Source organism: Camelus ferus, chromosome 1 (genome assembly GCF_009834535.1).
Source record: "Camelus ferus isolate YT-003-E chromosome 1, BCGSAC_Cfer_1.0, whole genome shotgun sequence".
NCBI lineage: Eukaryota > Metazoa > Chordata > Mammalia > Artiodactyla > Camelidae > Camelus > Camelus ferus.
In genome coordinates, this window is record NC_045696.1 from 96,653,198 (window position 1) to 96,797,376 (window position 144,179).

At 37.2% G+C, this 144,179-nt stretch overlaps 4 protein-coding genes, 1 non-coding gene and 1 pseudogene across 8 annotated transcripts; 3 read left to right on the forward strand and 3 right to left on the reverse strand.

Annotated features, from left to right (window-relative positions):
* The first annotated feature begins 7,366 nt into the window (after positions 1-7,366).
* Positions 7,367-38,952, forward strand: ERICH6 (glutamate rich 6). The gene is made up of 14 exons (XM_032483731.1): positions 7,367-7,751; positions 8,497-8,554; positions 12,818-12,909; positions 15,797-15,859; positions 16,243-16,298; positions 16,389-16,505; positions 19,262-19,375; positions 20,368-20,525; positions 20,989-21,056; positions 21,914-22,059; positions 28,258-28,343; positions 30,016-30,171; positions 34,947-35,175; positions 38,585-38,952. Exons 1-14 carry the CDS (start codon positions 7,367-7,369, stop codon positions 38,846-38,848), a joined length of 1,992 nt encoding a protein of 663 aa, XP_032339622.1. The 3' UTR covers positions 38,849-38,952.
* Positions 38,953-45,479: 6,527 nt separating this feature from the next.
* On the reverse strand, positions 45,480-78,497 carry SELENOT (selenoprotein T). Of its 2 annotated transcripts, none has more exons than XM_032486431.1 (6): positions 78,265-78,497; positions 64,221-64,331; positions 63,528-63,654; positions 61,622-61,709; positions 59,956-60,109; positions 45,480-47,197 (listed from the first exon to the last, which is right to left on the reverse strand). In XM_032486431.1, the coding sequence occupies exons 1-5, from the start codon at positions 78,399-78,401 to the stop codon at positions 59,985-59,987; spliced, it is 588 nt and encodes a 195-aa protein (XP_032342322.1). In that variant the 5' UTR covers positions 78,402-78,497; the 3' UTR covers positions 45,480-47,197; positions 59,956-59,984. The 2 variants fall into 2 exon arrangements, with proteins under 2 accessions (XP_032342322.1, XP_006189163.3); XM_006189101.3 differs by lacking the exon at positions 45,480-47,197 and adding an exon at positions 56,579-59,106 and having other exon boundaries at positions 78,265-78,496.
* Positions 78,498-80,410: 1,913 nt separating this feature from the next.
* LOC102524283 lies at positions 80,411-82,066 on the forward strand (annotated as a pseudogene).
* Positions 82,067-89,496: 7,430 nt separating this feature from the next.
* Positions 89,497-130,438, reverse strand: EIF2A (eukaryotic translation initiation factor 2A). Of its 3 annotated transcripts, XM_032486367.1 has the most exons (15): positions 130,318-130,360; positions 127,357-127,365; positions 116,561-116,630; positions 110,211-110,285; positions 107,461-107,579; positions 106,212-106,311; positions 105,777-105,859; positions 102,687-102,760; positions 102,403-102,547; positions 102,090-102,206; positions 99,114-99,685; positions 95,673-95,786; positions 92,720-92,848; positions 91,847-91,912; positions 89,497-91,232 (listed from the first exon to the last, which is right to left on the reverse strand). In XM_032486367.1, the coding sequence occupies exons 1-15, from the start codon at positions 130,343-130,345 to the stop codon at positions 91,167-91,169; spliced, it is 1,767 nt and encodes a 588-aa protein (XP_032342258.1). In that variant the 5' UTR covers positions 130,346-130,360; the 3' UTR covers positions 89,497-91,166. The 3 variants fall into 3 exon arrangements, with proteins under 3 accessions (XP_032342258.1, XP_006189164.1, XP_032342272.1); XM_006189102.3 differs by lacking the exon at positions 127,357-127,365 and having other exon boundaries at positions 130,318-130,438; XM_032486381.1 differs by lacking the exon at positions 127,357-127,365 and having other exon boundaries at positions 110,207-110,285; positions 130,318-130,432.
* LOC116666686 lies at positions 126,537-126,643 on the reverse strand. The gene has a single exon (XR_004323594.1). It is a non-coding gene; the product is annotated as a U6 spliceosomal RNA (small nuclear RNA).
* Positions 130,439-130,680: 242 nt separating the features above from the next.
* SERP1 (stress associated endoplasmic reticulum protein 1) lies at positions 130,681-135,207 on the forward strand. Its single transcript, XM_032486451.1, has 3 exons — positions 130,681-131,132; positions 131,391-131,466; positions 132,668-135,207. Exons 1-3 carry the CDS (start codon positions 131,049-131,051, stop codon positions 132,706-132,708), a joined length of 201 nt encoding a protein of 66 aa, XP_032342342.1. The 5' UTR covers positions 130,681-131,048; the 3' UTR covers positions 132,709-135,207.
* Positions 135,208-144,179: the final 8,972 nt, after the last annotated feature.

Here is a 144,179-nt window from a genome sequence, read left to right on the forward strand (position 1 = left end):
GGCCCAGCGGCTCTATCTCACTTTTTGTCTCTGAAATGGCTTGCTTCTAGGAAAGTGGAAATTACCCCTAAAATTCTATTCGTTCCCTAAGCTAACTCCCGGTTGGTCCATTTGTAGTACTTCATTTGCATGGAGATCACTCCTGATTGGTTACTTCTCTCTCTCCTGATTGGTCCATCTCCCTCACTCCTGATTGGTTATTTCTCTCCCTCCTGATTGGTCCATTTCTACAAAGCTTGTTCCTAATTAGTCAACTTTTGTTATACCTTATTTGCATATGATGTTGCAAAGTGTAAACTGGCAGTCTATAAAAACTTGTGTAAACCTAAGCTGGGGTCCAGAGCTTGGAGTATTAACTCTTCTGGGCCTGCTGACTAATAAACCTGAGTTCTCCAACTCTCCATATGCTGCTTGCTCTCTCGCCGGGATCCAGGTTGCTGTCGCAACTAAGCTGTAACACCGAGCTGTAACACATTTTTCTGTAACATTGAGAAGCAGCTGGAGAAGGAGGGCCACAGCTTATCAAAGCAGCTGACGCCCCAACCCTGGCTGCCCTAGTCACTGATACAAGTCGTTGATGGGACAGGGTGAACACGACCCAGACTCCTAAAACACCCTCTCTTGTCCTAACAGGCTTTCTTTACTCACCTCTGTTGCCAACGCATTTCTTCTGCCCTTGCGGCTGCACCTCAAACACACTGTCAAAAATATTGCTCATTACAGTTGCCTTCGATCAGGTCTCCTTAAGCCTTTGTGCTCCCATAATCTAGAGTCTAGTTGAGTAGACTAATCTAGTTGAGTCAAGTCGAGCCTAGTTTAAAACGTAAAGCAGTCCTTGCTCAGAGCCCTCCAATGGCTCCCCGCCTTACTCAGAGGAAAAGCCAAGGCCCCACACAATTGATCACTTGCTTCCTCTGTTCCAGACTGGCTGGGCCTTGTGTGCCTGGAACACTCTTCCCAGGATCCCCATGGGTGCTCCCGTGCTTTCTTCAGGCCTTTGCTCAGGTATTACCCTCCTAGAGAGGTGTTCTGTGCCCACCTCTCCAAAAGGCAACTATTCTTGCCCACAACTCTGCATCCCTCCCACGTATACTCACTTTAAGTTTCTCCATAGCACTTATGACCTTCAGACTTACTGTTTATTGTGTGGTCCTCCCCCAGCGTAAGCACCATGAGTGAGAACAGAAGCCTTGTGTACTACTGCTTTCCCAGGGCCTGGAACAATGCCTGCACACTTGGTAAATATATTTTTAAAATATTTTTTAAACCTATTTTTGTGTTTGTTGGGGAGGGGAGGCAGGTAATTAAGTTTATTTAATTATTTAATGGAGGTACCGGGGATTAAACCCAGGACATTGTGCATGCTAAGCATGTACTCTACCACTGAGCTATACCCTGCCCGCTTAGTAAATTTTTTTTTAATGAATGACTATTAAGTGTACTAAATGAATGGATGGATGGATGGATGGATGGTCCTGTAGGAGGCAGAAAGAGGACGGATGGCCCTGGAGTGGTTCGTTTCAGCAAGGACAAAGGGCAATTACTTCTTTGTAACTGCAGGGACCGTCCAGAGACAAGGAACAAGATATACAGTTAAGCTTATGGACTGAAAGCAATGGAATCAAAAGGGTAGTGAAGCTGGACTTAACCGTAAAAAAAAAAAAAAAAACTAGTAAGAGGATAAGAGGATATAAAGTCAGGGAAGGGAAAGCAGGAGGACTTAGGGACTTGAGGTGATGAGTGTTTGCTATATCTCCCCTTCCTCAAGGCAGCCTCTGCTGATTGCATAGCAGTGGCATTTAACATGCTTTGAGAAACCTTCTTCTGAAAGGAGCTTGTGGGAAAGGAGGGGGTTCTGACAGGTAGAAAGATGCCCTCATAGCTAACTGCTATTGTCTAAATGTTTGTGTCACCCCAAAAGTCATGTGTTGAAATCCTAATGCCCAGTGTGATGGTATTAGGAGGTGGGGCCTTTGGGAGATGCTTAGGTCACGAGGGTGAAGCCTCATGAATGGGATCAGTGTTCTTATAAAAGAGACCCCTCAGTGCTCCCCAGCCCCTTCCACCATGTGAGGACAGAGTAGAAACACAGAGGTCCATGAACCAGGAAGCAGGCTCTCATCAGACACCAAATCTGCTACCACCTTGATCTTGGACTTCCCAGCCTCCAGAACTGTAAGAAATAAATTCCTGTTGTTTATAAGCTGCCCTGTCTATGGAATTTTTGTTATAGCAGCCGGAACGGACTAAGACACTAATGTAGTCAGGCAGTCTTCATCAGCCCTCAGCAAGACTGCAGTTTTTTGCTATTGTTCTTCTACTCTGAATGAGAACAATGCTCAACAAAAGCACTCTGAAAACCCTACACTTTCTTCCCAAACAGAGCAGTATCTTATAGCATGGTTCAAATATTCTGCATACAAATAAGAAGACTGCACCAGGCAAAAATTTACTCTTGCCTTTCTCAAAGTAGCCATATTCATGGCAGTCTTCAGAGAGAAAATGGCAAATAGAAAGGGAGACAAAATACCAAATGATTACAACAGAGAGTAATGATATAATATGATATACTTTTGATAGGAAAAAAATGTTTTAAATCTACTTACACTGGAAGCACCTAAAACATTATTTTATAGATCATAGAAATAATATTATTTCCTAAACAAAACTATGTGCTCTTATATGGAAACAACCTACGTGTCCATCAACATAGGAGTGGATAAAGATGTGGTATATATATAAATGGAATATTACTCAGCCATAAAAAAGAAGGAAGTAATGCCATCTGCAGCAACATGGATGGACCTAGAGATTATCACACTAAGTGAAGTAAGTCAGACAGAGAAAGACAAATATTATATGATAGCACTTATATGTGTAATCTAAAGAAATAGTACAAATGAACTTATTTACAAGACTGAAACAGTCACACAGACATAGAAAACAAACTTACGGTTACCAGAGGGGAAGGAGGTAAGGGATAAACTAGAAGAATAGGATTAATAGATACATACTACCACATATAAAACAGATAGCAAGGATGTGTTGCATAGCATAGAGAACTATATTCAATATCTTTTAATAATCTAGAATAGAAAAGAACTGAAAAAAGGAATATATATAAATATATACAAAAAACTGAATCAATTTGAAAGTAACAATATTGTAAATCAACTATACTTCAATTTAAAAAAAAAACTATGTGGTCTTAAAAAATAAAATACAAGATCAGTTCTCAATAAGAAACTTAAAATATATATATTTATAATGTAATAAATATAATAACTGAACTTTATCTCAAAATAGCCCATGAAGTAGGCAGATCAGGGGTCTCAGATGCAGGACTGAGGCTCAGCAAGGTCAAAGTTCCACAGTTAGTGAGGGTGGTGCCTGGCTTTCAGATCCCAAGCCCCCAACTCCAGTGAGGCACTGGGAATAAGGGAAGGGGAAACATTAAAAGGCCCAGCATTATTTTGCCTCTGAATGACCAAAAAAGGAGAGTGATTCCATCATGGGGAAATAAAAAATTGTTCTTTGTAGAGTAAGTGGACCCAAGGGAAAGAGATTCCTAAGACTTTCAAGAAGGCCTTAACAAAGTACCTCTAAATAAGGGACACTGTAAAATTAATTCACCACACAGTTGAGAAAATGCCAGAGTCACAGAACCGCGCTGGGGGCAGGCAGCTCAGAATAAGCACTTTTTCCCTTGCTCTCTCCCAGCCCCCATCTCAGCCCACATCCTGACTCCCATTCTGCTCTCTGAGGACCCTGGAAACAAACAAACTTGCCTTTTCTCAAACAAGTCACTTCCCATATGCAGAAGTGGCCGGCTGAATGTCATGACCTCTAGGATCCTTCCCAGCATCAAAATGCTTTGATTGCCCAGAAAATGGTTGGGCTATTTTTTTAACCCATTGATCTTATTTGTACCTGGACATCACACACACTGGCCGGTGCCGGCCCCTTTCCTACCCTGGGCACGCTGGAATGCTTCTGAATGCTTTTCACTCTCCTCTCCAAACACCCACATTTTACCCTTCCTTCCAAAGCAGCTCAAATGTCCTCTCATCTGTGCTCCTGACTGCTCTGATAACCTGCAAGAGCGCTTCTTCCAACAACATTCCATGGATTTTTTTCTCAGATTCCCTGGAGTGCAGGGCAATTTCGTGCCTCTTGCCTGCCTTGTTCTGCCCCAGTGCCTGAGAGCTTGCCGGACTCTGGCCCCTGCACAAGTACTGTTGGTGGGTTGTGAGGGCAGGGACCACGCCTCTCCTACTCACTGCCAGAGCCCAGCACCCAGCAGAGGGCTGGCTCACAGTCCTCAATGAACATTGGTTTGATTTGAGAATCATAAAATAGTGCTTAGTGATCCTAGACACTTCACTTCTCACTTTCTGCTCCCTTGGGAGCCCTGTAAAAGTCCCTGGGCTGGAAAACTCAAGGCTGTAAGTCTCTGAGGCCAGGAAACGACCTGATCCTCACAGGTGGACCTCAGTATTATTTCAAGCCGGTCTGATGCTTACAGCCAGGCCATTTAGTTCTCCTGTTGAATAGAAATATTCTCTAAAAATAGCAACCTCACATAAGGGGCTACAGCCTAGAATGTTTGTGCCCCCTTAAAATTCATACATTGAAACGTAATCTCCAATATGATGGTTCTAGGAGGTGGGGCCTTTGGGCAATGATTAGGTCATAAGGACAGAGCCCTCATGAATGGGATTAGTGCCCTTATAAAAGAGGCTCAAGAGAGTTCCCTCATTCCTTCTGCCATGTGAGGACATGTCTAAAAGACAGAGGTCTATGACCCAGGAAATGGGCTCTCACCAGATACCAGACTTGCCATTGCCTCGATCTTGGATTCCCCAGCCTCCAGAACTGTGAGAAATAAACTCCTGTTGTTTATAAGCACCAGGTCTATGGTATTTTGTTACAGCAGCCCAAACCAAGTAAGGCACAGGGTTACTGTGATGCCATGATAAAATGAAACAAAACAAAGCCACTTCATAATTTTGTTTAAGCACAAACAAAACTAAGGTCACTGTTCCACCACAAAATACCCCATCACAGAATAACCCACTTTCTGACAGCATCCAATTCAGAGCAAAACCCTGCTTCTTAGACCCTCTCCCAATTCATCCAACCAAAGAGTAAATCCTGTGTTAGTTTCTTTCTAACATCCTCTTACTAAGACACCTTGCTGTAACAGTTGTAAACCCAACTTATTTAACTACACATGTATTCTTGGTGGCCTTTGGCAAAATGCTCTGATAGTTTAGGCAGTCATTTCACAGTTATTGATATCCACAAACATCCTAGGAGTAAGTAGTAAGTATTATTATTTCCAGCTTATACCCAGGGAAACTGAGGCTGAAAGATGTAAGGTGATTTAGCAGAGATCATATAAGGGGACTTCTAAGTCTCACCCTGGTCATTTAATATTACGGTCAATCCAGATCCTTTTCACAACACCCAGATGTCCTACTCAACCACACAGAATCTCAGTTGGCTTCCTTTACCTTAGAGGTGAAGTAAACAGTAGGACACAACCCCTTCCACCAGGAACACTTCTCAGATTTGAGGGGCTTTTAAAAGGAAGCTGAACTATAGAATGAAGTTGCATCTCCCAGTCTGAGTAGTAGATAAACAGATGTCCAATATATTATTCTGTATACTTTTCTGTGTGTATACAAATATTTTACACAAATTTTAGTAAGTATTAAACCATGCAGGACCCTGCGGGGCCCTCCCAGGTACAAAAGCTCTTCTGTGCCCTCTGTGTCTTGTTTGTAGAAAAAGGCTTCAATCTCCTAGGGGCCTTCCTTGAGTCACAAATGCCTGGCTCAAGAACTCTATGGAAAGCATGGAGACATGTGGTGACAAAAACAGCAGTTAGGTCTAGACAGTTGGTAACACTTTAAACAGGAAATCAGCCATACAGCAGTCAGAGAATCTTTCATTTCTCCTTGAAAGACATAGGTAACAGTATCTGAGACATATTCTTGAGTTGTTTTGCAGATCCTACAACTGCCACCAGAAGGAAAAAGCTAATTGTGTGTTGACCAGACTGTAGCTATGACATAAACTGCTCCCTCTTGAGCAGCACTGAGTCTACGGCTAGCACAATTCCACGTACTGGCCTCAAGGACTGGGACTAAACCAACGCTAGAGCTGAGATTAACTGCACTTAAAACAATCAAGATGGCACTAACCAGAACAAAGTATGACCAGTTTGAAGATGACTATTGGAGCTGACTGTGCTGTTCTGCACGTAGCCCCTGCCTGCACATCCTTGAAAGCCTTCCTTTAAAAGCTCTTGCCCGCTGACTGGCAACTGGGAGATAGTTTGGGGGATGCTAGTTTGCCATCTCCCCAGGTTGTTAGCTTCCTGAACAAAATATCCTTCTTTTTCCACCAACCCTTGTCTCTCAAAACACTGGCTTCTGAGCCAGCAGCCCAACCTGAGTTCATTTCCAGTTTTCGAGGGTAACAAGTACAAGGAGCTGAAAACAAAGGCCCAGAAAGATGCAGGTGATGCCTAGGTGGCCAGATGCCTCAGACTTCCTCCACCTTTAGGACAGATGGATGAAACAAGCATCAAGCAGGCCCTGGACCAGACTAAGGCACTTCTCTCAGGTGCAAAATGCAAGGGGGCGCCAAAAATCTCATAATCAAGATAAATAATATTTAAGGCAGTAGTTTTTTTTTTTTTATCAAATTTACAAACTACGACCAAGGACTGGTGCCAGTTTTTGTAAATAAAGTTTTATCATAAGTTTCAACAGGCATCTGTCCACTCCAAAACCAAACTCCAGCTCAGCAACACCAAGTGGCCTTATGGGTGTCCACCTCTAGTAGCCACTCCCCTACCCAACTCCAAAAAAAAAAAAAAAAAAAAAAAAGACTGACTTTACAATAGTTTATAATAAACTTAAATGGAGTATGACCTATAAAAATTTTCAATGTTGTACACCTGAAACTAATATAATATTGTGAATCAACCACATCTCAATTTAGAAAAGATTTTTTTTTTTTAATTGAAAAGACTGGCTCCAAAGGAATCGAGAGAAATTGAAAGGGGAGATAGATAGTCCCCGCAGACTGCTAGGATTCTCTGAGACTCAAGAGAGCAGTGCGAATGAAGCTTGCAGGAGTCCTAGCTTCGCCTGGCAGCTCTCTTCCCCTCCTCCCCTACGCCCCTCTCCCCGCCCAGGGGTTCTGCGGCTTTAATCTCGAGTCTGGGGGCCGAGCGGCAGGCGGTCGCCCAGGGAGACGGACGCACAAAAGGGTGCCGGCTCGCCCCTAAGCTGGGACCCGCCGGTGTCCGCCGCGCTAGCCGTGATCCCGCTTCCCGCCCGCCTTGGCCAACATGTACTCGCATGGCAGCTTCAGAAAGCCTGAGAAGGACGAGGACCAGGAGGAGAACGAGGACGAGGATGTTACGGACGAGAAGGAGGAGGAGGTGATGGAGGAGGAAGAGGAGGAGGAGGAAGAGGAGAAGGAGGACAAGGAGGCTGCGGACGTGGAGGGGGAGCTGGAGGTCCATGGGAAGCTCAGCGATGAGTTCTGGAAGTTTTTGGAACTCGGTGAAGGCAATGAGGAGGACCAGAGAGCCTTTCGCCCCCGCTTAACCAGCGTCATCAGCCCCAGCCTGAGCCCGACGCCGCCGACGCTCAGCCCGACGCAGAGCCTGACGTGGAGCCAGACCCCGCCAGACAGCGAGAGCACGCCCTCCACCATCTTCTCCCAGAAAAGTAGCGCCCCCCCCCCCCCCCCCCGTCCTGGAAGGCGTCCCTGTCCCTGGGGGAGAGCTGGTCCAATTAGGTCCAATTACTCCCGTACACCTGGGTGTCTATTTCCACTACACCACTTCACACACACTCCTATCTCAGTCCCTTCTGTCAAAGACACTGAAATCTTTTGCTGAGTGGTTATGATGGTTCACAATTTAGGATAAAGGTGAAACGCCTCATAAAACTGGAAACAGGCAGTGCTGTACAGAGGGCTCATTTTATAACACTTACGTCTACATTAATACAGTGATCGAGTCCTCTCATTCTCTGCCCCTCCTCCCACGTGCCACTCCTGCAGTAGAAGTATTGCCTTAAAGGTATTGTGCTACTAAAACAGTCCTGTAAAAAACAATTCACTTTTGTGCTTAATTTCCTGTGCTGAAACCACTCCAACCACTTTCTTAAAAAAGTGAGGCAGAGCAGTTACTTTGATAGGTTTGTCAATCTTCCAGTACTGATATTTGGGTCAGGATCACTCTTTGTAGGAGCGCATGTGTTGAGGGTGGGGGGAGGAACTGTCCGCAGGGTAGGATGTTTAGCAACATCCCTGGCGTCTACTTTTGACTATGCCATTAGCCATGCCTGGCTTTGTGACACTCAAAAATGCCTTTAGACATTGCCAAATGTCTACCGGTGGCAAAACTGTCCTTTAGAGAACCACTGATTTAAAGGGAATGGGTAAATTGTTTAATGTTTCATTCAACAGGTTTTCCTAAAATATTTCAGACATTTAGGAAAGACATATCTGAAGTGAATTTTGATAGGTAAGAAAATGTTTTCAATTTTTATATTATTATGTTTTGAATGATGATGCTTACTTTTTGGATAAACATGTCAGGAAGTAGAGCAAAATCATCCAGAGTATTTATAACCAATTTATTCAAAAAGTTTTGTTTTGTTTTGTTTTTAAATCTACACTGGTAGACATTTTGGAGGAGACAGAGTCCCTACCCATCTCTGGCTTAATTCCTACCTGGAGAGATGACATGTCTATTGATTAGTATAACATATCATAACGGTATGCTATGTAAGTGCTATGAAACTTTAGGATGTTAAGTCTCTATTGGCTAAATTCAAGAGTGATCAGGGACACCTGTGGAGAATGGACAGTACGATCCTTTCTTTTTCTTGTTGTTCTTGCTATTAGCCTTCAAACACTTTTAACCATAATAGGAAGACACGAGAGAAACACCTTTTGGAACATCTTTATAAATCTTCCCTGAAATCTCACGCCAAATATGAGTCCACAATCTCATGTTATTATTCACCTAAGTTTTGCTTTTATAAGCAATTTTTAGGCAGAAGGAGAATTGTTCTGTCCCACTCATGTGTTTTTATTTATCCTTTAAATTCAACATTTTAATAAAAGATTATATAGATGGTTAAAACATTAAAGTATACAAAGGTATAAAATTTAAACTCTCCATTCCCTTCTCCACTCCCTACTCCCACTCACTCCAGTTAACACACCGTTAACTTTGTTTCTAGTATAATTTAAATAGCATATTGTCATTCCTTGATTTATTTTGACATAACTGTTGACTTCCCATCATGAAAGCTAATCAATGTAACTCATTCTACTTCCCTCCTCTTCAGTTTTGGTAGGTAGATTATTTTTAGTTTTTCTAACCTTAGGACTTTAAAGTATTTAAACCTCTACTTCTTGATTCATGAATTTTTGTGACTGTTAACTCTATTTTGAAAAATTAACACCTTAATGCCTTTCTATTAACTTCCTTCTATCTCTCCTCTCCCCTTTTCTCTCCCAATTAACAATAAATTGTATAACAAACTTCATTAAAATGTATAATATATATTCATGTAAAGACATGTTACTTTGCCCGGTTTTATTATGTTTGTATGTTTTGTAATTATAATTAGCTTAGTGCTTTGTGTACAGATTGAATCTAAAAATTGAAAGCCAATAACCAATACTCATAATTTTATGCTAAGAACCAAAGTGACTACATTCAAGCACAAGAAAATGCAATTCTATGTCTGTAAAATTTGGTTCCTAAAAGAACTTTTCAACTCTCAGTTTGGCCATACATTCTTGATTTCCATATTTCTTTCTTTTAGCTGGAGAAACTCCTCAGGTTATTATTTCGTATCAATCTCATGGGTAGTCAATTTCTGAGTTCTTACCTGTCTTGACATTTCTTCCTTTTGCCGTCATATTTTATTAATAATATAACCTGGCATAAAGGAATAGGTTTAAAACCATTTTCCCGCAGAATTCTGAAGACTGCTTCGTTGCCTTCTAGTATCCAGTACGACTGATCAGTCTGCTTCTCACACCCTTCTGATATTTCACTATTTCCTCCCTTTCGTTGTCTCTATTCTTTCCTTCGGAACGCCTGCTGGATAGCTGTTGGACCGCTTGGATATCTTCAAGATTTTTGGTGTTTACATGCTACTCTGCTGCCTTTGTACAGAATTTTTAATTTGGGGGTTCATACTTGTAATTTCCAAGAACCAGTTCTTATTCTCTGATTATTGCTGTTCAAAATAGTTGTGTGTGTACGTGTTTTAATATCTCTTCTGGGGTACTCTTTTATTGTTTAAATTTTTTAGAGGGTACTCTTATACTTAAATTCTCCTTTGTTCTTTGAATTTCTTCTTTTTTCTTTCAGGACCAGTCGTTCTGTTTATCTTGCCCTTTCTTCGTGCTACTGATTGTCTTTAAGTCACTGGTAATCCTTGGTCATCCATTTGTATTTATCGATAAATGACTGGTAGGTAGCTAACACGGGGACCCTCTGCAGCTAAGCAGTTCCGTTTCCTTAAAGGGCTGGCAGGGGAGGGTGGTCCGTGAGTCCTGCGTGGGGGGGGTGGGGGTGCGGGGCGCGTCACGGCGGCTTCCGGGGCGGGGGCGTTGGCAGAGGCACCGCAAGCAGAAAACCCCCCGTACTACTAGAGTTAGCCTGCGGACGCTTTACTGTGTGGTTGGAGTTCCTTACGCATTTCTTTCCTGGTGGACTGCCCCTTCCTCCTTTCTCACCCAAGCCTGTTGGGCCGTTTCTGAGCCCCTCATCCTGTGCTCTGCAGCTCTTTCAGACCTAAAACCTCCCCAGAAAGACTGCCCACTCTTTTTAGAAAACAGTTCTGTGGGCTTCATCTGGAAATAAAAACAACTGCTGCCAACGCCAGCTGTTCCATGTTCACTCCTTGAACTACTCTGATGACAGTCCGCAGCCTCCTTCTCTCTGCATTTGGTCTTGTCTAGGCTAGGAGCTCCTCTGAAGTTCCCTTGGGAAGAACTTCACTTATTATCTCTCTTATCTTGAGCTCTGGTGGTCTCTGCTCTCGTTTTCCATCAGCCTGAGGCCACTTATTTTCTTCCTTTTAAGGTCTTCTTCAGTATTACTTGTCTACTGATGACCCCTTTCTTGTTTTCCAGGGCTACTCTTTGTGTGTGTTTAAGTGTTTGTTAGTAAGATCTTGGAAAGGAACAGGAGAATTATGTGCTCAGGTGCCATCTTGACCTGGACTTCCTATTACATGGGAACCTCTCTTTCCTAGATCAAATTCTTAATTTCTCCTCATAAATATTCCTAAGAAGATACTTCTTTTATATTTCAAAGCATTCTCTGGGTGAGTTTGGTGAGATTCTATTTTTAAGAAAATCCCTCCTAAAAAGTCATAAAAATGCAACCAATGTTGGCTCAACCTCTACCTTTAACTGCCCCATTACTATTTTGATTAAAAATGGGGCAAACTTTAGGAGGCAGATGAATGCAAAGAAAACACAGGTTTTGGAATCAACCAGGCCTGGGCCCTTCTGCATCAGCCATGCCTGATTTTGAAAGAGGTCCCTAGAGCCCCAGTTTCCTTGTCTGTGCGAAGGAAATACTAATTCCCACCTCAATTCATCTTTGTAAAGATAAATGAAATAATGTGAGTAAAGCACATGTATCTACTGTTGTATCTACTACTACACAGTAAGTTCTCCGTAAATGTTAATTTTGTTCTTATCCTCAGTTATCTGCTGTTTTTACATAGAATTTCAGAAACAATCTATGGTGTTGGTTTAAGGAAGGCAAAGAGACCTAGATGAGTAATGTATTGATTTTGTTACCCATTGAATTGGGAAAAGACTCAAACATAAAATGTTGTCTAGGGACTGATCTTCAGTGTTCCTTTACTCTTGGTCCCATAACTTGTTGCCCTGGGAGGTCAGAGAAATAGGACTCCCCCCAACACTTGCTCAAGTGGCTTATGCAGAGGAGTTCTCCACCCATTACAGGACACAGCCATTTCAGAATTAAAACACCCTACAAAACACACAATGTGCCAAGGAACAAAGCATCAAAAACGTAAGGTGGAGACTAAGAGAACTAAGAAAGGTGAAAAAGTAACAATCCTCAAGTTGACTCTATTATTTGGAAAATTTGTGTTTGATCATTTTAGAAGAGCCAGCAAACTGTGGCAAAAAAATTAAAATTCAAAGAGGCAAAGGCACTTGAAAAGCATTAGTTATTGTTCACTTGTTACCAGTAATAGTCATTTTAGCTAGTAAAAGTCAAAACATTCCTGCTTCTTGTCATGCCACAGTAACTCAAATAACTGATTAAACTACTTGCAGAAAAAATACAGTTGCTTAATTACAATGCATTTAACTTCAGCCCTTTAAAAAAAAGCCTGGATTATTATAAAGCTATTTTTAAATGAACAATATGTTCTAATTTAAATTCAAGTAACTGTTTAAACATACATACCATCATCACCACCACCACCACCAACAGACATACACAGAGGGGTAGTAATTTACTCCCTGAGGGAAATAATATGGTATTTGGAGTCTCCAAGATTTAAAAAAGGAGTATTATGCAAAGAACAGATGTGACACAAATACATTGTGCCTGATTTTACTGAAGACGTAAGAATGGAAGAAAATATTTTAAAGAAAAAAGAAATCAGGATCTTCTATGAACATCTGTCATTTGATTGTCAAATGTACTATAATTAGAAGAACCGCTAACAACTGTATAGGTATACCAAAAACTAACATCTTCTCTAAATTTCAGGACTACCCGTCACAGTTTGTATCTAAGAAACCCAATGTCAGTACAAACAGAAGAAAGTTGGCTTCAAGAATTGTATAGCACAGAGCAGCTGCGTGAGTAGTTTGGTTTGGGAGATGGGATTGCACGTTGGAAAGAGCCCTGGTGTAGGCAGCCATCAGAGCTAGGTTTGAGTCCCAGTCCTGACACAAACTAACACTGTGACCATTGGACAAGTCACTTAACCTCATTGCCTCTGTTTCTTCATCTGTTGCCATAATAATCCTTCTGTCACAGGGCTGTTATGAAGATCAAAATAAGAGTTAATATTTAAATTCCTTGGCACTGAGATTTTAATAAATGGTAGCATTTGTGTTCACATCAAGAAGTAATCTGCCATCGGGGGGTGGGTATAGCTCAGTGGTAGAGTTCATGCTTAGCATGCATGAGGTTCTGGGTTCAATCCCCAGGACATCCATTAAAAAAAAGTAAATGAATAAATAAAACTAATTACCTGCCCCCTCCAAAAGAGAAAAAACATTCCTTTAAAAAATAAAATAAAAATTATTTAAAAAGAAAAATATAATGTAAACATTAAAATCTTAACTGATCCCAATATATTCCTCAGAGGTAATCATTATGAATAGCCTTTCCTTTCACCTTTAATATTTGTTTTATGTTATGTCACTTATTCATCAGATGTTTCCTGAGCACACACCACATGCCAAGCACCTGTCATAGGTCAGTTTCCTGTTCTAGGGAAACAGCAATGAACAAAGCAGACAAACCCCCGTCTCAGTGATCTTCCATAAAAAGTGTGGGAGGTGGAGGTGACAGTGAGATAAATAATACACAAAAGAAGTAAATATATAAAACATTAGATGATGTAGTGCTAAGGGGGAAAATAAACCAGGGAGAGGGATGGAAAATGCTGGGCAGATGGGTGCAAGCTTACATGGGACACTCAGGGAAATCCTCACCGAGAAGGTGAAATACTTAAGTAAAGACCTCAAGGAGGCGAGAGAGCCATGATGATCTCTGGTGGAAGAGTGTTCCGGGCACAGGGAAGAGCAAGTGCTTCCTTCTAGAACAAGGCGGCAGCCAGTGTGGCTGCAGTGGAGTAAATAAGGAGGTGACTCCTAGGGGTAAGGTCAGAGAGACAATGAGGGCCAAATCCTGTTCAATGGAAATGAAACGGGAAGTCACTGGAGCATTCCCACAGAGGAGTGAAGCGATCTAACATAAAAACTAAACATAAGATGTACAATTAATATTAAATATTACCATAATATTAAACCTAATATTAAGATTTTAATTATTCCCAAATGAACCTATATAGTCAGTATAATTGTGACACAGTTTTTCAGTGGGATTTGACAAGTTGAGGCTTTGGTCTTGCTTTGTAGCATTAAAAGGTGAAATGAGACATTTTCAAATGTTTAAGAGTTCATATGAGCAGACATGGATTGGAGCTGGGCAGCAACAAACCAGAAGTGGTTAGGAGCACTCCACAGACAAGAGCTAAGGAGAGGTTTCCATAGAGAAGACAAGGGGGCAAAGCAGGGAAAGCATTTGATTGGCTATTGCTCAAGGATGTATTACTTGGGGAAAGCCCGGTTGGCTGTTTGTGATTGGCTGTCCTCAACCTTGAGGAACTGACTCTGGCTTTGGTTCTGCCTTGCTTCCAATTTGGCTGCCGAGGCATTAGGGCCACCTCATCTAATGGCCTCCCCGTTTGATTACTTTGACAGCAGGAACCTGGTGTACCTTTTCACATTTTTCAGATTATCTTTTATGTGCTTTTTTCATATAGGACTCATATGCAACTCTCATTAGTTTATTCTTAGGTATTTTATAGTTTTTTATTGATGTAACAACTAGAATCTTTTTTCCTATATTTCCTAGTTGGTTATTGTTAGTTTATAGGAATACTATTAATTTCAATGTATTAATCTTGTCTCTGATCCCCATTACTGAACCTTCCTATTCTAATAGTTTATCAGTTGAAAGTCTACTAGATAACTACATTTCCTGTGAATAACAGCAGTTTTATCTCTTCTTTGAATTTTTTACTTAGCAGAGTATCCACGTCAGCAAAGATTGATCTAATTCTTTGAAATGACTGCACAGTATCCCCTTATATACATACAGTTACAGTGACGTATGTAATACATCTGATTGTTAGATGTTTCAGGGCTGTTTGGTTTGGTTTGGTGTCTTGACCTCTTCCCTATAACGAACGATGCCTTCATGAAAATCATTGTTCATTCTTTATTTTTCATACCTGTGCTGGCATCTCTGTCTGACAAGATGCCTAAAATGATTTTAAATTTCTTCAGATGCTGCTTCACATAGGAAGTGTGTCATCTTCTGAAGCCCATTTCTTTCTCCAGCGCCAGCCCTGGCTGTGCAGGTCCACCCCTTCCCTTTACCCCTGGCCTACTGTAGGTGGTTCTGATTGGATTTGCATCATTCCAGTCCTGTGCGTCTAACCTTCTAGATAGACATTACTCAAAGTGGCTTGTGTGTTGATGATTGTCTTCCCCATTTCCAGTATTGCCCTGGAATCTGCAGAGGGAATTACCCAGATGGTTTAGTTCACTGTCTTAAACTGGACCCCGCCAACCCCTGCTCCAGCATTCTTCTCCCTGAAAAATATTTTACAGAATAATAGTCATAAACTAGATAGAATAGTACTTTTAAAAGGCAGAAAACTAGAAGGTCTGCAAACTATGATTATAATCAAGTAAAATATGCATTCGTGTAGTATCCTAAGGCTAGAAAGCAGCAAGGAAACATCTCTTAATGTGCTACATTAGTGGTGAGTCTCCTCTGTTTGTTACTTACTGTTGATAAAATGCTATTTGGGGCAACAAAAAAAAAATTAAAATATAAAACAAACACAACAAGGTCACTTATTTTTCCTAGAGGCATATATTCTTTTATATTAAGCTCCTTTCCTCCTTTGTCAGGAGAGATGACAAATGTACACTCTTTTTGCAGAGAAGGAAATGCCCTCTGTGAAGAAGGAAGATGAACCTGAAAATCTAGCTTCTAAGTTAAGAGGTAACTGGATGTCTGGCATCATCCCCTCTGCTAACAACAGCAACCTGCCCTGAGGGAGCCAGCCTTAACTTGAATGGTGCCCAGCCCCTTTAGAAAAGAGCTTCCCTCAGAATACGTACAAGAAGGTGGTTAACGTAGGGTTTCAGGGCATTTAGACTGTGCGTGCTGTGTTTGTGAGAGAGAGAGAGAGAGGGAGAGGGAGAGGGAGAGAGGGAGAGAGGGAGAGAGAGAGAGAGAGAGAGAGAGAGAGAGAGAGAGAGAGAGAGAGAGAGAGAGAGAGAGAGAGAGAGAGAGATGGGCTAGGATCTTCAAACTAGAGAAAATGGAACACACTGCACAACAGTTTTAAACTTTCCTTCTAAATCTATCCTTTTTTTCTTCAGCAAAATGGGTAATTAATCCAGAAGAGCCAAAACTAAGTATTTTATGTGAGCTGGAGGTAAGAAATATTTATCAGTCCATCTAGTACACTGTACTCATAGTAAAAATCACTTACTCAATTTTTTTTTTCTCTCTCTCTTAAATTTAGTTTAAGGAAGACTTCATAAAACTCTTTGAGCCTTCTCTGAGAACATTACCCAGCGTCGGGCCACCACCCATTTTGACATTCAAGCAAGAGAGTTCCAATTTAGGCATTAAGTTCAAGGTGATTTTCATTCATATTATTATTTTTTTAATTTTTACTGTAATTAATGGTAAAAAGTTACATTATGAATTGCACAAAAGACAGTGAACGTATCTTTAAAAAAAAGGCAAAGGGGGTGGGTATAGCTCAGTGGTAGAGCACATGCTTAGCATGCATGAGGTCATGGGTTAAATCCCCAGTACTTCCACTGAAAAATGATGATAAGTAAATAAACCTAATTATCTCCCCCCACCCCCCAAAAAGCCAAAGAGCTCATGTACATGGAATGGCCCTTACACAGGGTGGCTGTATCCATTTCCTAGGGCTGCTGTGACAAAGTACGACAAACTATGTGGCTTACAGTGATAGGAAAGTATTGTCTCACAGTTCTGAAGGCTGGAAGTCCAAAATCAAGGTGTTAGCAAGTCCAGCCTAGAGGGAAGAGATCCTCCTTGCCTCTCCCAGGTGTCCGGTAGCAGCCGGCAATCCCTGGCTTCCTTGGCTTGCAGCTGAGTCATTCGGGCCTCTGCCTCGGTTGTCCCAGCAGGCTCAGTGTGTCTGTGTCCAAATGTCCCTCTTCCCCAGCGATACCACATTAGTGGTGATTAGTGCCTGCCCTCATGACCTCATCTTACATCTGCAGAGACCCCTTTCTAATAAGGCCACAAGTTCCAGGGGTTAGGAATTCAACCCATAAGAGTGGCCATAAAGCCTGGACATGTACATGAACATTAGCTGTATTTGATCACACTAAGTGACCAACTGACATCTGCATTCCATGGGCGAGGGAGGGGTCACCTTAGTCATTCCAACAGGATGCACATCGCCCTGCTTCTCCAGCAGGGCGAAGGACTGACTGATGGTATGATTACGTCCAAACTTGGACAGCATGGCCATGTGCAGAGAGCTGCACACCCCCCAGGTGGGAACCTCCTTGATTACTCTCTGGGGTCCCCTACAGGTGCAGGCTTCTTCACTGAAAATAACAGACACCAATCATTCGAGGCAGGGCGTCACAGACGTGTGTGCAGGAGTTGACGGGAATGCTGTGGGGGTGCCCCGAGGTGGTTGCTGTTCATTGCCATTTTGTGCAGCACACTGAACTATGCAATTATAACATGTGGTGACACATTAAATACATCTCATTGCGTGATGAGTCAGCATTTACTGTTCATATTTGCCCAGGGTTCTAAATTTTATGGTCACCTTCCAGACTGCAGGCTGAAATTCTTTCTTCAAACACAACACCTTCCTTTTTCTGAAGCACAAAGGCTTATATCCAGAAAGTTTCTTGAGCTTTCTTCCCCTGATGCCCAGAGATGGGCCTGAATACGAGGAAGGCCTTGTGGCCTTTCTTGCCCTGAGTCGTCCCTGCACTGGCCCCTGGGCAGGGTTGACGCCGCCCGCATCCCGGACAGACCTTTCAGGTCTTCTGAGATGGGCCTTGACACTGGTCAAGTTCAGGGGTGGCAGCAGCCACGCCCTCTTGAGGTGCAGATTCCAGCCCCACTAGTGATTTTTTGAAGTATCTCCACTTGCTTTGCCCCATGTGATGGGGTAAAGGGACCATGGACGGAGTTCACCACCAAGATGCTGGTGTGGGACAGGCTATAGCTGGCCAGGCACTGCCAAGTTCTGTGTGCCCGCTCCATCATTTGGTAGATCCTAGATTCATCCCCACCATCCCTGTATTACAAGGCTTTCCTCCCTAAGGGTTCTGTTTGCAGAGATGTGCAGTACTTACTACTGGGTGGTTTCAGTGACCTAAAGATATTGGACATTACTCTGGGGTTCCTGGCCATCTCAGTCACCCTTTGGCCCCAGGTGGCCATTTTGCCAGTCCCAGAGAATGGCTTCCATGGCAATATAGATGCCCTGGTAATTTCATGACCTGCAAGTCACGTCCTGGGTCTTCTCCTGGAGGCCTGTGCCGAGGCTTGGCTGCTCACCTGCCCAGGAGCCTCCGCAGTCACAGCCATGACCTCAGATCACTAACAGGGCCGTGGTGCATCCACCCCGCACCGAGTCACCTGTGCCCCTCACGCCCCGTCTCCTCTTGCTTCCCTCGGCTTCCCTTCCCCCTCCTGGATTACCTTCACAGCACAGCCAGGAGAATTCAGTGACTCAGCTGGGCCTCCCTTGAGAAAGGATTCTAGTTTATTTTAGAAAGTGGACCATTGTAAATAGTGCCAACATAGTCATGTCACAACTGTTTCTTATCTGACACTTCTTGAAAGAGTATATGGTATTCAAACACCTGAGACCATTTACACAAAGTCAAGTATGTGTTGTCCTCTGTCTCCCACATCTGGTCACACACTGTACATCCCCCTCAACAAGGGACCCTGATGTCAACAGTGAAGTCATTTCTGCAACATTCTTCTTACACCAAGGAGGCAGCCCAAGGACTCACGCAGCTCCTAGGGGCTCAGCGGGGCCCTGGTGAGCTGCACCGGAGAGGGGCCCCCAAACCACCTCGGCCTCCTCAGTCCTTACCAGCCCTTGACTAGAAGTGATGTCTCATCACTGGAATATACAGATCTTGCTGGTCTGGTGCCTTCTAGCAGAGGACCTCAGCCCCTGAAAGCTCCCTCCCGACTGCTTCTGGGAGCCCTCATGGGCTGACAAGAGTTCTCAGGTAGGTCTGTACCGCCCTCACCCCACTGTCGTTGGACCGGACACTCGCTGGCCCTGCCCAGGGCCCTGGCTGCTACTGCTCTGAGAGGTTCTGGGCCTCCTTGTGGGCATGTCTTCATTTTTTTTTCTCCTCTCTGAAGGAAGAAGAGGAGGAGGTATCACCCAAGTGTGAATTCTGCGGGAGCGACCTAAGAACATTTCTTTCCAGTGTGGATGTTTCCTCTGACTACAATAACTCTGAACTAGCAGAACATGTAAGTTCTAAAGCGGGTTTACTGAGGAAACAGTGTCATTTTTAAACTCTGCTTTTAAATAGATGTGGTATTTTCTTCTGCATCTTTCCCCGTGTTGCCATCCTGAAAAGGGTTATGTGTTAGTGGTCGGGGGACTGCAACTCATACGCACAACGGGATCCCATTTCACACACACTCGGATGGCTAGAACCAAAAAGACAGATAATAACAAGTGTTAGCAAGGACACAGAGAAACTGGAACCCTCATACACCGCTGAAGGGGAACAGAAAATGGTGCAGCCGCTTTGGAAAACAGTCTGGCAGTTCCTTGAAAAGTTTAACACACAGTTACCATATAACCCAACAAACAATCCATTCCTAGGTATTATAAATACCCAAGAAAATTGACAGCATATGTCCACACAGAAACTGGTACACAAATGTTCACAGCAGCATGATTCATAACAGGCAAAAGGTGAAAACACCCAGATGTTCATCCACAGATAAATGGGTAGATAAACGGGGAGGGTCCACACAATGAACTATTACTCAGCCATAAAAAGGAATGAAGTGCTTATACATGCTACAGTATAAATAAAAACATTATGCTTGAAAACATTATGCTAAGTGAAAGAAGAACCACATGTCATATAATTCCATTTACATGAACTGTACAGAATAGGTGAATTTATAGAGACAGAAAGTAGGTGAGTGGTTGCCAGGGGCGGAGAGGAGAGGAAGACAGGGAGGGACTGTTAATGGATACAGGTTTCATGTTCTAAAATTGATTCTTGTGATGGTTGCACAATTCAGTAAATATACTAGAAACCATTGAATTGTACACTTTAAATGAATTGTATGGTATGTGAATTATATCTCAATAAAGCTGTTACCAAAAAATGTTACAATAGATTGTTATCTAAAACCCTATTAGCCAATTTTTGGTTTTTTTCCCTCCTGTAATTATCTTCATCCAGTACTGGTAAGATGAAAATGACCTCTTTGTTTTTCAGACCTCTTGTTGTAGTTATTTCCAAAATCTGATTGACTACATCTCAGAGGAAAAACAAAAAATCCAAACCTCTAAAGCTGAATTAATCTGTATTGACCCGCATGCCGCTCACGGCAGTGAAGTCGACAGACTCAAAGCAAAGGAAAAAGCTTTGTGGAGGTAATGCTGAGCCTTTGATATTGAACTCAGAGAGGCCCATTTAATTAAAGAGCTTTTTGTCCTACTTAATTAGAGAGCTTTTTGTAAAATGAACCTCGCTTTCTCAAAATAGATAAATTTTGAAGATGTGGTCCCAGTGAAGAAGTAAGAATTGGTCAAAGCAAACCTGTTACAGTTCCTGGTGGATGTGATGAAAGTCAGAAGCTTTCAGAAACTCAGTGAACACACTGACTTACAGCAGAAATTTACCAATCCCAAATTCCCAGGGCAATTCAGAATTCCCACATTAGAGAAATCTGTCCACTAAACAGAGTAGAAAAATACGCACACTGATTAAATGACTGTATTTATAAGTAATAACATAAAAATAGTAAGAAATGGTATTTGAATAGTAAAAATTTATAGTATACTGTTTTAAGCTTCAAACACATTTCCGATTTATGCATATTTTTTGATTTTGTAGAAAACAGGAGCGACAAATGGCCAAACACTATGCAGTATTAAAACAACAGACTAGTTTCTCCGAAGAAGGTAAGTTCATTGACGCGCATGTTATATACAGTTATACCTCAGAAAGCTCATATGCTTGATCAAGAGCTAAAACTGGCATATTTAAAAAACAATATTTAAAACTTTCACTTCAGTCAATGCATTGGTTGAAATGGCTCAGAAAATCTGGCTGAAATTTTTAAGCGTTCAACTCACCGTCGTTACTGATTGAAATAAATCAGCAACATCCATAGAGCCCTTCACAGACAGCTGTAAAGAGCTTCTGAGTTCACCGTCTCTCGTTTTATCCAGCACACACTCCATTTTTGTCTTCAAGCTGGGATATGGAAAATCTGCCAAAAACAAATCAGATTCCTGTCTTACAGATGGCCCGGCCCTGTCAGTCGGCTGGCCAGTAAAGCTGTCGTGCTGGTGGTATTGAAGGAGCCCTGACTTTAGCATCAGAAGTTCTGGATTTATACCCCTGCTTTTCTCCTTAGAGGCTGCCCAATTATTTAATCTTTCTAAGCAACGGGCTCCTCCTCTACCACTCAGAGCTATTGAAAAGATACTTAGAGAAGATAGATATATTGTGTGTGTGTATTTTTAAACTAAATCCCTAGTGCAAAGTTCCTTTGTGTTCAACTGTTTCCTATGAGAACTAAGGCCAGAATGGAATGGAAATCATCATTTTTGTTCTTTCAGCAAAGGAATGTTCTCTTTTTTTAACAAAAGAGAGCCCTCAATTTAATTTAATGAAGGTTCTCATTTTTCTCCCATTAAAAAAAATGTCAGATGAATCAATGCATTTGTAAGAGAGTTTGAAATTTCATTTTAGGAGAGTGGTTTTGGAAAATGTAAAACATGTATGTACTTTCATGTGATTCTTTTCCCATTAGATACAAAGCACTTTAAAACAATTTCTTACCAACTTTCCATGGATATTCCAGAAAAAGAGTCAGATGAGGAAGAGCCATCTCATTTTCAACTAGACAAAAAAAATATATCCATTTTTTGTTGTGATTCTAGGATAGCATGTGGAAAGGTAATTAGCTTGTAATTTTTAATACCCTACTCTTTAAAAATCAGTTTGACCTAAAAGTATAAAAGCTATCATGATGAATAAGGCAGCTTGGCTACATGACACATTTAGCTATTTGTCAAAAAGAACTGGTACAGACTTGGCCTTTTAACTTCTACTATACTTTATAATAATGCTTTACATACATTTTATGAAGGTTTATTTTAGTTAAAGCCTTTTACTTAAAAATGTGATAGCTGTATAGTAAGGAAATTTGGAAGCCTTTAAAAACTAAAAAGAATGGGAGAAAATCACTAGAAGTCTCACCCACATCCCAAAAATCATTATTAATATTTATTAATATTTCAATATTACCTAGATCTGCACTGCCAAGTATGGTAGCAAATACTCCACATGGCTATCTAAATTTAAAATAATTAAAATTAAAATGTAATTCTTCAGTCACACTAGTCACATTTCAAATGCTAAACAGCTTGACTAATGGCAACCATATTGCAGGGCAGATACAGAAAAATGTTATGGTAATAAAAGTTCCATTAGACAGCATTGTTCTAGAGTTTTTAAGCACAGGTTTTTGTTAACACACTTGGAATTATATTATAATTGTAATTTTTATCTCTTTTTAACTTAATTATCAAGAATTTTTCCATGATATAATATAGCTTACATTAACATCATTTTAGTATCTATGTACTTTTTCATCTAGTTTATTTAACCATTCCACTGGTATTGGACATAAAGGTTATTAAATCTTTTGCTATGCTAACATTGCTTTGAATATCTTTGTGAATAAATTTATTTTTATATAAGTATAGCTCCTCCGAATAGATCCCTAGAAATTAAGTTTCTGAGACCAGTTTTGTTTCTTTTGGGCGACAAAGAATTTAAGGGGTGACAGTGAACTGAGGTGACTAACAGAATCAAATCCAAATCCTGCCTGAAGGAAGGTCACTTATCCAAACCTCAAATTACTCCTACGAATTACCTTTCAAATTTAATTACCAGCACACAGTGAAAAATAATTAAAAACACAAGTAATCTCAACACCACAACTGAAAACCCAGAGGAAATGTATCTGATAAGAAAAGACCTACAAAGCCTTTAAAAACTGAAGTAATCTAACTCTATTTATGAAAGCAGAAGATTAGCTTAAAGATATATATGGAGGGAACAGAAACCCATAAAGTGACAGACAGGTTTGAAAAGAAAATGAACCTTATAGAAATGAAAAAGGCAACAACTGAAATTAAAAACTTAAAAGATGAGAGTTATATGCAGTTTAGACCCAACTAAAGAGAAAACTGATGACCTGGAAGAAAAGTTAAACAAACAAAACAGAACTATCAAAATTTACCATGGGGACAAAAAAAAGGTAAGGAATACATAAAAGTGTATATAATATGAAAACAGAATGAAGGGTCTAAAATGTATTTGTTCAAAATCCTAGAAGGAGAGGAAAAGATAATCAGGCAGAGGCAGTGTTTGAAGAGATAATGAATGATAATTTTCCAGAATTGATAAAAGAGACCAATTTACAGATTTAAGAATCCCCATGAATCCCAAGCAGGATGAATTAAAAAAAAAAATCTTAGACACATCATAGTAAAACTGCAAAACACCAAAGACAAAAAGAAAACCTAAAAATCAGCAGAGGGAAGAAAAAGGTTCTGTTTAGATTTAAAAGAAAGCAGTTAGAAATCAGCCTCCCCAAAGCAACAATGGAAGTCAGAGTAGAATGTCTTCCGTGTGCTGAAAGAAAATAACAATCTAGAAGGCTGTGCCTAGTTAAAATATCTTTCAAGAAAATGTGCTCCAAATAGAAATGGTCTAGCAAAACAGTTTGTCACTAGTAGCTTCTCACTAAAGGAAATTCTAAAGAATGTTCTTTGTGTAGTTGGATGGTCTGAGATTCAAGAAAGATGAAGAGTAAAGAAAGTGTTTATGGAATATATGGATAAAACTAATAGCTGGCTGATAATAATAATAATAATAATAATAATAATAATAATAATAATAATAATAATAATAATAATAATAACAGCTCATGGAGTTTCAAGAAACAGTATAGAATAAAAATGCATGAAAAAATAGTACGTGATTTGGGAAGACAGCTAAATGCAGTTACCGTGTTCTAAAGCCTTTGGTTTAGGAGAAGGGCAAATACATAGCTTAACTTTCAGACTTTGATAAGTTAAGATTGCTTGATAAAATTTTTAGGGTAGCCAGAAAAATAAGAGAAGCAAAGAGTATAACTTCCAAGCTATCGGAGGTAGAGCAAAAAATAGAGTAACTTATTTTAAATACCCGTCAAGAAACAAGAAAGGAGATGGAAAAGGAAAAACACATAACAGGGGACAAACAGAATGTCAGTAGTTATATGTAAGTACTTCAGTTAAAAAACAAAGACTGTCAGACAATTTATAAAAGGAAAAATTCCAACCATATACTGTTTACGAGAGACATAGCTAAAATAAATACAAGATACAAAAAGATTAAATATAAATAAACAAAAATGATGTAGCATAAAAATACCAAAGAGCAACACCAGAGGTAGAACACCACTTCATAGTAACAGAAGTTTTAATCCACCAGGAAAGTATAATGTTACAAAATATTTTCCCATATTAACCTAGCCTCAAAATACGAAACAAAATTTCACAGAAGTAAAAGGAAAAAAATTTAATCCATAATCATAATGGGATACTTGATAATTATCAAATAATTGATAATTGAGAGGACTATTAGACTGAGGCGGAAAAAGCAGTAATACAATAGAATATTTCAACAACCCATTTCACAAATTTGACCTAATGTTCATGGATTGGAAGATTAAATATTTGAAGGATGGCATTCTTCCCAAATTGATCTATAGATCCGATGCAACCGCAATTCAAATTCTAACAAGATTTGTGTTTTCGGGGAAGGGAGGTCTTGACAAGTTGACGCTGGGATTTACATGGAAATATAAAGAACCTAGAATAGCCAAGACTTTCTTGAAGAAGGCGGCTGGGAGGGAAGGGAACATGCTCTATCAGATACTAAGATCTATTACAAAATACAGCAATTAAGACAGTGTAGTGTGGGGCAGAATAAATACAGAAACCCATGATCCAGAATAGAGTTCAGAATCAGACTCATGCACACACAGACACCTGATTTATGACAGTGATGGCTGTACAGTGATGGTGAAAGGAAAACCTTTTCAGTGTAGAGTGCTGGGACAATTGAATATCCATATTTTTAATGAAATTGGAAGCATACCTTACGTCATGTAAAAATCAGTTCTAATGGATTAAAGACCTAAATGGGAAATGCAAAACTAAAAAGATTATTTTTATATAGGAGAATAGCTTTATTACTTCAGGTTAGGGAAAGGTTTACTAACCAGTTCAATAAAGCAGCATCCATAAAGGATTTGATAAATTGCAATTAAAATCTGAAAGACAAGCCAAGACACTTCGCAGCACATATGATATACGAAGGATAAACTAAATGTATAAAGAATTTTTATAAATCAACACAAAAAAAGTCTACTTAATAGAAAAATCGGCTAAAAAAAAACCCAAAAAACTTGACCAATTCTCAAAGGAGAAAATTCAAATGGTCAGTGAACACAGGAAAAGGTGCTCAACCCCATTAGTAACCTGGGAGAGAAAGGAAAGTTGAAACTACAATTACAGATCACTATGTATCTACACTATTGGCAAAAAAAAAAAAAAAAAAAAAAAGGTAAACTCTGATAGTATCAAGTGTTGGAAAGGATACAGAACCACCCTCACTATTATTTGCTTCTAGTGGGAATACAAGTTGGTACAACAACTTGGAGATCATATCTAGTCAAGTGGAACACAGGCACATCTTGGGATTCGGCAGTTCTACCTCTGGGTCCAGCACACATGCATAAGAATGTTCAGAGTCTCATTGCTTGTAAGCCAAAACCAGGGAACAACTCAAATATCCACTCACAATAGAATGGGTCATTAGATAGTGATGAAGTAATGTAACAGAATGCTATACACAAGTAGAAGTTACTGGACTACAGCTACACCGGGACATGTATGAATCTTACAAACATAATGTTGACAAAAAGAAAATTTTTAAAATTCACAATGTATGATTCTATTTATGTAAAATTCAAAATGGGAAAAATTAAACTATTGTTTAGAGATTACAAAAGTGAAAACAACTACTATGGAATCAGACTAGTGCTTACGTCCAGGAAGGAAGAACGCTGACTTTGGGATAGACACCGGGGGCACTTCTGGAGCATCAGCACTGCTCTGTTTCTTGACCCAGATAGTGATAACTTGAGTGTTCACTTCATAATTACTCATTAACAAAATAGCATATTTTAGCACTGATCTGAATGTATGTCATATTTCATAAAAGTGAAAAATGTATTATCTTTCAAAATAAATGGCAACATTTGCATGAAAATTTAAATTGTTTAATGCATTGTTTAGCCCTAGGAATTCTTGTATCTGTTTTATTACAATTTAAAATTAGGAATAAATAGAACTAAACTGAATCTTTAGTTTATTATAAAACATTGTTGAGTACAAATCCATTTCCATATTGAGTATTTTACACAGAAAACAGTTAAACTTGGAGATATAATAAGGAACATCTCTTTGTACTCCTTTCGTAATCTTCCCAGACTCCACTAGTGTTTTGCTCAAGTGAATTTCAAGAGGAGCCTTGAATACACCAGATGCTGCAGCTTATTCTGGAGTATACAGTTTATTGAAGTATAATTTACAGTAACGCTCACATTTTTAGATGTACTGCTCTATGAATTTTGACAGTTATGTAATCACCACTACAATCAGGATATAGAATATCTACATTATGCCACAGCTGGATTTTTTTCAATCTTCTTTTGTTTTTATAGTAATATGTGGATAAGGTAAAAGTAAATAAATAAAAAATAAACAGAATTTTAAAATGAGCAGAAGACTTGAATAGACATTTTTTCAAAGACATACAGATGGCCAATAGGCACATGAAAAGATGCTCAACATTGCTAATCATCAGGAAAATGCAAATTAAAACCACAATGAGATATCACCTCACACCTGTCAAAATGGCTATCATCAAAAAGAACACAAATAACAAATGTTGGTGAGGATGTGGAGAAAAGGGAACCCTTGTACACTGCTGGTGGGAATGTAAAATGGTGCAGCCACTGTGGAAAATAGTATGGAGGTTTCTCAAAAAACTAAAAATGGAACTACCATGTGACCTAGCAATTCCACTCCTGGGTATATATCTGAAAAAAATGAAAACACTAATTTAAAAAGATAGATGCACCCCAATGTTCACAGCAGCATTATTTACACTTGCCAAGGTGTGGAAGCAACCTAACTGTCCATCAACAGATGAATGGATAAAGAAGATGTAATACACACACACACACACACACACACACACACACACACACACACCCCAGAATACTACTGAGCCATAAAAAAGAATGAAATGTTGCCATCTGCAATAAGATGGATGGTCCTTGAGGGCATTATACTAAGCAAAATTAGTCAGACAAAGACAAATACTGTATGATATCACTTACATGTAAAATCTAAAAGATAAAACAAACTAGTAAATATAACAAAGAAAGAAACAGATTGATAGATATAGAAAACAAACTAGTGGTTTCCAGTGGGGGGAGGGAGGGGAGAGGGGCAAGGTAAGAGGAGGGGATTAAGAAGTACAGACTACTATGTGTGATTAAAGATTGTAAAATCACTGTTGTTCACCTAAAACTTATATAATATTGTAATAACAACTATACCTTAATTTTAAAAAGAAAATACCTCGCATATGATCAGCTCTTCTTAAGTGTTTGCTATGATGATGACTTAAAATATAATCCTGACTGAAGCCTAATTACTGTCATCTATCTTGCCTATTGAGTTAAAAAAAATTTTGTTTCAATAAAAGCAAACAACAAAAAACCCTTCCAACAGATATGTAACATCAGACACCTGCCAGAAGGGTTTTATCAAGTTTTCTGCAGGGGTTAGGGACAATCTTCAATGACTCCTAAAGACTGTTCCCTGTTGCTGATACAGAACCAAACATTTAAACTAAGAAATGGTTTGCATTGCTGTCAAGCAAGTGGAGGATGTCTGTTATTGTCACACTCTATGTGTTGTACCTGAAACAGTTAAGTGTCCCTTTATTTTCCGTGGTGTACAGATCGTGAGGAATGAGCTCTTCGAGAAGCACTATAAACACGGAAGCAAGTTTCTGACTTCATTTCCAGATGGCACAACGCAAATATTGTATCCTTTCTTTCAACAAGTTATTTGCACTAGCTTTATTTCTTCATAAAAAGAAAAAGACAAAAAATAGATAGAAAAATATAAAGAAAAAAATAGATATTACCCCCAAATCCTACCACCCAGAGGAAAGCTGTTAACATTTTATACATCTTTCTTTACTTTTTCCTATAAGCAATTATATAGTTCTTTAAAATTAATTTTTCAACAAGTTTTTCATATTTTGTAACTTGCCCTTTTACATAATATGATATATTATACAGTAAATACAATAAATAATAAAGTTGTGAGTATTAATATGCAATAAATATAGAGATACAACACCATTTTTATAACCACATGGTATTCCATCATAGGGAGGTACTATAATTGATTTAACCTACCCCCTAATACAGGTCAAAGGTGGTTTCACAATTTGGGGCTGTTATATATAACAGGTAAATAAATGAACAGCTTTGTGCATAATTTGCGCATATTTCCTTGAATTGGATACATAGGAATAGAAATTCTATGTCAGAAATTATGGACCTTTTAAAGTTTTAATAGATTTTGCCCCTCAGAAAATGTGTACCAGTTTACACATCCATGAGCAGCATGTTATTTTTTAATGCAAAAATTCAATATCCATTTTGTGGAACACTAAGCTATTGATCAGTTGAACTTCTGCCTGATGGCCGGGCCATTTGCTATTTCAACATAAAGGACACAGGAAAGTAAAACAAAACAAAATAATGAAATGAGGAGGACTTTTTTGGTGAACTAAGGGCCTCACTTTTTAAGAGAAAGTCACTTTTAGTCATAGCTGCCTGGATGTTTAGTCAAGCCCCAGGAATAAGCTGTAAAAATAACTTTATTAGTTGTCATTTTCTGCCCTGGCTTTAAATCTTTTTCATTCCCTTGAAGAATATGACTGATTTTCAAAATGATTCAGAATCAATGTTGTTTACTTCACCTCTGGATTTCTGATCAGCTTAGACAGAACTAAATATTAACAGTTAGTGAATTATTCTCAGCATATTTTATTCTTTTTGATGCTATTGTAAATCAAATTATTTTCTTAATTTCATTTTCAAAATGTTCACTGCCAGTGTAAAGAGATATAATTTATTTTTACATATTGATCTTTTAGCCTGTTAGAATTGTTTGTTAATTCTAATACATTGTTTTGTGGATTCCTCAGGATTTTCTAAATACAAGAGCATGTCATCTGCAAGTAGAGATAGTTTTACTTCTTCCATTTCCAATCTGGATGCCTTCATTTCTTTTTCTTTTATAAAAATTTCCTGACTGGAACATCCAGTACAATGTTGAATGGAAGAAGGGAGAGGGGACATTTTTGTTTAGTTCCTGATCTTAGGGAGAAAACATCTAGTCTTTCATCATTAAGTATGATGTTGGCTGTGGATTTTTGTTAGACATTCTTTTCAGGTTGAAGAGGTTCCCTTCTATTCCTAGTTCATTGAGTCTTTATCATAAAAAGGTTTTGTCAAATGCTTTTTCTGTGTTTATTGAGATGATCATCTATTTTTTGCTTCTTATTCTATTAACATAGTACATTTCATTCATTTATTTTTAGACTGCTTTATCATCTCAAAGGGCTCTCTCATAAATTGAATTTATTCCCAGAATAGTCAAAGACCATTAGAATAACCCAAATGACCTTATCTAATCTCAGCTACCCATCTGGGAACCTAGCCATCATCCGAGTGCCCAACAAGACAAATGGCTTCACTTGTATAGTCCAAGATGACATACCCACTAACCCTGCAATCCTGGCAGTGCTAGATTCTTCTGGCAGAAGTTCCTGCTATCATTCCAATGGAAATGTCTGGTAGGCTTCTAAGTTCCTCCTGCTGCCATTTTGTTTCTTGGATTTTGTGAAATGTTATTTTTCCCTTTTATTTTTTTCAACTTTATTGAGATATAATTGGCATATAACATGTAAGTTCAAAGTGTGCAACATGTTGATTTGATACACTTATATAGTGCAAAATGATTACCACCAAAGCATAAATAGCTAACACATGTATCATGTCACATAATTACCATTTATTTTTTGTGTCAAGAACATTTAAGATACATGCATCCCAATATTCATAGCAGCACTATTAATAACAGGCAAGATATGGAAGCAATCTAAATGTCCATCAACAGATGACTGGATAAAGAAGTTGTGGCATATATGTGTGTGTGTGTGTGTGTGTGTGTGTGTGTGTGTGTGTGTATGTATATATATACACACACAGATATATACGATGAAATACTACAGAGCCATAATATGGAATGAAATCATGCCATTTGCAGCAACATGGTTGGACCAAGAGATTATCATACTTGGTGAAGTAAGTCAGGAAAAGACAAATATCATATGATACCACTTACATGTTAAATCTTAAAAATGACACAATTGAACTTATTTACAACACAGAAATAGACTCACAGATATAGAAAACCAACTTATAGTTACCAAAGGTGGAAGCAGGGGAAGGGATAAATTAGGAGTCTGGGATTAGCAGATACAAACTACTATATATAAAATAGATAAACAACAAGGTCCTAATATATAGCACAGGGAACCATATTCAATAGCTTGTAATAAGCTATAATAAAAAGAATATGAAAAAGAATATATATGTATTTATGTATAACTGAATCACTTTGTTGTGCACCAGAAATTAACACAACATTGCAAATTATACTTTAATTTAAAAAGATACACTCAACAACTTTCAAGTATATAATACAGTATTAACTATAATCATTATGCTATATATTAGATCCCCAGAACTTATTCATTTTATAAGTAAAAATTTTATTTTTCCCTTTTAAATGACAAAAATATATTTAAGAAGATTTATTTACATTAATGGTCTTTAGATCGTAATATTCAACTCAGAGAAATTTCTGATTTATATCATTCCATATCCTTCTCAGGGGAAAAATCCTAGGCAACTATGTAAAAGAAAACTCATCATATTTTTTTTATACCAACAGCAAGAAAATATGAACTATATGATTTTAATATTAGAAAAAAACCTCTAAATAAATTATATGGTCACCCTAGGAATTTGAGATATGAACCTAAGCCTCTCTAGAGCCTATGCCTTGATAATGTTAAACTGCCACATCTATGGAAAAAATTTGCAATGGACAACTACTATATTGTGTTGTTACTGTTTGAGATATATTCCTAACAAGCTTCCTATAGCCACCACCACCAATAACATACAAACAAAATCTCTAGAGAAACTAAGATCCTGATCCCATTTTGATTTATTAACTTATATACTCTGTGACTTCATATTATTTCATTTAGCCTGAGAAAGTGAAATTGGGATTCTAACTTCAAATATAATTTAATCTTTTTAAGCTTTTCAGAAAGAGATATTCTCTCCCTTTAAATTATTTACAGGTATAACAATCTCATCTTGAGAAACTCTGCCAAAAACTGACAGAGTTTGAACACTCTGCCAGTACTCGAGAAAGTTAAGACACAAAGAGGTATTTGTGCTTCTAGTCCAAAACAGAAGTCAATCCATTACCCTCAAGTATACTGGAGAATTTCTACTTATTCTTCAGAGTCAATAACAATTCTAATGCTTTTGGATTTGAAGACTCAATATTGTTAAAATGGCCATACTGCCCAAGGCAATCTACAGATTTAATGCGATCCCTATCAAATTACCCATGACATTTTTCACAGAACTAGAACAAATAATCCTAAAATTTACATGGAATCACAAAAGACCCAGAATTGCCAAACCAATATTGAAGAAAAAGAATGAAGTTGGAGGAATAACCCTCCCAGACTTTAGATAATACTACAGAGCTACAGTAATCAAAACAGCATGGTACTGGCATAAAAACAGACATATGGATCAATGGAACAGAATAGAGAGCCCAGAAGTAAACCCAAAGACCTATGGTCAATTAATCTTTGACAAAAGAAGCAAGAATATACAATGGAGAAAAGACAGTCTCTTCCACAAGTGGTGTTGGGAAAACTGGATAGCAGCATGCAAATTAATGAAGTTACAATACTCCCTCACACTATATACAAAAATAAAACTCAAAGTGGCTTAAAAACTTAAATATAATACAGACATGATAAACCTAGAAGAAAACACAGGCAAAAGATTCTCTGACATAAATCTTAGCAATGTTCTCCTATGGCAGTCTACCCAGGCAATAGAAATAAAAGCAAAAATTAACAAATGGGACCTGATTAAACTTACAAGCTTTTGCACACCAAAGAAACCCATAAGCAAAACAAAATGACAACCTACAGAATGGGAGAAAATATTTGCAAATGATGTGACTGACAAAGGCTTAATTTCCAGAATATATAAACAGCTTATACAACGTAATAACAAAAAACTAAACAACCCAATCCAAAAATGGGCAGAAGACCTAAACAAATAATTCTCCAATGAAGACATACAAATGGCCAATAGGCATATGAAAAAATACTCTATATGGCTAATTATCAGAGAAATGCAAATCAAAACTACAAGGTATCACCTCACACCAGTCAGAATGGCCATCATTCAAAAGTCCATGAATGATAAATGCTGGAGAGGGTGTGGAGAAAACGGAACCCTCCGACACTGCTGGTGGGAATGTAATTTGGTGCAACCATTATGGAAAACAGTATGGAGATTCCTCAAAAGACTAAAAATAGACTTACCATATGATCCAGCAATCCCTCTCCTGGGCATATTTCCAGAGGGAACTCTAATTCAAAAAGATATGTGCACCCCAATGTTCATAGCAGCACTATATACAATAGCCAAGACATGGGAACAACCTAAATGTCCATCAACAGATAACTGGATAAAGAAGTTGTGGTATATTTATACAATGGAATACTACTCAGCCATAGAAAAGAATAAAATAATGCCATTTGCAGCAACATGGATGGACCCAGACCCAGAGAGCATCATTCTAAGTGAAGTAAGCCAGAAAGAGAAAGAAAAACACCATATGATATCACTCGTGTGTGGAACCAAAAAAAATAAAAGGTCACTATGAACTTATCTACAAAATAGAAACAGACTCACTGACATAGTAAACAATCTTATGGTTACCAGGGGATAAATTTACAAGTTTTAGATTTGCGAATGTTAGCCACTATATATAAAAATAGACTAAAATAAGCAAACAAGTTTCTTCTGTATAGCACAGGGAACTATATTCAATATCTTATAATAACCTTTAATGAAAAAGAATATGAAAATGAATATATATGTATATGCATGACTGGGACACTGTGCTGTACAGCAGAAACTGACACATTGTAACTGACTATACATAAAACAATTCTATATTACATGTGGTAGGGCATGATATTAATAGTCACCAGATGGTCACTGGCTTCTAGAACTTTTCCCCTACCAGTGAAGCCCTCTGACCCACCAGCTGAAATCCTGTGCCCTCTGATGTGACTCCCTGATGCTCTCTTAGCCCCTCTAGCTGCCTCTTATGTAGCAAACCCACATCTCCTGCTGGACTGAAGTTCACCCTGAATCTTTACCACTACATAACATGTTACCTGTACACAGGATAGACTCAAAGAAAGTTTATTAAATAAAAAATTCCTCAAGATAATTTTAGCCCAATGTTATTTTAACCCACATAGCAAGATAAAACTAAATCTCCCTCTTCCCAGATACAATTAAGTTAATCACCTCAATTTCTCACTTGTACTTTTGCTGTAAGATTACTGCCACTAACCAAAACTGAGAAAATAAGATGTGAATTATCTTACTCTAGCTGGCCCTCAAAGCCAATTCATCTTGTTGAAAAAAATAATTTATTATCAAATTAAGCCACTACTATACCTGTTCTCTCTCCTCAAGAAAGAGATGGTGATCCAAGATGGAAAAAGGTAAGAGCGTGAGAAGGAGCTAACTGAGTAGAAAGGCGCTCACTAGTGCTGCTAGATCTGACAGCTCAGGGCTGTATTTGTAGGTACTGTAGCAAAATGTGGCATTAGCGACTCTAAGAGATTGGGGAAGCCTCTTTGGTCTCTGTTCCCCCTTCTGCTCCACTACAGAGCTCTTCTGAACCACAGTGATGTCAGAGATGTTCCCTGAGCCTCTCCTGCCCACACCTGGTCCTGATGAGAGGCCTCCTGAAGGACTCCTCCCCACCCCCAGTTGTTGGGTATTATTAGAAAACTGCTCTCTGTACTGAGGTCAGTTCGGCCTTCCCCAGACTTATTCCCACTGGCCTTCATTTTGGCACAGTCTAAACACTGGTCTTCTCCCCTCTTTCAGGAAGAGCCTCTTTTCCTGTATTTCTTCTCATCCAGACAACCTTTCTGCCCCCTCTTCATCCTCCCCAGCACATCATTTTCCATCCTGGTTCCATCCTTTGGATCCATCTTGGTTTATCAGCAGGTCTTGAATTATATCCAGCACTTCAAATTAATATAGAATTCGGCCACAGTGTTATCACTCCTAAGATTACCTGAGGTTCTCCACTATTCATAATGCTATTGGCTAGTATAAACTGCTACTCCCCTTGGTTAGCAAATGACAGGGCTAGTTTCACGGCTGAATTATAATGGTACTGTTTCTGATTTTTAATTTCCTTTCTGCCCAGGGTATACATCAATATCTTGGGCGGTCAATATTCAGATCAAGCTGGCAACAGAATAAGGGCTTGGAATTGGTCAAGTTCTGTCACTTCCTCACCCTTTGTTTCATTTAAACCTGTCTTTCTGGCTTTGAACCATTATGTTGGAATCCGCATCTTAGAACAAGACAAGATTTCAATCACTTTTCTAGCAATGGGCCAACAGGCAAGAATCAGTGTCGGAACCAAAGTGAAGGTAGGTACATTTTTTTAAAACAGTTTAAACTATTTAGAATAATAAGAGTAAAATTATGTTATTACTGATAGATTATACTTGTGTGTAATTTACTGTGCACTACTGTGAATTCTGGAATTCAGTGAAAAAATACTGAAAGTTTCATATGGATTTGAGGCAGCCTTACAGTTTCTTCTTCCTTAGAAATTCCTTTTAGTTCAGACTTGATTCATAACACATTTAATGAGTGTTCCCTCTGTGACTGAGTAGTGCAGCTTTGGGGATTTGGTTTTAGGATTTTGTGTTTTGTTGGGTTTTCTGTGTGCTCTAGCAGAAAGCCCCTGGCTTTCTCTCCTGGCTCTGTCAGGAGAGCTGGGTTCTGACCCTGCATCTCCACTTGGTGTCCAGGAGGGCATTAGAAACTTAACAGAGCAAAATGAGATTTGAAAGCTCGCTCTACTTTCTGCCTTCTCCATCTCAGAAAATGGCATCTGCATTCTTTCAGTTGCTCAAATCCAAAACTCTGGAGTAGTTACCCTGCTCTCAGTTTTACAACCCCACATCTTTTATCTGCAAGTCCTGTAAACTCCAACATATCTCCAGACTCCTGCACTCCTTGCATCCTTCACTACTGTCACCTTTGTCTGCCTCATGTACCCAATATGCCTCTTGTTAGAATTATTACAATAGCCTTTTACTGAGTTTCCCACCTTCCAGTCTTCCTAAAGTCTATTCTAACGTGAAAGTGGGAGTGATACTTTGAAAACATAAGTCTAGTCAAAACTATCTAGTGACTTCTAATCCTATTCAGGGTAAAAGCCAAGATCCTGACTTGCAATACCACATGTGATCTGGACTCTCTTCTTTTAACATTCCCTTGTTTCCTACCCACTCTACTCCAACCACACTAGCCTTTCTGCTGTGCTAGACAATACTAGGCATGTCCCTGCCACAGGGCCTTTGCACTTACTATCCCCTCAACTTAAAATGTTCCCCCTGCCCCATTTAGCACATAGTTGCTGCACTTCCTTCAGTTTTCAAAGTCCTTTCCTGACACCCTGTGTAAATTCGCAGCCCCCCTACCCCCACCTCCACCCTGATACTCTGTGAGTGCCTCTTTGGCCATATGTATGTCACAAATTCTAATATGTAATGCTTTCATTTTTTCCCCCTAGTTTATAGTTTCTATTTTGATTTCTTCAACTCAGTAGTTATCAAATTTTCAAATAGTTTCTTAAAGTTTACTACCCCCTTTCTTGTTAATTTCTAAATGGTCAAGGAATATAGCTTACAATTTTTTCTGCTATTTAAAATGTATTCATTTTTTCTTGGTGGTTGATGACATAATCTATGACTGCTCCATGTATATTTGACCCTCCAAAAGGTGTATTATTTTTTGGCACAAAATTGTGTATGTCTAATTGTTCTATTCACACTTCTCTCTCTATTCTTTTTGTCTTGTTGGTTTATTTCTGAGAGATGTGTAAAAGCCTCCCAACATGATGGTGAATCTGTTCATGTTTCCTACTATTTCTATCAGGTTTTGCTTTATATGTCTTGAAGCTCTGTGGTTAGAAAATTAAAGGGGTCGACTGTGTTCGTGGTGAGGTACAGCCCTCATCCCTGGGCCAGCTCACTTAGCTGCCCTGCAGCTGAGCCCACTACATGACTCTGTGTCTCAGAGAGTTTTGTTATTCTGAAAAAATTTTAGTATCATCAGTATTATTTCCAATTTCCCTTTAAAATAATGGTCTTTGCCTTAAATGCTATTTCCTATGATGTAAAATTGCCACACATGCTCTCTTCCAGTTAGCATTGGCTTTGTACATTTTTTTCATCCTTTGATTTTCAACCGTTTTATGTAGCTTTGATTTAGATGTGTCTCTGGCAAACAGCATATAACTGGATTTTGTTGCTTTCCTCAACCTGACAGACTCAATCTTTTAATATGTTGTGTTTTAATGGTTATTCTAACATTGTTAACATATCTTTTTTTCTGTATGCATAGAGCTAAGATCTGAATCCTCCAGGTATGTCTTTTCCTTGACAACAATTCTCTCAAATCCGTAGGAAAATAATAACACTATATATATATATATATTCTAAGACCTTTCTCTGGCTACTAACTCTGTTTCTTTGAGTATTAGTACCTCTGATAGATAAACCTGGTGCCTCTCGTTGGGCATCCCCATTCTCCCACATTCTGCCAGCTGTGGAGAGTGGTACGGGCCATTGAGGGGTGGAAGGCGAGCCCCAGCAGCCAGCCTCAGCCTGGGGGCACCGTGGCTCACACAGAGGGCAGGGCAAGGGCTGCCTCCCACCCGACCATCCTCAGGTCTTCCTTAGGGCCCCTCCTCCTTCCACTGCTGTTGACTTTGAGCTCAGAACGTGTGTGCTTTCTCTCTCTATGGATGTGGTCCCAGCTGCTTCTCAATTTTCAGGAATTCCTTAAGATTACTCCTGTTGATGAGTATCTTGCCTATTTTCTAGAACTATTATCGATGTACTCTCTAAAAACACTTTCTGCCATTTTATGGGATTTGGGATTGAGGGAAAACTAAAAATGGTGATCCATTTTCAGTACTCAGCCATCTCATCCTCCTCTCCCCACCTCCTCCCTCCCTCCCATCCTCCCTCCCTTCTTTCCAATGTGGGGAGAGATGAAAATGCAGGAAGATACTGCAAATTCTTGGATCTCTGGCAGGTAAGTGATCACTCTGCTTGCAGGAGGTAGTAGTTGGGTTTGCATTTAGCCCGCCCCACTGAGGCTACGTGCCCCAGTGAGACTGGTCCTGAAGCCCCAGCCTGGAAACACCTCCGGCTAACAGACCTTCACCTTCCTGCAGCTGCAACGGGACAGCATCGGCCTGAATCACCGAAGGCTGTGAGGGAGTGGGGAGAGCAGAGGACAAGGAAGGGTCTTGGGGAGGTTAATGTGGACCTGCCTCCTGGAAGAAGGGGCACATTTTAGGAGGAAGAACGGTGTTTTAGTCCTTTTGGTCCTTCTGAAAAGCCCAGCTCAGGTGCTAGCCTCTCTGGGGAAGGCTGCCCCTCAGGGCCTTCCCAGCTCCAGGCCAACACGCACCGTGCTGTCCACATTGGGCCTTTCCCAGAGACCTGCCTGCAGCATCTCTGTGTTCCCGTCATATGCTGCTAAATGACGTGAACAAACTACACATTTGAAAGAAATTATCCAAATTCTTTTTGGTCTGGCCTGTCCTAGTCTCTCGGATCTCCACAGCATTTCAGCTCATACCCATTCAGGTTTGAATTTCCAGTACTGCCCCTGTTTATAGATAATTAGACTCAAGAAGGAATCCAACCCCAAATTCGTGCTGCCTCTGGTTCCATCTCCTCCCATCTCCTGGTTCCACAGTCACATTTCCACCCTTGGACCCTGAGTTTCCTTTTCTTTCTCTTTGCTGAAAAGCTAGAGAACCCTGAGGAGATCCCAGCGCTCCGGTACCTGAATGGAGATGATCTTCTTCTGCTGGCCAGTTTAATAAAGATCCGACGCCTGTTTCATAAACTTGAAGGATGTGTGAATTTCCCCTCCAGCCAGGTTTGGGAAAAATTAAAGCAACCTTCCTACCTTTCTTCACTTTCTGTAAAACTAATTGCCCTTTGTCACAATTCTGGTATAAAGCAAGACACAATAAAAACAATAGCAGCTATGATAAATGAGAACATTTAACTAAGAATAATGGTGCTTTCATTTGTTTTGTCGAGTTTTTCTCGGAGCAGGGGGTGTGGGGGGCGGGTTTCAAGTAAAGTGTATATGACTAGGAAATACCAAGAAATGTGCTGTATTACAAATTTAGAGCACATCCCAAGTCCTCACTGGTTTGCATTCTTAGTTGGAAAATGAAACAACTCACTTTCGGGGCAGCAGAGAACGAGCAAGTGAGCAGAAGTGTCCCCATCGGCCAGAGTTCCGTCAGGAAAACAGACAGCGGAAGGTACCAGGTGCTTCCACCCAAAGGCTGGGGAAGTGAAGGTCAAGGAACACCCCTGCTGGCTTCCAGGAAAACTGGAAGTGAGGGAATCTCAGGAAGCCACGAAGGGCCATCAAGGGAGACAGTGGCAGGAGCTCCTCAGAGGAGCGGCAGCCTCACATTTCAGTGCAGGCAACAAACAAACGACTGCATCCCTGAACGTCCACCTTCCCGCTGCTGGTGGACGACGGCTGCTGCTCCTCTCTACCTCCCAAACCTCAGGCAGGTGCCTCTCCCTGGGGAATCATAACAGGCTCCCACTGGGAAAGGATTATGGGACAGTATGTGTTTCCCCTTCCCAGGGGTGGGAGGAGGGATGCTGCTGAATTTGCAATGACAGCCCAGCACAGCATCCTCTGCTCAATGATAACGTTGCCTTAGAGCACAAGGAGTTGAGAGGTGGACGTGGAGAACCCTAAAGACGTCCTTGAAGCACCACACCCTGCCCTCTCTTGAGCCTCCCCAACTTCTCGGCTCCCTGTTCTCTAGAAGAGAGAGAAATGTAGTTGGAGGGGCCATCCCTTAAAGTGAGTAACAAACTTGGTGCCAGTGTGTAGCAAGAGGGATTATGCCCATCCACCGGTGATTCACCAGTCAGTGCAAGGTGCTAAATCATGTTGTTTTCCCACTAAAAGCCTGCTGAGGAAGTGCGGGGAAGGGACCGGACAGCGCGGCTAAGCCTGGGGTATCCCACCCATGGAGGGCTGAGCCCCAGGCAGCAGGAAGGAGCTAAGCTACTGGGAGACAGGAGGCTGGTTCTTGGTACTAATCCAGTCACCACCTTTTTTAAAATTTTAAGCTGCCTTTGATTAGCTTACTTTTTAGGAACTGTTCTAACACTGAGGATTCGACTGCCTTATTTTGTCATTTCCACTCTTGCTAATCTCCACTGCTGTCTTTGTTTAAAAAACAAAAAGGTTCTTAGATTCCTATCTTGATCAGTGCTAGGTCGCTCTCTTTGCCTTTTGCCTCTTCCTTTTCATTGACAAGTGAGATTTTATTTTTCTATCAGGTGAAGGAAATATCTAATTAGTTGAGCTAATATGTTTCAGTACAGCTCTAAGCAAACAGCATACTTCAGGACAAGTAACAGTCACAACAATCACATCATTAAAAACTATTTTGGGGGTGCTGGACCCGTGGTAGATACTGGATAAGGCCTTGATTAACTGGAGATTGGCAGGATAATGAGACATCTTTTACCAATGTTGCTTAAAGTTTAACAACAGAATGTTATTTAAAATTATCTTAATGATTATTATGTATAATAAGAGAATTTATGTTGCTTCTTTAAAAATGTATTAAAAATTAAAGTGTTTTCAAGTGAAAAACATTAATATCCATAACTATCTATTAGGGTTATATTTCAAGGCAGTTATATTTATTTAAGAGATTCAGTTAAAAATGACAATAATAATAAATCTTTTTTTGAGTATCTATATATACCAAAACTGCATTGGAATATGTCATAGATTTTATATATCTGCATTTCCACATGCCTGTTTCAGGTAGTATCAGTTTTGAATAATCTACTCTGTTAATTTAGGGGGTTCCCCCCCATTTTTCACAAAAACTGCTTCAAAAAAAATTGAACTCTTCAAGCCATAAAGCTGTCATATAGCAATATTGCATAAATTGACAGAGAAGAAAACGTTAAATGTGTAGGTTTTTCCTGATGAAAATGTTGAAGAAGTTACTGATGTACTTAGAGCCTAGAGTAGTACTACAAATCCTCGTCTCTGATTCCTCATCTCAGCAACACGACCTTCATTTCTGTTTATGCATATTTTAAATGTTATGTATACACTTCTGGACAGATAAAACGGTCACCTCTGAGAAGGTACATGTCTGCACTTCACAGTAACTGATGAGTAAAGAAATGAAAACCTTTTGCTCCAGGTGAAGCTGGCAGCAAAGTGAGCCGGCAAAGCCTTGCGGGGTTGAGACGTGAGAGGCACGTCCAGCATGTGGGCCTGCGCGCAGCTCCAATGGTGCACGAGCAGGAAACACTTTTCCTGCTAACAAAAGCCATACCGACTCATTGTAGAAATGCTGGAAGATTACAGAAAAGCACAGTTGCCCCTTGAACAACATCCTCCGCACACTAAAAACAAAAACAAACCCCCCTGCAAATCATTTAGAGTCATCCGTTCCTACCTGCTGTTCCTGGGCATCCGCCATTCCTCCGTAGCCACGGTTCCTCTGTATCCGCAGTTCCGCATCCGCGGATTCAACACGCTGGGGATCGCGTAGCCTGTGGTACTATGGTTGAAAAAAAATCCTAGTACAGGCGGATCTGCGCAGCTCAAACCCCTGTTCTCAAGGGTCAACTGTGTAAAGTATAAAGATTTTATTTTACTTAAGTATAACTGACCTGCAACACTGTTAGTTCCAGGTGCACTATTTACGATTCGGTATTTCTGTGCATTACAAAGTGATCACAACTGAAGCATAATGATTTTAAAAGCATTCGTAATTTCACAGATGGAGACAGCCATTTCTAATATTGTGCCTTCTTTCCAGTCCTTTTTCTATATTTGTGTATGGTTGTGGTTTTGGAAAAAACAACAAAAAACCTTTCAAGCAGGGGAAGAGGGTAATTAGTCATTGCCAATAAGAATTTTGAAACACAGGAAGAAAACTGAATTTCTACTCCCCAAAGAAAGCTGTAGAAAATTAAACTAAATTAGAGAGCTACAAAATAAGCTAAGTAAATGCACCGTATTTGTTCGTAAAGTGGAAACAAGTCTCTCATGGAAATGTTGGTATTTCCGTTTTTACTGGTAAATTTACTACCAGTTTATTAAAAATGAGTGAATGAATAAATAAAGCAAAAGCTTTTATTAGAGTCTAAGTTGTTTTAATAGATGTATCTAAATAAAAGTGGTAACGTTTGGGATGCCAATCACATCGAGAAGCAAATATACTTTAATAGTAATTTATTAAAAACATGGAAATGCATTTTTTCCCCAACTATGTTAGAAAATACACAAAGGGTAATTTAAAAAAAGATTTTACTTCAAGTTATTTGTCCTGATGATTCTGTTGTCTCCTATTCCTGGAAGACAACAAATGTCATGGATTTTGTTTAGGCTCCAACTCATTCCAGAAACAATGTAAGGAATCTTTTAGGCATATAGCCAATATAGAAAAAGAAAGTACTTTTAAAACAGGTGAATATAGTTGAGGTAATAAGCAAATAATATGAAATGAGGAGTAAAATTTTTTCCAAAAAGCATCACTTTGACAAAGCCTAAATCCCCTCACTAAAGTTGGCCTGAGACAACCTATAATGAAAAGATAACCAACAAGCTAGTGGATCTTCCTTAAATTATATGTTTCCTTGGAGGGAGTGCTCTGTGTCAGTTTTTCCTCCATGACACAGAGTGAAATCCAGGAATTAGGAATACCTTGGTTTGAGCCAATCTGAAAAATCAAAAGCAGATGATAAAAAGGCTTATGCATGTCCAGAGCCAGGAAGAGACCCACAGAAGTTTCTCTGTCACACCTTGTGGTGACCCAACACTGAATAATGCACAGAGGAGTCTAGGAGGAAACAACTCCTCTGTTCGCCTCCACTTTTTGCATGCTTGCTCCATAGTACTGGGAAATGAAAGCGACAGTGTAACATCCATCCAGACTCTTCAGAGATGATGCCCTATCAAGTCATTTTTCAGATAACACAGAGGCTTCTCCTGTGTCAAATTATTAAGCAAAGTAACAACACTCTGGAAAAGTAATCAGCCTCTGGTTTTCTTGTTTACATGAAAACATATTAGCACCTGACGAATGTTAAATGAATGAATGAATGACATGAAATCTCTACCAGGGATGATATACAAGGCCAGGGAGCAAAATTCTCAGTGTCCCTCCGCTGTTCTATTGGTGCTTGATGGCTGAGTTTGAAAATAGACTAAAATTGACTCAATTCAAAGTCTAGATCCCACTTCAATCAGTTTGTGGAAAACCTGGTTTTCTTGAGCTGAGCTGCCACAGATTACAAACTTCTATCAAAAACGCAGCTGGCACGCTCCAAATTGAATGTGTTAATAAACCAAGTTTTCATTCCAGATCTAGAGTTCACTCCATTCATTCTTTTGCTCATCTGTTTAATAAACATTTATTCAGTGCCTACTTTGTGCCAAGCACTAGTGATGAAAAGCTAAAAATCACAGTTCCCTATCCTCAGAGAAAAGGAGACACAAAAAGAAACCATGACCAGTGAGGTAAACGCAGAGGTAGAAAGAAGTACAGGCAGCACCAAAAATAGAGCACCTATCCCAGCCCAGGAGCCAGATGTCATGTGGGGTGAGGGGAGGAGGCGGAGTCACAAAAGTGAGCAAGTCAACTGACCAAGCTCAGAATAATCACAGGATTTCCCCCTAAAAGCAACTAGTAATCCTTGAGTAGGTCCACGGGCTGCAGGAATCACAGGTGATTCAAATGAAGCCCAAAAGTCACAGGTGCCCAGATGATGAGTAAATGAATATACGCTCAGCCCCTTTAAGGAGCTTTCCACACCATCAGATTAGCAAGAACGGACCAGAGATGACTTGAGCAAATCCTACCCCTAAGCAAGCACTTACAGAAGCCACAGTGACCTCCAGAAGCATGGAGAAAGAGGGGCAGGGGTCACAGGTTTCACTCCAGGCATTGAAGAAGGTAGAGGGGCTCCTATCCAAAGAGAAAGATTCAGTGTGGATGGAATTAGTACATGAGATCTTGGGACATCTCAGAAGGGAACAGACAGCATTGCACAGAGCACCTATTCAGAATACTCTCCAGGTCCTCAACGTTCACCTGCTTCTATAGCGCATCAGTGGGACGGTGAACATCAGAGAAGTGACAGGAAAGGGTAACAAGTTTGCCGAGTAGAGAAAGCATCCAGGTGTACATTCATTCATTCAATAAAAATTTGGCACATGGCAGCCATTATACATGGGGATAGCCCCGTGGGGTTTATATCCCAGTGAGAAAAACCTCAATAGCGTTGGGAGACCAGAAGGGAGAGTTCTCACACCCTGCAACATAGCAGAGCCCAACAAGGAGACTTCTTTCCTGGCAAGGACTCAGCCACTGAAAAGCCATGGACTCTTTATTTATTATACCCTCCCAACCTTTCCCTCTCTATAAAAAAGTTCTCCTTCCCTTGCATGTATGAGGTGGGCTGGGGGGGGGGGTGCTTGCACATGGCTCACTACATTTGCAGACCCTGAACTGCAATTATTCACTGATCCCAAATAAACCAATCTTTCCTGGAGAAATATCTGGCAGTCTATTTATTTCAGGTCAACATCTGTAATGCACACAGGTAATATTTATTTATCTAAAAATATGCACTATATTTTCCTGTGTTCATATTACCTGGCTTCTTTTCTAAATGCCCAAATCAGGCAGTAATACTATATACTTCCAAGCTTTGACAATTCATTCACTGTAGCATTCCACAAAGATGGAAAAACCTAACCCAATCCCCAATTCCACAAAATTAAATGATGTTTTATGAATGCTTGTGCGACCAAAAGGTGATATGATGCTTTTCCATTAATTCTATAGCAAAATAAGAGCCAGGAGACAGGAGAAAATAATCCTCCTACAGATGCATATATTGCTTGCAGTTTAAATCTCACATCACCAGCAAATTTCCAATGACACTAAGACTGAAAGATGGTTAAGTGACTTCTCAGGTCTCACAGCTAATCAGGCAGTTAGAAAGTGAGCCCAGGTCTTCAGACCCCCTCCAGTGTCCTCCTCTCTGTTCCTCCCCTGTGTGCTCTCTGCCCAGGGCCAGAGCCTGGAGGGTAGCGTGTTGAAGGAGAAGCCATCAGTTAGACAATCCAGGACCATGGCCTAGCGCTCCACCAGCCAGCTGTGTGCCTTTGGGCTACTTACCTCCAGGAGCCTCAGTTCTCTCAGCTTGAAACTAAAAAAGAATATCAACTTCCCACGGTTGTAGTGGCCACTACAGAGAATGTATATTCAGCCCACCGCCTGCAGAAAGCTGTGCTCGCTGGTGGGAACCACTGGGACTATTATAGGAACCTCCCAGTCCTTCTGACCAAACCAGGGAACAAATTCACCTTCCTTCTGTGGATTAATAGAATTAGAAATAGATTCTAGAGTAAGGTTAGCTAATTAGGTTAAAAATTAACAGGAACTGGAAACTGATGCCAGAATAGAATGACTTAATTATTGCTATGAAATAAGCTATACTGATAAGGATCAACAATAGCAGAAGTAACTCTGTACTACACAAACATATTTGTTTCTTCTTCCTGGACAGAGAATGGATAGAAAGTGCTTACACAAAATACATTCACACAATTTCCATAAGCACACATTTTTTTGCAGTGTTTACTATTTATCAGTCCTAAAACAGATGAATTTGTAAAGTATACATAAATTTCTGCTTTATGAAACTACAAAGACAAGGTTTAAAATAGACTACATTCTATTGAATGGACCTTGGCCTTCCAGAAGGAAACAAAGCAATCCATCTAGACCAGCGATCGTCACTTTTCCTTTCTCCAGCCCTCAAAAAAATGTTAATGCATGTTCTCCCTTGCACATTTTTCTGTTGACATCCATGACTCATCCAAAGTTTAAGCAGTTGCAAAGAATCTAGTTTCCAATGTATTGTAAATCTTGACATTTTGAAATAACACACTACTTTCTTAAATGAATCCAATGGAATCTAAATACCATGGCAATACGATACCTGCAATTATCTCTTAAAAAAAAATCTGAACTCTTTTTAATGTTCCTCTTCTTCTTCTTGAAGTTACACTTTTACCCTACTTCCTTCAAAGAAGTTTATTGGACTGTGATACATTTTTATGCTTGAAGATCTGTAACTGATCATCTGCTCATACTTCTTGACCACGACAGTATATATTTATCTTTAAAATTTTTAAATTTTATTTCCTGTGGCCTTAAGGTTTCAAGTGTTCAAAAAAGTCATTTTGATTGAGTTAACATTACAATCACTAGTAGCACATAATTGATCAAAACAACAGGACAAATTTTGATAAGCGGAAAGTAAAATTTTAGTGGAAAACCCCTTGACAGTGATCTTCAAATTGGTGGTTGTCAATTACTGCCCAGGCCCCAACCACTAGGACCTAAGGTGAAAGAGGAAAAATTTTCCTCCCAAGTGTCTGCGTATGTGCATAATGGTATTTGTTTCATGATCAAAAACCACCTCCATTTTGCACCTCATATGGTGGGGAAGTTGGACAAAGTATATTTCAGGCATCAACTCTATCCTGGATATTCAGCTAAAGCTGATCCCCTGGAGAACCCTTCACCTCTGGGTGTCCTTATACCTCCAGTTTAAAGATCACTATGCTCTCCACTTTGGTATATATGTTAAAGTGTTCACGTAATAAGTGAAAAACCCACAATGTGCATATAAAATACAAATATATTTTATATTTACATACACATACATTTATTTTATATTTATACACACATACACACACACACACTCAGATGGCCTGGTTCCACCCTCTGATTCTAAATTTACACTGGGCTGGGATGGAGATAGCTTCAGTAGTTTTTCAGAGTTCCCCAGCTGATTCTAAAGTGCAGTTGAGACTGATAATGGCTGGATGAGGGCTAAAAAGAAAAGAGGAAAAAAATCCCCTAAAAGCATCATAATCAGCACAGACTCCCACCTACAGTGAGACCACAGTGCATTGTGGGCACTGTCAGCGGGGCCTGTTGTTTTTTGTTTTTTCCTTTTGTGCTGGAAGGGGAAACCATCACCTCCACCATGAAGAACTCTAGGACATGTTACTGTCTGGGAATTTGGGCACAGGGAAAGGGTTCTTCCTGGTAAAGCATAGTGCTCATGCAGAGATCAAACGGACAGTCTTCAGACTTACAGGAAACATGCTTTTTTTTTTTTAACCCAAGTTTTAAAAGCAGTTCAATGCATCCATTTTTGTGTAGTGTCATTATCTTCTGCACTGCAGGGCATCCTCTTCCTCAGTAAGCAATGTGTCTTGTTTTCCTCTGACTGCTTTGTAAGATTTTTCTCTTTATGACTGGTTTTCAGCAGACAGGAAAACAATAGAAAAAAAAAATCAATGAAACCAAAAGTTGTTTCTTTGAAAAGATCAACAAAATTGACAAGACTTTAGCTAGACTGGCCAAGGGAAAAAAGAAAAAACCTCAACTATCTTAAAATAGGAAAAAAGAGGGGACATTTATATAACTTACAGAAATGAAAAGGATTATTAGGGAATACTATGAACAACTGTATGCTAACAAATTACGGACTTAAATGAAATGTACAAACTGCCAAGAATACATAAAATATTGAAACTGATATAAGAAGAAATGGAAATTTTGACTCGACCTATATATAAAGAGATCAAATTAGTAATTTAAAGATTTCCACAAAAAAAAGCCCAGGCCCAGATGGCTTCATTAGTGAATTTTACCAAACACTCAGAAAATAATTAATAGAAAATTTTCACAAATTGTTCCAAAAAATAGAAGAGGAGTGGACACTTCCCAACCCATCCTATGAGGCCAGTATTACCCTGACACCAAATCAAAGATAGCACTAGGAAAGAAACTAAACATCTATATTGCTTATGAATGTAGATGTAAAAATTCTCAACAAATACTAGCAAACCAAATCCAGCAACCTATAAAAAAGATTATATACCATGACCAAATGAAATTTATCCCAGGAACATGAGGTTGGTTTAACATCTGGAAATTAATTAATGTAATAGACAATATTCCAGAATAAAGAGAGGAGGGAATATGAGGATTTAAATATATGCAGAAAAAGCAGGGAACTTCCTCATCCTGATGAAGGACATCTACAAAAACTTCACAGTTATAAGTAATATCATACTTAATGGTGAAAGACTGGATGCTTTCCACCAAGATTAGAAACATGAAAGCCACTCCCACTTAGCATTGTACTGGAGGTTCTGGTCAGGACAAAAAAAAAAAAAAAAAAAAAAAAAAGAAGAAATAAAGGGCATCTAGACAGGAAGGAAAAGAAGTAAAGCCATCTCTATTTGCAGATGGAATGACCATAGAGAACCCTAAGTAATCCACACATACACACAAATATTAGAACCGGCAAACGAGTTCAGTTCTTGTATTATAGAATACAAGATTAATATACAAAAATAAAGTGTATTTCTAAGGAATACTACTCAGCCTAAAAAAGAATAAAATAATGCCATTTGCAGCAACTTGGATGGACCTGGAGATCATCATACTAAGTGATGTAAGCCAGAAAGAGAAAGAAAAATACCATATCACATATATGTGGAATCTTAAAACACACACACACACACACACACACACACACACACACACACACACACAAATAAACTTACAAAACAGAGACAGACTCACAGATATAGAAAACAAACTTATGGTTACCAGTCGGGGAAAGGGAGTGGAGAGGGATAAGTTGGGAGTTTGAGATTTGCAGATACTAATCACTATATATAAAATAAACAACAAGGTCCTACTGTATAGCACAGGGAACTACATTAAATACCTTATAATGGCTTATAATGAAAAAGAATATGAAAAGGAATATATTCATATTTATAAATGAATCACTATCTGTACACTAGAAAAATTAACACAATATTGTAAGTTGACTATATTTCAATAAAAAATTGTATTTCTACACACTAGCAATGACCATTCTAAGAATGAAATCAAGAAAACAATTCTATTTATGATAGCATCATTAACAAAAGAAGTCAAGACTTATACACGGAAAACTACAAAACATTGTTGAAAGAAAATAAAGATGTAAATAAATGGAATTAGACCCATGTTCTTGGATCAGAGGACTTAATATTGTTTAGATGGCAATACTATCCACACTGATCTACAGATTTAACATAATCTCTATTAAAATCTTGCCTAGCTTTTTTGCAGAAATTGACAAGCTGATCCTAAAGCTCATAGGAAATGCAAGGGACCCAGAAAAGCCCAGACTTGAAAAAGAAGAACAAAGGAGGACCAATATATCCCTATTTCAAAACTTACTATAAAGCCACAGTAATCAAGATAGTGTCCTCCTGGCACAGGCTAGACAAAGGATTAGAATTGAGAATCCAGACATAAACCCTTACACTTATGGTCAATTGATTTTTCCCAAAGTGACAACACAGTTTAATGAGGAAATAAGTCTTCAACAAATGGTGCTGGGATAACTGGACTCCGCAAAAAACAAAGTTGGAGTCCTCTTTAAACTATATACAAAAATTAATGCAAAGTGGATCAAAAAACCCAACTGTAAGAACTGAAACTCTAAAACTCTTACAAGAAAACATAAGGATAAATCTTAATGACTTTGAATTAGGCAATGGTTTTTCAGAAATGATACCAAAACCAAAAGTAACAACAACAAAGATAAATCAGATTTCACCAATAAAAATTTTTGTGTATCGAAGGACACCAGTAAGAAAGTAAAAAGACAAACGTAAAAAGTAAATATTTGCAAATTATACATCTGATAAAAGTCTAGCATGCAGAATATATAAAGAACTCATAACTTAGTAAGTAACAAGACAAATAACTCAGTTAAAAATGGGCAAAAGAATAGGCGTTTGTCCAAGAAGGATATATAAATGGCCCATAAGTACATGAAAATATGCTCACCATCACTAGCTATCAAGAAAAATTCAGATTAAAAGCCACAATGAAATACTGCTCCACAACAACTAGATTGACTATAATCAAAGTCAGATAAAATAACAAGTGCTAGTGAAGATGTAGACAAATTGGACCACTACATACTCTGCTGGTGAGAATGTAAAATGGTGCAGCTACTCTGGATTTTTCTTTCTTCAGTTTGGTTTCTTTTGCTTATGTCTTTAGGTTTACCGATCTCTTCCTGAGTGCCTAATCTTTTAAGCCCATCTTCATATAAGACATTGTATTGTTTCATTGCTAGAAGTTCCATTTGGTTCTCTTTTTATACCTCCAGTTTCTCTCATTGTTGTATTCATGTTTTTCTTTAAATATTTGAGCATATGTATAAAAACTGTTTAAAAATCTTTGCCTGCTAATCCCATCATTAGTCATTTCTGGGTGCTTCCTATTTATTGGTTTTTCTCCTGACTGTGGTTCACATTTTCCTGCCTCTATGTATATCAACTTTTTTTAATGGATTGACATAGCAAGCCCTACATTGGGGGAGTGTCAAATTTTGTTATTTCCTTCTAAGGATATAAGACTGTTCAGTGAGGCAGTTAGGTGACTTTGGGGTTATGTCGAGCCTTGCAAGGCTTGTTATTAAGCTTTTGGGTAAACTTTACTCTGGGCTAGATTAGCCCTACTGCCAAGACCCTTCTGGGGTCTCTACTGAATGCCCTAAATGTATAACTCCCCATTCTGGCAGCTCAGAACATGAATGTTTCCCACTCCTTTTGAGCTCTGGTAATTGTTCAGCTTGCAATTCCTCATTCTTTGCGCAGTTTTATGAGGTCTCAGCAATACACTCAAGGAAACTCCGTACTATGGAAACTTCGGTGGCTGTTTTCTTGCGGAGCTCCCTCCTCTACGGTTGTCTGCCCTACAAATTCTAGCCGCCTCCTTGAACTCCAACCTGCCTTCTCAACTTGGTAACATGACGGTGCGCTTAATGGGATCCCCCTTCTGTGCACCTTAGCCTGCAAAGTACCTCTGTTATGGATTGAATTGTGTTCCCCTGAAATTCATATTCTGAAGGCTGAATGCTCAGTGTGACTGTATTTGGAGACAGGGACTTTAAGGGAGGTAATTAAAGTTAAATGAGGTCATACAGGGAGAGCTCTAATCCCATAGGATTGGTGTCTTTTACAAAGAGACACCAGAGATCTCTCTCTCCATATAGGCACAGAAGATAGGTCACACAAGGATATAGTGAGGAAACAGCCATCCACAAGCCAGGAAGAGGCCTCACCAGAAACCAACATTGACAGCACCTTGATTGTGGCCTCCTAGTCTCTAGAACTGTGAGAACATGAATTTCTGTTGTTCAAACCACCCAGTCTGTGGGATTTTGTTACGGCGGCCCAGGCTAAAATAGCCTCTCAGCAGAAAGCCTGAACCACTCACTGTATGTGGTTCCTTGTCATTTTTCTTTCTCTTGGGGATTAGGGTCCTGCACTGCCTGTTGTCCAGTTTCTGAAAGTAGTTGTTTCATATATTTTGTCTACTTCTAGTTTTCTATCCAGGAAGTTTATGTGGGTTCCAGTTACTCCATCATGGCCAGAAGCATGAGTTCCCCTCGCAGAATGTTTTTTATCTTTCAACTAAATGATTTTCAGGAATTTCTGAGACAGGTGAAAGATGGAGAGTTACAACGCCATGAGGAACCCCTGAGAAGTCTTCAGTCACTGCTCATTACTCCCCAGAGACAAGCAAGTGCATTACGCCATCTTGACTGCTGTCGGAGTGAGGATCCTCTATGCACCTGGCAGCCCAGCACAGGCCTGGTAAGATTTCAGATTTCAGCAAGACAAGACTTTTAGGTCCTACTCATACTTGTATTGACATGGAGTTCTCATTCAGTCCAAGAAAGTAGTCAGTTTAATCTCCATCATACAATTTCCTTCAGAGTAAGAAAAATTCACTCTCTGCATGAGTATCTAGCTGTGTCCTTCATGAAATCAATACTTACAGGACATACAGAGTATTGTTGTCTCTGGGGATTAAAGCCAAGATTATGTTCTGGACTGGGTCACAAAGGGCAAGGATGGATTCTCAAAAAACCAAGAAAGAATAACCATACTAAACCACCAGACACTTTAATTACAGTGGATTTCATGCTCTCGGGGCAAGAAGGGAGGTTCTTTAGCCAATGAGCAAAAATAGATACAAAGAGCAGTTTGAATGATACCCAAGGATTGTAAAGATGAGACATTAGATTTAAGGAAGGTAATTTTAAAGGAGTATAAATTTTAGCATAAACTGAACTCTAAAGTAAAGGAAAACTCCAGAATATAAAGGGACTCTGACCACAAAAGCTGACATTGACTTTTTAAAATTGAATAAAACTAATTTATTTATATATACCCAAGGTCCAATACCCAAGAGGTGCTATGAGAATGCCAGAATAATATTGCTAGAGCCTTGCCATCCCTTCTCCCTCTCTGCCTCCCCTCCACTCCACACTCCCATATCGTCGCTACAGCCAAATCACCTCAAAACCCAGATCTAATCCTACTGCTCATCTGTACATAACCTTCCTTGGCTATCCAACCACAGAACAAGCCCAGTTCCTCAGCTCCCAGTGCTCTCCACCATCTTTCCCCAACCTACCTTTCCAGCCTATTTCCCACCAGATCACCTCTTCCTCTGCCCCCTCCCAGATACCTCTCCTGCAGGAATTATCACAAAGACCCTGTGCCTCTGTGCTTTCCCATCTCTAAAATGCTGTTCCTCTGTGCCTCCCCAATTCCTCTCCCTCATCATCAAAAACTTTGTCTTTAAGGGTTTTGATCCAATGCCCCATCCCTCCATGCCTGTAGCCCCTCTGATTAGGCTTTTTTTTTTTTATCAGGACTTCTCATGTTTTGCTGTTTAATGTTTAAACTCCCTGAATGCAGAACTGTATCATACGTCTTCACAACTGTTATCCACAACGTTATGTAGCACATAGAAACCCCTTGTTTTAAGAAACTAAGTGCAAACACTATTCTGAAGTTGTAATATCCCAAGAATAGGATTGACTTTCAAGTTGTGGATTTGCTTGTCCCTCAGTGAAGACTCCAAAGCTATTTCTGTCCCCTCCCTTTCCCCTCAGTCAGCCTAAGGAAAGGTAGAAGCCTGGCGGATTTAAACACAGGTTATGTTAATTGTGGGAAGACATCTCTGGACTCTACTAGTCTGGAATGTTAATCACCTTTTACCATCCAACCCATTAATACAAATGTCTCAAGAGGAAAAACATACTCACTCCTACACCAACGCTAGGTTTTTTAAAAAGTTATTTCAAAGCTGCTTCTGATCACAGCTTCCCAGAGGCTTATGTTTTCAGCATGTTTGTCATTACTTTACTCTGGACAGTATTTAATTAGTTTTTTGAGTTGTAACTCTCTTTATGTGACACTTTAGAACTCAGTTATACTTATCATATTATCTTTCCAAATGCGTCTTCTGGATACAAATTTCCTGGAACACATCCTCTTCAGTTACTGTAATAATTCTTAAATTTAGTGCTTTACTGCAGATTATATAGGAAGTTCATGTACATTTAAAGGAATTGACTATAATGTAGATCACTTTGCTTCCTAGGATGGTCTGTACAAGCATGTACACACACACACACCCCTACCCCCCAGGAAAATAAGATGCAGTGGAGCAGGGGTTACACACAGCCTCTGGAGAGTTTCCTGGAATGGGAATTTTGCTTGAAGATTTAAGGAGTTACTAAGAACAAAAAAACATTTTTTATGTTAAAAGCAACATGAACAATATGGAGTAGTTTTTCTGAATGAATTATAAAATAAGCCTTTGGCAAAATTGTGCTTTGCAAGGGGTCTCCTCAGGCCATAGCCCCAGGCAGACCTGTGCTTCGGCAGAAACGAGAAGCCCGAGTTTAGCAGTACAGAGCATCTTCACTGAACTAAAATTGCCAGAACTTTGAGACGACATAAGATCCAAACACCAGCTTGAAAGCAGGTATGGTGTTTTTAAACCCATCTTACATATGGGGAAACTGCCTTGCCTAGAACTGGTCATCTCGCTCTGTTTTGCAATTCTCATCATGGAAATAGTAAGGAGCACAATCGGTCAGGAAAACTGAACTTCCTAAATCCACTTTAGAGGAGGGGTCTTTCCAGGTCTGAGTCAATCTGCAGCCTGAAGTTAAGTTATGTTAGGACAAGAATCTGTTGTGTCAACTTGCCTCCTCTTCTTCTGGTGTCTCCTGCACTCCCTCAACTTTTATTTTTGGTTTAGTTGATGTGAAAATTTCCAGTCCATCTTAAAGTGGGAAAACAGTTGTGAAGTGAAATGGAGATTACGTTTTTAAGTTTGCTTTGTTACTGTCTCGTCTTTTCCCACGTGGAATAATTTCTGACAAAGCTCTTTGCTTTTGCTCCTCCTTCCCCAAGCCTCATGAAGGGTTTAGGGTTTTCTTATTGTTTTTGTACTGCCACAAGCTATAGAATCAGGGCAAGATACTTAATCTCTTTTGGTCTTTTCTTTAGAGCACTGAAGTAGATCTCAGACTCTTTCACACCAAATTTCCATACAACTGTGTATCACAGAACTTTACTGGCAGAATCACACTGATAAGTAACCTGTTGTTTAAAATACATTATGTATTTTAATACCTTAAAAATAGTGTCTCATCTGTAGGTCCTATGGACTATTAAAAGAAGAAACACAGCATCTTCTAATACATTAATAAAAATGTTTATAGGAAAATGTCATCAGCTGCTTCCCTGCAAACAGACCTGCTCTTAGCAACTCAAGAGAAGCAACAAACAAAAGAGTGGTAATTGCTTTTTTCTCTAGTAAGAGTTGCTAGTACACAAAGTAAATGAGCAGAGCCAGTGACTCCAGGGAGTGTTGGCAGCAACCTACCGACCAGGTTCTAACATTTCTCTTTACTAACCAAGCCAAGCAACCCAATGCTGGTTCCATGCATTCTAGATAATTCCCAAATAGCTAAACACTTGGTCTAAGCAGCTTAAAATCACAAAATCATAAACCTGTCTTAAACAGTTATGATCTTTAACAGGAAGGAAGTTGGATGGAAGGAGTAAAGTCAATCACTAGAGAAAAGGAACGGTTAACAGATGATAAAATTATTAGTGAATACTAAGTGAGAAATAGAATCCAAAGATAGGAATGTAACCCAAGTTATACCAAAGTGCTTTCTGGGGCTTTGTCAATATTCATTCCCCTCACATCCTCCCCAGCCCCACACAATCTTCTTCCCAATTATGGTGGAGGCTCGTGATGAAATGAGGCCAACTTTACATTTTGATTTTTCAGTTATGTTAAAGAAAATCCTCTACTTTTAGGGCGCTTAATGAAGTTCAGATTGGGTTTCCCAAGTGATTTAAAGAGTTCTATTATGGTGACTACAATAAAACTACAAGTACGCATTTTCTCTACTCAGAACGATAAGGATTTAAATAACCTGTTTTATGTGAAAATCAAGATCAGTTGTCACTATAAAATATAAGCATAATGCAGGCATTTTGGCTGCTCTGCTCTAAGAAAATCTAGCAAATCAAATCAGTTATTTTATACTCAAAGATTAAACATTTCCTTTTAAAACATCTATCCAAAGTTTTAAAATACTAACCCAACAAAGGATAACAAATACATTGCACTGATCGAATAGATTAATTGGGACAATTAAGTCCTCAATTTGTTTTCTTAGAAACATAATCTCCCTCTCATGCTGTTTCTCTCTTCTTTTAGGTTCTCATTTTGCTAAACTTCCCATTCTTAAGTCATTCCATAAATGTGAAGCAAATGAGCAAAAATTTTCTTCTGTTCCTTGAGCTGTTTCAGATTGTCATGGTCTTCTGCATTCTGCCTGTGGTCCTCATTGTGGACCACAAACTGACAGCATCAGCTTGTCATTATCTGGAAGCCTGGCTGAAGTGTAAATTATTGGGGCCCCTCTCAGACCAACTGAATCAAAACCCCTACAGATGGGATCTAGGAACTTGTCGCAATGATTCTTAGGCACACTACAGTTCTAAAACCACTGCTGTAACACGTTTGCCCAGTTATCATGTTGTTTGTTATTTTGCTCATGCTTAACATAGGCAACAGAAGACATCTCTACAAGACTTGAAAGAGAATGGGTGACTTAACACTCTTCGCACTGTACCTGAGACCAGTTCCTATTCCTCTTCAAGGTACAGTTCAGATCTGGGTCTGCTGCTACTTGCTTTTCTAAAGCCTACGGAAAAAGAGCCAATGACTGTGAAGGAAAAGGCTCAGCTCAATTTTCTAAAAATATTTGAACTTTGCTTTCTCTTCTGAGATTGTTAAACTGTCTATATCAGTCAAGAGAGAAGCTCTCACTTTATTTCTCTCCAGATTTGGGGATGTTAGTATGATTTTTTCAGGGATTCTGGAGGGTGGGAATAAAGATAGATAACAGAGTAAACTGCTCCTCTCTGCTCCACCCTGGTGCAGAATACACCACAGAGCTATGGGTAATTCAGCAACAATGAAGCACACGCAACTGGACCATAAGGCTCAAGAAGTAGTTTAAGGTCCCAGAGTGGTGAGACTTGAGAGATCTGAGTGCCAGCCTGGGAGGGGGAGATAGGGGCTGTTAGCACTGACTGGGTTAAGAAGCCATTAGAAAAATTACTTACTGACAACAATTTTTTCAATGTAAAATCTGTATTCCTAAATACAGTTACCATATAAAGTGCTCTAGCACAGATTTAATTCCAGAAAGGAGGCATTCCTTTCACATCAGTGTAATAAAAGTTTATTTTCACAAAGCTATAGAGGTAAGCTCCCAAACTTTACAATTCCTCATGTTTCTCTCAATAGATTTTTTTTAAGTCTCAATATTAAATATCAACTCATGCTTTAAAATTTTGTACGCTATTTTTAAAAATCTAAATTAGTTAAAATTATGACAATGATAAAATGCCAACCAATCAAGTCCCCAAATTAATAACATTCAAAATAAGAATCATCATTGGGATCCTGTCATATTTTGAAAGTGGTAAAGGCTGATCAACTGTTGTTATTAATCTTAGTTCCATAAGTAAACAATGCATGTACATTTTGAAAGTATATTTATCCTGCACATTTTGATGAGGTATAAAGCCATATTTTGCCACCATTTTTAAAAGTAATCTAACAAATGTCTTTCATAGCAACTATGGTAAAAACCCCAATAACATTAGCCAACCTGCTGTCATGTTCTGTGGTCCTCTAACTAATACAGTACATTTATAAACGACACAACCACACCAATTTGTAAGCAACTATGTAATAAGTTTTGAAATATTAGGAATGGAGCCACATTTCAACTTTCCATTTTTTCATATTTTTTATATTCACACTTCTTATTAATTTTTTCACTACTCTATTAAATCTTAGATTTAAATATGGCCAAAGATAAAATAATATTGAAATGGTTGTCAACAAAATAGTTGAGTTTTATCAGTGACCAAGACACTTAAAACTATTCTCCAAAAGACAAGTTATTTACCCAAAGCAAACATGGCAAAGGTTAGAATTAAATCTTAGAGTCTCATGGTTGGCCTGCCAGATGCATGGGAATATCCAAAGCTCAAGTTTGGAAGGTCTAAATGTCACTACTGGAATGTCTGTCACTGAAGAAAGACCCTACACACACTCAGCAGTGTGTTCAACTTGCAAAAGTTTCGGCTGGTACAAATCAAGTTAACAAGGTTTTAAGCCTTAGTCAAAGATAACAAAATATTACACTTGACTAATAACCTCTAAGTAACCTCCAGCTTAAATTGTATTGACTTTTGCCTCTGTATGATCTTAGGTTAATAGTTCTGCAGCCTTAATTGAAAGGATAAAGCATTTAATCAATTTTCTGCAGTGAATTATTAGACTAACTTCTTTTTCAGCTAGAGACTACAGTATGTTTCATCTTGAGGCTGTCACAATCATGATTATTACCAGACATGCATTTCAACAAATATTCACAAATGAAGTATAAGGTTGTGCTAAGTGTCTGGTGAGTCCAGTGTTGAATTGTCTCCTAACTTTTCCTCAAGTCCCTTAACTTCCACTAACAAATCTAGACCTACCACTTTTATTCCTATAAGGAAGCTGAAGTACATTATGACTTGCTGTATGACTATTTTTCTATATTATGGTCCTATTTCTGCTGACTTACTGTTTTTATCAATTTAAATTTAAAAAAAACTATCTTTTTAGAACTCTGGAAAGATATTAAATTCACTGAATAAAAAACTTTTCAATTTTGTTTCTCAAATATAATAAATTCTGATATATGATGTTAGACAAGTTAAATTATTAGACAAGTGATATCCATTCACCTAATATTAATGTTGTAAAGAGGTTCAACTAAACTTTCTTTAGTGAGGCAAGTTTTAATTATCCTAATAATGGTAAATGATCTATTATTTGTGTGTGAATCTAAAGTGTATCCCCTAGGAAATTATCTGTGAGTCAAAAGCAAAAACTTAGGCAGACAACTGTTAAATATAATGTTAACAGGTACGCTGGGCAGTAAATTCAGACTTTTTATTTAGCTTACATCTGCTTAGTTTTTTATTGAGTTAAGTATAAAGGCCCAGTTAATCAATTCATTAAATTGGTCAAGGCAAGACACTTGAACTACATAACAGGATTTAAAAAGCAGTTGGTCTTTTAGTAGTTCTCTGGTAATCACACACGCACACACACACACACATACACACAAACTGGTAGAGTACTCTGGATATAGGATTTACCCCCATAATCTTATATGATGCCCTGTTCACAATCTGCAGTATTTTGAAAACTATATAAATTGGATATGACCAAATTAGAGATGTCTGATAAACTCTTATAAAGTATTTGGGAACTTCAGCTACAGTCCTAAAAAGATCAATTTTAAACTATAAAAAAGGAAAATTCATATAAAATCACAACAGATTTAACAGACATCTTTGGAAAAAAAATCAAATTGCAACTCAATTTTCTACTTTTTCAAATATGGCCAAGAAAAAAAAGGTACAAGTGGTAATGTCTGCATTTTTTTTAAAAACTATTAACTGAGTAGATTTGGGGAAGAAAAAAGCTATACAGTATTATTGCACTCCACGAATGTGCAGAATTCAAAAATGTGCCAGCACTGAAAGACTGTCTTGCATTGAGGTTTTCCAAGAGGTACAACGAGCCTGCCAAGAAAGCATCTGGTCTGTACTAACAGCTTGCTGTCTTCAGTACAGGCCTTCATAATGTCAGTCACGCTGCTCTTGTAAAAATCCCTTAATGTCTGAAAGATACACAGAAAAAAGGAATATTTTATTTCAAAATTCACTCTTGTAAAATCAACTCATTGATCAGAAAAGAACTGAGAACATCTCTGCTAAACAAAATTAACTTTCACCTCTCCGTGTTCATATACATTTGCCTATAAATTTTCTATCCTGAACATGTGAAAAGGATTTGCATAGTTTTAGGAACTAGTTATTGAAGGTAAGGAGAGGGTATGTATGTAGGAAGCATAATGTATGAATTCTAGCCATCAGGAGTTCACAGTCAAAAAAACTGATGTTATAGGCCCAATTATTAAGCTTTAAACTTAAAATTAATAGCATAACCTTACTTTATTTTGGCAGCTCCAAACTCTCTCTTGGTCATTCATAAATTCTTTTTTTCCCTCTTGTTTTTTTCTTTTTTTTTTTATGAGGGGGAGGTAACTGAGTTTATTTATTTACTTTTGGAGGAGGTACTGGGGATTGAACCCAGGACCTTGTGCAGGCTAAGCATGCACTCTACTGCTTCAGCTATACCTTCCCCCCATAAATTTTAATGAAGAAAATATCCGTCTGTTAAATCTTAAGTTGGAAACTCAAGTGACAAATATGTAATATCTATTATTAATATAATATATATTATGCTAATATATGTAATATCCTGCTGATTCATCAGAATTAAGTGATACCTATACAAAGTTATTGTATTTTTAAACTACTTACAGGGGGAAGGGATAGCTCAGTGGTAGAGCACATGCTTAGTATGCAGAAGGTCCTGGGTTCAATCCCCAGTGCCGCCATCAAAAAATAAATAAATAAACCTAGTTACTATTCCCCTCCAAAAGGAAACAATGTAAGCTACTTACAAAAGAGTTTTCAGTGCTGATAGGTGGGGCTATGATCGATGATGTGGGATTGAATCCATATGCACATTGAGCTTCATTTCATTGTCAAGAATTTGAACAAGCTGTTGCATGGATGGAAGGTGACCAGATTCCAGCTTAGACCACACAGGAACATCTATAAAAATAAATGGTACCGCCCCCTCCAAATTAAAGACGATTCTATAATAGACATTCATTCTATAAATGTCTATGCACACAGCTGGGGATACGAAAGTGAGCAAAAGAATTAAGCTTCTTGCTCTTACAAAGTTTACATACTAGTAGGGGGAAATACAAAAAGAACTATACAAAAATAGCTACAAAATCACATTTGTATACTAAGAATAAAACCTAGAAGATGCTATGAGAGGGACATATGAGAGGCTGGAAAGGAGCCTTTGTACTTACTATTATTAAAACTGAGAGATATTAAAATTGAGAGAGATTATTAATGTGAAAGCTGAAATACAGAAGAGTAGTACAAGAGAGGCTGGAGAAGTTGGCAGTGACTAGATCAGGGATCAACAAACAAAGGGTCAGAGAGTAAGCATTTTCAGCTCAGGAAGACATACAGTAGGTCCTGGCTACTTAACACTCATTGTAGCCTGAAAGTGGTAACAGGCAATACATAAATGAATGTGAATGATTGTGTTCCAATAAAACTTTATTTACAAAGCAGGCAACAGGGAACATGGTCCGTGAGGCTATGGTTTGCCCATGCCTAGGCTACATCATGCAGGGCCTTTTTGCCATGTTACATGTTCTTATCCTGAGAACAAAGTAAAGACATTCAATAGATTTGAGGCAGTAAAGCAACAAGAGGAAATGTGTATTTTAAAAAATTTATTTTAAATAACTCAACTGTTTGGAACAGATGCTAGCAAATGTTTCTGTAAAAGGCCAGATGGTAAATATTTAAGGTCTTATGGACCAAGAGGCAAAATCAAGAATATTACATAGATACTTACATAACTAGAGAGATAAATTTTCACAAATTTTTCATTGATGAAACTCAAAATTTTAGGTACAAATACTGACATTGTGATTTCATATAACTTCCATATCACGAAATATTCTTCTTTTTTTTAACCATTAAATGTAAAAGCCACTGTTAGTTCATAGGCTGTATTTGCCAATCTCTGGTTTAGACAATGTATTTGAGCATAACAAGATCATTCTGGCTTGGATTAGGGTGGTTAGCAATGGAGATAAATAGACGCAGAAATGTAAAAGGCAGAACTGAGAATTTGGTAATCTATTAGATATGGAGAGTAAGAGGGAAAGTGACGTTATCCTAGGTTTCTGATACGGGCAGCTGAGTAGAATGTTAACAGTGCCATTAAACAACTGAGAAATGCCAGGGAAGGAGCAAACTGGAGTATAAAAGAATTACAGGAAGCTGACATAATCAACAGTTTGGGAGTAAACACTGTTTAGGATTTCTGGGTATAGCTCCTAGAAGAGAGGACTAGAGCTCTCCAGAGCTATACATTCAAGGATCATTATACAGATGTTATTCTAAAGCTATGGAAGTAGGTGAAGACCATAGAAAGAGGTAATTTAGCATAATTATGAAAAACAGAAACATCTGATGCTTATTATAAATCATTTAATATTTATCATAGAATGCAAACTATTCAGAACTCACCATTCAAAGTTATCTCAAATGCACCCGTTGACATACACTGGTTCTCAATCATGTTGCTCAAGAAGAAGACCATCATACATGCATAGACCTAAAAGAAAATGCAATTAAGTGCAACAGTTAAAGTCAGTCTGAAATCAAAACATGACAAGACACAATACTCTTTTAAATATATAGCCTCATTTTTATTTGGTAATTGCTCTTTTTAAATCTACCTTAAGTTTCTATACAAATTACTACTGCTATTCCATATGTTTGGATAATGTACACAGAACAAGAAAATTACAAGATTAATTCACATTTATACACATTCTGAAGAACTTATATATGTTATTCCTAATGTAAAGATAAATTTTTTAGAGATCTCATAATAGCCTTAATAAGTTAAACAGAAGAATACCAGCATAAAAAGGGTTCATTTCCACATTTTTATAACAATGTATGAATTCACAAGAGACTAGTGATGCAATAAACAGCAACTCCATGTGTTCAGTATAACCTGTCCATGTTCCAAACAAATCATTTTAAGCCAAACTTAAAAAAAGTAGTTTAGAAAGCACTAGCATATTAAGTTATATTAATTTACCTTTTGAAGGCAAATTTGTACCCTCCCAAAAGAGACTGAAAGCTCTTGTTGGACAGAAAGTTTTTAATTTAATAAAATAACCTAACTAAAAAAGCAGAATGTAGTTAGGATGTCAATTCACAACAAGCTGTTTCAGAAAAATAAATCAAAAGGCCCACAGCAGATGAGAAGGAGCTTTTCCCCAGGCCCTACTTGAGTCAAGTGGGCTCTGATTTCATAGAAGTTATCCTAGCATTTGGGAACAAAAGTCTATTTTCAAGAGAACAATACACAAGGAAGTGTCATGAAAGCTACAGCTTTCAAAGTATCCTCTTCCACAGTAGATCAACAATGTTAGATGTCTACAGAAGTAAAATGCACTAAAGATAATTTGGAATCAACAGAATTAACCAATGTAGCACAAAACATCAATAGGTACTTGCAATTCTTAATCCTATGCAAATCAGTATTTTGTTAATAGCAGGGCAGAGACACACTTCAATTAGAGGTAGCACCTGAGGAGGTTTACGTTAAGAACCCTTGCCTGTTATTGGAAATAGTGGTTCCCTAAGAAAAAGAAGTACAGCTATGTCAGGAGTCAGCTGAAGACAGTCGCAGCCTAGAACTGAAGGACAAGACCAGGTAGAGGACTCCAAGAGAGAATACTTCTTAGAAGGAAATCTAGGCAATGTCACTCGAGAGAGAGATAAAAATTAGTTCCATTTCTCAAGCAGAAAGGCAGACCCTCCAGAAAAGATGATTTTAAGTAAAATAGATGGGAGATCTAGGAAGAACATGCGCTGTAGTAAGACCCTACAAAGGAAAAAAGACATAGCACGAGACTCTTATGTATACTTATATGGATTATTTCAGGTAACTTGCTTTTTGGATCCCCCAGGAAGATTCAAAGAACAAATAATAAAAACAGTTTTGATAAAAAATAAACCAGTGGAAATCTCATTTTTAATATGAATAAAGCCATTAATACCCATATTAGTTGGTACAAAAGGCCTGCATTATGTATGTTTTACTAGATATGATTTGGCCCAAATTATATAATCAAAATTAGGTACTGAATTATTTTGTGCCCAGATAACACCTAAAGTAATACTTCCCTATCCTTCAAACAATAAAAAGATAAGACCTAACCACTCTTGATACATAAATATGGAGAATAAGGCCAAGAAAGGTTAAGGGCTTTGCCCAAAGATAAAAAGTGGTTTAAGTTGAAATAATACGTGTAAACAGCAAAAAGTACTTAAAAAAAAAAAAAAGAAAAATTCATTAAAATATTTCATTGACAAACTAAATACCTACAGCTATCAAAGCTATTAAGTTACATACCTTATTTTCTTGGCCCCACTGCCAGATGCTAGGAGCTTGCATGCCGAAGAAAGCAAAAGGATCCTTGCCAACAATTATTAAGCCTATTAATACTAGTTTGAAGACTGACAGGAAAGATGCTATGTGTCTATGAAAAGAAAAGAAATTCATCAGAAGCTGCAATTTCTCATCTATTTCAAAATTTCATAACTCAAGTGTATGTGTATAGACATTTTCCAAACACCAAATCTAAAAGTTGCTAATTATACTAGAGAAAAGACAGTTATTAAAGTTTATTGTGCAGTTTTAAAACAGAAATGTTGAACAATTTTTAAATAAAAAATTAATTTATAAACTTATACAGCATTGGCCTTGAAAATACTATTATTTTAAGAGTACAGAATTTTATACAATTGACTTTCTATAAAAACATGGGAGTTCTTAGTCTATGTCCACAATAAAAATTACATAAGAAAACACATCTTTAGAAGGGTTACCATCTCTGAAATGATCTTCCTCTTTTCCTTCTTACAGAAAAATGCTTCCATATTTGGAGCAAATAAGCATTATTTAAATTATAACCAACTGTAAATTAAACTAACTAAAGAATTATAGTAACCAAGTAAAGTTAACTAAATCATTTCACAAGTTTATTCACAAGAGTGAAAAAAATTCACTTAAAAATTTCTTTGTAAGTTACTGAAATTTCCTTACCTATATATTGGTTGAGGGAGGTAATTCTCTCCTTCAATGCGGATGTCTGGGTACCGCTGGCTAATAACCCGCATGTACTCCTCAAACACCCGCCTATAGCCTCAGGAAACACTGCCGAAAAATAAAAGTGCTTCCATTAAGTGGTTTTAGAATATGCCTAGATTTGTTTTGCAGTTGTACAAAGCCTAAAAATTATTAACAAGAGTAAAAATGAGAAAAGTCACAAATTAATGATGATTGATGCTGGATACACGGAAGTTTTTTCACAAGTTTCACATATTGAAGTTATCTTCCCTTCAAATAAATCCTTCTATTAGAAAATTAAACTTTATAGATTTGTATTACTGTTGGATAGAAAGGAAATACCTCTTCATATTTTGAGCTCTCAAATCAATTTGCCTCTTTTTTGGTATCAACAATTGTATAAATACTGAAATGAAAACAACTCTTACTTATCAGAAATAGGGACTTTCATAACTGGGGCACAGGAAGCATAAAAAGGTAGGTACCAAGGCATGATACAGGATACTTTGCTTCTTATTTCCACTCTGCCCTCAACTGGGCAAACATGCTGCTCTGTCACAGTAAAAGAAACTTAAATTCTTAGATGCTTTCTGACTCTAAAATTTGATTCTACCTTGCAAAAGAAAACAAAGATTGGGAAGATAATTTTCAGCAGTATGACAGTAATCTATGTCAGTACTCCAGAAATTAAATCAACAGCATCCAACCATATCCATTAAAATCCCTGAACAACTAAACTGTGCATATATGATACATGCTGCCCCAGCAAGAAAAGGGAGATATGCCACCACAATGTATTTATAGAGGGAGAAAAAGTGCACTGAAAACTTTAAGACATTGATGAGAGAAACTGAAGACACAAACAAATAAAAACATCTTATGTTCATGGATTAGAAGAATTTATATTGTTAAAATGTTCATACTACCCAAAGTAATTTATAGATTCAAGGCAATCTCTGTCAAACTTCCAATGACATTTTTCACAGAAATAGAACAAATAATCCTACAATGTGTATATAACCAGAAAAGGCCCTGAATAGCCAAAGCAGTCCTGAGAAAGAAGAACAAAGCTGGAGGCACCATGCTTCCTTATTTCAAACTGTATTACAAAGATATAGTAATCAAAACAGTATGTTGTAGTGGCTTAAAGACAGACACATAGATCAATGGGACAGAATTCAGAAATAAACCCACACATATAAATATAGTCAATTAATTTACAAAAAAATGAGCCAAGAATATACAATGTGGAAAGGACAGCCTCTTTAATAAATGGTGCTGGGAAAATTGGACATGCAAAGAATGAAACTGGACCATACACAAAAATCAACTCAAAACAGACTAAAGAGTTGAAAAGACCTGAAACCATAAAATTCCTATAAGAAAACATAGGGGGTGCTTCTTGACATTGGTTCTGGCAATGAGTTTTTGGATTTGATACCAGAAACAAAGGCATCAAAAGCAAAAATAAAGAAGTGGGACTACAACAAACTAAAAAGCTTCTGCACAGCAAAAGAAAACATCAATAAAACGAAAAGGCAATCTACAGAACAGGAGAAAATATTTGCAAATATAACCTCTGATAAGGAGTTAATATCCAAAATACAAAAGAAACTCATACAACTCAATAGCCAAAAAATTAATAATCTGATTTTTAAATGGGCAAAGGAACTTTAATAAACACTTTTCCAAAGACAACATACAAATGGCCAACAGGTAAATGAAAAGGCGCTCAGCATCACTAATCAACAGGTAAATGCAAGTCAAAACAACGAGTTATCACTTCATACCTGTTAGGATGTCTATCATCAAAAAGACAATATAAAACGACGAAGGTACCACTTGGTATGAAGATAGCAGTCATCAGTAATTAAGTTACAGTAGAGGGAAACCTGAGGTGCCAGCTTTGTCAATCAGTGTCATCGAGGAAAAAAATACCAACCACCACCACCCCAAGGGAACAGCATCAAGTTTATATCTGACAGGGAGAACCAGTCCAAATATTAGTAAATCTCAATGTAAGAAAACTCATTTAAAAAAAAAAAAAGAGGGAGTGAGAAATTCACCACTCTTTCTTTACAAATACCACTTCTACATTTAAAATGAAAATTTCACAAAAGATTAAGTCCCTAAAAAGTATGAAATTTTTGCAAAGGGAGACAAATCTCTATCAACTAAATATTTAAAAGAACTTAAGAATCTCCAGACACCTTATCCCTCTTTACTAAACATTCACCTTCTGTTGTTAGATTCATTAAGTACTAGTATTTTGCTACAACTGCTTTTTATATAAGAATTTTTTATAAGAAATGTTTAATGTTGCTTTTGTTTTGGAGATACTACAAAAATTATGTACAGCACCTATATGCCTAACTACCCTGAAACCAAGAAATGCCACCTGATTTCAATGCCTAAGTTTGCATCGGTGATTACAATGGAGTTGATTATCTAAAACGACAGTATCTAACTTTTAATACAATATTTGAGCGCTGGAGACCTACTTGAATTGAAACTTCCTTTTTTATAGGTGAAGGAAAAAAACTGAAACCCAGACAGCTAAAGGGACTTTTCCACGGTTATACATCCAGGTATTATTAATTCACTCACTCAAATATTTACTGAGTGCCTACTACATGTCAAGCACTATATCAGGCAGTAGTTACGTAGTAGTGAGTGGCAGATATGATCCCTGCCCTTAGTCAGGGCTGAAACTAGAATATAGACTTTGTGATTTAAGATCCTAGGCCCTTCCCATTAGACCTCAATAAAATAGATGATGTAAAACGCAACCTTCCCTGTGTCCAGGAAGTAAGTTCTCTTTGTCCACAAAGCCACAATCAAGTACTCATATAGTAGCAGATATCTTGAGGTTCTTCCATGATGAAGATGTATATTCTCCCTCAGGGAGAACTAAGCCTGTGGGCCTCAAGTCTTCATATCTGCTCTGGGAGTTCCCACCCTTCACCATGGGGAGTCCTGAGAAGCCCAGCTAGAGAGCTATGTCTATGTACAGGCAACACTATTGGTCAGATTCCTCCTAGTCACCCAGTTTCCTGGCTACTGTGCTCGGAAGCCTACCTCTATCCTTAGTTCTTCAGGTTCCAATTCCTCAGTTAAGTCTCAGACCTTTGCATCAAACTCCAAATAAAATCAACTCATAATCTTGAAATCTAAAAAAGACTTCAAATCTACCTTTCTTCAAATTTCCAGTTATAAAATAAGTAAGTTGAGGGAGTGTATAATGTACAGCATGGTGACTGTAGTTAATAATACTGTATTTCATATTTGAAAGTAGCTAGGAGAGCAGATCTTGAAAGTTCTTATCACAAGAAAAAAAAAAAATGTAACTATGTATGGTGACAGATGTTAACTGGACTTAATGTGGTAATCATTTTGCAATATATACAAATACTAAATTACTACATTGTACACCTGGAACTAATGTTAGTTATACCTCAAAAAAAAAGTACAATTCTTACTTCTGAAAAAATGAAGTTTACCAGAGTGACACAACATATTTTTAGATAAGTTTACTTACACATAAGTTTTTCCTCCCTATATTTGCCTTCAGACTTAAGAAGAAAAACCAAGTAACTTCTTTCCTATGTAATAATCTTCCCCAAATGTTCACGTTATTTTGAAACAGCAATCACTACTGCTGACAGATGTTTTCCAAAATAAAACATACCTAGTGCTTATCGAGGTGGGCAAAATGTTAAATTAAAGGCATACATGGTAAGGAGCCAGCCATCATCCCACCTCTACCACCACACGCAGCTCTTTCAACTTTTTCTTTTTTTTTTTCCAACTTTTCCATTCTTTCTGGGTCAGTAAGTAAAACTATGACTTCCAGTATACCTCCAAAAAATAAATATGTGAACATGCTAAAACTACACTGTAGCAGCGGCCTGTTTCTTCTGTCCCCGGATCAAAGGTCCTTTAGGAGTGAATCAAAACTTTGAAAAGAAATCTTAAATTTAAATCCTAATCACTTTGCAAATCTCTAGTAATACAAAAGTATCTTACTGTATGGAGTCAACTTTTGCAATTTAAATATTTTCACACAATACTTTTTTTTTTTAAGAGTAATTTTCTAAAAGAAAGAACTTGTATACTAATGAGATCAACTTTCTGTAATGAAAAGAAAGGAAATTTGTCCATGTTAACTATTTCAAAAAGACTCTGTGTCTTTTCAAGTCCATCATGTTTCAGTCTCCTAATTCATGGTGCCAACCATCGCACTTTTCCCTTTTCTATACTAACATCTGCCCCTAATTGTATTCAAATGCCTACTTACATCAAACTTGAGCCTGTCACAAACCTCAACCTCTCACAACTCCTTATTAAAACAGGGCAAAATCTCAGATATTTACTGTTATGAGATAAATATTTGTGATTTCTATTTTTAGCATCCCTTGAACTCACCTTCCTTTTTAATTTACAATAACCGCCCCTCCAATTGTCCTCTCACCCACACATAGGATTGGATCCTGTTTATACAGTAAGACCCAACCCCTTGCCAATATCTGATGTTCCAGAAATGCAAACCTGTCACAAGAAGGTTTGAGCTCCTTCTTTAAAAATGAAGAACTGGGATTTTAAAAAGACGATCTCCAGAAAGATGAACATTTAATCAGAGCTATTGTGGGTAGAGGAGAGTGGTAATCTTTCAAAGGGACTGAGGAGAGGACAGAAGTCACTCTCCAAAGAGGAAAAAAAAAACTGAAATACATTTTACTGAGAAAAGTACAGATGTGAGCAAGAGGAAAAGTGAATGAAGTCTTCTCAGATCTTCCAGTTTTCTATTTCAGCCCATCTTGGGGCACTGCTACATTCCTTCCTTTGGAATATAATACTATTCCTTTAGTAATTATAAATGCATTTCCAAATGTGTTGTTCAAACCAGTTCAAACTGGTTTCTCCACAGGCATGTTAAGAATTTCAACTAATAGTTCCCCCTTTCTGTACCCCTAATCAGGAAGATATTTTGTAAACACCTTTCTAACTGCCAACAGCACTAACCACTCCAACAGTTCAATGATCATTGAAAACTGTATTTCAATCTTTATTTTTTCTTGCTCTGTTTAGTAGACGAGGTAGTAACAGACATTTGTCTGGTGCATCACCTGGCTCCCTAAGCGTTTTAAGCAATGAAATCTGAACAAGTTGCTCTATAAACCACATAAGAACAAGATACTCTGAGAGTGAACAGACTAATCCGATAAATGCTTTTTAAAAAAATTAAAACAGTGTTCACACACTTTCAATGAAGGTCAAAATACAGACCAGAACTTTTTTTAAAGTTGCAAAACAGCTCTGAACAGGTGTAAGATTCTCAGGTTTAGGAACTGTACTATATGAAATCAAGTGAGTTCCCATTCCAGCTGCCTCACTCTTGGAGCACTACAGTGGCCATTGTAGTGAAAACAGACACGTACAGAAAATATGCCTAACACGGCTTGTAAGATTCCCGGCTTCTTCACTGAGTTTATTCCAAAGAGTTAATAAACCTGAAATTCAATTAATGATCTGTTTTTATTCTCTTCATTCTTTGTGTCATATTCTTGAGGTCACTAGTTTCTGTATACCTTTGGCATAACATTTTAGGAAATCTTTGCTGCAGACTGTTCCACAAAGAATTTATAAACTGTGTAAGTTCCTCAGCTCTTCCTGAGAAAGGAATTTTCTCTCTTTACTCTGGAAAGCATTTCTCATTAACAGATTTATAAGGTATGTAGCCACTCAGTAAAAGTGACTTAATAAAAGCATCCAACAAATGATGACTTATCTGCAATCTGCAGGAATTTTTGTCTCATCTTAAAATATTTTATATGACTTCATGTTTTTACGATTTTCAATTCATTTTTAAAAATTGAGGTATAAATCACATTCCATAAAAGTCATCCTCAGTGCACTTTTAAAAGTTGTTAAAGAGTGATTAAAAAAACATACGTATAACATATTCTATTCTACACTAATTCACTAGCCAATCTAGAGACGTCTCTTGGCTGCTTTACTGCTTTCTTGTTTGCTTTATACTTTTACCTGTTGGTTGTGTGTAGATTGACCTCACACAACACTAGAATAAACTCAATAAAAAAAACTAGGAATCTTAGAAAACCACCAACAGGAGTATTAAGCATGTGTCAGCGAATCAAAGCAGCAGGAAGAGGACTGGGAATAATACAATGAATTCTGAAAGTTTAGCCTCACCAGTAGGGATGGAGGCCAAGTCAAGAAGGTCACTGAGAGCAGAGTATGTTCAAAACTGAATTGCTACATATGTATGTACGTGTATGACTGAAACATTACGCTGTATACCAGAAATTGACACAACACTGTAAACTGATTATACTTCTATTTTTAAAGTTAAAAAAAAAAATCAAACTGAAGTGTTACATGTATCATATTCTATGCCTAACAGCTAACAAATGGAAGCAGAAGCCAACCAGGTAAAAACTCGTCTGAAAGGAGTATCAGGAAACACCAATTTATATTCCATTAGGAATTTTGTTATGTCCAGGCCAAACATAGTGGACTACCACAGGATTGTACTCATTTTTTCAATAAATATTGACTGATGGTAGGTACTGTTTTAGGCTCTGGAGATAAAGCAGTAAGCAAAACAGACAAAAATCTATGCGTTTCCGGTGCTGACAACATTCTAATGAGGAAGAGAGTAAGCTGGTTAACAGTCAAGCGGAGAGGATACAGTTCACCAATTGATAATATCTGAAGCCGTTTCTCTTGTTTTGCTTGAGAAATAGGGGGAAAAAACACTTGAGGGACTACAGAAAAAAATGTAACAAATTGAAAGAGCAGAAACAGTGAATAAATGATTCAAAATAAGAGCTTATATCCAAAAATATTCTGCAAGAAGAAGAAAAGAATTATAAAAGAGATGAAGACTGTAAGAAATCTCAAAACCAAAATGCAGAATTAAAAAATATATCTTGAGGCCCTGAAGAAGAAAATTCATGGGTGGAAAAATGAATCAGTGATAGAACATAAATAATAAACAAAAATTTTTGTTCCTGTATGACTGAAGCATTGTGCTGTACAACAGAAACTGACACACTGAAAACTGACTATACTTCAATAAAAATATATAAAAAAAAAAAAAGACAGAAGATATGAATAGTATCATTAACTAAAGATTCCATAAATACATCAGGTTTTTTTTTTCCCCTATAGAAAACACTCTGAGACCACAGAACATTTACAACAATTGACCATCTATGTCAGGTCACAAAGAAAGCCCAATAAGTATGGGGAGGAAGAATACTGCCTGCCACCTAGGTAAACAAAGAATGTTGCAGCCATCAACCACTGCAGACACCCACAAATGTGCAACATGAGGGAATTCAAGACAGAGAAAAACAGGATACTGGCCCTAGATAGTTAAGATGCTTATCAAAAGAATGATTTCAATAAGCCCAGACTCTTGCATCTTCCCATACTTAGGAAAGTTGTAAATCCATTACCTTGAGATGCCTGGTTTTCTTTAATTAACAGTAATCTTCTGATGTTCCTACTACCTGTTTTTTTTGCAAAATCTCCTATATATCCTGGCTTCTCCCTTACCTGTTCGTAACAGTCCCTCAGGGTTGAGAGGCTGTCTCCCAGGCTTAAGTCCTCCGTGCGTTCACCAAATAAAACATAACAGCTAATGACACATTCTCTAATTATAGTGCAATAAACTGAAAGAATTTTAAAACCGAATACACTTCAAGATCTTCTAGTAGGAGTATTAACCAGTTTAACTACGTCAAAATTTTAAATGTGATACCCACTGACATAATCATAATATTTTATATCTATGGATTTAGTTTTTGGAAATAACTGGACAAATACAGTCACCTTAAAGTAATTTTATGAGAAATTATGACCAACCTAAATGTTAAGCAAACTAAAGATTTAGTGGCTTAAGTAAACTGCAGAATACCCATCTTACAGAAAACTATGCCTGTTCAAAAAAAGCATACAACTATGAATTCATTAATATAAAATTATATAATATAGCATGTATCTGTGTAAAGAGTCAGCTTGAATGAAGTTCTTCAAAATATTATTAGAACGTTCCAAGGATTTTTCACTTTCTTCCATGTATTTTTTTATTATTTTTACAACAAACGTGTTATTTCATAGCCAGAAAGCTATTTTAATTTTTTTTACACTGAAAGTCAGTAAGTAAAGTTTTCAAAGATTTATTTACTGAAGTTCCTATTACAGCATTAAAGACAATACAAATAATAAATTACGACAACTAGCACTTGATAAATGGTAGTAGCAGATACACTGTGCTAGGTGTTTTAACTGATTATCTAACTCCAGCTCTCCTCATTTCCTGTCTCCTCCCTCTCTCTGCTGAGTCAGGCTGCATTTGCATATGTTCTTCCTTTAGCTAGAAAAGCTCACTCTTTGTATCTCCTGATGGAGTTCCCCATACCCTTTAAAATTTCATTTCCTCCTCTGCAAAGCCTTCCAACTCCCTCAAATAGGTAATCTTTCTTTCCTCTGGGTTTTTAAGACCTCTTTTAGAGGTCTCAAAATAGAATATTTTACTGTAATACTGTTTACAAGTCTGTTTCTCTCACCAGACAACTGGTTTTCAAATGTTAATGTAAAAATCAAATTCATATCTTCCTAAGAATTGGACAAAACAGGAAAACAAGTAGCAGGAGAAAAGGGGCATAAAAAACAAGGACTTGATTATCGGCAGTTCTTGCTAAACCTATGTGGCAAGATTTCTTCCTCACCAATCCCAGGCTGTGCGCCAATCAAGGTAAAGTATGTGAAAACACGGTTTCCCATTTTGGAAAGCAGGGAAGGTGACAATCAAATGAACCAGAGGGCTCCAATGATACTCTTAAGTGACAAAGATTGAAATGAAACGCACACGCATGCTTTTACTTTTTTATTTTAAGCTTCAAGAATATTAGAGGTAATCAGAATGCAACCAACATCCTCATTTTACAGATGAAAAAATTGAGAGTTAAAAAGATTAAATAATTTCCCAAAAGTCATTCAGAAGATAAAAGGCAGATCAAATAAGAACCTAGGCCTCCAAACTGCTAGACCAGTAAATGCTCAGCTTCCCAGTAACGATACTATTCAAAATTTATGAGGTGATTTATGAGGTTTCTAAATGATACATTAAAGTTGATTTCCACCACTTATCTTAGTGACAAACTGTAAGGAAACAATGTTTCAGTTTTCTATAAGAGGGATAAACCTTTAAAACCATTCATATTTTACTTACATCTAAAAGCTTTAGACTAAAGTACTTCATTCATTATTAAGAAGAAAAACTATTATGTGCACAGTATTCAGTTAGATACAGCAGTTATTTATTGCTTAAAATGGTTAAAAAAAAACTAAATGGTGACTAAATTCTATGTAAACATTACAGAACTTAAAAAATCTATCAATGGCGGGGCAGCAGCCACCATTTTATTTGTTCTCTAAAGCGTTCTACTACTACTCTGCCACCTGATCAACTTCTTATTACTCTTTTATTCCACTGATTCCAAGAAGTACATTCTTCCTATTTAGCATCTTTTTTTAAAAAAAATCACGATTTATCTTATAATTATTAGCATCACAAATTAAATGGCTGTTTTTTTTTTCCTTCTGAGTGGTATATAAAATAATGGTGTATCTTACAATCCATCATATCTTAGGTTTGGAGAAATATAACTGTTATTTAAGTTTTTAGTTACAGTTATTGTGGCTATTTTGGGGAGATGAAAATCTCTTTCTAGGATTTTCCCCTGACTGCTGTGTTTTCAGTTTTAAAAATTCAGGATTCTTTCTCCTCCCTCTCACCAAAAAAAATAAAATAAAATAAAAAAATAAAAATTGTCTCCTTTAATTCTTTACCACTACAGTGAAAGGTACAGTACCGCTCCAGAACTCAGAAGTCATCTTTGACACCTCTCACTCCACATCACCTCTCTGTCCCCTCAAATATGTAATCACCAACAAAAACAGCTAAATTTATCTCCTAAGGATCTCTTAAACCTGTCCTTTTACTTCTGCCACGACCTTCCTATTCCAAGTGCCACTGTCTCTTGCCTGGGCAATTCCAAGAGTCCCCCTAAATGGTCTCCCCACTTCTATTCTTTGTCCCCTGTAATGTCTTTTCCACAGTGACACTGATTTTTCCTTAACATAGCCAGCCACACCTTCCAGGCTTTATGCCACCTTCTCTTTGGTCTTTGAGGGCTAAGCCTTGGCCTCAAAAAATTATGCTCTCTCCTACTACAAGGCCACTAAATAAATCTTATCCTTCAAATCTCAGTTCAAAGTTCATTTCCTCAAGGAAACCATCCCTGAGTCCCTGACTTGGTCTCTCTCATGCCATATTACTTTCCAACAGCACTAAACACAACTGTAATTTCATGTGTTGTCCATGGATTAACAACTGCTTTCCACTCTTGCCTTTAACATCCATGAGAGCACTGAACTGAATTCCCAGCACCAGGCAAAGCACCTGCACAGAGCTGGTGCTCAAAAATTTGTTGAATATACAAATATTGTCTAAGTAACTAACATGATCTCTATAACTTACAATTTCTCGGATTTCTCCAATTCAACATTTTACTAATCCTGATCAGTACCAGATCTTTATTTTCTTGCCTCCATATCATGAAAGTAAAGGCTAAACTGGTATAAATTTAAATAAAAATCTGTTCTTCTAGTAGTTGCTTCATTTACCTTTTAAAACTGCATTTAGAAATTGGTTGTCCTAAGATTATAGCAGTGGATTCTTAAGTTAGCAAAAATTGGAAAATCCTGCTATACTCTGCTTACATGTTGAAACCCTAACTTTATTTAATCTACTATTCTAAGTAAATCAATTGTCAAATGTTCAAATAAGTATTAATCATAAAGAGCTGTAGCCAGTAATCTCTTTACACTGCAACAAATGATGAAATGCTACAGGCCTGATTACATGTCAAATCACATATATGGGGAAAATCATGCATACAGATATGTCAAACAGTATCTGTCAGAATATATTTACACATAAAAATCACAAGAAAGAAAAATGTGACACGTGAATTTTATTTTAAGATCTGATTAGAGAACTTCATTTTTTATGCTCAATGCTTAAACGTCCAAATAAGTAGTATAAACTTTCCCCCAAATATGCAATCAGTATCGTCAAACTTATCTAACTCAATTGCTCAATCAACTGACATAATAAACTGAACACTCAGGTACATAAAGTAATACTGTGCATCTCTGTAGGCTTTGCGGGGAGCCGTATCTGTCTTCTTCACCATGGTATCTTTTTTTTTTTTTTTTTTTTTGAGTAAAGGTAATTTAAAGAGTAAAGGTAATTTAATATTTTTTTTGAGTAAAGGCTATATAGAGTGCTGACTGTTTCAGAAGGCAAGAGAAAGGCCACGAGGTGTGGGGTTTGAGTGCTCAGGTTAAAGTAAAAGTAGATACACACTCCATAGACAGAGTGTGGGCCGTCTGTGAAGACGAGGGAGTGAGAGCCGCCTTTACCACGATATCTTTAGCTCTGGGCACAAGCAGGTATTGAATGAGTATTTACTGAAAAAATACATGAATGCAGAATTGGAAAGTTTGTTTTACTCTATTTTGTATACTTGATCTCTATCCCTTCAGTTCCATATATGTGTTGTGTTATTTTATTTTATTAGCAATAACAAAAGTGGCACAATTAACAGATAATATCTTGACATAAAGTTAAAAAAAGACTACTCATAATAAATACAAAATAATAACGGACAAAAGCAATTGAAAGGAAAGTAAAAATAGTTCTCTCCTTTGTTAACGTTGGTAGTTAATGAAAAGTCGCAGGAGGATTGCTACAGCTTAGTGGTAGAGCACATGTTTAAGATGCACAAGGTCCTGGGTTCAATCCCCAGTAGCTCCATTAAAATAAATAAATAAACCTAATTATCTCCCCCTCAAAATTAAAAAAAATTAAAAGTTGCATTTTTTAAGCACTTAGATTTCAAATGGAATAAAAAGAGTTTTCACATATTTATCTTCAATTGTCTTAGCTTCCTCTCCTTTCCCAAACTTGTAAATGAATGCCCAAGAGATTCTACCAAAACCAGAAACCAAATATTCACTTTACTATGTACCAATTAATCTCTGGGGGGAAAAGCAACAAACAAAAGCTAAATGTACCTGTATTTGGTAGGGCATAGGGCATGTTTCCCATCTACAGAGGGAAAAAAAACAGTGAAGCACTTTTGTATGTAACATGCTCAGCGTGACTAAAAGAGAATACTTTTAAGACTTTTGGGACAAGTTTGTACTTTTGCACTTAAAAAAAACAAAAACCAAGTATCAAAAAAGTTCAACTGACGTACTTAAGACTTTTTCAAAAGTTGTATTTGAAGGACTGAATGCCTTTCCCTATAACTGTTAACACATTTTCTGAATTTTGATAAGGTACATTTGTTACATTATAGTGACAAGTATTCCAATACAAGCAACCGTAAAAGAAGAATATTTTGGAAAAGCACAAGTGAAACCATAGGAAATAGAAAATTACATAACTTGAGAAATGCAGTCTTTTTTTTTTTTTTTAACTATTTAAACCCAAAAGTATCACACTTTATCTAACATTATTTACAGGTTGGTAAAATGACTGTCACTTTCTAATGGAAAAAATATATATATATGGGGAAAAAAGTCAGAATGGTCAAGCTATAACTTCCATTTACAGTATCATATGAAAGATGACATACCATGATATAATGCCGGCACACACAAACAGTACAGGGAGCTTTTTTTTAATCAGAAAGTAATTGCAAGGTTTTTATTTTCTCTACTCAAAAACAAATACTTGCCATCTTATTTTCTGACTCTCTTTAAACATTACTTAAATTGATTTAATTTTAAAGCTTTGCTCAGTCCTTAAGAATTAAGCAAAAAACTGGTTGAGTAAGCAAAAAAATCTAAACTTTAGTACACATAGCAATACAAGAAGTTTGAAAAAGCTGATTTTAAACGCATTATGGCGAACAGCAATATTCCAAAGTATCCGGACTCTTAAGATTTACTAATCTGACCATCCTATCCTGAACAAACGTCATCTTTCGAGATACAGAATTCTAATTTCCACAATTTTACAATTTTGGTTTCTTGTGGGGCTTTACTGCTCTGCTTCTAACACTTAACTAGGTAACAACAAAATCACTTACAGAACATTGTCGGAAACTGTCGGGTTTAGGGGGAAGGGTAATAGTTTTTCTCTACTTCTCTGAATGCAGAAGAGAGTTGAAAGGCAGAAAGAGATGCCAGGACAGAGAACTCCAAGGAGGCGGGTGTAAGGGTAATGGGGGAGAAGAATCAGTCGTCTGGGAGCGAACGGTTGTCAGAAGAGCAATGTGCTCCTTTTCAAAGACATTTAGGAAATTGCAAACGGAAAATCATCCTCCCCGGACCTATCCACGCCTATCAGCTATCAGAATCCCTACTCCCTCACTCAACAGTCACCCCCGCAGGTCCTGGAGAAAAAGGCGTCTGTCCTTCGCGGCCCTCCAACGACCCGAGTTAACCTCCACCTAGCCCGCCAGCGAGGCCGCCGGGCACAACCCGCGGAAGGCGGAAGGAAAAGTGAACTGAGTGACAAACGCTGGAGCTCCTCCGCCGACACTGCGCCGACTCATGCCCACCTCCGCAGGCAGCCGGGTGGCCATGGCGTGCCGCCGCCGACCGGTCCTCCGTACTGACAAGTGTCCCCACGTCTTCGCCTTTCAGTATTAACCTTCTCCTGCTCTCCTTCCCCATTCCCTCCATTCTAGGAACCAAAAAAGATGTGGGCGGTTGTGCTTGGAGGCAAGGAGGGCGGCCTGGCCGACCCCGGGAAGAGCCGCGGAAAAGGCAGGCAGCAAAAGGCCGCGGACACCGTTCTTCCGGACCAAGGAAGGGTCAGCCTTCTAGGCCGCGAAGCCAGGGCCTCGCGTACTGAGAGGTGCCGAGGAGAGGCGCCGTGGGGCGGCCCGGGCCCGGCGAACATACTCACCAAATCTGGAACTTGAGCAGCGGCCCCGTGGCGTACTGCATCTTTAATCTCTTGCTAGGCACGCCGCCCAGGTTGGCCGAGGCATCGCTCCGGACCACCGCCGACGCCGCCACCAGGAGAAGTAGCAGAAGTCTCATCTTAAACGAGCCAGCCACTTCGGCCGCCCTCACACTGAGACTGCAGTCAGCCCAAGGCCGAACGGGAGCCGCGAGCCGCTCCCTACCGCGCAGGCGCGATCTGCCAAGGTCGGGCGGGGAAGCAGGAATGCGCCTGCGCTTCCCGGCGCCAGCGCACGCTCCGGGAGAGAGAGCTGACCCTGTTACGCGGTCCTGACCCACCATCTTGGATGTGTGAGGAGTCTCTGGGATGGAGTGAGATGAGCAGGGAGGAAACGAAACAGCTGGTGGGATGTTAGACGAGCCTGTTAATTATAGCTCCTGGTACACTTGGGTTGTACATACAATTTCATGTAATTCAGACACTTAGCTCCTTGAGCCATTTAGGAATACCTATTTAACAGCTTTGATTCAGGTGTGGGGATAAAAGAGAAAGCCCCTGCCTTCCAAACAGTAATGCTTCACTGTTGGGAGGGGCGCGCGCGCTCTGGCCTTTTCTTTGAACTTGCAATAGTGCTCTCTCCTAAAAGAATATTTTTTTTTAAAAGCCTTTTGGAAAATTTCAATCATATAGAGGAACGGAATAATGACCTTACTCATTAATGACCTTTAACAAGTATTGGTGTTTTGACAATCTTGACCGTAAACAGTATAAGCTCTAATCACTTCTCCCCCAGGGAAGAGAATGTCAGACGTATCACTTCATCTATAGATATTTAAGCATGTAGCTTTAAAAAATAACTAATCTTTGAGGGAAAGAAAAACTGACCTTGCCATTATCCCGCTTGAAAAAAAATTATTGCTTAATACCGAAATATCTGGTGTTCAAATTTCTCTAGTCTTAATAAATATTTTTGTATTGTTCATTTGTCCAAATCAGGACCAAAATAAAATTAAATCATTGCCATTGGTTGATATGTCTTTCAGGTCCCAACAATGTCTTTAAGGTCAAGAATATAATAGGAATTGAAAAAGTTTCATTTATTATTTATTGCAGCTATGCAGAACACAGACCACAGGGAATCAGTGGGAGTCTCAGTAATTATAGTATCTGAGCCTTGAGTGATTTATGATTTGGGGAAAAGTATTGGGGGTCGCAATGGAAAATTTAACCATTTTTTAAAATAAAGCCTCAGAATTAATAAATATTGGTCATTCTGGATCACTGAACACAAGTATTGCAATTATGAAATACTTCAGCTATGAGTTCAAGAAACATTTGAAAACGAAGTTCTCAGTAAGTGTGTATGCCCATAGTTCCTCATACCCAATAGCTTGAGTGCAGTGCATGATCACAAATTGTTTCCTAATTTAAGGAACATTTTACAATAGTTTTTAGCTCACTTAAACTTTAAGTGACTAAAACAAATCTATATCTTAGGACAGAAGAACTGCAAAACCAAAATCTTAAAAATGTTTTCAGTAGTCACATTGATTTTTATTTTGTTTGTATTATTATTTGAAACAAATTCCCCTAAAAAACTGAGTTCTTCTGCCAAGGTTCTGAGTAACCTCTCTATCCAAAACTGTATTCCCTTTCTTGTTCCACCTCTGTACCCTTGAGGATTGCGAAGTATCAAAGAAAATCAGGAATTAAAACTTAGCAGAAGCCTGCAGGGCCTTTCCAGGTACAAAAGCCCATCCATGTACACTATTTCTTGTTTGTAGAAAAAAGGCTTTAGTCTCCTAGGCCTTCCCCAAGTTCCAAAGGGCAGACTCAAGGAGTTACTAATTAGAGAAGTGAGGGAATGCAGAAACAAAGGAAATCAGTCAAGCAAGAAAAATAATACCTTAAACTGTAGAGTCACAGGACTCCTAGTTCTTCCTGAAGGGACATACATAACAATCTGATGTATATCTCTGTGTTATCCTGCAGAAACTCAGACCCCTCCCAACCAGGTGGAGGACGGTGACTACATGCTGATCACTAGTACATGGACCCCAGACAGGTTGGAACCAGAAGGTTGATGATTAAGATTCCCAAAACATCACCCTGACGACCAACCAACCAGAAGAAAGTCCACAAGCTGATGACGCACCCTGCAACCCTCATGGCTAATGCTGCCTTTAAAAATCCTTTCCTGAAAGCTGTCAGAGAGTTCAGGTTTTTTGAGCATTAGCTGCCTATTCTCCTTGCTTGGAGGCCTGCAGTGCACACTGTACTTTCCATCACCACAACCTGTTGTCAGTGGGTTGGCTTTGCTGTGCATGGGGCTAGTGGAACCCAATTTGGCTCAGTAACATACTCTAAGACTGTTGCATGTAATGTGAAATAAAGCAAATAATTGATTATATTGGCATCGATAGGAATGGAACTTTTTGGAGTAGAAGGAAACAGTTTTAAGTTAGTGTATTAAAAAATACATCATGAGAGAGCATTTTTTAATTAAAAAAACTATTAGAAATTCTTTGCAACAATGAATTAGAAATGTGATTATTTCAATAGAATTTGATACAATTTACTTCATTAATTTCTCAACAAACTTAGAAGGAAATTTCTTTAACCTGATAAAAGGCATCTAACAAAAAGTGCAAACATCATATTTAACTTGAAACATTAAATTCTGAGGAAATTCCCGTTTCAGTCAGGAACAAGTTAAGCATTCTGACTCTCACTGCTCATATTCAGCATTGTGCCAGATTGTATAACTGTGCACTAGTGAATTTAGTAAAACATGAAGAAGAATTAAAATGGGTAAGTACTACAAAGAAAGAAACAAAACTACAGCTGTTTGCAAACAATATGATTATATACGTAGAAAACCAAAAACAATCAATTGAGAAATTTTGAGTATAGCAAGGTTGTTGGATACATCACAGTTTACAAAAATCAATAATTATCCTTTATCAACAATTTAAAAATGTAATTTTTAAGAAGGTACCCCTTGTGTTCGCAGCCGCCGCCGCGCCGCCACCGCTCTCCAACTCCAGGGCCGCCTCTAGCTTGCCGAGCTCCACCCGAAGGAGAAGGGGAATAAGTAAAGAGGTCGCTATACCGTGGCTCAGACAAAGCAGACCGCCCGGAAATAGACCGGTGGTAAAGCACCGAGGAAGCAACTGGCTACAAAAGCGGCTCGCAAGAGTGCTCCCTTTACTGGAGGGGTGAAGAAACCGCATCGTCACAGGCCTGGTACCGTGGCACTCCGGGAAATTAGACATTATCAGAAGTCCGCTGAACTTCTGATTCGCAAACCTCCCTTCTAGCGTCTGGTGCGGGAAATTGCTCAGGACTTCAAAACAGATCTGTGCTTCCAGAGTGCAGCTATTGGTGCTTTGCAGGAGGCAAGTGAGGCCTATCTGGTTAGCCTTTTTGAAGACCCCAACCTGTGTGCTATCCATGCCAAATGTGTAACAATTATGACAAAAGACATCCAGCTAGCACACCACATATGTGGAGAACGTGCTTAAGAATCCAGTATGATGGGAAACATTTCATTCTTTAAAACAATCAAACAAACCAACCAACCTCTTCTTCCTGTTATTGGTAGTTCTGAACGTTAGATATTTTTTTCCAATGGGGTCAAAAGGTACCTAAGTATATGGTTGCAAGTGGAAAAATGGGGACAGAAATCAGGTATTGGCAGTTTTTCCATTTTCATTTGTGTGTGAATTTTTAATATAAATGTGGGGACATAAAGCATTAATGCAAGTCAAAATGTTTCAGTGAACAGGTTTCAGCAGCTCAACTCTACCCATTCTTCAAAGCCAACTCACTGTATGTTCAGTGAAGTCTATCTTCAGTGCTTCCTGCTCTCTGCCCCTGAAGCACTCAGCACTGACCGCCTACTTATTATATTTTGTTGTAATCAGTTATTACTACGTGAGACTCTTCTCCTCTTAGCTGAGCCTGGCAAGGGCAAGGACTGTCATTCTTCCTTGTAGTCCCAGTCATCATGGATTTCTTGAAATAATAACAGTAAGATGAGAACAAATAGTATCAGCTACTGTCTATCGAGTGCTTACTATATACAAGGTGCTATTAAGGGCTTTACCTATGTTAATTTATTAATTAATTACCAACACAGAGAAAATAATGTTTGAATGTGTGCATGTCATGGATGGTTAAGATTTTAAACAGTTAAGAAGAGAAAATAAACAAAAGCCAAGAGAGGGGTCACTGCATGACTGCTGTGCTGAAGGGGAGTTCCACTAGGGGATGAATGGGAAACCAGACTGGGAATGTAAGTGAGGTAGATTGTGGAAGACCTTGAATGCCAGGCTAAGCAGTTTAAACTTTTTTCCTATAGAAAGTGGGAGCTATTGAAGATTGGCAGCCTTATCAAAGCATTTGTCTTAGGAAGACTGATACAGTAACTGTGTGCATAATGATTGAAGTAAGGAGTGTCTCAAGGTAGGAAGTCATATATAACAGGAGACAGTAACTGCAGAACAATCATTACAAACCACCTGACAGGAGCACAAAACAGGGCACAAGGAATAATTAGACTTGGTGAGTTTTTGAGGAAAGTCTTCTTCAAGAAGATCACTGCAGGGTAAGAAATATCTCAACTGGGAACAATAAGATGTGCAAAAGTAGGCAAGTGGAGAATCTCATTAATCCTAGGTTTCCACTGCTGGGGCTCAGACGTGGGGGGTCTGGCTGGCAGACAGACAGATGTGTATCTGGATGTGGGTGGGGGGACATGGAATGCATCCTTCTGGGAAATGGTGCATTTTGAGAGAAGAAGGAGCCAAACAACAAGAGCCCAGGCAGCAACGGAGCGCAGGTCTCTGGGAGAAAGATGATTCCAACACCAGCATAAGGACAGTCACTCAGATTGTATCCCCATCCCAGCCCAAATAGATTTAAAAAAATGACAGGTCTAAAAGTCTAAAAATTCAGCACAACATTGGAACCCCAGAAGTATAGTTTTTAACAACTCTCCCCCTGAAGAATACAATGCAAAGGGGAGAGACACATTCTCCATCTTATCCACGGACATAAATTATGGCGTGATGCTCTAGCACATCAGGACCGTGATACACTAAATGTGTCCAGATATTGAAAGAGATCCCAGTGCCTAGTGGAGCAACCCTAGTTGCCAGCAGAGGGCGGGTATCCAACAGCGCAGAGGTAGCTCTCATCAGACCTATGGTGTAACAGGGGCAGTGGCAGGCACTACAAGTTCTTGAGCAGAGAAAAAAGTGCTACAGATTTCTGAGGAAGGTGATTTTGGAGACTGAGTGCAAGATGGCCTGGAAAAAAGAGAAAATAGAGATAGTAGAGCATAGGAGTGATGATCACTGGTTTTAAAGTCTGATCCTTTTCTCTCTTGCTAGCTGTGTAACTGAGTCTCCTCACAGTTTTAACAAGGATTAGAACCAAAAAATGTCATATGTAAAAAGTTTAGCCTGGTGCCTCAGTAACTGACAGTTATTATTGCTTGTCTAAAGTAGTATGGGATGATAACTGTAAAGAAAAAGGAAGAGACAAAGCTAAGAGAGATGTTTCCAGAGGAAACATGGTGGTTGTTGATGGGTGGTCTATAGAGTGAATGTTTGTGTTCTTCCCCAAATTTCTACATTGAAGCTCTGACCTCCAGTGTGATGGGATTTGGAGGTGGGGCCTTTGGGAGATGATTAGGTTTAGATTTGGTCATGAGGGTGGGACCCACATGCTCACAAAGACAAGGTCACGTGAACACACATCAAGACAGCAGCCATCTGCTAGCCAGGAAGAGAGCCCTTGCCAAGAACCAAGCTGGCTAGCACCTTGATCTTACACTCCCCAGCCCCCAGAACTGTGCGAAATAAATGTCTAAGCCACACAGTATATGGTAAGTCGTTGTAGCAGCCTGAGCTAAGACTGTAAACAATCAAGAATCCTGTCTCTTGCTCAGGTGTTCTTCTGATTTAAGGCAGAGGACGGGGTCTGGGCATCTATGTATTTGTTTCCTCAGACTGTGCAGCCAAGTCTAGTGCGCTAGATCTGAGGTCTCTTAGGATACAGACTGAGGTCTTATTTGTCTTCAAATCTCCAGAGCACCCAGCCAATTGGGATGAACATGGAAGTTACTTGCACTTTTACTACAGTGAATGGTACATTTCAACTTTTGACTGGATAGTCAAGTAGACTTATGCTGGAGATAACTGGTAATACAGTACTAGAAGGAGACAGAATGTACACATCTGTATTTGAGAATAATTTAAGTGCATGTGGTGGCTACAATTATGAAGGAAGATTCATACATAGTGAACACATAATATTCTTGAGGCCTCAGAAGCATCTAATACAAAATAAATTAATATAATCAGCTTAAGTGGAATTTAAAAGCAGGATCTGGAGGACATAGCCTGTATTGAAAAACATTATTTCAACCAAATGTATGCATTTCAAGATCAAAGGTAAGTAGGAAATTAAGAACTCTGTACAAAATTTGATTGATCAGAAAGTTATCTTGTGGGGGTTTCTTCATAATATTAATAAAGTGTGCATTGTTAAAATGTGCCCCAGCATTGACGACTCCTCTTCTGGTGATAGCACTTCAGTTTCTCTTTGGAGGATTGGCCACAACTCATTGCACACAATCTTGGTGGGACTGTCAATTAAGATGCCCAAATCTTTCCCAGCCAGAGCTGTGCCTATGTCCAAAGTGAAAAACTATTAAAGCCAACTAATTCTGGTAGAAACCTTGAGGAGTGTTCTAGACTCTAAACTACTCTGGCTCCTGTCATCTCCAGGGCCTCACTGTTTATCTTTTCATTTGAATCTGTGAGCTGTAACATATTTTGCCACTACTCTTTGCCCCTTAAGTTAGAGAGACTCCATTTTGTTGCTTGCAAACCAAGAACCCTAACTTAAAGCCATGTATCTTCTTTCTTTCCTTAAGCCTACCTTAGGCTTTTAAACTGTTACCACTCCATGTCCAACTATTAAACATGGAATTATAGACAGACACTACTTGGAAGTTCAGATAGTAGATTGTCAGTGTCTAGGAGGCCATGGCACAGATGGGATAATCCTGGCCAGCAAGCTGTTTAGGCTAGCAAGCTCAGAATCAAGGCCAGACCTCAGTGCCAGGAAGGACCTGGAGCAAGAAGCTTAGGATTAAAGGCTTATGATAAAAACTATGTTCATATGAAAACCTGCATGCGGGTATTTACAGCAGCTTTATTCAAAACTGTCAAAACTTGGAAGCAACCAAGATGTCTTTCAGTAGGTAAATAGATAAAATGTGGTCCACCCAGACAATGGAACACTATTCAGTGCTAAAAAGAAATGAGTCATCAGCCATGAAAAGACATGAAGAAAATTTAAATGCATATTATTAAGTGAAAAAAAAAAACCAATCTGAAAAGGCTGCATATGGTATAATTCCAACTATATGACATTCTGGAAAAGGCAAAAGTATAGAAACAGTTAAGATCAGTGGTTGCCAGGGGAAAGGTAGGGAGATGAATAGGAGGAATACAGAAGATTTTCAGATCAGTGAAACTACTATTTGATACTATAATAGTGGATATATGTCATTATACATTTGTCCAAACCCATAGAATGTACACCACCAAGAGTGAACGTTAAACTATGGACTTTGGGTGATTAGGATACGTCAAGGCAGGTTCACCAATTATAACAAATGTACCACTCTGCTGAGGGATGCTGATAATGAGGGAGGCTGTGCATGTGTGGAAGAAGGGAGTGTATGGGAAATCTTCAGCTCAATTTTGTTGTGAACCTAAAATTCCTCTGAAAAAAAAAAATCTTCCTTTCCTTTGCAGCAGTCAATCACTAGGTCAACCACTATCTATTTCTCCTCCAGAGAACAGGGGGATGTCCAGAAACAAAGACTCTTCCTTCAGATCAGAGGGAGTTCAGATTCTAGCATCTTCTGTGCAGGTTGGCTTCATGGCTGTGTGAACCTGTGCAGTTGTACAGGGCCCAGCACTTAAAAGCACCTGCACTTGGTTTAATGCTTGCTGTCACTGCCTTGAAATTCTTAATTTTTGAACAATGAACTCCATATTTTGCCCTGGATCCAGCTGCTTCTATGCCCAAGGCTGATCACTTCTCTGCTCTGGTCAATATTACCAAACTATCAAAAAATAAGTGCTAAGACAGAAACTTAAAAGAGTGTCCTTGCTGGGAAGAAGAGGGGAAGAGGACACAAAAACAAAGCAGGCTGGGCACAATGAAAGGTTCTCTCTGGTGATACCACAATTCTAGGATTTCACCTGTTTAGCTTCAGTTGAACATAAGACAAATAACCAAAACTGAGCCCAGAAGTAATTTTGCCTGAGGATGTGAATGCAAGAAGTTCTGCTTTGTCAGATATTTTAAGGCTTTAAAAATACAGCTGACTTTTCTTTTAGAAGGAACTTAATTCCTAAGAGATTTGTGGAGGTATTCCCAAGTCACACAGTGCCCGATTTGCAACTACCCCTGGGTTACACAGTACCTATTTCCTCTTCCAAGAGTGCTCACATCCCTCCCAGCTCAAGTGATAACCTGAGATGGCAACCTGGCTGTGACCGTTCCACCCCAATTCCAGCGTCTCTCTGCTTCACTTCTCCCTTGCTTCCCCTCTTTCTCTGTCTGTCTCATGGATATCTTTTTCTCTGTAATGCCTTTTTCTCTTTCCTTTCTGCTTCTGTTTTTTGTTTAGTGATCTTAGGAAAATTTCTCTTCTTTCTTTCCCTCTCTTCATTTCATTTATATACACCAAATGACCTCAACTGTGGTTAAATGTAATAGTGAAAATTTGTATCCAGGGAAAGAGAAGTTTATATGTATGTAGCAAAAAACAAACAAACAAAAAACAAAAAAAACCCCAAAAACAGTAACTAAAGCACACAAAAATGACCAAGAGCATCTGCAGGACTCTCCCAAAGTTACCTTCTACTTTTTCCTTCATCTAAATCTGCTTTATTAAAAAGAAAGTTAGCATTCCAACTTTCAAAATGAATTCTTATTCTGTAAGAATAAGCTTTTCTTGTTTTAGTGAATCTATACCCAGTTCTTCCATTTAAGGTTTTTATGGGCTCCCCTCAGCACCCATAATCACTTGTATTACTACCTCTATGGAGAAACACATTCCATTTTGCAAACATTTGACCTACAAACTCTTGAGACATGATTTGCTACAAGAGGCGATCACTGGGAGAACTCAGGGGAAAAACAGGAATAAGTCTAATGGTAAGAGGACAGAGGATTAATCCAAGGAGCTTGGCAATATAAAAAGAAAGGGCAGCAACCCAGGATATTAAATTTGTAACTTTTAAGTGAGTGAATATATTTTCCAGATATGTTCTATAATTTCTATCTCCTTAATGTCCCAGTACTCTGATCTTTGAACCCCTCTAGCGGCCATCTCAGGAGTTGCATTTTGGTTGAAATGAATATAAAATGCTTTTAATTTTCAAATTCATTTAAAATATAAAGATATGATATTATAAAATATAAAAACCCTTTAGAAGTGTGCTTTTCTGACTTCCACTTAAACACAGCAAAATAAGCATACACATTTGCCTCTCTCCTTTCTCAGGATCTCAGAGAAATGACAGTAGAGTGGTACAAGCTATAAACCCATGGCAACACTGGAAAGAAGGCAGTGGTCTAGAAACCGTAAAAACTCTAGAATAAACAGAAAGCAGATATGGAAGTGCAGTTCTTCCACATGACCTGGAGGTGAGAACAAGAAATACTCTTAACCACAGTAATATCACCCATCTTTTTATGTCAATATACATTGAACACTTGTTTATAATTTATTTGCCTAGGTGCTATAGACTGAATGTGTGTGTCCCTTAAAAATTCGTATGTTGAACCTAGTCCCCAGTCTGACAGTGTTTGGAAGTGAGGCCTCTGGGAACTGCCTCAGTTCAAATCTTGCATCCTAGCTTTGTAATGTTGGCAAATTTCTTAATTCTATAGCCTTAGGGGCATATATATTATTACATTATATATTATAGAACGATCATACAGATACCCATTAATAATAAAAATAATGTAAGTGAATCAATTAGTATGTGAAGTAGGGTTTTTGTATTAGGTAATAGGTCAGGATAAAAGATGGAATCCCAACTTACTAGGCATTTATAAGAGAACACAGCAGATTTTCCAAGTCCACTTGTCAAAATTCCTTAAAAGATAAACAAGTTTATACTGTAAAGCACAGGGAACTATATTCAATATCTTGTAGTAACTTATGGTGAAAAAGAATATGAAAACAAATACATGTATGTTCCTATATGACTGAAGTGTTGTGCTGTACACCAGAAATGGACACACTGTAAACTGACTATACTTCAATAAAAATAATAAATAAATAAATAAGTAAATGAATGAAAGAAAGAATGGCCAAAAAAAAAATTCTTTAAAGGAAAAAAAAAATCAGAGGCATTTTTGCAGACATTTACCTACCTCTCATGCTGCCTCAGTTATTAGGTGATGTATTTCCAAGAGCAAATGAATTCCACCCAATATCCATAACATCAAGTCCTTACCTTAGATATTAGAGGTATATAAAATTGAACTGGAAGAAGACAATTTCCTATTCTGAAGCCTAGATTATGATTTTTAAACTGTACAAAACTCTATTCTTCTTTACATATAAAAAAGTTAAACATTACAAATAAACCTGAAGTTCTTTTTGACCACTCTCAACCCTAGTAGTCAGTGCCATCAGTTTAGTGTGTACCCTCATCAAACTTTTTTCTGGAAGTTTACAGACTTCAATGTTTCCATAAAAAAATATAGTATTGTTTTGAAAATATGCTGTATTATTTTATTTGGCAACATATATAAGCAGGTTTTGACATAAATTATACCTCTATTTCTTTTCTAAGAGAATTTCCTTTTTGGGGGGTATGATAGTTGGGTTTTGTTTTTCTCCTCCCTCCCTGAGAACCTTGCTTAACTCATGAAAGAGCCTTTGTGCCTACTGATTTGCCTTATACAAGCTTATATGATGTTATTCACGGACGCTTATGACAAATGCCAAATACACTTCTGACATGATTAAGGAAAGATTTTTACATTGCACTTTTCTTTTTTTCTTGTAAGTGGAGGTACTAGGGATTAAACCCAGGACCTCGTGCATGCTAAGCATGCGCTCTGCCACTGAGCTATATACCCTCACCCCCAATCCCCCAAGAAAAGGAGGTTTTTGTGAGAATCCAGGATTTACAGGTTTTCCTTTATAATGAATACAGCAATGTATTTAAAATTTCATTTTCAAGCAGACTTTCATCACTTTACACTTTTTTTTTCTATCGCCATTCTCTTACTTCCAGAGAATAACATATTTAAAATAAAAATCAAATAAAATATGTAAAGAACACCTCAGTAATTTTTGCATCGATATTTGCCCAGAATTAAAACATTTCTTTGGAAAAAATTAAATGGATTAAATGATTAGAAAAATGAAAATAATTCTAAAAAATGAGTCTAAGCAATCTAAGAGTTTTGGTAGAAAGTCACCTTGGAGCAATTAAAAAGCATCTGACTAAAACAAAAGGTTCAATGATACCACCTCTGAGACAAACATTTTTTAAATGATTAATATGTTTACTGTAAACTGTGCTATAAATGATAATTAATCTAAAAAAAAATTCTTTGGCTGTCAGGCCAAAAAACATTACACTGTCTCAGGATGCATTACTTAACATTTTATTAGAAAAACAATCTTTTAAGTAATATATTATAAAAGTAATCAAGCTGCCTAAGTTTCTATTGTCAGAAATTAATTAATGTTGAAAGCAATTTTATGTACATGCGTGTGTGTGAGTGTGTATGTGTCTGCCTGTGTGTCCACACTTACTCCACACAAAAAACATTTAAAATATCATTAAAATCTTAATTTATTTGGTCTTTACCAAATATTATTAGCAGCTTTGGGGCATCAATAAACTTAACTATCTGTGGTTATCTCTCAAAGTATTTCTAGGCTCTTTCCTTTTACTTATCAGTTTAAATATTAGCTCTGGAAAATGAAAACCTGTATCAATGAAAATGAAATAAAAACAACTTCAACTGTAAAACTGATGAAAAAATTGTAATAGACTCTGAAACCGAATATAAATTAGTTTTGATAGCTGAGTGTCTTGGATCATCAGTACATCTTTTTTTAATCATATGAGTGAACAAGCAAAACAATCAAGACTCGACTATAGCAAAATAATCATAGTTCACGTTTTCAGCAGCAAAGGCATAGTTCAACATTAAATTATTAGGTTTATTATTTGAAATCTCAAAATAAAATGTTTTACTATTTTCTATTTTTAAAGTCTATATTTACTTTAGAACTAGTTAGAAAAACTTTGCTTCAAGTACTACAAATAATATAAACAATATATTTAGTGCAACCTGATTTTAAGGCTTTTCTTTAAAGTTTGACAATATAATGTTTTAGAATCAAGGAAGCCATATTATATATTCAAAAGAAAAATTTCCCAAATTTGCCTTATAAATTAATAAAGGACTTGTTAATTAGGAACTTATAACAAAGCCAACAATGACTAAATGCAAAATGTCTTTATTTGTTTATATGGTAAATACTGTCCCTTACCAAAAAAACAGTGACACTGGTCTTTCAATCTGTCAAGCTTAACTAAAAAAACCATGTGTCTCTTTTCTATATCATGGGTTGACATAATATAGAATGCAAGATGTAAAAATCAACTTAATAGACATTATTAAATAATTTCACACATATGCAGAATCTTGGATAAATGGTTAAAATTGTAAATGAACATTAAATGTGAGCACATGGATATTCCATGTACACCAGTTTAACAGAAAATGTGTTTGTACTGATTTATGGTAACCAACTTGCTTTCTGTGAATCTTTAAATACCCAGTTCCAAATCTTCCAGCTCCTGGAGAAGGGCTTTCTCTTTCTGAATCTTCTCCAACTAAAAAAGTTTAAAACAATACAGTTATTAAATAAGAAATGAAATAATTATTGGATCTATAGCTATACAGCAAAGGAGAAAAAAATTTAGAGAAAGTATTTCTGAGACTTTATCAGATCTACTGGTAAACACAGATTAAAAAAATACAGTTTACAAACAAGTTCTAATTTGTTATTTGGTATGAATCAGGGGGCAAAAAACAGAGCTGTCTTAATGCATCCCTTTAGGTCTAATAAATTTTTCACTCTACACTTGGGCTTCAAAGTGCTGAGGAAAGGAGGCAGGAAAGGGGCAAACAGGACAGTGTAACCAGATACAGGAAGAGAATCTTCTATTTGTCTATCATAATAAACTGCCTTTATTTTCAGCAGCAAAGGCATTAGTATGCCTCACAGGAAATAGGCACTCCCTTGTTCACCATGACCCATATCATGTCTTCCCCATCCTCCCCTGCTAAGAGTAAAAATGTTAAAAAAAAAAAAAAAAAAAAGGCGTATGATCTTCAAAAGAAGTTTTAAAATCAATATGCTATTTACCTGATTAAACAATTGCTTATAATAAAAAGGGGAAAGGTGGTAGTGACCATGAGCCCAAACAAAAAATGCAGAAAAGACCTGATTTTTTTCTAGCTGTTTTCCAGTTGCTGCTTGTTCTTTCAGTTGTTCGATTGCTTTCAGTTTCTGCAAACATCAAATATGAGTCAAAAGGAAGGAAGAATAAGTAATTTTAGAATGCAAATTTTCTTATTAACATAACAATTCAATCATATAAATGTGAAACCTGAATAAGGAAAATCAATTATCTTACATTTGTATCAAGAATACACTGTTAAAATGCTAAGGTAAAGCTACTTTTTAAAATTAAACGTAAAATTGGGTATGTTAAGAACATGGACTCTGGCAAAGTATTTTTCAAGATTTTAATTATCATATATGTAAATCTATGTGTATGTACACGAATATATATATGTAACTATATCACCAATTTCACCATCTCACTGTACCTGACTGGTGTCTTTGGGCTTTAAGAGAAACTCCATAATGAAGCCTGGAGAGGGCTCTAGAAACCTAGATTTTTACCTCCAAGGCTACTATCATGAACTGATTACAATTTGACAATCAACTGAAATTCCTTTTGTTTCTGTTTCTTCATCTTTAAAACTGGGATAAATATCTGTCCCTATCTGTCTCACAAATGTCTAATGAAATAGTGAGTATAAAAGTGCTGGCATATTTCTGTACAAATGTAACATTATTTCTTATTACTCCAAAAATCAATATAAAAACTCTAAAATCCTTTAGCCATCTGTGAAGAGAACCAAAATCAGTGCCATTGCTGTTACAGTATTTCACAGTGAGAAAGCAACCATGAGAACTGCTACAAACTTCTCAGATTCCCATCTTTAGGCAGCTAGGCATTGTTTTCTTTATGTAATTCTCATGTATTTCTCTCAGTAAACACATCTGCTTTTCACTTAAGCTTCCCACCTTCTTTAGGTTCTTGATTTTTTTGTCTATCTCAGGGTCTCCAGAAGTTGACTGAGAGAAAGTATTTCGTGGTGTGCTCGGTGGGGCGGGAGTAGGTGCCATGTCTGGACTTTTGTCATTTCTTGCTTCCTGCAGGAAATATTTTCAAAAATTAAATTTTCTAAAATGAAATCATCAAAGGATTTCAACCAACATAACCTTGGTATATAAAATTCAGAAACCAAAATATGATTTTATCTTTATATAAAATGTAAAGAAAGGATTACCCAAAAAAAAAAATTCACTTTTGACATCAGATAAAAAATTTTTAAATTTAGTTGTTTGTAACCAACTGAGAATATTAATTTTTCTAGGAAGATTAATGTCATAAATGTGAACAACTATTAAAGTTAAGTGAAATATGACATAATTTTCCTACATATTTAAAAAAACCAAGAATAAGTTAAAATGTCTGTTATTATACTTAAATTCTGGTCATTCTCTGGAAGGTCGTATATGGTAAGATTAAATTTTGTTTCAATTATTTTTGGTAAAGTTGATAAGCTTACAAAATCATCACGTTTTAAAAAGTACCTGGTTAAGTAATATACATCCGACTCCTTTATCTTTGGTTCCTTAATTCACAGTCAGGGATAAGAAGCTCTGATCAAGGTGAGATCCTGTCATAGATTATTTACCTTTGTTCCAGTACACAGTCATAACTTATACTAACTCTACCCAGCTGTCTCAAAAATGCAAATTTAAAGGATTATCTTGCAAGTAGAAAACTCTTTGCCATCACTGGGAAACACGCAAAGAGCAACTCCATAATGACAGATTAGTGCTATCATCTTCAGTAAATAACATGCTCCTGTGGGTGATTATATGGTTGTAAGAGGTGGGGTAGGGTAGGGGAGTTGTTTTTTTAATTATTATGTTTTACATTAATAGCACTGATTGCCTTTTCAAAAGAGCTAGAGGGCTATCTTCAAGAAAGTCAAAATATTTTAATATTGATTTTTCTCAATAAGATATACTGATTCTATGACCCTCCTCCCAAAATTTTATGTGCTCAAATACCAGAAAAACACACAAAATAAACAACTAATATTTTATTACAAAGCGATCTTAGCTCAGTATCAGTAATGGGCATATTAAAAATATCTTCTGATAAAGAGGAAGAAATATCACTTATAAAAATAGGATTCTAAGTTGAGTGGGTTTCAGAAGGCCTTTAAATCTCAATTAGAAAGAAACTTATACAGCCAGTATATAAAAGAGTATGGAGGTTCCTCAAGAAACTAAAAATAGAGCTACCATACGATCCAGTAATCTCACTTCTGGTTATATATCCAAAGGAAATAAAATCATTATCCCAAAGAGGTATCTGTGCTCCCATGTAAATTGTGACATTATTTATTGTAGCCAAGATATGGAAACAACCTAAGTGTCCATTAATGAATGAATGGATATAGAAAAATGTGATATATATACATACATATGTATACACACAGTGTAGAATATTATCTAGCCATGAAAAAGTAAATCCTACCATTTGCAACAAGATGCGTGAAACTGGAGGGCATTATGCTAAGTGAAATAAGCCAGAAAGATAAATACTGCATGGTATCACTTATATGTGGAAGCAAACAAACAAACAAAATCAAACGCATAGAAACAGAGTTGAATGCTGGCTACCAGCAGCTAGTAGGGTGGGAAAAATGGGGGAGAGGTTGGTAAAATGGTATAAACTTTCAGTTGTAAGATGAATAAGGTCTGAGTATCTCACGTATAACATGGTGACTATAGTTGATAATACTATATTGTATTAAATACAGTAACTGAAATTTGCTAAGAAAGTAGAATTTTAAGTGCTCTCATCCCCAAAAGTAAATAGGTAAGGTGATGAATGTGTTAATTAACTTGATTGTAGGAATCCTTTCACAATGTATACCTGTATTATATAATGTTGAACACTGTAAAATTTTTGTCAGTTATACCTGAAATTATTAGCTGAAAAAACGACGACGACAAAAAAAGGACTCTTGGCTACCAATAGTTATAAGGATACTACCAACCTGTAATATTCAGGGCCAGCAGAGGTCTCCACTCACTCTGATGAAAGGCTTCTGCTTTTATACTATAACGTCTAATACACGGACTGGATCATTTTACCTGGAATGACCTAGGCCTAGGCTATTTAAAGATATTTCTGGAGATGAGATATGTTAACTACAGAAGAGCACACTGATTTTTAAGCCCAGATTTTAGCAGAATATGGTTGCATAATGAAATTCTATACCTTAAAATAGTAACTGCCTACCAAAACACATAAGTAACCTAGAACTGTCACAATTCAAGCATTAACAGGCAAGACCAAATTGTCTGACTCTCAAAAATGTGGTTACCACAACTTTACTAACCAGGTATTTCCAGCCTAGCTGGTATCACTAGCACCATAAGCCACACACCATAACACTTGTCAATTATTATGCTGGTGTGTAGTTTACCAACTACCAAATCATATAAAAAATTATTTTAGAACAATTCCATTGTTTGGGTACTTCTGGTGTTTAGATTCCCAGTTGAATAATTTCCTCTAGTAAAATGGCTTTACAGTCATGTAATTTCTGGTCTCTTAACAAATAACATACTTTCAAGAAAGCAAACTATACAGCTTCACACAGGTTCCCCAAAAAGGGTCTGTTGCAAGTAACATACTACATAATCCCATTAGGGTTTCAGGTTTTAAGGTCAGTTCCACTTTCCTAAGTCCCATGTTATATATATGGGACTACTTAGAAATTCACAGGCAAATACAAAAGAGATGTTCTGTCTATTTAAATCTAATCCAACTACATTTTATAACATAACAATCAAGTAAGTTTTTAGGACTACAACTCTTTAAACTTTAAGGCATAGTACTAATTTAACTGGTTTTGTCTGTTTTGTTTTGAAGAAGTGCCCCAAGTACCTGCTTTGCAGCTTTCTTAGCTTCATGCTTCCTTTGATTTTTAAGGGCTGTTTTTGATAACGGCTTCTCATTTCCTGGTTGTGGTTTCATATTCTGAGGTAGCTCCTCCTCATGCTATGGAAAATGCAATAAATGATTTTGAAATGGAATTCATGTTTTTAAAAACATATACAATAAATTACACAATTTTGCTAGTACAGGATAAACTTTCATTAAATTTATGTTAAGTTCACCAGCAAAGAATATTTCAAAACTTTTTATAGTAGGCACACTTCAACTGTCAAGATGGATATAATAAGGATCTTCCTATTAGTTGATATGTGGTAACTTTCAGTTATATAAGAGCTGGCAAAATTCACTTTAGTTTTGTTTAAACAGTGGAATTTTTGTGGTGCTGCTACTAACACATGATTCTTATGAAATTAAATATTAACAATAGCTTCTTCTGCAGTCTTTATGGATCCTTTTTGGACTACTGCCAACAGAAACCCAGTTGCCTCATCTGTTTTCTTTGCACAAAGAATCATTTGCTAGATCCTTACTTGCAAAATCAGAGATTAGAAGGTTAAAAATAAAAGCAACTGGAAAAACAAAAACAGACAATGAGGAAATAAATCAAATAGGAAGTAACTACATAGTTATAAATCCAGAATTAACATAATGAAGGGGCCTTCAAAAAACTAAATGACTTGTCAGACTATACAATTAAAACAGACAATCATTTCATCATTGGATATTTATATAACTATCAACTACATTCAACAACAGAAAGAGAGTGAATTACATACGGGATCAAGAAGGATCTAATGTAAAACACAGTGACTATATTTGATTAACACTCTACTGTAAACTGTATAACTGAAGAGAGAGTAGAATTTAAATGTTCTTACCAAAATAAATAAATAAATATGATGATGAACGTATTAATTAACTAGATGAGGGGAAACCTTTTTACAATGTATATATATGTCAAATCACCATGATGTACACTTTAAATATTTTATAATTTTGTATGTCAATTATGTTTCAATAAAGCTGAAAAAAAAAAAAAGGTATTTCCAGACAACATATAATATAAGTAATGGCATTACAACTTATTATCAGATTCCTTTACTTATTTATTGCTCTTCACATTGCTATTGTCTTAATGTTAATTGTCTTAAACTATGATACTCAGCACGTCAGAAGGACCAGATCTCCATGAAGTTTCTTGAGTTCTAGATCTCAGATCTGTATTGTATTTATAAGTGTCAAACGGGCAGGGCTCAAACATTTAAGATATAGAGGAGTAAGAAACCATAAAATGACTTTATCTTAGCAGCTGCATTAACTATTGCAGGCATCCAAGTTCTATATGTGGACATACCCTACTTGAAACCCACATTTGTAGAACAGACAAATTTGGATGGCAAGCTTATTTCACTTTTTTATCCTCACTGCACACAATGTTAGTTAAGATATACTAATATTTGCTGAACATTTGTTTTATACATCAAAATTCTTTTAATAGTGGGCTCTTCTACAGTACTTTGCTTTGGCTGAAAAGGTTTCTACTCATGAGAACTTAAGAAAAAATGACAAAGCAATTAAGAATGATGCAAAAGAGGATGAGTTACAAGTGTCTTCTACACTATGAGCATCATGTAGCCACTGACAAGCTTTCACTTCAGATGGAAAAAAACCACACAGCGACCATGGATCTGAGCTTCTCTGGCCTCAGTTCTATGTGTCTACTGTACCCAATTTCATCCTTCTTAATAAAGTTTGTTTTTTCAACTATATTAATTATTATGAGATTGTTTTAATGAACACATTATAAAAGTAAAGTTTTTCTGGAAAGCCAAGAAATACTTTTAAAAATATAATTTATACATGCGTTTTTTACTTATAAAAAAAGTAAGTTTTTTCTCCAGGAGGAAAAAAACAAGCATCTTTTTTTTCCCTCCTTCTGCTATGTAACCCTACTCATCTGTGAAGTTATCGACCAGGCTATCTTTGTTTCTAGTAATTTCTTGACACTGTTTTCTTTGCCATTTAGCTCTTTTCTGGAATTAGATACGAACAAAATTTTCTCACTCACAGGCATGTAGTTTCTCCAACTAAAATGATTTGATAGAATCACATAATCACCATGTTACATACAAAAGCAAAAATTTATGGCAATATTAAATGGTAAAAAATTTTGGTTTTAAGTTCTTACTTAGTTTTTTCACCATTTTCAAAATATTATCTTTCTATATTAGTTTCCTCCTCCTACCAAAACAAACTAGTTTTATGGATCAAAGAATAAAAATACACACTAATTCAGAATTTCTTCCTCTTGTGCCAACTTACACAGATTTGGAAAATAGAATGGGTTAAGGTCACTTCTGTGTTTTATCTTAGGTAAGGAAAATTTCAATAAAGAGATAGAACAAATCCTAAAACTACAATATCCTTTATTTTTTATCTAAATACAAAAATCATAAATAGAGCTTAATTTGTTATATAAGCTTTTATATATTTTTAATGCATATAAAACAACAAAGATATTTAAACAGAACATTTCAATGAAATCAATGCAATCAAAATGCTACATTCTGTGGAGGAAGAAGAGGTGCTCTTTTGTTTCTGTTTTTGAGAGGGTTAAGAGTGGCACAAGGGAGGCACAGGAATATCTATCCTTTGAAAAAATATCTACTTCCCTGAGTGCCTAATAATTAAGTGATGATATGTCCCCATTTACTTGGAACAGTCCCAGTTTACAACTATTGTGTAATCATCCTTCTATTAATACCATGGATATTGTTCATTCTTAGAGCAACTTTCTTTATTCTTAACCATCATCACAGAAACTCAGGTCATTAATAAATGCTCTCCCCTAAGCTCTGAAATGCTAATATTTTAAAGCAGATTAGAATCTCACCAAGACTCTAGTCATAACTTTACAATAGAGGTGAGGAACTGATGGCCGAAGGATAACAAATGTTTTCCGCTTGACCAGCAGTATTTTAAAAACATACGCATTCAGACTTATTTAGTCCTGAAAAATCAAACATTTTTCCAAACTGGGCCTAAAATCTCCTTTGGAAATAATCAGCTACTGCTGCGTAGTTGCTACGGCCTTTAAAGAGGGCACATTCTGTTCCTTTCACCATTCTCTCCTCCTCACCACTGCCTTACACTGTCAGCCCAGCCTGACAGGCATTTAAATTTCAGCCCACAATCCACAACCAGTAAGTCATATCCAGTTATCTTTCCCAGAGATTTTACATTAACTACTTTGTCAATTTAACATTGTGAGCCGTTCATCAGCTTCAGCAGTAGGTCCTCCATGATTTCTACTCTACAGTTTATATACTATCAAATACAAAGTTACACAAGAACATGCATGAGAAAAAGGTCTAGAGAACTCTACACATTGAAACACCTTTCCTACCAAAGTAGTAAATCGTTACGTACCAGTTTGGAATTGGTGACTGGTTTATTTCTTAAAGCTGGGGGTCTATAAGCTGTTGCAACTTTAGGTTCTTCATTGGGTACGTCACTTGGAACTGCTTGGTAAGTTATTGCTTTTGCTGGAAATGTTCCATCTAAAAATGGCTGCCAAGAAACCTGCCATAATTCTGCATTTGATGGCACATCATACTTGTGCAAGATTGAGCCGGTATAATGCCAAATCTTGTACCCGTTATTAACACGTAATCTGGGAGCACACGTGGCTGTTAAAATATGCTCGCCATCTGGGCACCAAGCAAAATAAGTAGAATCAGAGGCCACTGGCTTAGAAATAAGTTTGTAGTTTTTAACATCCCACACTTCCATTTGTCCCCTCAGATTTCCAAATCCAGCCAGTACTAAGATATGTCCATGAGGGCTGTAGTAGGCTGCATTACGAGGACCAGTTCCAAAGTCAAACACAGGATCACACTTCAAGTTGAAAATGGTCGCTTTGGCAGGCATGAAACCATAAACAGCACAAAACTCAGTGGAACTAGAATTCCAAACTACATCATAAATGGGACCATTTTTTGCTAGAAAAAGAAAATAAAATCCAAATTAGCAATAAACAATTACATATAGGAATATAACATTTATCAGCACAAGTTATAATCATATAACACTTGAACATGTCAAACAGTAAAAAAAAAAAAAAAATCCAAAAATTTCAAAGTATGTTAAAATTAAAATATTTGTACATGAGGTACTATGGGGATTAATGTATAATCATAAATTTATTTAAGAATCCCTAATGAATCTTAATTTCTTTTAAACATTTTGGCAATGTGGGCTCATAGAAGCATAGGTTATTATTATTAATAAATTTTTTTATTGGAAGAGTTAATATACGCATATAATAATAAAAATACAAACTATATAGAAAAACATGCCACAAAAATAATCCCTCTACACAAAAGCAACCCTCTGTTATATTTTTTGCATATCCTTTTAGAATATTTTTGTTGAAATTAAGCATCTCCCTTTTAAACAAACACACACACACACACACACACACACACACACACACATACACAAAACAAAGTTCTAAACCTTGTTTGTTTCATTTAATACTCTATCTTGGAAATTTTTCCACATAAGCACATTGAGCTCTGCCTCATTCTTTTCCAGTTGCACCACATTCCATTACAAACTTTGCCGCTTATTCTCCACTGCTGAGTGTACACAAATACATCTATAGGAGAAACACTGCCTGGTCAAAGGGCACATACAATTACTTGATAATGTGCCACCAAAATGCCCTTTGAAGTTGTGCCAATTTATACTACCAATAGTTTTTGATAGCACAGATTTTCCCCTCACACTCACTCATACTGTATAGTTTCATATTTTTATCTTTGTCAATCTACTAAGTGAAAATTTGTACCTTGTTTTCTTTTATTATAAGCTAAGCACCTTTTAATATATTTTTACATAATTTCATTTATTTTTCAGTGCACTATTTTTTACTGTCCCATACCTATTTTTCTCTCTAGTTATTAGTCTTTTATTGATACACTTGGTATATTAACAGAATATACTCATACTCATCCCATCTGTCTAAAAAAAGCTAAATAACAATTGGGGGGAAATTAATTTATGGACTCTTTTCTTCCTCCAGTGTAGAAATCTATAACTGTATATATTAAAATTGACCTCTTTTCCTTTATGACTTCTGCTTGGTTTAGAAAGTCTTTTCCTACTTTAGAAAAATATTCTCTCATGTTTTCTTCTAGTTCTGTAGTTTTAGGTATAATTTTTGGCCCAATTGGTAAATAAATAGCAATAATAACATTTTGTTCCAAATAGCTAGCCAATTATCCTCAAATCATATATTAAATGATCACTATTTTCCCCCACTGATTCAAATGCTGACTTTATTATATGTCAATGGCTATGGAAGTATGGATCTATTTCTGAATTCTGTTGTGTTCCACTAATTTACCTGAATACCCATAAGCCAGAACCAAATTACCTTAATTACAATTGCCTTATATTTTAATATTTAATAGTATCAGAATTCCCTCTTCCTTACTCTTTTTTTGCAAAGCTTTCAAAACATACTTGGCATGTTTATTTTTCAATATCAACCTTAAAACCAGATTAGATTATCTAGTTATAAAAAAGAAAATATCCTGGCATTTTAATTTAATTTTTAAATTAATTTGGAGAGAAATGACATCTTTGTAAAATTCTTATTAAAGGTCATAGTTTGCACCTCAGAAGTTTTAAAGTTTTCTTCTCATCAGTCATATACCCATCGGCCATATATATTTCTTGGTTTTTGCTGCTGTATATGGGATCTTTCCTTCTATTATGCTTTTTAAGAGGCTGCTTATACTATGACTTCATCTTTATGAGCAGAGATGGGATTCTGTTTTCTCCTTTCAAAAGGGTATATGTATTCTTTTGATCAGTTACATTGACTAGGTCTTTCAGAATATCAAATAGTGGAATGCAGAGTCATCCTTGTTTTGTTTCTGATGGGAATACACAGTTTTTCAAAGAAGGGTTATCTTACACTTATGTATTCAATTCAAAATTTTAAAATTATGGAGTTGCCAGAATTTTAAAACTGTATTATTTTACAGTTAATTCATCAAAACAAAAGATGAAGTGGTAACATTCCTCAGTCTTGAAGATAGTGCTAAACTCAGTAGAACTATTTGCTGTCATAATTAGTTAAATAGTCCCCAAAGAGCTACTACAATGGAATTACCTCACTTAGCAAGTTCCCTACAAAAATGCAACTAATTGGATTCTGTCAAAATATGGTATGACATTTAGAACGATTTTAAGTTTCTTAATTAAGAGGGATTTTATTTTAAAGGTGATTAAAATAGATGAGTTCTATCACCTGATCAAATATTTAGACTGTATCATCTTTATGGCAGTCTTACTTACTACATCGATTTCACCAAAGACCGCTGGAATACTCACGTAATTGCACCACAGCACTCTCTCCGTTTGTGGCGATGTAGTGCAGCGTTTGTTCCCCATAGTAGGAAGCTCCTGTCTTGTCAACATCTGTACTAGCTATTACCAACACAGCAGTAGCTGGAGGAGTAAAAACTTCAATTAGATTTAAAACACAAATTAACCTCATGGTGATGATAAAAATATTTAAAAATGCAACAAAGCACATGTGAAGTTTCATTAAATAAGCATTGACACTTTTTTCTATACATACAGGAATATATATCTAAATTAATACTTGATAAACAAAGTGGGAGATAAAATATATTTATCATACCTTTTTTATTCCACAGCATTGTAACCTTATCAGCCTTAAAGAAACTTTTATTGGCCAAAGCTGCATGAGGTCCGTCAAAGTTAGGGTACTGATATAATCTAACAAATGATGGTGCACCCTTACTTCCTGGAACATAGACAGCCACCTGAGACACACAGATATGAATCAGTACTAGTTTTTTTGAAGCATATAAAGTAAGAGGGACATATTTTTAGAGTCACTATAAACTAGGAAAAAGCATGATATCATAATAATCCACAGAAACAAAAACACTAGCAAGTTACCTTGTATGGCTGGGGTCCAGGTGATAACACAAAATCATTAATTTTTTTCAAATGTAATTTATTTGCAATTGTGTCTAAAAAAAAGTAAAATGGTTTTAAATTAATAATAGAAATAATACTGTTATTATCAATAATTTCTAATAGAAATATGTAAAATTCTGAATGCATTACAAAAGGTTAATATAATTATACATGAATACTGCTCATTATGGTCCCATGTAGGTAAGGCAGAGCAACATAGTGGAAAAAGCATGGAGTGGGAGCAAGACAGACTTATGCTTGAACTCCTATTCAGTAACTACTGTGTGACCTTGGGCAAGTAATGGCATTATATACCTAACTCCTATTGCACAGTACCAGGCACACAGCAGGTATTCAATAAATGTCATTTCTCTTCCCTACAATCTCTGAAATAGTCTTAGAGCCCATTTGATGGGACAGATGATCCTAGCCTGCTACTGTAGAATGTGGGTATGAAAATTCCATTAACTAATGTGACAAATAGATCCATAACAATGGTATCACAACAATAGTAACAATGGGTGATATTTACTGAGTGCTTACTCTGTGCCAGGCAATCAGAACCCATGTTTTGAACAATTCTGCTCCCCTGGTTAACGGGATCAACAATTACTCTTTGTTCAAATTCAGAAATCAACAGCTGTTCAAAAATAATATGCCAAGCTGCCAACCTGGCAGCCCCCTTCTTTTGGCATATTCATGAAGAGGCAAGTAAGAAAAGCCAGCGAGGACCCCAAAACAGTGGGGCAGAAAAAAGTCTCAAAAGCATGAAAATGTAGTGTACAGCTATAATGATTGTCTGGATGGTGCTCAAAATCAGCCTGCATGCCACCTTTGGTACGTGTGAACAGTTACCAATCTGATCTTCCTCGGCTTATTGATGGGGTTATATCCCAATAAGTTGAAAATATTGTAAGCTGAAAATGCGTTTCATACATCTAATCTAGTGAACATCACTGTTCAGCCTCGCCTACCTTCAATGGCTCTGGAAATTTACATTAGTCTATAGTTGAGCGAAACTACTTAACACAAAGCCTATTTTATAATAAAGTGTTGAGTATCTCATGTAATTTATTGAATACTGTACTGAAAAACATAATGGCTTTATGGGACCAGAATGATTATAAGCAAATCAATTGTTGACCCTTGTGATCACATGACTGACTAGGAGCTGAGGCTCACTGCTGCTGCCAGCATCACAAAAGAGTATCATACTGCACGTCCCTAGCCCAGGAAATCATCAAAAATCAAAGTACAGTATGTACTGAATACCTATCAATTTCACACCACCATAAAGTTGAAAAATCATAAGTCTAACCATCATTAAGTTGGGGACCATCTGAACTGAAAAGTGTACTGTCACTAATGAAATACTCTAAGGACAAAAGCAACTGCAAAACTTTCTTCTTTAAATTATTTTTAGTAATCATGATATTGGTGTTGCTGTTGGTATTGCTATTCTAAGAATACTATGTGGTCAATGTAGAACAAAGTAAATGAGTAATTATGTGAATGTGATGGTCTCAAATTATCACCCCTGGTATCTCAGAAAACCAGATTCTTGGTGCTGGCAAAAGGCAATACAAATATATAAGATAAGAAAGGGGGAAAAAAAAGGCCTGATCAAAACAGTAGCAATGAGAACCCCCTACACCCAGAATGTGGTCTCTAAATACCATTTTCCACTAAAAGGGAGCAGAGTATTTTGAAGAACTGGCTGATTCTAGGTGTACAGCAAGAAACATACAAGCTAATGCTAGAACAACTTGTTTTACCATATGGCAAAGAAGTCACTAAAGACTAACTGACCAATGATGGGACAATTTAAGCATCAATAAGAGTAATAATTAAAATGGATTGAAACACATCATGTATGTTTAAATTCATAGTTCATAAGATTGGGGGGGTACTAATTACTTGCAATAAAGATTGCTAGAGAAAGAATTCATTTTATTAAAAGTGATAAAGGGAAAGAATATCTTGCCTTTCCCATATAAATGGTATCACTAGGTAACCAAATAGCAGATGCGGGAATTTCTCTCTGTAGAGGTAGCAGAGCTAATAAATGAGAGGAGGAGGAGGAAAACTATGTTAATCACCATTTACAACACTCATGAAATAATGGATCTAAGCATGAAACATTAATGCCAGCTAGCCATATAAAATTAAAAATAATAGAAATTATGTGCTTCCTCATCTCCCCACCACTGCCAAAAAAAAAACAAAACAAAACCTTAAAGCTGACCAACTCTAGATCCAAAGAGCTATTTACAGGAGGGAAATGAACATGTTAAATTACAGAATGGGATAGAATTATAGAATAGCAAAATTCAAACTACGGTAAAATATATAAGACAAGTAATCTTGTCTCTTAAATAATAAATTGCAAAGGGGGAAAAATGGAGAGGAAATCTATAGCTTAAAGAAACTTAAAAGATATATAAATCAATTAAAACGTGAAGGACCTCATCTGGATCCTGAGTTTAAAAATATATATAGGTAACAACTGCAATTATTAGAAATTTGAACACTGACCAGATATTTTATAACCTGTGATAATGGAATTGTGGCCAAGTTTTTTTTTTTTTTAAATTAAGAGCCCTAACTTTCAGAGATACATACTGAAATATTTCCAGATAAAATTATATGATGTCTATCATTTGCTTCAGCAGGGAAGAGATGGTAGGTGGCTAGATGTGAGGATGAGGTAGAACTGGAAATGCGCTGATGATTATTGGGACTAGGTATGTACTTTTGTGTCTGAAATTCTACACAATAAAACATTTTAAAATTTGTATCTCAGAATTTCAGTAGACTAAACTCAGAAAGAGGTATTCAAATGTCTTAATTTAACAGTAGTTATTAGACAGCAAACAGTTATTATAAAAGAAAATCTTTGTGTTACAATATTTTACTAGCATTTAGACTTAGTTACTTAAATGAATTATTGTAACAGCAATTATTAATATATTAACAGTATTTAGGAGAACCATATGATGCCATAAAAAGCAATAAAAACTGGACATATTTATAGTAAATAATAAAATTATTTCATAAATCTTTCCATACTAAAATTGTTGTTTTCAAAGAAATGAACTTCATTGTTAACATTTCGGGCACAAAGAGTTTCATCTTCTGACCAGGATGGACACCTACATTGAAAAGAAAGAATATAAAAAAAAATTTTAATAGAATGTAACATCATATGTTAAAACATTAAAGTTTGCAATTCTGTTTACTATTTAAGGAAAAATACTTATGATGTCAAGTCAGTTACTAATAGTTTTAGTCAGAGTATGTAATAAAAAAACACTGTCCCTTTTCATTCAAACACTAAACAAAAGTAAGATGATGTTTTTTACTATATTACATTCCTATATACAAAATCCTTAAAGATCTAGATTTTTATCTAAATTATTTTCTAAATCAATATCAGAGAAACAAATATTATACAATATATTTAAAATATCTTAAAATAATTAGTATTTTAAAGCATTTATTTACCAATTTTGCATTTTTTTCTGGATGAAAGACTTCAGACATGTCCCAGTTTTCACATCATAAAGTTGCAGGTTGGGTATCCCAGCTGTATCATCTTTAGAAGCTGCCATAAAAACAAACTTTTTTGCAGTAAAGTAGTAAAAGGGTTTCATTCTTACAAGAAATTTGAAAAGGACTATAAAGATCAAATAAAAGAGTTGCTTTAAATCAACTTTCCTCTCTGGCTTTAACTATGGATTTAATCATCCATTCCTAAAGCCATGATACTATGACAACTATTTGAGAAGTTTAGTATTTCTAAAATGAGTTAATTACTACAGATTTTAAGAATACTTAAGGGATTTCTTATTTATGAAGTTTAACAAAGTTTGCTGTTAAATGGATTGAAGTGTCTTATTATAAAAGCTGTGTCTGTAAGTCACACACATGAAAAAAAGTTATATAAAACCACTCATAATTCTCAATTGATTCTCAATTTCCCTTTTATTTACTTGGAAAAATAAAATTCATTAGAATCTGTGCCTCTTGGAAGAACAAACTCAGGAGGTTTATAATCCAATAATGAACTATTATCATATATCTATTCAACAATATCCACATTATTACAAAATGTTTCTTGAAATAAGCCCCTATACCAGTTCCCAATATTTTATTACTCATCTATGAAGCACAGCTATATAAAATGCTCATATTATTATATCTTTAAATGTGTTATAAAACTGCACACTATTTCCTACTCTTTCTCATACCATATACATTTCTTAGATGTGTCTACTGTACTTCCTCCACTTATGATGATTATATAAAAGATTTTTCATTTTAAAGGTCATTATTGTTCTTGATTTTTGAGATCTTCTCTATCTAGTGGTTATCTACTTTCTAAAATTTCCCTTGAGTTTTTTACCCTCTATCTCATGATGGATCTTTTTATTAACTTACTATACCTTGAAATTACTTGAAGGATATTGTATATGGGGTATACAAGATTCATTGTTGATTAAAAATATTTATAAACACTATTTACTACCATAAAGATTAATTATTTTCTTCTGGGGGGATTAGGTTTATTTATTTATGTATTTATTTTTAGTGGGGGTACTGGGGATTAAACCCAGGACCTCATGCATGCTAAGCACACACTCTACCATTGAGTTATACCCTCCCCTCCTAATTACTTTCTTATAACCTTCTTTTTTCCCCACTGAATTGACTTGGTCTTGTCAGAATATTGTTACAACTGGGAAATACTTACTAGTGTAAGGCTGCCATGTTGCCAGGACAGTGTTTTTTGGCGAGAACTCAAGGCAAACTGTCTTTGGAAGGTCGAAGGAGTGCAGTAGTCCCTTGGTAGTGACATTGATAACATTTATTCTGGTTTCAAAAGAAATTACTTCAGCAATGAAATATTGTTTCACAATAACCAGCACTATCCAAAACATTCATACTTCTTTTCAAATACAGATCACTCTAAAGTGCATTTTTCATAAAAATCAATTTTCAGTTAGTTCTAGAAAATATCCAATAAACACTTTAAAAAATGTACATTTTGCCAAAAGGCCCCCATAAAAGGCTAGTGCTGGGAAATAATACAGAATTAGCAGAAAGGTAGAAGAGATGATTCCATCTTCAGCTGAAGAGGAAACAACAGGCCTTTACATGAACACAGAGCAAACCTACAGACAAGCCGAGGGCTATCAAACCCAAGAGAAAACAGACGTGCTAAAGGAAAAGTATATTTTTAAATCTGAGTAAATGGAAACTAGCAGCTGGAAAAATCAGCAAGTAGACTTTTGATGTTTTATTAAAATTTCAGCAGTAGTCTCCAAAAGATATGACTAAGAATCACCATGGTACAATAATGACAGAAATGACAACATTGTATAAAAAAGTAGTTTCCATTTTGGGGGATGTTTTCTATGTATCATGTTCTGGTTTGACCACCTTATGTACATTTCCTCACTTAATCCTCATAACAGTTTTATAAGATAGATATTATCATCTCCATTTTACAAATGGTAAAACTGAAGCTTAGAAAACTTAAATAAGCTTAAGATTTGCCCAAGATCATTCTACTAATAAATTCCATAGCAAAGCTTTGAAACCTGTTTAGCCTGACTTGTTGTTATGTACTCTTTAGGGGGCAAAAAAACAAAACAAAACTCCATTTCATTCCAGAAATTGCTTACAGTTACTTTGTTCAACTTAAGTTTGAGGACACTGGGTTAGGATATGCAGAAACTGATAAGCACAATTACTACGTATTGTTTAAAGACACCCCCCCCCACATATGCTTACAACTATAGATTCTTTACAACTTAACTGTAAATGATATATTTTAGAATTACATGAAGCTTTCTTTTTTGTTGTTGTTGATAATCTTTAATAGTTATTCTTAGTTTAATGAAGGGCATTTATTTTAACTAAAAAAAAATACATACTTAAGGAAAAATCAGTTATAGCTTCAGATTTAATTAACCATGAACTCAGCAAACAGCACAGTCAATACTTGATACCTGCTTCTCTTGCCCCAGGAATAACATGTATTGTTGTGGCCTCAGATCCTTAGGGAAATAAATGCTAGGACCCAGGTAAAAAAAAATCTATTAAGAGGATAAACACAACATACGGGGACATATAAAAGGACAGAGTTGAGTTCAATAGAATGCCAAGAGAAGATACGAATGAAGTATATAAAATAATTAATAATAATTGCCAAAATGAAAACAGACCTAATAAACTCCAAGTTGTAGAATAACAGATACCTCAAAAAAGATAACAGATAATGAAAAGACGTATGGTATGTCCTATTAGGTAGTAAATTTTTACCAACTCATGATTCAAAAATAGTATAAACTAAAATATGTATTAAAAAATGAAAACCCAAATATCCACAATAGGGTACACTTACAGAAATAAGAAAAATTGAGAGTGCATCCTTTCTTTGAGGCTGAGATTAAGATTGTCTGTTAACATTGTAGATAAGACCCAATATAATTATATTCTTAATAATCTGAGAGTAGTAGTTTATTGGTTAGATTCAATAACTTTCAAAAAATTTAAAAAACTGATAAATCTTTTTAATTTTAAAAGTTAATTCTGCTAGCTACTTTAGTAATAAAAAGTGAATCAACTAGTTCAACAATCTTTTTAGCATTTTTAAAAATCAGGTGTTTAATCCAATCTGACTTAATAGTTGAAAGATCTAAGACTACGTTACTGCTGTGTAATAAACATGTAAAATGTATTTTTCAAACTGATGTATGCATTCTCTCCTTTTTAAAAGTCTAAGATACTTTATCTGGCTAAAAACAAAAACAAAAACAAAAAGAACTTTAAATCAAGCAACAAATATTTGGGCATTTTCTTGGTTCTGTGAACTGAAATGTAGTGACTATGGAAAAACTGAAAAGGATTGGTTTTCTAAGTGAAATTATGAGCATTTAATCAACATACTTATTTTCTGCAAGACCAATTTTGTAATCTGATTATTTTATGTAATATAGACCATACAAAACATACATTTGAATAAGTTATAAAATACTTAGATGATATTGCCATTATACACAATAAAACTAACAGCAATAAATATAGACATTTGTTACTAACTTAACAGTAAAGACAAAGTATCTAAATCTAAGGTAAACAAGCAAAAAGAATTATTCTCTAAATGTTAGTGCAGAATTTAAGAAACCCTAACCAATAACTTAGAGCACTATTTAAAACCACCTCTCAGCTTCTTTAGCATTAAATTAATTGTACTTTTTCATGTTACCTTTTAATTCTAGGTACTAAATAACTCAACTAAGTCATAGCACATAAATATAAACTAACACCTTTCAAGGTGTTCTATAGAAGTTATGTTGGAGATAATACCTAACCCCACCAAGATATTAAAAGACATACTTTATTAATGACACCCAACTACATGTTATATTCAAATAATGTCAGTTATATTTTATATTCAAGACACGCACATAAAATGTTATATAAATGAACACTAACTTTTCTCCATTGCTCCAGGCAAACAAGGTTCCATCCTTACTAAAGGAATAGACTTTGCAATTTTTCCCAGATTCCCTGAAAATAAGAAGAAAGTTTAAATTAATAAGCAATAATCCTTTTCTAAAAAATCTGATTAAAAAATCTTGCTATTAATTTAATGACTAAAAACTTCCATAAATATTAGAAAATAATTAAAAAATGATTTAGTCCACCAAAATACTTTTCCTCTTAAAGTGCAGTGCCAACTATCACTGTAAAGTAAGCTGGAGATTGATTTTATACCAACAGATCAATCTTAAGTAAGAAAAAGAGCTCTTTTGTGTGCATAACTAGCGAATGTGGAGGTTACCAACTGTCAGTCCTGACCTCGAGAAGGCTGAAGGATTTCAACAGGGGGAGTTTATGAAGAATTTCCCAGACCACCTGCATAACAAAATAATGGTGGATAGAATATCCTCACCTGGCAACAAGGACCCCTGGATTTGAAGGACATAGACCTTCCATCAATTTCTCATGTGTAGAGAAAGAAAATTTAACAACAATAAGAGGATCTTCACATTAAGTAAATGTAGATGCAGGATTCTGGACAAAAACTGACTTGTGGAAATCGGACTTCTCGGCAATCTTCTAACAAATGATCAAAATTCTAAGTACTGTATTTCCCAACTGGAGATAGCTACTCCCAGTACGTGTTCTAGTCGTAACGAAGATCCAAACAGAAATGTGTGGGTTCGTACATGTAAATGACCTTACGTGTAGTCATGACATTAGATCAGAACTTTGTGGCTAATAAATATTTGAATTGTTAAATAATAATGCACTGAGAATTGACCAATATACCCTTCTTAAATTGGACACTATTTTTGCATTAATTCATCTGAAGATGACATTAACACAAGATAATGGTAGTTTATCCTTGTGTAGTTACTGAAACATTTTTTTCCTCTCTCACACAAACAACTATGATCAAGATGTCCATCCTATACTTGTGCAACTCATTTCTGAAACTTAAGGCAGAATTTTACAATTATTCTTATTAAATTCTACTCATGTGTTGGCCTATTATTCCAGCCTACTGAGATCTACTTACATCTTTATTTTCTTTTTTAAAATATTTGTCATTCCACCCAGATTTATGTAATATTTAAATTATAAAATGTCAATCTAAGCTAGCATCTAAATTAATTATAATGTTGGATGACCTCTGAACAAGTCTCTGTGGTTCACCAGTAGTCCTTCCCTCAAGAACCCTCCTACACTGTTGGTGGGAGTGTAGACTGGTGCAGCCACTATGGAGGACAGTATGGAAGTTCCTTAAAAAACTGAAAATTGACTTACCATGTGATCCAGCAATCCCACTCCTGGGCATATATCCGGAGAAAAATAAAATTCAAAAAGACACATGTACCCCAATGTTCACAGCAGCACTATTTATGATAGCCAAGACATGGAAACAACCCAAATGTCCATCAACAGATGACTGGATAAAGAAGATGTGGTACATATATACAATGGAACACTACTCCGCTATAAAAAAGAATAAAATAATGCAATTTGCAGCAATATGGATGGACCTGAAGATTGTCATTCTAAGTGAAGTGTGCCGGAAAGAGAAAAAAAAAATGCCATATGATGTTTTTTATATAAGGAATCTAAACAATAATAACAATAATAATAAGGACACAAATGAACTACTTATTATTTATAACTAAGATGACTGATTTCTTGAATATGTGTAAGCACATTTGACTGTCCTTTATGATTGGATTACCGCATTCTATTGATTTTTATTTTGTCGTTGGCTTTATTCCTTTGATAACTATGTAAGTTTAAAAAGCTAAAGCTCTTATCTGTTCTTAGAAACAATAATTAGTATATACATGTAAACTAAAAAAATATGCAGGATACTGTATATATGTATTTACATGCAATATAATGTGTATGTGCAGTCGAACTGTAATAATTCTAACTAATAAAACAGAAAAAGGAAGAAAAAAGTACTTCCCTCAAACTAAAATCAACTGATTAATCAGCTGAATTCACAGCTCTTAACCAATGACAACTCTGCCATTATTATCATCTAACAAAAGACTTTCTCATTTTTCAGATACTCTGGTAAAATCATGTTTATAGTTCTATTCTGATGTGTCTGGAAATTCTACTCAGAAAGGAAATAAATTTGAAACAGTCTACTCTTAGCAATCGCATTTTAACTCTAATAATCATCCCCTTATCTTAATGATTATAAACTGTCCTTTTAATAACTCATTCTAGAATTATGTTTAAGATTGAAGGTAAGCTCTTAGACTGCAGTATCCAGAAGTCCGTTATTTTCTTAATCTCAGCAATTGGAAAATTTTTTCTATCTTCTTCTGGTACAATCATTTGAACAAAAAATTTCAAATATACACAAAAATAGAGATAAAATATGGTAACCTACCCATGCACCTACCACCAAGATTAAATAATTATGAACTTGTAGCCAATTTCCTTTAATCTACTCCCTATTTTTTTCACTTAATACCAGAATATTATAAAGCAAAACTAGATGTCATATCACTTTATACCTCTACACTTCAGTGTGCATCTCTAACTGATGAGGCTTATTTTTAGCAATTGTACTTAAATATAGTTTAATGTGATTTTATTATATTTAAAAACATTGTTCTGGGAAGGGTCCATAAGCTTCACAGAATTGTCAGAAAAAAGGTCAAGAACGCCTTTATCTGGCATGTTCCAGACAGAGGCCACTCCACCTGCTAGGTCCTGGAGAGAAGGCCACAAGGGGCAGAGCTACCACTGACTCTGGGGGACATAAGGATGAGTAGAATGGTTTTCAGTGGGCACTGAGATTGACACTGTCATCATAGCCTAATCTATACCTGCCTCCATTCTTCACGTGGATTCTTAGATGGTGATCCAAATCTTTCATGCTGCCAACAGTTCTGAAGTGGCAACCTGTATAGCAACAGTTGAACCTCCTCTCCCCAAGGGTCGCTGTATGTTCCTTAGACCCTGAGGGAAAAGCTGTGACAGGCTTTTTGGGCATCACTGCTGTCAGTGGAAAAACAATCTGGTTTTGGAACATAATTATCTAGTTCTGAAGCTGGCTCCCTTTCCACTTCCGGGGCCACCTTGGCAAACTCCTATGCTCAGGATGTGGTTCCTCAGAGCTGACGTGCTGGAGCTTGGCCTGCTTGCACTGTGACACGGAGTGAGGATCGGGGACCAGTGAGTCCCTACAGGTGGCCTGCTGCACACGATAATTCCCAGAGTTCAGAAATCAAGCCCCCTCGGCCTGAGTGCACATGTCCTGGCAATTCTAATGAGGACATTTTAAAAAAACATAATCACCACCATGTCACTTCAACTCACAAAAGTAACAACAGTTAATTACTATCACTTAATATCCAATACTTGGATATTTGGGTTTTTTTTAAAATTCCCCAGGTCCTTCAAATGTGCAGCCAAATTTAAGAACCATTCATCTAAAAGCCTGATCAGAATCAGGTTTTTTTAAATTTTCATAAGAAGGTAAGTACCATGTAGATCCTATGGCAACTCATCAGGAGACACATACCATCTCCTTGTTCTACTCTGAGTGATGCTGAGATTGCACTGGACTTGCTATGTGCCTCCTCAGACTCACTCAGCCCTTCCTTCTCCCAGGCGTCAGCTATTTAATGAAGAGACCGGCCACCTCATCTCCCAACACCTCTGGTTGTCTCAGACTCCCCAGGAATGAGGGCCACATTTCAGCACAGCTTCCGTTATGCCTACTGCAGTAGAAGGAAGAGGGTCACTGGCACTCAGATTCAACCCAAGCAGACGGAAAGAGGCTCTGGCTGCAGATCACTTTCTTACCCTTCCTCTTCACAATAGATTGTTCTGGAGCACAGTGGTTCCACATAACCTCTCTGGAGGATTCTGCATGACCAAGCAACCTGGCTGTATTTTGTGACTCTCATCAGCTCAGAGCACTCTATGCTGTATTTGCTTTCACGTTTTCCTTATCTCATTTCCGTTTTCCCCCTCATTCCTACTGCCTGGAGACTGCATACCCCAAAGAAGTGCAGCACAAAAGCTTTAACACAGAGTCTTATTTCTACAGTGGTGCGTTTCAAATATTAATGTGCATACAGATCACTGAGGATCTGGCTAAAATACAGATTTGGGTTCAGTAAGCTGGGTAGGGCCTGAGATGTCACATTTCTGCACTGGCTCAAGGTAATGCCAATTTGGCTAGTCTTGGGCCCATACCTCCTGTAACAAGGTTCTAGAGAACTGGGTCTAATAAAAATCTGGCCAGTAGACTCAGATGATGTCACCCTGGTTATAAAGTTCCCTATCAACAGTTCATCTAACAGTTTCAGCATCTTTTAACAATCATTTGCATAGATTAGTCATTCTCAAAGTATGGTCCCAAGATTTGCAGCATCATCATTACCTGGGAACTTGTTAAAAATTCTAATCATTGGGGCGCCTCCCCAGATCTAATAATCAGAAAATCTGGGGAGGGAACAGCCATCTATGTTTTAACAAGCTCTTCAGATGATTCTGATGTATATAAAAGTTTAAGAGCTACTGATGCTTGAATTCTACAGGACTACAAAATAGTGACTATCTAATCTCATCATTCCTTCTGCATCTATTAATGTTTTTTATTTTTATTTTTGGTTTTTTTTTGGGGGGGCAGGTAATTGAATTTATTTATTTATTTTTAGAGGAGTAACTGGGGATTGAACCCAGGACCCTGTGCATGCTAAGCATGTGCTCTACCACTTGAGCTATTTCCACCCAGCTCCCACCCCAATGTTCTATACAGAAGTTTTCCTCATCAACAATTTAGTGACTCTGTATGGGAAAAGCAACATAAATGCTTGATTCCTTCTTTATTTATCAGTTTTCAAAGTACTGAGCAAGGACCCCATCAACTTCCAATGTTAACCAATAAGATTTGGAGGGAGGAGGATTTTTTAGGGAGTATTTATATACTTAACATGTTTTAATCCTTATAGTCATTATTCTTTATAATGCTCAAATTGTCCCATCTAAGACTGATATGAACCCCTCCAAGCTGACTCCTGTGACTCTAACATAACCCCATTACTCTTTCATAACTTCCTTGCTTTCTGGCACAAGATATATCTGGTTCAACTCATACATTTTTTTTGTCCTAGACCTGGAGAAAACCACTGCTCCAAGAACTGGTTCCTTTAGTGAAGAATGGCGTTTAGAGAGCATAATCTGTGAGGCAGGGTTTTTAATGCTCCTATGTTATCACCGTCTCCAGAACTTTTCAGTGGACAGAACTAGGAAATAAAATGTTTGTATGAAAAGAAATTATGAGTTCACATTGATATATGCAAGTCTATCCCTCCTTCACTTTTATGTCGAAAATCTTCATTCCAAATGACATTAACTATTTATTTGTTTTATTCTACAGTATCAATTGTCTGTTTACAATAAAACTACTGGACGCATTTAAGAATTCTGCACATCATCATATGGTTATGTCCCCTACTTAATATAAAAGCACCTATTTCCATTTTCCACTTTAATTTTTTAAAATTTAAAACAATTACATGGCCCAAAGTCAAAACTACATATATCAAAGTTCATTAACCAACATGTCCCCTGCATTTGTACTTCTCTCTCCCCCTAGATAATCACCTTTATTAGTTTTTGGTTTATCCTTTCAATGTTTCTTTTTGAGAAAAATATCTGTTTTTATCTAGCTACATATATATATATATATGTACACTTTGTTTCATACTTCTTCCTTCCTTGTATCTTTCTCATTCTATGATTTCATGAAGATTATAGGCAGTGGTTTGGTTATCATATTTGCAAGTTTTCCCCCATTCTCTAAGATAAAATCCTAAGCTAGAGGCATGAACTCAATTACACTGTTGTCTACACCTTTTCTCTTTTTATTTATTTAAAACAAATTTTTATTAAAGTGTAGTTAATTTACAATATTAGTTTCAAGTGTACAGCATAGTGACTCAGTTACACATACACATACATATATATATATATATATTTTTTTTTTCCTTTCAGACTCCCTTCCATTATATGTCATTGTAAGAAACTGAATATGGTTCCCCGTGCTATATAGTAGGTCCCTCCTGTTTTCTTTCAAATATGCTTAAGCTATGATTTTCAAATCTAAAGATCACTTTCTTGATAGAGAATATGCATTCTTTCCATCTTCTGTTAACACTACATAACATGTCTGAAGAAACTAGTTTATCTGTTCTTTTTCTTTCTTGTTCAGAATATAACAAAAATGATTTAGAATGTATTATATAGTTCTTGATAACATCACCTGACAAAATAAACCCTACCTTGGAAGCACTGTGCTTTCTGTAAACTGTGGTGGTCCATTTACCATGTATAGTCCTTCTGATCCTCGGACTAAAGAAAGAAAATGGAAAGAATCACCATTACTTTGATAAATACTCAATTATCATAAATGTCTTAAAAAACAAAAAGCTTTCCATCAAAATATTAATGAAATTATTAAACATTTCATAAAACTAAAGAACATTAGCATTAAAAGAATACATTTTTCTTGCTCTTTTGCATGAAATCATATAACTGCTGAGAAATAAACAGGTAAGGAGTAGATTGATTGTGTTTCCACAAAATCCTCACGTTGAAACCCTAATCCCAATGCGATGGTATTTGGAGATGGAGCCTTTGGTGGGGTGTTATTAGATCACAAAGGTGGAGTCCTCATGAATGAAATTAGTACCCTTATAAGAAGAGCAAAGAAAATACATGATGATACAGTAGGTTGGCAGTCACCAACCAAAAAGAGGGTCCTCTCCAGAACCCAGCCACGCTGGCACCCTGGCCTAAGATTTCTAGCCTCTAGAACTGTAAGAAAGAAATTTCTGTTATATATAAGCTACCAACGAATGTGGTACTTCATTACAGTAGCCTGAACTGACTAAAGACAGGTAATTTCATTCTTATTTTTTTTTCCTATAAAGCATATTCATTTAGTCTCTAAGGAAGCTACTTTACTAAATCTACTCTTATCTGTTTTACAACAAATCTATGCATATGCATTGAGATACAACATTCATACTTATATTCCTTCATTCAAATGGAAAAAAGTGATCTTAATATTATGTTTTCACATTATTTTATAATCTCATTTTCAAAATTTATGGCTGCTGGAAACAGAATTAGAAGCTGAGTCTAAGTTAAATCTTCTTTGTATCAGCTTACTCTCAAGTAACTTTTATAAATAAAAATTCAAAACTGTTAACTGTCACCAGTGAAAGGCAGTTGTACTGTAGTAGAAAGGACATGAACTCAAAGGCAGACTTCAGTTCCTATCTGGGTGTGGAACCTTCAATACATCACCACCTCTGCCTTTGTGCCCTAATCTGCAAAATGTAAACATTAGAACACTGTGCTTTATATAAAATAATAACATGAAAATATAGTCTATATTCATTCGAAGTTCTTAAAAGATGTAAAACATTATTAATGTATTTAAAATTTCTCAAACTAAGAGAACAAGTAGGATGAGACTTTCATTTACTAAGCACCCAATGACAGTAATAACCTAAAAAAATTAAGTGGTAACAAAGTTCAAGATTAAATCAGCAAAACATGTACAGAACTAGATTATTCTTTTTAAAATGGCTGATTTAGAAGTTTCTAAAGCTGAACCAAATAAAATAATTCGCTCATTCAACAAATGATTATTGTGGGGGAAAATACTGTCTAGGCCCCATTTTGAGTACTGACTGGAGATACAACAGGAAGGGAAACAGCCTGAGCCCTGACCTCACTAATCAAATAATTAGTCAAATATATAACTGTGTTTAGTGCTGCCAAGGAAAGTATAAGGGACTACTAGAGTGAGTGATTGGACTTTTGATCTAAAAATGGAAGATTAGGGAAAGCATCCTTGAGTAAATGATTTGTGTGCTGAGATGTGAACGATGAATAGAAGTTAACAAGCAAGGAGAACAGTAACAAGTGCAGAAACTCAATGGCAAGAGCGATGACAGTGTCAGAGGAACGGAAAGAGGCCTGTGTGGCTGGAAGGTGCTGAAGCTGGAGAAGACAGCAGGGCTCAGACCAAGCAGGATCCTGTGGCCTAAGTTAGGCAATGTTGGTCTGTAGCCTAAGAATGGTGGGAAACTTCAAAAAAGTTTTAGGCAGATTTTTAAAAACCAGATTTGGATTGTGAAAAGGTCAATGTGGTACACGGTACAGAAGAGAACCAGGAGGCAGTAAGAGTGGGTGTGAAGAGACTATTCGAGGCGGCTCTGCAGGAGTCCCACAGGAGAGAACACAAGGACTCGCACTAGGGTTGCCAGTGGAAATGGGAAGTGGAGAATAAGTGTTCAATATTTAAGAGAAAAGTTGACAGGACTTAGTGATGAGTTACTGTTTTATCAGCTAGAATTCTTGCTAGCAGCAACAGTGTAAGAGCTGAAGAAAAGAAAAAGTTTTACTGAAGTCCACGGCAACAATTTCATCTGCTTCCTTTTCTGCCAGCTACTCACAAATCTCCCACTCTTCTCCTGGTTACTTGGAAAGCAGTAGAGCTGGTAGATAGTGGACACTTTGGGCTCCAACTCTGATCTCTACTTCCTTTCCCTTCTCAAGGGACGGTTCTCATAACATGAATTTTCTACCTGTAAATTAATTAGCTCAATTTTCAGATATTGAAAATAATACAGTTAACCTTTCCAAAGTAAATCATTTAAAGTTAGAATGGGGGGAGAGTATAGCTCAAATGGTAGAGCTCATGCTTAGCATGCACGAGGGTATGGATTAAAAATCAATAAATAAACCAAATTACCCTCTCTCACCAAAAACAAAAATAAATAAAAAATTTTAAAAAAAGGTCTTTAAAAAAAATTTTTTAAAAAAGGCCACAGACTGAGTGGCTTCATAAAAATAAATAAAACATTTAACATCTTTAAAACAGTTAGAACAAAATAAAATAACTTTGATGAACAAGATAAAAATCTAGGTATTCGTGGAGCATCATTCTAGAGGAGATGAAATATAAGTGAGTAAACATTGAATGATGAGTTCCTTGTTACACATCTACAAGTATATAACTGGGCACTATGTTTCCTTATATACTACACTGTGTCGCCAAACTACACTGAGGGGTAGTTTGCTCTTGAATAAAATGGAACCTACCAAAGTGTTCTGCATACATCAAAATCTAAGTTCCTCATACCACCATTTACAAGGCTCTATATGATCTAACCCCCACATAGCTCTATGTGCTAGGCATTAGGGATCTTAAAAAAACAAATCCATCACTGCACTCAAGATAATGATTTCAAAGAAGCTCAGTCTCCTGCTATACCTTGAATGAAACAGTGAAGATATCTATTCTAAAACTCTGTAATACATTTAAGAAACATTTTGTACCACTGCTTCTTCCTGGCTTTTTGGCTAAGACTAAATGCAGAAAAATTTTGTGACAGAAAATGTTTTCCTAGAAGACTTGAAAACTATGAAGTTTAATTCTTTTTTTTCTTTTTTCCCCCTTTTTCCAAACTTTTTTTAAGAATTGAAGTATAGTTGACTTACAATGCTGTATTAGTTTCTGGAATACAGCATAGTGATTCAGTTATACATATATATATTTTTTTCATTATAGATTACTACAAGTTATTGAATGTAATTCCCTGTGCTATGCAGTAAGTCATTGCTAATCTATGAAGTTTAATTCTTTAGCATCAAAAATTCTCAATGGCTTCTCAACCTTTTGTCTAAGGTCAAACGTTGCATCAAAATTCTCTTACAACACAGGCAAAGCTGTGCTCTTTCTTGTCACCGAACTAATCCCTGTTACAATATACTATATGACACATTATGATTTAGAAGAAAATAGGCCACTCTTTTCTTAATACTATAATTAAGGTTTTAACAAACATTTATTTGAGGAATTAATAAAAAATGAATTTCCCAAACTAGGGAATTTATAGTGATCAGATTACACGTTATCACTAGGTTACATAAAATTCTGTCAGCCTAATGAGATCCCTCTCACAAGCTGCAGTGGCAATTTAACTCACTAAGAGCCCTTTCAGAATTCTCATATTCACCTAGGAAAACAAAATGGACGATTGTCAATATACTCCCAATGAAGCCACAGTATATTTTTCAAATGTTGCATATGATTTGATGAAACCATGTTTCATTGCCTTGGCTGGAAGTCCCAAGAATATATGCCTAAAGTCACTGCCAAAAAAAGAAAAAAAAGGTTTCTCCCATTCATCTCAGCTTCTTGTGTTCTCATGACACTTGTAACCAGTGACCTTGGTCCTCTATATTTTTTGACTTTGTCATCATTACTGACCACAATCTTTACCTGGAGAAAATTCAAAGCTTTTGTATGTTATACTAAAGTGGTGGCTGTACCTCAGAATCCATGAAGGAATCCATGAAGATAGCCTTCTGGCCACAGCAGTAGGAACTTTCAGGTATTCACGGCAACCAGTACAGGTACAAGGTTTTTTGTTTGCAAAATTTCTATATCATACCTACATCTCAAACTAAGCTATGCAGAAGATCCCCAAAGAGTTGCTGTAGACTGAATGTGTATCCCCACCCCAAATTCATATAACAAGATTTAATTCCTTTTTTTCGAGAGAGAAGCAAGATGGTGGAGTAGAATGATGCTGGTAGCTCACCCTCTCCCACAAATACACCAAAACTCACATCTACGGACCTGCTTAGCCAACCAGAACACCTGCCGAACTCCAACAGAACATCGCCCTCTTTGAAAGACAAAGACACCAAAAGTCTGGTAGGAGTAAAGGAAAAAAGAAAGAAGAAAAAGCAAAACAGTGCGGGACCGATCCGGCGGGGAGGGAGCGGCAAAGAAGGACTGGCACTTGTTCACTGGGTCTCCCCCCTCCAGCAGAGAGGCCAGCAGGACGAAGGGGGAGCCTCCGAGGTTCAGATCCACCCTGAGCACTCCTTGACCGACAGAACTGAGTTAAATGGGCATGGAGGGTCCCCATGACACCCAGCCCGAGACGCGAGCCGGCAGCTGGGGGCCGGGACAGGCTGCCCGAGCTGGGCGGAGCACAGGGGCGGCTGCACTGAGGCAGCCGCAGGTGACTGCAGGGTGCTGAGTGCCGTGGCTGGGAGGGGATACAGAGCAGAACCACCTCAGTCCTCCATAAATTGCAAAAAAAGCAAAGCAATATAGCTAGTGTGCCCTGGGGGGAAGGGCGCTGTAGCCTTTGTCTCCTCAGACCTGCGCTGCCGTTACTGGCGCTTCTCTCGAGAAGAGAGGTGGGGCGCAGCCACAGCGGCCATCTCCTGTGCGCAGCTCCCGGGCAGGGGCGGGGCCGAGACCTGAATCCGTGGGATCTCCACAACCTCCTAGGCAGGACTGAGACTTGTTCACAGCCCAAGGAAGATAGGCTCTTTCTGCCCTGGCACCTCAGAGAACTTGCGCCGCCAAGACAAACAAGGAGCTGAGATTTGGCATGGAGCAGGGGTGGGGCCGTTCTGCGGTCCTCCCTGAGCCCACCTTCCGAGCGCCGACCCGAGGCGGAGTGGGCAGCTGCACAGAGCAGCGCCGGGAGAGGGCGGGCGGCCTCCCGCCTTCCTGGCAGGAACGGAGCACCTGACCACAGTGCTGGGAGGGGGCGCGATCTGCCCACCTGCCTCCACCCAAGCGCAGCATCTGACTGCAGCATCAGGAGGGGGAGTAACCCGCCCGCCCACCGAGTAAGAGCTCAGCATGTGACCCAGTGTTAGGAGGGGGCGCAATATGCTAGCCGACAGCCAATGGGAGCAGCGCAGATGAGGGTGCCAACAGAGGGCCTCTGGAAACAGCAAGCTGAGTTCACAAAACAGGGCGAAGACACAAAGACCTCTCAATAAAATCATTAAGAGCACACTGTCTCCTGGAGAACTAGGTAACTGATACCCCTTAAGCCACAGTGCCAGAGAGATATGAGCAATATGAAGAAGCAGAAGAACCACTCCCAATTAAAAGATCAAGAGAAATCCCCTGAAAGCACGATCAAGGAAATAGACATTGATGGCCTACTAGATCAAGATTTCAAAAAAGGAGTGATCAAAGTACTGAACGAACTAAAAGAAATAGTGTTTGGAGATATAAAATATGTCAAAAATGAAACAGAAGCTATAAAGAAGAACCAAGTGGAATTAGTAAACTCATTTGCTGAGATGAGAACTGACCTAAAGGCTGTACAAAGCAGGCTAGATAATGCAGAGGAACGAATAAGTGACCTAGAAGACAGGAAAACAGAAAGCACCCAATCAGAACAGCTGAGAGAATAACAAATAAAAAACAATGAAAACAATATAAGGGACCTACGGGATAATAGAAAGTGTGCCAATCTACATGTAATATGGGTTCCAGGAGGGGAAGAAAGAACAAAGGGGATTGAAAACGTATTTGAAGAAATCATGACTGAAAACTTCCCAAACCTAAAGGAATCAGATATCCAAGTACAGGAGGCTCAGAGGGTCCCAAACAGGAAGAATCCAAACAGACCCACACCAAGACATATCATAATCAAGATGGCCAGAGTCAAGGATAAAGAAATGATCCTAAAGGCAGCAAGAGAAAAACAAAGAGTGACTTACAAGGGAACCCCCATAAGGCCCTCAGCTGATTTCTCTACACAAACACTACAGGCCAGAAGGGAGTGGCAAGATATATTTAAAGTCCTGAATGAAAAAATGATGCAGCCTAGGATACTCTATCCAGCAAGGCTATCCTTTAGAATAGAAGAAGAGATAAAGAACTTCACAGACAAGCAAAAACTAAAAGAGATTAGCAACATTAAACCCATGCTAAAAGAAATATTGACAGGTCTACTCTAAATAGAAAAGAAGCAGGATGCTACAAAAATGAGAAACTCATAACTGGAAAGGAGAGAACTGCCATGAATTACAAAAAGAATAAACACAAAATGTAAAAGAAGACATCTAAATCATTAAGAGTGGGAGAGGGAAGCAAGGAAAGCCACTGTGGAAAACAATATGGAGATTCCTCAAAAGACTAGGAATAGACTTACCATAGGACCCAGGAATCCCACTCCTGGGCATCTATACAGAAGGAACCCTACTTCAAAATGACACCTGCACCCCAATGTTCATAGCAGCACTATTTACAATAGCCAAGACATGGAAGCAGCTTAGATGTCCATCAATAGATGACTGAATAAAGAAAATGTGGTATATTTATACGATGGAATACTATTCAGCCACAAAAACTGACAACATAACGCCATTTGCAGCAACATGGATGTTCCTGGAGAATGTCATTCAACGTGAAGTAAGCCAGAAAGAGAAAGAAAAATACCATATGAAATAGCTTATATGAGGAACCCCAAAAAAACCAAAACCAACAACAAAACAAAAAAACAAAGAAACAACAAACATAAATACAAAACAGAAACAGACTCATAAACATAGAATACAAACTTGTGTTTGCCAAGGGGATGGGGAGGGAGAAGGGACAGACTGGGATTTTAAAATGCAGAATAGATAAACAAGATTATACTGTATAGCATAGGGAAAAATATACAAGATCTTGTGGTAGCTCATAGCAAAAAAAAAAGTGACAATGAATATATATATTTATGTAAGACTGAAAAATTGTGCTCTACACTAGAATTTGACACAACATTGTAAAATAACTATTACTCAATTAAAAAATGTAAAAAAAAAAACACCGAAAAACAAAAAACAAAACAAACAAAACAAAAAACCACCACCACCACCAACAAAAAACACTTAATTCCTAAAGGATTTGAAGGGGCTTTAGGGAGATAAATAGGTCATAAAGGCAGCCCTTATGAACAGGATTAGTGCCCTCATGAACGAGGCCCCAAAGAGTTCCTTTGTCTCTCCCACCTTGTGAAGACATGGGAGAATGGCTGCCTGTGAACCTGTAAGCAGGCACTCACCAGACACTGGACCTGTCAGTGCCTTGATCTTGGACTTCCCAGTCTCCAAAACTGTGAGAAATAAATTTCTGTTGTTTATAAGCCACCCAGTCTACGGTATTTTTGTTACAGGAGCCAAAATAAACTAAGAAAGGAGCAGGGAGGCAAAACTCCCACTTAACCCACACTTCTTCTTTCTTTCTTTCTTTCTTTTTTTTTTTTTTTTTAACATTTTTTATTGATTTATAATCATTTTACAACCCACACTTTTTCATGCAGATTATTAACCCAAAATCTCAGAGGGCAATATTGACACAAAAATCAGGGTGAAAAGTGCCATGTTTTTCTTGCTCAAATAGCATTCAGTCTAATGTTGTTTTCAATTACTGGTTTTAGTTCCTGGAGAAGCAAAATCCTGAGTCAAATTAATCAAATGCTTTTCAACATGCACATATTCACATTCTAAATAAGAAAAACTTTAAAAACAAAAACTCAAAGGTTACATGTTCTGTGATTACACTTATGTAACACTCTTGAAATGACAAAGTTATTGTAATAGATGACAGATCAGTGGTTGCCAACGCTTACAGTTGGCAGGAGGGTCTGACTATAAAAGAGTAACATCTTTGTGGTGATGAAACAGTTCTATATCCTAATAGTGGTGGTTATATGAATCTACACATGTGATAACATTTCTTAGCACAATATATACACACACAAATTGGTAAAATCCAAATAAGGATAGTAGTTTAATAAATACTACCATACCAGTGTCAGTTTCCTGGTTTTAATAATATACTATAGTTATATAAGACATTATCATTGGGGAAAGCTAGGTGAAGGGTAACCGGGAACTCTACTGTTTTTGGCAAATTCTTATAAGTCTTAATTTGTATTTAAAAAAAGGCTTTTCATAAACCTACCATTTTCTTTTTAATTCATTTTTTTAAACCTACCATTTTTTTTTCACTTCAAAAACCAGAATTTTATAACTGGCAGAGACATTTCCATTACACCAAAAAAAAAAAAAAAAAAAAAAAAAAAAAAAAAAAAACCCAAAAAAACAAAACACCTAGAAATAACTTTTTTTTGAAATAAACTTAACCAAGGAGGTTACCTACCATTTTTTAAAGTAATGTTTTGCTCACAATATGGCAAGAAATTAAACTAATCAAAAGTTTTTCAACATTTCTTAAGAATGGTTTTGCTTGGGAATACTGGACAAAAGTGTTAAATTAAAATTAAAATAGACCCAAGATTTTTGTACTAAGGTAAAAACATATTCCACAAGACAAAAGTATACATGAAAGCCACGTTAATACTGATGATACATTGGTTCCCATAAAGTAGACAACCTTCTTGGTACATGATGCTTTACAATAGGTATGTCTATTTTAGGGGAACTAATTATCAATTGAATTCATCCTAAAAATTATAGTGACTCATTACATTTTTGTTCATACATATAGTTTTGTTCACACACACATTATTTAAAGCAAATATTTTATTTCACACTTCCCTACATAGAAGCAAAACTGTGAGAAAGTGCTGCAAGACATTTTGGAACCACTAAGATACTATACTGGATTCCCAGTTTAAGCAACTTAAACAAATGTGAATACATGGATAGACAAAGTTTATCAGAAGAAACACAAAATCAGGTTCATAACAGAACATAAACTGCATTATAGGTAAATAAAAGCAAAAATAAATATGGACTCAAAAACTGTTTAATAACTGAAACAATTTTTCTATATTCCTAATGAGGAATTCATTTTAATTATAAGCGACTAAACGTAAAACTGTGAATAAAATGTAGGAGTAGCTTAATACAGTGTATTGACCCTTGCTATAATTCCTTCTTTTTAATGCTTTACCCTTTTAATCAAAAGGGATCAACAATATGTTCTATTAGAAAGAAAAATCTAGAATGCACAGTACTTTGCATTAAAGCAACAAATAAATGCCAGAGTTCCACACAGAATAGCTGCTTAAAAACAATAATTACATAAAATATTGTACCTATATTATATCTTTTTAAAACTTAACTAGTCTTTCTAGATACTCACATACCATTTATTGCTCTAGGCCTGAGTTAATATGAGAAAACAGTTACTGGGCTTCAGCAAACAAAGGGCCCATGCCAAAGATATGATGATTATTCCTTTTTTTAAAAAATTTTTAAATGTAATTTAACTTAATTTAATTTTTTAAACATTTTTTATTGAGTTATAGTCATTTTACAATGTTGTGTCAAATTCCAGTGCAAAGCACAATTTTTCAGTTATACATAAACATACATATATTTATTACATTTTTTTTTTGCTGTGAGCTACCGCAAGATCTTGTATATATTTCCTGTGCTATACAGTATAATCTTGTTTATCTAAACAATATGGAACACTTCACGAATTTGCGTGTCATCGTTGTGCAGGGGCCATGCTAATCTTCTCTGTATCATTCCAATTTTAGTATATGTGTTGCCAAAGCAAGCACTGATGATTATTATAATATACTTTTTCCAATCCTTACAACCACTGAAATATATATAAATTTAGAAAAATAACTCAATTTTGATTATCTTAATGGCTTCAACTAGGCAAGCTGATTGGACAATATGGTCTTCATGTAAGGACCATTAATGGTCTACATGCCTAGCATCCAGGCTCCCCGTTTAAGGAGACTTTTAGGACATATCCAGGGGTGAGAATATAATTAGTCTTGGTGACCTGATTAAAAATGGAATAATTCACAGAATGGCCATCATTCAAAAGTCTACAAATGATAACTGCTGGAGAGGCTGTGGAGAAAAGGGAACCCTCCTACACTGTTGGTGGGAATGCAGTATGGTGCAGCCATTATGGAAAACAATAGGGAGATTCCTCAAGAAACTAAAAACAGACTTACCATATGATCCAGCAATCCCACTCCTCGGCATGTATCTGGAGGGAACTAAATTTCAAAAAGATACATGCACCCCAATGTTCATAGCAGTGCTATATACAATAGCCAAGACATGGAAACAACCTAAATGTCCATTGATAGATGACTAGATAAAGAAGCTGTGGTAGATATAAAATGGAATACTACTCAGCCACAAAAAATAATAAAATAATGCCATTTGCAGCAACATGGACAAACCTGGAGATCGTCATTCTAAGTGAAGCAAGCCAGAGAGAGGAAGAAAAAAACCATATGATATCACTCACATGTGGAATCTAAAAAAAAAAAAAAAAAAAAAAAAGAAAGAAAAGGAAAAGAAAAAAGAAGACACTAATGAACTTAGGTACAAAACAGAAATAGATTTACAGATACAGTAAACAAATTTATGGTTATCTGGGGGAAAGGAGGTTGGAAGGGATAAATTGGGAGTTCAATGTGTGCATATAACTACTATATGTAAAATAGAAAACAAATCTCTGCTGTATAGCACAGGGAACTATATTCAATGTCTTATAGTAACCCATAATGGAAAAGAATATGAAAGCAATTATATGCATGTATATGTATGACAAACATTATACTGTATACCAGAAACTGATGCACTGTAACTGACTATATTTCAATTGAAAGAAAGAAAAGAAAGAAAGAAAGAAAGAAGAAAGAAAGGAAGGAAGGAAGGAAGGAAGGAAGGAAGGAAGAAAGGAAGGAAGGAAGGAAGGAAGGAAGGAAGGAAGAAAGGAAGAAAGGAAGAAAGGAAGAAAGGAAGAAAGGAAGAAAGGAAGAAAGGAAGAAAGGAAGAAAGGAAGAAAGGAAGAAAGAAAGAAAGAAAGAAAGAAAGAAAGAAAGAAAGAAATTCAAAGATGAGCAAGAGCCGAGCCAAGCCAAAGACAGCCAGCCTCGAGACTGGCACCAATACTAATGTACTTTTTCTTTTGGGGCTGCTGAGCTGGTTGAATGGAAACATGGAGCTCCCAATTAGGACATTAACCTGAGAATAAATTTAATCAAAACGAAAGCAAGAGCCCCAGATGAATAAAAACAGATTTCTGGAATCATGTGAGTACCTGGGTGTAACATTAGAAGCTTTAACATTATATGAGATTAAAAAATCCCCTTTTCACCTGCTTTAGCTTTTTGTCATTTCCAATTAAAAATCATAACTAATAAAATTTACTGTATAATATTTAATTATTCACAACTTCAAAATTCCATGAGTGTAAGTTTAAAAAAGGATTTTATAAGTAAAATAATCTATTATTAACTAAAATACCTATACTAAAAATGTTTAAAAGATTAATCAGTGTGCTCTAGTGAAAGAAAAATGGACCATCGGGTTGAATGATTGAATATAATCCTGACTCTGCCAATTTGCCATGTGAATCTGACAACTTAATTTCTACGGGCCACTATGAGAATACAAGCAGCAGACTGACTAGATGACCCTTAAGCTCTTACTAAGTCCTTGATTTTAAGCACTGTAAGAAGATTGTCATTCTTGATTAATTTGACTACAAATAAAGTGGCTATCCTTCATTAATTTAGCCCTCCATTAAACATACAATGTTTATTATTTACCAGGCATTGTACCTGGTACTGAGAAGACACCAATGAATAAGATTCTGCCTCTGCCATTAAGAAGTTCACAATCTAGCAGGGGAGAAAAGTATCTAAACAACCAGATATTATCCTCCATGATAAGTGGGGAAAAAAAATCAAGTATTTATGAGGTTCAAAAACAGCCTGGTGAGAGACTATCTGTGAAGACTGACAAAAGACTTCACAAAGTAATGATGTCTAAAATGAAATTCAAAAGATAAAAAGAAGTCAGCCAAATCAAGAGAAAGACGATAGTCCTAGATTGAGGAAATAGGTTGTTCAAGGGTTTTATAAGCAGTTCAATATTGATGGAGAACAAAATAGGATGAGGTGGCATGGAATAAAATGAATGCCAAGAGCTATTCAGGGATTATAAAGAGTTCCATATACTATGCTAAACAGGATGGAATTCATCCTGTAATCAGTGAGGAGCCACTGTAAGGATTTCAAAAGGGAAAAAAACGGATCAGATCTTTAAATGTACTAATTTTTAAATTAAAGTTCAAATAAGCATTTAGTATTCCAAAATTGTGAATAACATAAAAACTACCTTTATGAAGCTACAGGAAAAAAATTCATTTAATTATGTAATTATGCTGTTTAAACAGTATCTGTCTGGCATGTTATCTACCAAATTGTAGTCAGTACTTGATAAGTGTTTGATGAATGAACTGTGGTAGTCAGACTGAATATGAACGGGCATGGTGTTTAACAACAAAGGTCTCAAAATGGAGAATGGCAAAAAGTGCAAAGGTTTTTAAGGGTCCTTTCAAACCTCAGGAGAAATAAACCCTTTCCTCAAAAGTAGACAACCTTGTTTCCTCAATGGCTTTTTTTCTTTCTATATGTTATTAAATTATTGGTGACTTAAATCAGAGCCTTGTTTTCCCTTTTAACTCTCTTCGCCTTACTTGATATCCATATATGAGATTCCCAGCCATCACTCTAATCTAGAGTCATCGCAGACATTGTCCAAGACTAAGTTTATTATCTTCTCCAACATTATAAACTCTGCCTCAGCTTCAAAACCTAATGTTCTAACGTTGCTGCTTTATAATGCTCACTGCTACCTCCCCCAGACCAGTCTTACTTACTTAAAGCCTACTCTACCGTAACTCCACTCGCGCTACTCAGTCCTCCAAACTTAATTAAAGCAACAAGCACAGAATCTGGCATTACTTAAATTCAAGTGTATTTAATAAGTGTGGTTATTCTAGTAGATTAAGTCAAATGTTTATGTTTTTTCCCTATTACAGAGCTAAATGACTCCACACTGTCAACAAGGGCTGTCAACAGATAGGCGTTTGTGTAATACCAGTATTGCAGACCCACGGTAACAAACTCCACTAGCACTCTGTTCATACGCCCCTTCCTCTATTCCTTCAGAACTTGAAGCGTCAGGAAAGAATGATGGATGGGCAAAGGGGTGGGTGGGGGAAGAATGCTGGAGCCCAGAGGACGAGGCCTCACTTCCGACTGCCACGCTACACCAATTCCAAGAGGTCCCCCGGCCTTCCGCAAGCCACAAGAAAAGGCGAATAGGACTCCAAGGCTTCTCGGGTGGTCAATAAGGGGAAAGACACAAAAAATATTGCTCTGAAGAAACAGTCTCTTGCTCGTTCAGAACTCACCCGTCAGGAGCGGCGTGGACGGCGCCATCTTGTGCCGGAAAGAGAAACTCATACGCTTGGGTCAGAGTTCACGACAACCGAACCCGGCCCCAACACGTCTCCCCCGGCGTGGAGGCGGTGAACAGGTGTTTCCGGGGCTACCAGCCTCGGAGCCAATTCACTTCCGGTTGGAGAGAGACGAGGCAAAGGAGCCCGAATGCGCACGCGCAGCTCTAAGGCTCTACTATTCGGAGCGTGGGAGGGCAGAGCTACGGCCGGTGCTCCTGCCTTCACCCTCCCTCTCTCTCTTTCTCAGCAGGCGGAGCTCGCACTTCCGCGGGGCGGAGCCCGCCCAGTGCTGACGTTGGCATCCGAACCCGAAGTAGTTCGCGGCGACGGGCTGCACTGTCCGGTTGTTGCGTTGCGCTTCCTTCCTCTTAGTCCACGCTCCAGGCGGCGGCCAGAGCGGCGGCGCGAGAATATCGCGGAGGCCTGCTTTCCTCCTCCCGAGTGGCCGCCTCGCTCGCCGGACAGCCCGGTGTCGTCAGCTAGTCGGCGGCCCGCGCCTCGCTAGCGCTCAGCCCCCCGCGCCTGCCGCGCCCAGGCCCAGGGACCCGAGCTAGCTTCCCGCCTGAGAGCCTTCTCGCTCCGGCGGCGCGGGCACCGGGAGCGGAGCGTCGGTCGCGGCGGCCCGAGAGGAGGCCAGCGAGTGAGACCGAGGGGTGGCCGGGGCAGGTGGTCGCGCCGCGAAGATGGTCGCCAAGCAGCGGATCCGTATGGCCAACGAGAAGCACAGCAAGAACATCACCCAGCGCGGCAACGTCGCCAAGACCTCGGTAAGGGACGAGTGGGAGCCCCTCTCGGTTCCGCAGCCGGGTCTAAGGCCCGGGCCCAGGGCCGCGTCGAGCTCTCCTCCCCAGACCCGGGCGGCTCAGGAGCCCGACGCCGCGAGCTGGACGCGAAGCTGGGAGCTCGGGGAGGTGGGAAACTCGGGAACGGTGAGGGGACCCAGCGACCTGGCCGGGGTGCAGGCGGTGGGAGCCCGGGTCAGAGAGGTTTTTTGCATTAGAAACCGTGGATTTTCCTTTTTGCAGAGAAATGCTCCCGAAGAGAAGGCGTCTGTAGGACCCTGGTTATTGGCTCTCTTCATTTTTGTTGTTTGTGGTTCTGGTAAGTGTTTTGGGGGCGACCATCGGGTAGGGTATTGGGTGACGGGGTTGGATGACGTGGTGACCCATCAATGGTGAATTCTACCCGCGTCTTCTCAACCCACCTGCCGGGAGCTCCGCATAATTCTATTTCATCTGAACCAAATTACTCGTCCCACATATGCACAGAGGGTGGTGCTCTAGAAACTTCTCCCAGCTGGATTTGAGCTCACAGGAGAGCAGAAAAAGGAGGTCAGGTCTTTAGTAATGGTCAAGTTGAAAGAAATTTAGACCAAAACAAAAATATGTCTAGGAATGAGAATGTAGAATATTTTGCAACGTTTGTAAAAGAGAAGCCTATGAACATTATGTACATATGGATGTTTGAACCTAATTTAACATGTTCCAGAATGTAATGTCTTTATGTCAAAACTGTGTATATTTTATAAAGTAAAGCTACTGTGAAGAATTGATTTACTATAGAGGAAGTGTACCTTGTTGGCAATTTAATGTGTGAGACAAATGTTTTTAGTTTAATTAAAGAAGCGTTTGACATATGGTAGGAAAAATTAGTTACGAGGGCAGACTGCTTTCAGAGTAGTAGACTCTTGCCTCTGCAAGTGGATTACAGAATGCCTTTCCTCTCTTCATTTATCATCTTAACATGCAAGCTGTTAATACGGAAGTACGTGTTTCTATTTTCCACATTCTGACATTTTAAAGTTACTGAGGTTTCTCTTAAACATTTTATTTTGCCTGTCTCCTAAACGTTCCAATTGGAAGCTTTCCTGATAAATGGCCAAGAGCCAAGCATTTTATGTAAGCTAAAGATTATTGAATTTCAGCTTTGTTAGAGTGAGGAAACATGCATATATAACAGGCCAAGTATACTTAATATTTAGGCTTAAACCAAAATAATTATGTGCTAGAAAAACCTGTTTGCTTTGGTGCTTTAGTTTCTTTCTAAAATGACTACTTACTTTGCTGTCTTAGGCATTTAGGCATAAAATTCAGGGAAACTCAGACAAAAAATAACTTATGGACATTTTGTTGTTCTGTTAAAGGAGGCCTGTCTTTACTTCGTATTACTATGAAGTTACATAGCATTTGCAAGTAATTGTAAGGGTACTCTTGGGTTTTTGAACTACCTTAATAAATATTTGTCAGTTGCTAGGCCTGTTGTATTCAAAGCATGCTTTAATATTTGCTCTTTCTCTTTACAGCAATTTTCCAGATTATTCAAAGTATCAGGATGGGCATGTGAAGTGACTGACCTTAAGATGTTTCCATTCTCCTGTGAATTTTAACTTGAACTCATTCCTGATGTTTGATACCCTGGTTAAAAACAATTCAGTAAAGCATCCTGCCTCAGAATGACTTTTCATATCATCCTTCATGTGTCATTCCAAGGTTTCTTCACAAGTCATTCCAAGTTTTCTAGTCCATACCACAGTGCCTTGCAAAAGCACCACACGAATAAAGCAATAAAATTTGATTGTTAAGCTACAGTAGTGGGCCCTACTTATTCAGTCAGTAAAGAGTAAGTCTTTAAAATGTGGTTATTAGAGAACAATATAGATAATTAGACTAAATTTGTGTAGACAAGGCCTAGATTTTATTAACCCTAATGTGTAGATGCAATTAGCTTAATTTAAAATTTGGAATCTTACAGTTTTTATATAGCTAGGCACTTTATTACTATCTCTTGAATTGAAAGCACACTCCCGTATAGGGTCATGTAACTGTCCTGTAATAAGGTGCTTATAAATGGAACAACTACACAGTTTAGCCTAGTTTTCCCACAATCTTTAGCACCTAAAATGTTTTAAAAAGCTTCTAAATGCCTATATAAAGGGAGATGCTTATAGCCACAACGTCTGTTTTAACAATATTATTTCTATTACACTACCTTGGATTTTGCATGAGCGAATATACTAACCTAAGATGCTATAAGAAAACTTGGTTGAGCATTTTGTAACTTAGTCACTTCAGTTTCACTAAAAGCAACCATGGTGGAGTAAAGTCAGGGAAAGTTCGTTTATGTCACCGTTGGTTTCACCAGAATTACTTTAATATATCAAAGGGGTCTATTATGCCGGACAACATTTTAGGGAAAAATACTACTAAAAACGGATGCCTCACCTGGATATACTGTTGAGTCCAACGTGCCATAACACATCTTAGCAGGTTAATAGCACTTTTAACACCAAAAAAAGGCACATCAACTAAAAAGTTACACTTAGTTTGGAAATGCTCTTTCTTGATCTATGATTAAAATTTTGTTAGGGTACTAGATGCATAAAAGTGTCATGTGAAATTAAATGGATTTACTGATAAGGGTCAGTCTTTAGTCTTCTGTATGATTTTATAGGTTATGATTGATCAGACTTCTTTTTACTAATGGTAAGGGTGAGTGATAAGGCAGGTTTTTTTTTGTTTTGTTTTGTTTTTTGACTTTCTGGTACTGTTGAAAGTTGTAAGTATTGGCTATTTAAATACTCAGCCATAACTTGAAAAAAGCCTGAGAGGTGTCTATGTGTTAATGAATTGGAAAGAAAGCTGCTTGCTTTGTTAATTGCCTCAGGATATCTCTTTAAAATAAGCTGTTTTAAGAGAAACAGATGGGAAATCTGCTACCTAGTCTATACACAGCGTGAACCTCAGAGCTTCTGATACCCCTAAGTATGGGAGGAAGTGAGTGAGAGGAGTGGTTAAGGACGTTTCGGAACTTGACTGCTCGGGAATAGGAATCAGCTGACCTTGGCCAGTAGGTTTTTATCTGCATTGTCACCTGCCTTTCTCACCCAGGAAATCAATACCTGCACTTGTTTCCCTCTTCAAAACAAGTGTCTTGGTTAACTAATTTTATTTTATTGTAACTTTAAAAGTGAAAGTTACTGTTCTAAATTCATAGCAGGTGCCTTATTCTTTGCTTTGAGTCAAATCATTCCATGTCAGAATTTCCCTTGATTTACTTAGATAATTGGCTTTAAGGTGTGGGGGTTTTTTTTTCTTTTTAAATGTACAGTGTTTTAATTTGACTGTTAAATTGTTATAGTGAGCAATCATTTTACAGATGTAAAGTTGCATTCCCTTTGTATTCTTGTGTAATTACCAATTGAGTGCATTTTCTATTAAGGATGGATTATGCATGTTTGGGTCAATGAAAGCTATGTCTTATTTGATTTATCCTTTAAAAATAAAGTTCCCTGAATATTTGATGCCTTCTAAAAGAAAATGACTTTATAGGGTTCTTATCTGAGTATACTTTTTTTTATAGTTAATAGAAAATGATTTTAAAGAACGCCTGGTATTATGTTGTACTTGAGTTAAAATAGTACCCAGAGGCACAGATGTAAGGTTTATAACTAGGATTAGGTAGCAAGAAAAATACATAAAAGCACAATGAATTAAATACTTCCCCGCCTAGGATTTATCCTCATCTCATTGTTTGAATCTGGTTCAAGGAAAAAGCACAGTTTTTTAAATCTCCTTTTCCCAATTGAATTTTATATATCATCTAATGTTGAATACAGTGTGAGAATAAATATTTTTTGTTGGGGTTGTCTACATTATCCAATTACTCTTTGTACTTTAGCTATAATGGGTTGAAGGAATTGTTAATGATTTCATTGTATCTATTGGGTTGTATATAATGTTGCTCAGAATAATTGAGTGGGCTTCCAAAATAAGTGAAGATTTTCATTGTAAAAGGATGCATTGTAATGGGCTTTGATTTACATTAAAGAAACATATATATTCACCTGCAGGGCCATGGTTCTTCTCACTAAGGTTCCTGGAGTTTGGTTGGCACAAAGGACTAACTACCATGTAGCACTGGATTATGTTCTTGGGAGGCTCATCGACAAAATTTTAGCATCTGTAAAATTTAGGACATCATCAAAGTTTCCACTTAGAAATTGTTCTGAAGTTTGATTTACCTTTACCTACCTTTATAGTTTTTTTCTTTAACTTGTCATTTTAGATGCAAACCACAACTTCAAGAGGCAGGAATTGGGTTCAGCAAATTCTGCAACCCTCCCTCAGAGAATCCTTCCCTGTCTAAATACAGGCCCACTCTAGCTGCTTGTACTTTCTTCGAGTTATGTTAGGACAAAAATGTCCTAATTTGGAAAGAGTGGTAATGAACAATAAAAGGCTAGGCTTCAAGCTGAAGAGACAAATTCAACTGTCTGGACTTAGTTCAAAGTAAATTCTGATACATCACAGAATCATAAAGATAGAAATGACATGGGAAATGTAGTCCAACTGCCTCAATATACAGATAAGTTAAAAAAATCCATTTATTCAATTAAGATTAAGTACCATGTGCCACACCTAGAGAGAGAGCTGTGACTACAAAGTCGCAGCACATGTGTTTTTCAGTCCAGGAGTGAGGAAAAACAATAAAAGGAAAAACGGCCTTAATTGTGACAGGTATTTCAAAGGAAAAGTAAAACCAGATCAATGGTGTCTTTGCCCTCACAGAGCTAGTGGAGGAAGAGCAGAAACCAGAACCAAGGTTTCCTGATCTCTAGAAACCATAGGAGTGATTGCAAAACATCCACACACAACACTTCTGTTTTCATGAGCTCTTTGCTTCTGCTTTTAGAAATGCTTGGACATTTTCATGTTGCCAATTTAAAGAAGAAAGAAAGAAAAAATAATTTGTCCTTTTATGGATGCAATTCCTGTTGAAAATGAATTTGTGACATTTATCATTGGCATTTCCTGGACAGTACAAAATTAACAAAGATCAATTCAGTAATGTTACTCACTAACATACTCGAGTACATTTGAAAAAATATGTATGTGTGATGTTAAAAAATATTTTTTATGTGCTAGCCTAGTAGTCAAAAAAATAGTCATGTGCCCTCCACAGATACAACGTTTCGGTGAATAAAGCGTGGGTGACTCTTTCCAGTGTGCAAATTTCTACTTTGGGATGCAGGTAGAATTAGAACAGATAAGCAAATTTAAATAATTAAAACTATGATTTCAATATCATTGAATGGGTCATTAGTAATAGGTTTTTCTTTTGAGAACATCAGACAGGAGAATGAGAATTGATTTTAGAGCTAGAAAGAACTTTAGAAATGATCTTGATTAGCCCATTTTATTTACACTAGAAATTATGGCCTAGAGAAGTTATCCTTCCCATCTTCCATGAACCAGTGGCAGAGCAAGGATCAGAAGATTGGTCTTGTGATGACCAAAATGGCTCTTTAGTATGCTGAGTGCCAAGAAATGGGTTCTTTAGGAATGTCTCTTTTTTTTTTTTAACCTTTGGAGATAATATATTAATTTCACTAAGCCCCGTGAGCATTTGATAAAAGGCAAAATCTGAAGATTTGCCAAACTTCAGTGGCTTCCCACTGCCACTGAGGTGAATTAACCCCTTTGCTTTTCAGAACATTTTACAACATAGCCTAGCCAATCTTTTCAGCCTTGTCCCCTGCATCTTCCTTCCATAGACCTGTTCTAGCCTGAACAGTATACCTTCATTTTTCAGACCCCTTGTGCTTTTTTTGTGTGCTTTTTTTTTTAATGCTTGCTTCCTTTATTTGTATAATTCACAGTAAAATTCAGATATGGTAACATTCCTTTCATTTATATGGAAAAAGAACAAATACATAATTGACCTTAAATACAGATATAAAATGGCCACTTGCCCACACACTCTGACTTGAGGGAGGTTATAAAAGCAAAAACAACAAAAAGTGTTAACTGTTGACTTTTGGCTCAAAATTTTTACCATTTTGAGTACTGTCCTCCCTGGGGTTCTGTTAAAATCATATATACATGAGATGATCATTACATTATCCAAGTTCAAGGTACATGAGATCTATTGTATTACTTTTATTTTGACTAGTGGAACTGGATAGCATTAAAATAATTTTTAATGATTTTAGAAGAAAGAATGGACTTCAAGAGAAAACTGATCCCCATAAACAGGCAGACCTCAGAGATATTGTGGGTTCAGGTTCCAGACCACCACAATAAAGTGAATATCTCAATAAAGCAAGTCATGCAAATTTTTTGATTTCCCAGTGCATATAAAAGTTACATTTATACTACACTGTAGTCTAGTAAGTGTGCAAAGCATTATGTCTTTAAAAAATGTACATACTGTAATTTAAAAATACTTGCTGTAAAAAATGCTAACCATTATCTGACAATGAAGGGTTGCCACAAACCCTCAATTTGTTTGAAAAAAAAAACCTGCCTAGGCATACCTCACTTTATTGCACTTTCCAGAGACGGCATTTTTTTTTTTTTTTTAACAAATTAAAGGTTGCAGCAACCCTGTGTTGGCCATCAGCACTGTTTTTCCAGCAGTATTTGCTCACTTCATGTCTCTATCACATTTTGATAATTCTTGCACTATTTCAAACATTTTCATTATTACTTTATTTGTTATGGTGAGCTGTGATTTCTTTTTAGCTTTACTAAGTAATTTATTTTTCTTCCAGTTGTATTGAGATATAATTGATATACAGCACTGTGTAAGTTTAAGATGTAGAGCATAATGATTTGACTTACACATATTGAAATGATTACCACAATAAGTTTAGTGAAAATCCTTCATCTCATATAGATAAAAAATTAAAGAAATAGGAAAAAAAATTTTTTTCCTTGTGATGATAACTCTTCAGGATTTACCCTCTTAACAACTTTCACATATAACATACTGCAATGTTAATTATGTTTATCATGGTGTACATTACATCCCTAGTACTTATCTATCTTATAACTGGAAGTTTGTACCTTTTGACTGTCTTCATCCAGTTCCGCCTCCCCCCACTACCACTACTCCCTCAGATCGGATCTCTTTTTCTATGAGTTGGTTTGTTTTTGAAGTGTAATTGACCTATAACACTATGTTATTTCCTGGTACACAGCATAGAAATGCAATATTTCTATACATTTCAAAATGATCACCATGTTAAGTCTAGTTATACTCTGTCACCATACAAAGACATTACATAATTATTGACTATATTCCCCACGGTGTACATTTCACACCCATGACTCATTTATTTTGCAACTGGAATTTTGTACCCCTTAATCTCCCTCACCTATCTCCTCCATCCACCCCCTTCCCCTCCGGCAAAGCCTCTTTGTCCTCTTGATACCTTGTGCTGTAAGTGTTTCTGTTCATGTTTTCCCTACATGACAATACTACCTAGCCTTCAAAGTCTAGCTTAAATTTCACTTCCTCTGTGACGTTTTCCCTTGCTGTCCGAATCCAAAACCCTCTCTTTGAGACTGATGACTCTGGGCCAGTTATCATATGTGATGTTTTCATATTTCTCAGTTTTGTTTCTTAGTTTTTCAGCTAGTATATGAAATCCTTAAGAATCATATCTTTCTTTTTCATTCTTTTTTCGTCTACTCTCACCACCCCCAAGGCTAATATGAAACTTTACACACATGGGGGAGCTCAACATTTTAACTGAGTAATCAAGTGAAAAAGAGCTACATTTCAGAATAATCTTTACAGTTAGAATGTGTCTTGTAAGATTGTCTACCACTGGTATAACAGTCATCCCAACTACTTCCAAACCTCGCTTTAGAATTCAGACCACCCCAGGAACAAACTCTTCCAAGACAGGCTTGATATTTGGAAATATATCAACCGTCATATTTGTCCTTCAGTTCCATATGAGAACCGTTCATAATGATCGTAACTGAGAAAACCAAAAAGTGCTTCACAAAGAAAGCTGACACCTCACCACACCAGTCTATCCGGTTATAAGGAAAGATTCAAACCACCAGGCTTGCTGTTTGGAACAGGTGCCTATGGGCTGTCAGCTGCTCTTTGTCCCCACGACTATCCTAGGGCACAGGAAGGGGCAAGTATGCCACACTAATTTGCCCTTCTCCACACCAGACTGCGGACCCAGAATGGCTCTGTGCCCCTCAAGCTGGGTCCAGATCCTCTCTTCACAGAGGAATTCCCCACAGCAAGGCCTCACCACCTTGTTTAACATTTAGGATGTGGGCTGCTTACCAAACTAGATCCCATACGTTGGGCAGAGGAGACTCCCAAGGCCCCTCTGGGTAAATGCTGTTCATGCTGCGGCACAGAGCTCCTGAGGAACGCTTAGCTCTTGTCCCCCAGGAGCGCCAGGGGACTGGGGTGAAGCACGAAGGCACTAAGAGTTTGTTTTCTATTTGAAGCACTGGGCACCAATGAATAAACAACGGTATAATCCAAGGTGCAAATGCAGATGCACCTGAGACAGACTGTAATTTCCAACAAAGCCCAAATCATAAAGATAAACACCGGGAGCACCCAAGCATGTTTCCGCCTAGCTCCAGCCTTGGTTCCCTGCGCACAGTGTACAGGTTAATTACAAATAGATTACACGAAGAAGGAAGGTGTCACAGAGAATGAAAACACGAAATCTGAAAGTCGTTTCTGCTTGATTGAGAACAGCATTAGGATTTTTTTCAAGGCAAGATCCTTTTCTTTTACTAAACATTACGTTAAAGTCCATCTGCACTGCCAAGTCCAGTCAGGGAAAGCAGACCCAGGGAGTTCAACACCCAGCCTGTGTCAGTGGTCTGCCTCCCATTACTCAGAGTGTGGCCAGGGGACCAACAGTACCCTGGAAGCCTGTTAGGGATGCAGAATCTCAGGCCTCATCCAAAGCCCATTGAGTCATACTTTTCCCAGGATTCCCAAGTGATTTGTATGCAAATTAAACTTTGAGAAATGTTGAAGAGGGTTAGGAGTTCCAAGGCCTTAAATTCTCCTGTGTCTTTGAGCTTGAGCTTCTTTGCCTTAGGAAAAGGAAACGCTTACCCTCCTGCAACTGTTATGAAACCTAATGATGGTAAAAGCACTTTGAAAAGTTAAAAATACTCTATGCAAATAACATTCCACCACCTCTGTGAATTGCAGAAACAGATCTCTGATAGGGGAAGGGGCCCTCCTCACTGAGAACAAAAAGGAAGGTAGCCTCCACATTTGACTTGGCAGGAAGTCCCTGGCTATTTTAGGATCACTTGCTGCTTATGTATCTTGAACTATAAGTTTACCTTTCCAAAGTTTTGCCTTCTGAATGGCTTCTACAAAACTTGTAGGGCTGTAACTAATGTGAGTTTTTACACGGTTTCCCTGTAGAGATGTATATAGAATTTCTCTTGTCTAGAAGTGAAAATTTCTGGGCATGTGGTATGTGCATCTCCAAATGTATTAAGTATGGTGAAATCATTATCCAAAAAGGTTTGTCAAAAAAGTAAACTTACATCAGCAATGTCTAAGAGTTCCTATATCCTCAAGTGCTCACTGAAATTTCATTTTATCAGACATTAACTGTTGCCCTTCTGATAAAGTTGTCTCAGTGTTGTTTTTCCTAATTTGCATATCTCTGATTCCTAGCAAGGTTGAGCAACTTTTCAAATGCTGGCTCTAAAGCCTGGGTTTGCATCTAATTTTTGTCACTTTGTATTTTTGTGACCTTGGGCAATCTGTTTAAGAATAAGTTTTCTCAACTATAAAATGAAATTAAATGAGCTAATGCATGTAAAGCACATAGAAAAGAGACTGGCATTGAGACAGAAGGGAAGTGGGCAGGGCATAACCGTGAAAAGAATGACACAGTAATTAGCACCAAGATGGTGGAAGATTCAACTACTAGTAGAACTTGAACTTCAATATACACTCACTGAAATACAACAGCATGCTAAATGGTACTTTCACAGGTGCCATGAGAGTTTTAAGGCTCACCATAAGAGGTCAAAGGGTGAGTGATGTCCCAGTTCCTGGGAATCCCGGCCCCTTCCCCAAACTAGTTGGAATAATCCTCCCACTTGTTAGCATATTAAGTTACCAAACCCATAAAAACTGACAACCCCCACAGCTCTTGGCCACTGTCCCATCTGAGTGAGAGACGGCCTGCACTGTCTATGGAGTGTGTATCTACTTTTACTTTAAACTAAGCACCCAACCCTGTACCTCGTGGACTTTCTCTTGCCTTCTGAAAAAGCCTGCACTCTGTTTATGGAGTATGTATCTCTCTGAATAAATCTGCCTTTACTCATTTGTAGCTTGCTCTTGAATTCTTTCCTGCATGAAGCCAAGGACCCACAATTGGGGGTGCGAATCCCAGGGACTCAGCTGAAACCTGGGGCATAGCCATCCTCTCGCCCCATATTTTTCCTGTGTCAGCATAATAAGATGCCCCAGATTCTCCTGAGATATTTCCTTCCCTGGATATGGAATTGGCTGTTTTCTCAAGGAGCTGTTGTTCTTTTTACCAGAATATATTCTTTAGAGATCACAACTTAAACTCTATGGACACTCATTGCTGCTAAGATTTTTAGTGAACAAAGCTAGAAAATATGCATTTTTAAAAGAAAATACAACATGAATTTATATTGATATTTCCAATTCAAATTTAAGATTACAGGTTTTCACTTATTTCTTGAATTTTATATTTGTATTCTTTCTTTCTTAAATTGAAAACCTTGGCTCCTAAGAACATTTATGTAGTTACTTAGTTGCTTTATCCTACTAAATATACAATTGTTTCAAATACAATAACAATTTTATTAACAATATGATTACTGAAAACAGTTTAAAAAAATTTCTTTGCCGTTCTTTTTGTCCTCCAGCAATATTTCATGAGGGATACAGAGTCAAGTTACTGACTATAAATCACCTGAAATTTCTCTCTGTACTTAGGCCACTAATTTATCAGAGTTAGTTTCATTTGTTCCATCTGATTTTTTTTTATTGAGTGTTACATTTAATTTTGATTTTTAGGATTTTCTTTTTTTTTTTCAAACAGCGTTATTCACATACCATGCAATTCACCCATTTATTAAAGTGAAAAATTAAATGGTTTTTAGTATATTCAGACTTGTGCAACCAGCACCACAATCAGAACATTTTCATCACCTCAAAAACAAACCTAGTACCCTTTGGCAATTACCACTCAATTATTCTCCCTCACTACATAAATTAAAGCAACCACTAATTTACTTTCTGTTTCTATGTATTTGTCACACACATTTCATATAGATGGAAACATTTAATATGTGGTATTTTGTGACTGGCTTCATCCTGTTGTAGCATATATCAGCACTTCACCCCTTTTTATGGCTGAACAATACTCCATTATATGGATATATCACACTTTGTGAATCCACTCATCAGTTGCTGGAGATGTGGGTTGTTTCTACCTTTGACTATTGAGAAGACGCTGCTATGAACATGTGTGGACAAGTTTTCGTGTGGACATAGTTCCATTTCTCTTAGATGTATACCTCAGAGTAGAATTGCTTGGTCAAATGGTAACTCTTTGTTTAACTTTTTTGAGGACTGCCAGATTGTATCCCAAAGGGGCTGCCCCACTTTACATTTCCCCAGCAGTGTATGAGGGTTCCAATTTCTCTATATCCTTGTCAATATTTGTTATTATTGTCTCTTTGTTTCTAGCCATCCTGGCGGGTGGGAAGTGGTATCTCACTGTGGTTTTGTTTTTATTTATTTATTTTATTGAACTATAGTTGATTTACAATGATGTGTTAGTTTCAGGTGTACAGCAAAGTGATTCAGTTATATATTATGTTCTTTTTCAGGTTGTTTTCATTATGGTTTTAATTTGCATTTCCCTGAAGGTGAGTGGTTTTCATGTGCTAATTAGCCAGGTGTACATCTTCTTTGGTGAAATACCTATGTAGATCCTGTGCTTATTTTTATTTTATTTTATTTTATTTTGGTAAGAACATTTAAACAATTGAGGTATAAGTGGTATATAACATTATATTAGTTTCGAGTGTGCAACATAATGATTAGATATTTGCAAGTATATTGCCAAATAATCACCACAATAATTCTAGTTAACATCTGTCCCCATATACAGTTATATAGTTTTTTCTTGTGATGGGAACTTTTAAGATTTACTCTCTCATAAATTTTCAAATATGCAGTACAGTATTATTAAATACAGTCACTATGCTGTGCATTACATCCTTATGGCTAATTTATTTCATAACTGGAATTTTGTACCTTTTGACCCCTTTCAGCCATATTGCCCTCTGGTAACCATCAGTCAAAGAGCACTTAAAAAATTGAGTTTTTTTTTATTGATTTGTATGAGATCTTGATATAATTCTACATACAAGTTCTTTATCAGATATATGATTTGCAAATATTTTCTCCCAGTCTCTAGGTTGTCTTTTTAACTTTATTTATTTATTTTTTTGGTGGTATAGTCAGTTTACAATGTTGTGTCAATTTCTGGTGTACAGCATAATGTTTCAGTCATACATATACATACAGATATTTCCTTTCATATTCTTTTTCATTATAGGTTACTATAAGACATTGAATATATTTCCCTGTGCTATACAGAAGAAATTTGTTAATCTATTGTATATGTAGTAGTTAGTATCTGCAAATCTCTAACTCCCAATTTATCCCTTCCCCTACTTTTAACTTTCTTGATAGTGTCTTTTAAAGCATGAAAGTTTTAAATTTAGATGAAGTCCAGTTTATCTACTTCTTTTGTTGCTTGTGCTTTTGGTGTCATATCTAAGGATTCACTGCCAAATCCAAGGTCATGAAGATTTACTCCCATGTTTTCTTCTGAGAGTTTTATAGTTTTGACTCTTAATCTAGTTCTTTATTCATTTTGAGCTTATTTTTGTATATGATATGAGGCAAGAGTGAATTTTGTTCCTTCGTTTGTGTCTATCCAGTTATCCCAGCACCATTTG

Coding starts and splice junctions, on each gene's coding strand:
- EIF2A (XM_006189102.3), bottom strand. CDS start 130,369: ATGAGTTTCTCTTTCCGGCACAAGATGGCGCCGTCCACGCCGCTCCTG. Junction 106,312..107,460: donor AACATGGCAGCCTTACACTA/GTAAGTATTTCC, acceptor TTTTTATGGCAG/CTTCTAAAGATGATACAGCT. Junction 95,787..99,113: donor CAGTCACCAATTCCAAACTG/GTACGTAACGAT, acceptor CATTTTCCATAG/CATGAGGAGGAGCTACCTCA.
- SERP1 (XM_032486451.1), top strand. CDS start 131,049: ATGGTCGCCAAGCAGCGGATCCGTATGGCCAACGAGAAGCACAGCAAG. Junction 131,133..131,390: donor GCAACGTCGCCAAGACCTCG/GTAAGGGACGAG, acceptor TCCTTTTTGCAG/AGAAATGCTCCCGAAGAGAA. Junction 131,467..132,667: donor TTTTGTTGTTTGTGGTTCTG/GTAAGTGTTTTG, acceptor TTCTCTTTACAG/CAATTTTCCAGATTATTCAA.
- ERICH6 (XM_032483731.1), top strand. CDS start 7,367: ATGTACTCGCATGGCAGCTTCAGAAAGCCTGAGAAGGACGAGGACCAG. Junction 15,860..16,242: donor TCTAGCTTCTAAGTTAAGAG/GTAACTGGATGT, acceptor TTTTTTCTTCAG/CAAAATGGGTAATTAATCCA. Junction 20,526..20,988: donor AAGGAAAAAGCTTTGTGGAG/GTAATGCTGAGC, acceptor TTGATTTTGTAG/AAAACAGGAGCGACAAATGG.